Source organism: Myzus persicae, unplaced genomic scaffold (genome assembly GCF_001856785.1).
Source record: "Myzus persicae strain clone G006 unplaced genomic scaffold, MPER_G0061.0, whole genome shotgun sequence".
NCBI classification, from domain to species: Eukaryota; Metazoa; Arthropoda; class Insecta; order Hemiptera; family Aphididae; genus Myzus; species Myzus persicae.
The window spans coordinates 46,126-190,304 of record NW_019103982.1 but is presented as its reverse complement, the minus strand read 5'-3'; the positions used below and the strand labels follow the sequence as shown (position 1 = coordinate 190,304).

The 144,179-nt window shown below is 28.7% G+C and overlaps 6 protein-coding genes and 1 long non-coding RNA gene across 11 annotated transcripts in view; 4 read left to right on the top strand and 3 right to left on the bottom strand.

The window, feature by feature from the left end:
• Positions 1-6,839, bottom strand: part of LOC111037201 (CDK5 and ABL1 enzyme substrate 2) — an 11,341-nt gene extending 4,502 nt beyond the window's left edge. Inside the window, exons 1-6 of one of the 2 annotated variants that reach the window (XM_022319599.1) lie at positions 6,622-6,839; positions 2,860-3,268; positions 2,648-2,787; positions 1,475-1,661; positions 1,279-1,408; positions 241-350 (exon numbers count right to left, since the gene is read on the bottom strand). In XM_022319599.1, coding sequence (XP_022175291.1) covers positions 241-350; positions 1,279-1,408; positions 1,475-1,661; positions 2,648-2,787; positions 2,860-3,268; positions 6,622-6,649 — 1,004 coding nt within the window. In that variant the 5' untranslated portion in view covers positions 6,650-6,839. The remainder of the gene's footprint in view (positions 1-240; positions 351-1,278; positions 1,409-1,474; positions 1,662-2,647; positions 2,788-2,859; positions 3,269-6,621) is intronic. The other variant, XM_022319600.1, reaches the window with a different exon arrangement.
• Positions 6,840-15,561: 8,722 nt separating this feature from the next.
• On the bottom strand, positions 15,562-18,435 carry LOC111037199. Its single transcript, XR_002604852.1, has 3 exons — positions 18,327-18,435; positions 18,039-18,263; positions 15,562-15,812 (listed from the first exon to the last, which is right to left on the bottom strand). It is a non-coding gene; the product is annotated as an uncharacterized LOC111037199 (long non-coding RNA).
• Positions 18,436-18,662: 227 nt separating this feature from the next.
• LOC111037198 (serine proteinase stubble) lies at positions 18,663-51,411 on the top strand. Its single transcript, XM_022319596.1, has 10 exons — positions 18,663-19,143; positions 19,554-19,839; positions 40,538-40,680; positions 47,780-49,138; positions 49,236-49,556; positions 49,640-49,716; positions 49,784-49,884; positions 49,984-50,252; positions 50,463-50,617; positions 50,705-51,411. Exons 3-10 carry the CDS (start codon positions 40,539-40,541, stop codon positions 50,864-50,866), a joined length of 2,586 nt encoding a protein of 861 aa, XP_022175288.1. The 5' UTR covers positions 18,663-19,143; positions 19,554-19,839; position 40,538; the 3' UTR covers positions 50,867-51,411.
• An 11,158-nt stretch (positions 51,412-62,569) lies between these two features.
• Positions 62,570-78,127, top strand: LOC111037197 (polycomb protein Asx). 3 transcript variants are annotated; one of them, XM_022319594.1, is made up of 12 exons: positions 62,570-62,918; positions 62,988-63,514; positions 68,573-68,682; positions 69,255-69,464; positions 73,217-73,526; positions 73,602-73,758; positions 74,593-74,970; positions 75,522-75,735; positions 75,820-76,169; positions 76,254-76,444; positions 76,513-76,648; positions 77,007-78,127. In XM_022319594.1, the coding sequence occupies exons 3-12, from the start codon at positions 68,601-68,603 to the stop codon at positions 77,304-77,306; spliced, it is 2,328 nt and encodes a 775-aa protein (XP_022175286.1). In that variant the 5' UTR covers positions 62,570-62,918; positions 62,988-63,514; positions 68,573-68,600; the 3' UTR covers positions 77,307-78,127. The 3 variants fall into 3 exon arrangements, with proteins under 3 accessions (XP_022175286.1, XP_022175287.1, XP_022175285.1); XM_022319595.1 differs by having other exon boundaries at positions 62,570-63,470; XM_022319593.1 differs by having other exon boundaries at positions 62,570-63,514.
• Positions 78,128-91,365: 13,238 nt separating this feature from the next.
• Positions 91,366-106,473, top strand: LOC111037200 (homeobox protein GBX-2-like). Its single transcript, XM_022319598.1, has 4 exons — positions 91,366-91,520; positions 95,042-95,791; positions 98,958-99,163; positions 105,665-106,473. The coding sequence occupies exons 2-4, from the start codon at positions 95,059-95,061 to the stop codon at positions 105,995-105,997; spliced, it is 1,272 nt and encodes a 423-aa protein (XP_022175290.1). The 5' UTR covers positions 91,366-91,520; positions 95,042-95,058; the 3' UTR covers positions 105,998-106,473.
• An 11,184-nt stretch (positions 106,474-117,657) lies between these two features.
• On the top strand, positions 117,658-130,617 carry LOC111037195 (trifunctional enzyme subunit alpha, mitochondrial). The gene is made up of 12 exons (XM_022319592.1): positions 117,658-117,892; positions 124,118-124,209; positions 124,272-124,544; positions 124,704-124,954; positions 125,037-125,247; positions 125,328-125,503; positions 125,672-125,842; positions 126,540-126,762; positions 127,322-127,531; positions 127,611-127,806; positions 129,340-129,542; positions 130,188-130,617. The coding sequence occupies exons 1-12, from the start codon at positions 117,820-117,822 to the stop codon at positions 130,389-130,391; spliced, it is 2,283 nt and encodes a 760-aa protein (XP_022175284.1). The 5' UTR covers positions 117,658-117,819; the 3' UTR covers positions 130,392-130,617.
• A 1,507-nt stretch (positions 130,618-132,124) lies between these two features.
• Positions 132,125-135,768, bottom strand: LOC111037203. 2 transcript variants are annotated; one of them, XM_022319603.1, is made up of 3 exons: positions 135,516-135,768; positions 134,506-134,562; positions 132,125-133,515 (listed from the first exon to the last, which is right to left on the bottom strand). In XM_022319603.1, the coding sequence occupies exon 3, from the start codon at positions 133,287-133,289 to the stop codon at positions 132,222-132,224; it is 1,068 nt and encodes a 355-aa protein (XP_022175295.1). In that variant the 5' UTR covers positions 133,290-133,515; positions 134,506-134,562; positions 135,516-135,768; the 3' UTR covers positions 132,125-132,221. The 2 variants fall into 2 exon arrangements, with proteins under 2 accessions (XP_022175295.1, XP_022175294.1); XM_022319602.1 differs by lacking the exon at positions 134,506-134,562.
• Between the last annotated feature and the right edge of the window lie 8,411 nt (positions 135,769-144,179).

Genomic DNA, 144,179 nt, shown 5'->3' with positions numbered 1-144,179 from the left:
TTTTGAATAGAGTATAATAATGATGTCTAGTATTTTTATACAAACATTATTCATGATTTTAAAATAATCAAGATTTTATAACAAAGGTGGGCAGATAGAAGACTCATAGGCCGCACAGTAATAAATTTATTTTAGTGACAAATTTACAATATTAAAGTTAACATAATTTTAATTTGATTTAAAAATTTCTTATAAGAATATTGTTATAATAAATACAATTTATAAACTAATCTTATTTACCTGCTTAAGGTATGCGATTTTGACTGTATAGTATCTAACATCATATCTTCAATTGGAGTCTTGGGTTCAACAATTCGTGAAGGAATTAATAAATGGCTATATGATATTTCCTGAAAATTATTAATAGATTAATATTCATCATAGTAATAGCTAATACATTTTATACTTATATTATGTATAAAATAAATGACAGATTAGTCAAACCTAAGAGCTTAATAAATTATAATAATAAAATATAAAAAAAATTATAAAGAAAAACTAAAGAACACCTATTTTTATAAGCATTCAAGATTTTACTTTTTACAAAATGCATTAAACATTTTTACATAACTTTAAGTTTGAAAATTTGATACAAGATTTCTCATCTTAAGACCGAGATTGCAAATGGACAATTTTTAAGGGGTTCGGTAGGTATAGGCAATTATTTTGTTCCCTACTGTCACTGCTCGTCTTGATATGTGTAGTAAATGATCATTAGTGTGAGTATACTCCCCACCAATCGCTGCATCGTACATACTATGCACTCGTAGGTACATGTCATTAAGTCATTAAGTTTGGGGCCCTAGATAATAATCTTACCCTTAAATTTTATAATAGGTCTATTAACTCTTAATATAAACTAACAACACACTATTGAATATGGTAAATGAAAATTTGCTATATTGAACGTGTCTAAGATAGAGACAACACATGTGGGTGAGATGTTTTCTTAATGTTGAAAATAGATTATACCTCACCCAAAAACATTTTTTGAATTTATTCTACAGTAATTTCGGAACAAAAAAAATGAAGAAATGTGGAGGTTTTTAAAGTATGAACCATAAAAACTAAAAATAGTTATACCAATGTATTACCTATAAGCATGTTAATTAACTCCATAATGATGATAAGTTAAAATTGTTTGTATTAAAGAAAATATTAAAAAGTATTACCATTAATAAATTATACATGGTATACTATATCATATAATATATCATAAATCATTAATCGATGGTAATACCCAGGAATCACAATAATTGTTTGTTCTTTATACTGTACCTGTCCATCTTTGCCTTTTTCTAATCCAAAAAGATCAAATGCATCAATTATATCATTAACAGCAGATAAAGGACGAGTTCCAGATGTTTGTCTTCTACGATTGGGTTCTTTCTTTTGTTCGCATCGCACACTATAATTATAATTAAAAAAATTAATTAAACATTAATTAAATAACTATTATAAATGTGGTACAAACATTATGGTTCTGTTAGATCTTTTGAATGGTATTAACGAATAAACAAGGAATGGAGTTTTCTGTGGAGTGACTAATACTAAACGCTCATTTTTGAATCGATGTTGTAATGTTGGACGTACAACTCTAATATCCATAGATTGGTTCGAAGAGCTATTTTCTTGAAGCAAAGTATTAGTTTTATATAGAGCTGTAATTTTTTATACATACTTATTAATTATTAGTTAAATGTGTATGAAACAATTTTTAGTCTAGCTTGATATTACCTACTAGATATTTATCTAAAATTATTTATTTATTTACTTTTATGTAAATTTATCTAAAAATGATTTCGATATGAATAAAAAGCTCCACTAAGAAATCGCTAGAAGAATTTTTAAAATAGTTTCAAAGTCTTGAATTAAACTAATGGGTTAAACATAACTCGACTAAATATATTCTATTAAAATTGTATGTAAGTATCACTGAATGTATACTTGCTCAATATACCTAGGCAAACATTGTAGTTAGTATTATAATAGTTAAATTAAGGTGTATGTTCTTGAGAATCTAGCAATTGGTTTATGATATTAAATTTTTTTTTTTCTTTTTTCAATCAAAATTTTAATTGGTTATAGGATAATAACTAAAGTCCCTTTAGTTAACAAGTATAAAAGTACTAATACAAATAACTTTGGAATAGTGAGAATAGAATACAAATGATTACTTGGTATAGCATAATATATTTAGAAATATGATGTGTAAAAATGTATACTTCTTGAGAATAAAAACCAAAAAAAGTAATGAAAAATAATGGTTAAGACAATTTGGTTAAAAATTATGTGAATTATGATATGAAACACTCCACAAAATATTTTATTTTATATTATTACAATATCACGGTTTGGTTAAGTATAGCTCACCTTAGCTTAAGTGTGTAACATTATGTATAGTAAATATATTGGTAGGTACTGTATTATAGAATACAAGCTTGAGAAGTTTATGACTTTAAGTAATTATAAAGAATTATATCTAACTAGTATTGAAATTCATAAAAAAAATAAATAATTAAGAAATAAAGATATTTGTGTATTTTGAATAATAAATACTGAGTTACTTAATTAAAAATTATTTTAACTAAAAATTGTTGTCGCTTTGTAAAATATAATAAAAATCTTAATAAGTACATCTTTTTACCTAAGCCAAGGCTTTCAGAACTGCTGAAATTTGTGTTACTTTTATCATCAGACAATAAAGATTGAGGAATCATGCGTTTATGATAGTAGGCTGCCAATTTTTTTGATTCCATAGTTACATCACTTCCAGTTGTGTTAAGTCTAGAAATTTTAATCTCTGTTATTGGAAAATACGTTCAATGGTAGTTAATCATAAAAAAACAACAGAATCACCTTTCACGAAATGGTAGTCTCCCAGGAGCCTTATCTGAATCCAGTTCAAAAAATTTATCAATACAATGTTTATCATTCATATTTGATTTTATTGGTGTGGATGTTAAAGACCGTGTTTTTGTCAATCTTACAGGACCATGAAATTCAGTATCCATTTGTTTCAAGATAATATCACTTTCACTACATGTATTATCTTCATTTGTCATTCCTACGTCAGGAAGTGATGGAAACTCCATTTCAGATTTTTGATGTTGATACATAATATTGTTTTTGATGAAAAGTAGTTTGTTAGTATCTTTATGAGTGCCATCTAGTGATATATTCGTTAAAAATGACAGTGCTGCTATTCGACGACGTGAAGTGTCCCCAGTTAGGGTGCTCATCATGATTTTTCTTTTTTTTGAAATTCCTGTTTTTATAGAATAATATTATATTTTATTAAGAATAAATATAAAATTCACTATACATAGTTAAAGTAATACTCAATAAGCATCTTAAAAAGTAAAACAAATATAACATGAATAGGGCAAAAATGTTGTTCTCATGCAACATTAGGTTCATAATTAATAAAGTCGGATGGTAGGTATAATTGGTATTCAGAAAAAAAAGTCCTGGGAAAAAAAGCAACAATATCAAAATACTGTAAAAAAAGCCCCGCCTATAGGAAAAAAAAGCCCGGTACAAACTAAATACATAATACTTTTTTTATCAAAGTATACATTTCATCATTTTTAATTTTTAAACAATATATTATTATTTATCAATAGCCATATATCTAATATATAATTTTTATATACTTTTATATCATAATAATATTTAATTTAAATAAACCCAATATTTTAAACTATTTAGGTATAAACATACATTTGAAATAGAAGAGATTAAAGTACCTATATAGTAATAAAAGTAATTGACATTTGACTTTATCTTAAAAATGATGAAGGTATTATATTTTATTGTAGACTCTATCCAGGGGCGGACTGGGCCGGCGGGAAACCGGGAACTTTCCCGGTGGGCCGCTGTTCAAAAATAATTTGTTATTATTACATTATTTATTACTTAAAATAAAATAGCCAATAGGTATAAATTCAAAGGATAAATATTTTATATTTACATATTATCATTACGCGCGTGTATGAAAAATTGTTTACATTTGGTGTTTAAAAATAGATTTTAGGTTTTGGTTCGGCTGATACTCCATCAGGAGTTTGCGTATAATCAATAATTTGAATAATATATTATTTTAGTAATGCAAGAAAATCTTTGCAAATCAACCTCAAATAAGCAATTAAAAATGTAAATACCTATCTATTACCTAAAATTATTATTTTTCCCTAGTATTTTTTTTAAATAATAGGTATGCAATATGAATTTAATTTATTTCCAAAGGAAAAATGAGTTAAATCTAGTTATAACTAGAGTTAGGATGTTGATGACCTAAAAAACACACAAAAAAACCCTAAAAAAAGTGCAAAAATGCTATGAAAACTTCAAAAAATTACCTAAAATACTAATTAAGTAAGTGAAAAAACTTATTTATAAATAATAATTTTTATTAGAGATATGGGTATAATAATGGGTGTAATAGTAATTTAAAATATGAATTATAAATATATTAAGCATTTAAATAATTCAATATATAACACTCAAAGAGTAAATCTTATCGGAATGCGATAAATGTAATCACAACAAAAACCCCACAATAATAATATTAAAATTATTTTTTACTAATAGTCCAAAATCAAAGTTAGATTTTAAATAAATTAAATTTTTTTCCAAACTTGGGTGTAACATTTGCCTTAAATTCTATAATTTGGAAAAAATGCCCTAAAAGATGAAAAAATGACGTTAAAAAACAAAAAAAAATGCAAAATAAAATTAGAATATTCTGCATCAAGGGAGCATGAAACAAATTTTTAGCAAGGATAGCATTGTACAGAATAAAAGGGAAAAAAATGCAACAGTCATCAACATCCTAACTCTAGTTATAACTAATAAAAGTTAATATACTACAATATAAGTGTCATAATATTTTATATTTTTACATAAGGTATTAAATAATATTATGTTATGATTAAATGACTTTTACCAATATATTATTTATTTGTGAAGTACTTCATTAATATTTAACAAAATTAAAATTACATATTGAAACTATTTGGTAAGTTTAGTTTAACAAATCTTAAGTTTCACATGAGTTCCGAACCCAACAGTCCCAAAAACTTCTGGCTAATAATCTCTTACTTGATGCCATAAACAATTAATAAAAAAAAAAAATCTTAAGTTGTTTTCTGGGAAAATTGAAAATGTATAGAGGCTGCATTCCTCATTGAATAAAACGTTGGTATATTTAAGTTTTTACATTTTTGTGATGACGAAAAATGGCAAGGGCTGGGTCAAAATATAGATTTCCCGGGCCAAAATGTTGCCCCAGTCCGCCCCTGACTCTATCTTAGTATCTACAATATTTTATTATTTTTAAGTATGTTTTTTTTTCGTTCATGTAGTTATAGTAATAATGATATAAGTATATAAGATTTTCTAATGGCAGTTAGCCACAACATTACAAATCAATGCTACAAAATCATTTTTAAATTTCTTAAACTTAAAACATTATTTTAATTATGTACAAATGACAAAAGACAACTATTGCAGATTTCAACTATAATTATATATTTTATAAGAATAATGTATCTTAAGGAATATTATTTATGGAATGATTTTTAACTGTGATATAATGAATTATTGTTTAATGTCATATGCTAAATATAACTTTTTTTTTTCATAACTACCTTTATGTAACTCTCTTCTAATCAAATAAATGTACCAACTAGTACATATAATAAATTAGATGCATAATAATATAGTAAAATAATTTAATAATTAATAAATTAAATGTAATGATTATTATGATTGTATGTAATCATGCAAATCAAAAAAAAAGAATCATGTATTTAGTACGGGGCTTTTTTTTGAATATTTTGATACTGGGGCTCTTTTTTCCGGGGCTTTATTTACCTAGATTCGTATAATTGTATGCCTACTTTATTATATCATGAAAACAAATATAACCTTAATTCTTATATAATCATTCTAAAAGACTAGAAATCAAAAAAAAATTATAAATTAAGTATAAGTTGCTTTAAAAATATACTATAAGACATAAGTCTATAAACAATGATATAGTGTACAAAAACATTGGGTTGTCTAATTCATTGTTATTCAAATAAAAATATTAAATTTAATAAATTTAGTCAACTCAAAAAATAACTTTTATAAATCATTATTTTATAATGAGATAATAAACTATTATTTTACATCCTAATAGAAAGATAATAAGTCTTACTTTAGCTATACAAGTATTTCATTAAAATTATTAAAGCCAGAAAAGTAATATTGTAAATCAAAATCATAAAGTATTCAAAAAAATTCAAAAAAAATTAAATAATATAAAATATATATTTCAATATTAAAACCAATTTTAAAAAAAACTTTTCTTTTGTTGCATTACTCTGAATGTATTAAATAACTTACAGCCAAAAATTTAAAAAAAATACAATTATGATATTGTTGGTACGTTCACTAACACATACCAATAAAGGAACACAGTACCATAATAATACCTATGGGCTACGAGAGGTTAAATAATTTTCTAGGCCTTTTGTAGATTTATTATTATTTGCTATACTAAGATCATTCTTGCATATTACCCATTAATTAGTGAAACTATTCGTAAGAATAATAGTATGATGATACACCTACCAAAGGTTGCAACAAACTGGGTTCTCATCCAAAATTCGTCCACATTTTTTGCTTCCAATTCACAAACGTATTATTTCGACTGTTCACCAGATACATAATTTTTATTCTTAGTGTTTACTTTATATAATGAATTTATTGTTCGATTTAATACTTTAGTTCGATCGTTAGTGTCTCTCGTTGTGAATATTTTATCACAAATATTTTACTTTACATTTTTGTTAATTGTTATTTGTTATCAATTTGAAGAACACCCACCTTCTTATCTAATCTCAATTATGTGATAACAATAAATCAATAATGATACTATGTAATAAGCCAAACAAATATGATGCTGGTTTTCATAGAAATAATATATAATTTTGTATTTTGTACTACAGAATTTACGTCGCTTCAAAATTAAACTGTTAAAAATGTTCTAAAAGTTGAGTTTGTCGAATAATGGCATAATGCTGAACAAAAATATAATAACAGGATCACGGTGGTCGGTGATCCGAGATCCGATCACCTTCAAATTTCAATCTACAATACATTTTCTAATTATGGAGGCAGGAAGCTACTTTTTAAAACACCAGAAAAAAATGTACCTTGTACCTACCCGTACTCGGAAAAAATTTTTCACGATACGGACTTTTTCCTTCAGAGTAGGTAGAACATTTTAGTGTAGTCGGTCATAGTCAATACAAAATATTCGATATAACTATTTACTACTTACTTATTGTATATAATGCCCACCAAAATTCGATCAAATAAAAAATTAGTAGGCAGGGACGTAGCCAGAGGGGGGGTCCACGGGGTCCGGACCCCCCCCGAAATGTCATCGACGAAATTTTTTTTAAACGTATACCAAATAGCTGGGTATGAGGTAGATGACTATAAACCCACGTATAATCGTATAAACTATAATCTCTATAATAACCATGTTGATAAGAAATGACACAGTACTAATTAGTAGGCACCTAAGTTAAGATAGATTTGTAATATAATAATCATGATTGTCCTTTATCAACTGACTAGATCGTAAACTTTATCTTTTATTGTTATACTAATCGTATCGTGTATACAATTTAAAGCAAAATATATTATACCATACTCGTCTGTCGTCAGTCGATGTTTGTCTACTTTCATATAAACGTACCTACGGTAAATTTTATTTCGTTTTATTTCTGTGCTCGTTTCTGTTTCGTTTTTTGTTTTATAATAATCAAATATGAAGAGAGGAGCACTTGACAATTTTTTTAAACCTAAACCAAAAAAACCATTTACTGGTGCGCTTTTAAATCAACATGAAAGTCAAGAACATAATCAACCAGTGTGCAGCACTGAAAAGAAAGAAAGAAAGAAAAAGAAGTGTTGAATATAATGGCAAAATCAAAAAGAAAATTATTATTATAAATTTTATTATATCTATGTTATATTTATACCTACATTTTTTTTATTTATACGATACTTTTTTTACAATATGTAGTATGTACATAACATAGCTAGCATAATATAGTAACTAGTAAGTCATTACGAATTTAATTTTTGATTGATTAATAATAGAATGGTTAAAATTAGTTATTATTATTTTTATTTTTTTATTTTTTTTGGTTTGACCCCCTCCGAAATAAAATCCTGGCTACGTCCCTGTTAGTAGGTAATTATTGTTTACTACTTACCGGTCATTCTATTACAATTTACAATGCACAGGCAATTTCAATGACCCGATTAACTGTAGATGTACCTAAATGTATGGAATGTAAATTGCGAACTTTACTTCACAAATCATTACTTTATTGAAGATAAATTCTAACCGTAATCGGTTAAAATCTCCACGGATAAAATATCCAAACTTAAAAATATAGAAAAACGTTTTAATAAAATACTATATGATAACTCGGCTTCGCCCGTGTGCAGTTTTTTTGGTTGTGTTTTTACTTTCTTTAATCAGTTTTTATATTACATGTAGTTAGAATAGGTAGATATTGCATGTCTTTAGATCATTACCGTTAATGACATTATAATAAATCATAAATATTATTATTTATAAAATCACCTTGATTTATTAAAATAGTTGTTCTTGATTCTGGGCAGGTCGACGTACTGTTCTAAAAAGTTCTATAGTAAGACGTATCTTACCTCATCTGCCCGAGTAACCAACAATTTATGAATAAACAAACATTTTAAATTTCCACTATGAATCTCAAAATTCTTGTTTGAGGACCTATTTAAGCCACACATTTTGGAGAATCCTTACTTAGTTAGGTTAGGTTATAACTAGGGCCCGGATTTAAATGCACTTAAAACTATACAGATATGCTCTAAAAAATAGCCAAAAATGCCCTTAAAAAATGCATTTTACCACAAAAATGACCTTAAAAATGCCATATATTTTTTTTATATACAAATTGTAATTTATAAATGAGACATAATAATTATTTTATTAAAAAAAAACTGAAAATTTTAAATATTGACTGATATGATGTCGACATGCATGTTTTGGCCGTTTTAGAGGAAATATTATTCATTCTAAACATCTACAGTCAATAATAGATTAAGATAAGATAAAAACTAAATCGAAAAAAAAAATGACAATTTGTATGGAAAAACCCGATAAACCTTCTTAAATATCAAGAAAATAATTTATCTTTAGATATTTTTTTGAATATTCCAAGTTTTATATCTACTTTGAACAAATATGCATTAAAAACCAACAAAATGACCCAATAATGCTAAAAATGCTCTAAATATGAAAAAACGTCGAAATATGCAAAAAAATGCAAAATAAAATTTGTAGCTTTCAAACCCTCGTTACATGGAACGAATTATGTACTTAGAAAGCATTGTATATGATCAACCAAAAAAATAAGCACTTTGCATTGAAATCCGGGCCCTAGTTATAACATAAAACTAAACTTTTTACCAAACTGATGATGAACCAATGATGAATCAGTCAGCCAATACCTTGGAGCTCCCATAGGGTAATTTTCAGGGGGAAGGAGAAGACAAAATGAAACTAGGCTAAGCCCTATTATTCTCTAAGTAAATAAAATAAATGGTTCACTGATTAAGTGATTAGAATTGTGAATCATTAGGCAAAAGTCTATTGTATTGAGTGGTATTGAATATGAAATAGCTTTATGGATTGAAAGCACATATGATTTTTTTTGTATTATTTATTATTTTCTTAGGGTGGCATGCCCCCTCCCACCCCTACTAAATGGGTACTCTCGGTCACAAACATTTTGAAACGTCGTTACAGTCAAATAATATAAATTACATATACCTATCGGTGGTCCAATGGTGCCGAGTTTTTTGTTTGTCAGCGCTGCATTTTCCATTTTCCAAGTAATCATCAATAATAATTGAATAATAATATTATAAAATAATTACATTGGCTATTTTTTTATGACTGATGTAGGTAATGTTTGAAAATTTGATGTTTTACAATTCCATTATATGATTATTTCATAGATAATATTTCAGTATCAGCCGTTGTGGGGGGAGCTTGTCTAGAATTAGTTGATCGATATGTCAGCTCACATAGATATAGTACTGTGTCTTAGTATGTTCGAGCAATTTTGCAGTGAATGTCTATAATAATGTTTTATTAATTATTATTTATTAAGGTGTTATTGCATCGTAAAATTAACAGCCGAAATTAATTTAAGGTTTTGCAAACGCCGAGGAATCGCTTAAGATTTTCGCCGAAGTTGCTCAAAATATAATTTCTTTAAGAAAATCATTTCGACACAGTACCAATTAAGTGGTGAACTGGTGAAAGATATGATAGATTACTTATTTCCTCACAGAAGTGTCAAACAAAACTTAGTAGATGTGATGCTTCAATAATAATATAATGCATTATGTATAAAATAACGTACGTATTATTTATTTTTCATTTTACAGGACAAGAAACATATGAAGGTATTATAAATTATAATAAAGTTACTAGGTACTGTACCTTATATATGTACAACGGTGTATTAAAAAGGGAGCAAAAGAGACATTCGCCCTGCGAAGAATTTTTTTTGGTGGCTGTAAATTTTTTGGAATATTTTTTTATGTAAATACAATAACCTTCTTCACTCTACACAGAGTAAAAAAGGAACCAAAACAATTGTATGATATAATGAAAAACACAGAATTGAGAGTTTAGAGTCAACTAATAATAATAATTATATCAATGTTACATATTATATGTGTATATAAAATTATTTCATAGTACATGGAAATTTATGTTATAGTGTATTACATGTATATAATATATTTATGTATACATCTTAGAAGATCTTTCAGTAGATGTGCTACTTAGAATTGGCTCTAATGGCTATGATACAAGACCGTTGCCAGAAAAATATTTAGGGGGGTTTCAGTATAATATATTCTATTATATAATAAAATATGAAAATCAATTCCTTAGCCAGACATTTCGGGGGGGGGGGGGAGGTTGAACCCTGAACCCCCCTAGATACGGCCTTGCTATGATACCTATCTAATTGGTCATGATTTAGCTAGGTACACCATATAGATACAGTGTAGATACCAATAACTTTATATCAACATTTTTTCGTCTAATAAAATCAAAAATAGGTAATTAAGTATAAACTAGTAAAGGTATAATTATAACTATACTAATAAATATTACAAAAATATTGTTCTCTATAATTTTTCTAATAGGTAATTTTGCTATAAGATTACTAAAAATGCTAAAAAACAAACTATTTTACTTGAATGTGTTATCATAATGTTACGCGTGGGTTTTAGAGAAAAAACAAATATTAAACTGACATCTTCTTATAATTGCTCACGACCTGTCGGCGAGTCTCTATCAAATTCTTTTTCTACAAGTAAAATAAACAAAACAGTTTAAGATAGTAAGACGTACTATGCAACATTAGAACTATTGAATATAAATCGATGTAGTAATTAATGATTTCTAGCATAATATGGCAGGTAGACAGATCCTGTAAAATAAATACCATTTGAGCTTTAATTTACTGATGGAAAGGGGTCTGTATATCACTCATTACTCAATGGTTAGAATTGTTTTGTAAAAAGTGTTGACTGTTGACATAATTGGATTGCTAATAAAAATAATTGTAAATGCAGTTAAAGTCTTGAATATTGCCTACTTAGCCCCTTGAAACCGTCACTGAGGAGTGTTGAGTTTGAGTACTGGTGAAGATAAATCACTTATACAAATTACTATCAAAATATTTTTAACATTTATGTACATTTATAATTTTGGGTAAGCCTATGCAAACACAGTACGTTTATTTTAACAAAATGATTTTTGGAGTTGAATTAAAATTAGCGGTAAAACACTGAAACACTAAATTTTCCTATGTATTATTCAATCTAATTTTTAGTTTAAATGTTGTGTTTAGTTCTATTCTGAAATTATATACCAAATTTAAAACTTAATACATTTGCTGATTTTACATGCAGTTATTTATCATTAACTCTCATATTTTTATTTTTATTAATACCACTTTGTAAAATTAGTTGACCCATTACTCATTAGCTTGGTGGATGTCTAATATAACAATAGTATTATACAATACTACAGGTCAAAAACATATTTTTATTTATTAAATTTTAATTAATATACCTATTACCAAAGGAAAATAGTAATAACAATGGATAGTTTGTATAAATTGTATAAAATGTATGTTATTGTTTTTTTCTTGTTCTGATTGATAATATGATTTTATGAATACATAATATTTCAATTTTCACGTTTATTGAAAATATCAGCTATATAATATACACCTCTCATAACATTACATTCTACGATACTTATTGACGATCCAGAAACACAATTCTTGCAATTTGTCTGCAATTTTCAATATTTCTAACATTTTACCGTATAGATGTGACCATGTACTGAGAACGTATAAATCATTTTTTAAACGTAAAATGTGTACAAAATAGATGCAAAGTTAACTGTCATAAAAAAAATCCACAAGGTTGATTAAATCATGCGATTCTTGTTTTTATAACATAGGAAATAGCAACAGCGTGAAGTTAGGTATACAGCGAGAACCTTACATTTTACTCATGGACCTTTACTATTACTCTTACAAAAACAACTGAATTCGCTTTAACTTTTTCACTCAATATTGATATATATTTATTTAAAATGTTTTAAAAAATATGAAAAAAGATTTTTTAAGCATTTAATATTTAGATTCTCTGTAACCATTTTTCCTAATAGAAATAACGCTTTGATTTTCAACTTCAACATCTTTTCTGATGGGAAAGTGAATTTAGTTGTACTATAACAAGAGATCAAAATTGAAAATTCACAGTAATTTTTAAAAGCTTCAGGAAAATAATTAAGGAAATACTTGAGATTTTTTGTGCAAAACCAGTTTTTGACATAAATGATTTAGTTTTTTTGATGTAACTATAAGAAATTAAGAATCGTAGGTACTTTACATTTTTACCAGTTGTTTATATTAGAATTTTCTATAAATCATAATATTTTCAAAATATTTTGACTCATGTTGAGCTATTAAAAGTCGTATACAATTTTCAGTTTGTATAATTTATTTTAAGTAAATGTCGATAAAAACTTTCACATAATTTTTTATTTGAGTGTAAATTTATAATGTTGATAAAATTCGTCAAGCCATTAACAAAAAAAAAATTTTTACCAGAAAGTCAAATTAATTTTTTATGTGTGTTTGAATTTTAAATTTTTTCGACATCGGATATTCACTCGTAAATTAACGAATTCTCGTTGAACAATTTTCTTATTTTGTTGTGATTCAAAAACGAGTAATTGTATGTATACTTACCATTTAAAAAAAATGTTTTATTTAATTATTTTCTATACATTACAAATTTTCAAAATGTTATGATTCGTTTTGAGCTAAAATCTTTTTAAATGTTAAACATTTTTATTAGTTTTCTATAAATGTCAATAAAATTAAGTTCGTTTGTTCAAAAAGCTTGAAAATGTAATTCAAGATTTGTCACAAATTGTTGTCATCGCAATTAAAAATTATCGAAACTTGACAACTGTCACAATTTTTATATGCATTTCAAGTTCAAATTGTTCAACACAAAAATATATTTTGCAGTTACAAAGTTCAAAAAATGTAGGTAATATAATATAGATTATAGGAATAAATATTTGAAATAATGTATAACAACTTTAATTATTTTGTTGAAATTCAAAAATTTAATTCTTGGGGACTTGAAACTTTTACGTAGGTATATTTTTATATTTTACTACCTATTGACTATTTATTCCCCGATCCATATACGACATTGACTCAAAAGTTAAGACAAAATAATATAATGCAATAAAAATGTTTAGAAAACAAATTACCTACCGTATATTACTAATAGTAAAATATTAATATATTATAGCTATATAAATATATGATATTTGATAATATTTATTACATAATATACTATACAGGTTGACAGACCAACTCCGTCCATAATCGTTTTTCACATGCAATGATTTATCATTAATTTAAATTTATCAAATTCATTAACTGACCTACTCAATGCGATATATCATACATACAATACTCATTAAACTAAACACTCAACATATACCGTACCTATAACAGCTGAGTGTTACCACTAACTCAATGCGATATATCATACATATAATACTCATTAAACTAAACACTCAACATATACCGTACCTATAACAGCTGAGTGTTACCACTAACTTATTTTGCTATTTTTCAAAAAATATTAATCATTGTAGATATTTGAAACATTTCACCATTACTTACTCGAAGTATCTTTTCCTATAAGTACACAATGCCATTCTCAAAATATTTATACAAACAAACAATTGAAGATGACGTTACATGGACATTTTTTGTCTCCGTCTTACAAGTGCCCAATGCCCATCATACCAAATTTTAAGCTTAGCAAATCAAGTTTAGCTCCTTTAATTTAAAAATTGAAGTGAATTGACCTCTTATAAAAATTAAAGGTAAAATTATTATCTTGGGAAATTCATGATTTTTTTATAATATTTTAATTTTAAAGCGAATTATGAGTACCTATTTTAAAATGTAAAATGTAAAATTTACTACCTATTTTGAATTACTCATAACTCGTATACCACGTATTCCGTGTATGGATAGTAATATATCGTTCGAAATATACAGGCAGATGGACCATCTGAACTCAGAATCGTTATTTGTGTACCTTGATTCACCATTGAATTCAAATTTAATACGTCCATCACTGTGATCTATATACTAATTATGAGGTATACTCGACACCTATACTATGTACTGCAGCCTAATGAGTTCTCCTGTTAATTGTGCATAATATGTGATAATAATATGAAATCAATGATAATATATCATTTAATCATAAAATGTAAAATTTTTGGTTTATTATGAGTAAGACTTATGAGCATTTATTTATAACAGTGAGTTTAATCTTCAAACATGAACACATTTCAAAATACAGTTTCTTTCTCTTTCTTTGCTGCATCATCAATGTTCTGATGAGTGATAAATGATAATACGATATTTTTCGTAGTCTTGATGTAGGTGGTTAGGTATAATATGTAAATACAATAATTACACTTTACCTATATAAACATGTTATAATACGATGGCAGGCATATTATTAATGCTCTATATAGGTGGAAACCCTCCTTACCCCTACCTTTAAAGTTATATTAGGAGACCGCAGTAAAAAAATGTCAACAATGAATTGTTATAAGACTTTTGTGATCGCTACTGAAGTGTGAATTGGGAATGATGCGTGTAATACACATACATTTATACACCTATTTAGTTAGGTATACAATATAAATATATATGTAAAATAAATTACACATTTTATACATAAAAATATAATGTACTGCAATCTACTATGGAACGAGTCGGCAAACGGCTTGTGTGTAATATTATATATTTATTTATTATATTATTGTATATTATTATAATACATAGGTACTTGTTGCATAGGTTGTGTGTGTTTTGTTTGGGTATTTTTTTTTTTATCATTTATACATAAATTTTTTTTTGTCCCCGACGTCTGTTTTTTTCGCTAGATGATTCCAAGCAGAACGCTTGTGTACTTACACACGAGTGAGTGCGTGTATCTGTGTGTGAAGTCGTCTTCGTCGTCGATTCTGGTGGCAGCGGCGGCTGTGTACAGATACGCAGTTGCAAAGACTATCGCAGTAGCGGCGGCGGCGGCGGTCGGTATATTGTCTGAAAAGTTCATTCCCCCTACTATACAGGCGACCAATGGAAAAGAATTGCGCGCACGCACACACACTCGCACGCCCAACGTCTTAATATGTTATACAAACGTACGTGTGTGTGAGTGTATTGCTATTATTATATTATTATTAATATGTATTATATCTATGTATATAATATAATATAAGAGTTGGGTTTGTTTGTGTGTGTGTGTGTGTGCGAGTGTGTACGTGCGTGCGCGTATATAATCGCGACTGCAGTACATCTACCGGTATATTATTATATTATATTTCGACGATGACGAAGAGAATAATGCAATTAGAGCCCCTCCATCAAAAAAATCTGAAAGAATTACTGAAGTAGTAAAAAAAAAATGTTAGAGCATTAAAAGTGGAGAAAAATGTACATAGGTAGGTGCATTTTTAATGCGACGAATATAATATTATAGTACCTACACCAACAAATGATATTGTGTTTACGATAATATAAATGCACCGTGGTCAGTATCTTGGCGATTCGTGTTATACATTAGATGCATTACCTGTATAGTAAGCCTTCGAGTCTTTGACTATGGATTGTTTATATTTTATTGATGGTCAATATGAAATGGATATATATTAACAAATGAAATTATGATGAATAGCGGAAAAAAAGCCCATGGAAAAAAAGTCCACGGAAAAAAATTAAACATAAATGTGAACACATGACGTGTACTCTACTCCCAACTATAAATTACGGAGTTGTGAGTACCTAGACAAAATATAGTATATTATAGTGAAAAAAGTTTCTTATTAATCGAGTATCCTCATATAAAATTGCCTATATTTTGGTTATATTAGTTTATGAATTATTAATTACTAATTAGGAGTGGAGTATAGATACATGTGTTCACAATGTTCACATATATATTTAATTTTTTTTCTAGGCTTTTTTCCGAGTACCAATTATTATACATTTTATTCTTTAAATCTGGAGTATGGTTTCCAATAATTGTGAGACAAGATTCAAATTGAAAGTGTTAAAAATCGATTTTTGTAAACGGTTTAATGAATTATGGGTATTTATACATTTATCATGATTCATGACCAATAACCATAAACATGTTTTAATGACACTCAATATAAAATATTTTAATATCTACGTTACACACTTAGTGAAAGGAAATATGACTAATGTTATAGTTTTAAATTATTTGGTGTATGGCTGTGTAATATTCACCAAGATTTTTGTCCCGATTTCGAATTCCGGGAATAACCCGTTCATAAAAACCCTACTACTACGAGGACTACCTAGTTCCTGTAAGAATGAAATATTTGAATTCTAAAAGATGACCCATTAGAAGAGTCTTAAGTGAAAATACAGCCTATCAAGGAATAATGAACCTCATTTATACCTTTTTTATTGTAGTAGGTAATTACAGTAGGTAGCTATTATAGTTATAATTAGTTACTTTATTAGTTAGTTGATAATTTATAACTTTTAAATTTATCTTGTTATAATGAATATCTACAAATATATATACATATATGTGTATTGTGTATCGTGTATGTACTATGTGTGTACCTTATGTTTATTAAACTGTCAAAAATTAAAAGCCAAATAGCGTTTATATCCAAAAATAAAGATTTTAAAACCTATACTAAGTAAATAAAATTAGTTTGCAAAGTACTTATTGAGTATTCTCTCAAAGGAATCAGTTGATTCGTTCTACTTAGTTCCCAGCATCAATAATTTCAAAGTAAATTCATAATATTATATATTGCCATACCATACTCAGATGAGGTTCAAACTTTACAATTATCAGATCAGCCGAAAACATACACTGGACTTCTCCTTCGTGGTTTAAGAGTTCTTTTCATTTATTCTTGAATTACTTAAGATACATGCAATCATGCTGCAGTATACCTGTGATTTCTCAACAATATTTTGAGATATTGTGGTGGACGTATAGGTACAAAAAAATACTATATGCGAACTATAGGCGAAAATAAAAAATTAAATCAACAAGTGTTCGTGAGTCCTATAATTTTTAACCAAAACCGGAGTGGGGAGTATTGCGCTTCTCACAACCGATTAATTATTTTGGAACAATAACAACAATTAAAAATTACAATGTTAAACTAACTTTCCGGTTAGGCATTGAAAAATCAACAGTTTAAACAATTATAATGGGACATATATAATTTATGTGCATGGCACAACTAAGTTATTTTTCAATATCAAAAGTATCCTTACTTGAAATCGCCCTTATATTGATTGTTAATTCGCATTTGGCGTTAACGAATTAAAAAATGATCGTCGACTTCGTGTGGTAATGCATTATTATAATATTATGAACACGGCGTAATACGTGTGACATCCTGCTGAACTGTCAAAATGAAACGTATCACGACACTTTTGTGGATTAGGGGTGGGGCTAAATTCCAACCCCTATTTGCGCCAATGAATCCGGAAACACCGCTGTGTACAAAATTGCACGTTATATTGTACCAAAAAACACGCATATTTATAATATCTACGTACGGCCAGTGCGTTTTGTCGTCGTACAGGCACATCGCCGTGGCTCTTGGCCCGCAACCTTGCACCGGGAGTGGGCAAATACCGGCGCCGCCGCCCGCTCGATCAGCTGACGGGGCGGCCGCCGGACGCCCGCCGCTGCACAGTGGTATATTATACGCGCCGTGCCATCGTCTTCCGCGGAGACGACGACGACGACTCCACGCGCGCCGTCGGTCATCAAAAACGCGAGCAGAAGGAAAGCGACGCGCCGCTGTAATAATAATTATTCCCGTCGACGATCCTGCGCGCGCGACCACCACAGATAAAATATCGTTACACAGCTGCTGCAGCAGTCCGCGCACGATACGCGAGTCGCCGGTGAAAAATAGTATACCTATCGTATCGCCGCGCGCAGCGTCACACAATCGCCACCGGTCCGTCCGGAACAACGGGTCATTGATTCGGTCTCTGCCGCCGCCGCCGCCGTCGATTTCTGCACTCGCACTTGTTGTACGTACATTTGTTTGTCTTCCGAGTCTGTTTTTTTAAAAAAAAATTTTCGCGCACTACACGTTCAAAATTCGAGAATTTAATATCGTCGTTAGATTTTAAAATTGTGCACACACACGGTTCGAGTTTTCCACATACGGTTCGCCGTTTCGATAATAATATAAAACAATAATATACCAATCATCAATTATATTATTATTATTGTACAATAGTAATAACTCCGGAAATTCGCACGCATCGTGCTATTCGCCGATATTATTTGTTAATAATATACCGCCGTTTCAGTGGAGTTCTGTTGGACGTCTCGTAATCCGCGTCACGAATTTCCCAGGTAAGTCGCAAAATATCTATTTGAGTTGAACGTTGAACGTAGAGACTTCGAACGATTCGTTCAATGTTGTTTTTAATATCATATAGGTACATGGGGATTTAATTTATAATATGTAAACGATAATAGGGCAAAATGAACATTTTCAAACTTGCAGTAGACATGCTCAAAGCAAAATGTAGCGGTATCTACCTATAATATATTTTTAACATATTTATTTTGTATCCATGTACCTATATTATATGTAGGTAATTTAGGAACTAAGGTTATAGCATTTACCTATGGTCATTTTCGAGTGTTTTCAATTTTTGTATTTATTTTGCGATCAGCTCAATATATTAAAACGCCATAAAAAATGCAAATGATGGCATTGAACTTAAATATTTATTTTTTTAATGATAACATTTTTGCAGTCCGTTAGGTTTGAAAAAAACAGAACGATCGTCTATCCTTATGCATCAATGACTATCATGTCGAGACGAACTGCGCCATGCGGTTGAGGAGACATCAACGACAGTTAAACGAGAAAACATTATTCATCAATTTACACTACTGTGCTGATATCGATCAATATTCGTGCTCTCGCTGAAAATATATACATACCTAAGTTGCGGTGCAGTAGTCTTCGAAACTACTGAAACAACCAACTACCTACAGTATTTTTTGTCACGAGATTAGAAGACACATCGAATCCTACAGGTAAACCTTTTTTATATTAAGGTTTTAAAATAGTCGTACAAACAGATAATAAATATTTAGTGTTTTTAACGAAATATAGTATATATTTACACGAGTAAAATAAGACTGTACAATAATATTAATAAAAAAGTCTAATTTGGGCTCTATACGTCCAATGAATAATGAAACACAGAATGTCATAGCATTCTACTGACTTATTTACACTTTATAATCCTAACCAATTAACACAAAACTATATAGTAACGATTCATTTTCTTAAAATTGTATACAATTAACGCAAATACAATCTTTAAAAAATTGTTCTCGTATTGAAATATATTAAGAAACACATTACCTTTAACTCTTTTGACAAGCGTCATACCATGAAATTGTATTTTAGGTGGTCACTTTTAATGACCATAGTAGTCGAAATTGTATACGGGAGAATGACCCATTCTTCGTGGTCATATTTTTTACTATCAAAATTCTTTGTGCAAAAAATATTAGTTGCCTACAAAACCCTCAGTGTAAGCATCGAGCATATATTGAGATGAGGTTTTAAGAAATTTAATATTTAATTTCAATTAGATTTTTGATAGCAAGTATAGGACCAAAATTATTATTAATATTACGAGTTATGAAAATTAAGTTAAAAAAATAAATAAATATTGCGAGTATGCGTGTTTTTTAAAATGTATACATTTTTTTAAAACATTAAAATAATGTAATAAGACAGTACTTACTTTGTTAGTGCATTTGGTCTTTGGTATATAGGTATTCCTTGTACATTATTATTGCACATTTGTTCATTATGTACATTGGTATTGTTACTACATTCACGAGACAAAAGCATCCAACAAGTTGTTTTAATTATATTTTAAAAATGATACCTCGTAATTTCTTTAAAGTTTATAAACAATTTTCACGACTTATTCAAATTAAACAATTCCATTGGAAGTCGACTATTTTTTCTTTTACTTTATAAGATACATCAAACATTTTTTATCTATACTCAATACTATACATATAGCTAGGTGACATTTTATAACAATGTGTATTGTTGATTGTGATACTATTAAAATGATAATAACAAATACAATTTTGAGTAGCTATCATCTACACATATATTAATAATATTAAAATGGATAATTTTAAACGATGAAATACAAGTTAGCAATCAATATAAAATCTGAGTTTTATTGCTGTGATGTACGACAAAATACAATATAATATCTTTTATAATGTAATATAAAATCAAATTTTATTGAGCAAAATTCACAACGCATCTACTATGCATTTTATTTATCTCTTAGTTTTCTGCTATTTTTATTGGTATTCAGCTTAAAAAAATATTAAATCGTTTACATTAGAAGAATTATTTGACTTCGGTAGAATTATTATTTTGTTTTATAAACTTTATGCAGTTATCTGCATCTATACATAGGTAAATTTGTTGTCATTGAATGATTAACATACCTACAGGTTATAGAATATATTGAACAAATTAACTCAATATTGCATTTAAAATTAATGTGAACAAATATTGAAATGTATATTGCTTTTATAATAATTTAATCAGTATACCTATTAACCACGTAATAAGTGGGTATTATTGTAATGCTCCTGGATGATGCCTAATAAATAAAGTTTCATGATTTTCATGATTTAATGAACAAATAAACGTTATTTAATAGAAATTATCTTTACAGATATTCGTATACTCTAATTATATATTGAACATTTTAAACTAGTAAAACAGAAACAAAGTAGTGTCCTGGAGTATATACCTTCACTCTACATGAAAAATTGTAAGATCGGTGTCAATGAATGCATACCCTATTTCTGATTATAATGCTTTGTTAATTTGTTTTTCGTTATCATTTATTAACTTCCAAAACTTTTTTTTATCGTAGAAATAATATTTTAAAGAGATTTAAAGTATGCACAAAAAAATTAATAGATAATGGGATAAAATATATATACCTAATGGGATTGTCTAATATACTATGACTAAATAACCCACGAGGTCAGTTAGGTTCATACATAATAAAAGCATTGTAAGGTATAACTGTGTAAGTAGATAATTAAGAAGAAATTAAGAAAAAATACCTAATAGGTATGATACTATCCAACATAACAAATGAAAACTTTATTATGGAAAAGTTGTTTTCCAAATAAACAGTTTCTGTATTCAAATCGTAATATTATAAATTAATTGAGTTGTATGAAATCCAGTTGTACAAGCAGTGATATTGTAGTGATATAGTTTTTAATTTTTAATTTTTTGGTAATATTCTTCTGTATCATAATATATAGTATTATAATCGAGATTATATCTAGAATATGTGAGATGAATGAGACCTGAAATGATAAAAATGATCTTAATTCCACGTCACAAAGAACCAGACAAAAATTTAGCTTTCAACAATTAATATGCAGTTTTAAATAACAATAAAAGTTTATAGCACTATACAATAAACAATAACGTGCCTTCTAGATAGTGTTTGTTCCTAGACCATACAATAATATTTTTTAATAGGTATATACAATTTACATCCACGAATAGAAATCATATTTTCTAACAATAATAATTATTATAGAAACAATACATTAATTATAATAAGTAGTCTAGATCGTGGAGATCGTGCTAGTTAATACTCCGACTTTGAAATACGTTCTTGTGATACACAATTTAAATTTAGTCTAAAAGATCACACGACTGTCAATAACAATCTTTGTGTAATGAGCCGCACTCATAAGTATTATAATGTGCACCCTTTAACAATAACGCATATTCGTCTGTTTTATTTAATTATGATATTTAATTGAGTACAGCTATTGAATAAGATTTCTCTTATAGAGGAAAGTAGTGTACTATACTGTATGTAGGTACCTCTATTCGACATCCGCGTTCAGTTATAGATCATTAAACCGACACTGAGTCTAACACAGATTACAATTATTTTGGAGCGAAGACAAAGAAGATAGAGAATGCCGAATTTATTTTATGCCGTATCAAATAAGTGCGTAAATAATAGTCGTCATCGTACATCCAAACTAGTTAGGAAGGAAGGCGTGTAAAAGGTTATTGTTAAAAAAAAATAATGCGCTAATCAAAAGTAATACTTAATAATTATTATACATATAAGTAGGTACATGTGCGAAAAAAATGTTTACGAACATCGAATATTTCAAAATGATTGGGTATTGACTGTCGATGTATCTGTCTGATTGTTAAATTCGATCCAAATGTATGTTAATATGAATGCACGATTAAAATTACAAATCCGTGAAATAATTCGATTGGCTTATTAGTAATAATTACGAATTACGTAGTTGACGTCATAGTGCCCATGAAAACTAGGTCCCACCACGCAGCCTCGCAAATTAAGACATCGGGAAATTTGCGAATTGCATCTGAGATTACATATTTTTATTTTATACTCAGTTCGGCTTTATATATTTCGTCCTTGTCATCGGCATGTTTCGATCTAACGACCGGTCAACGAACTATACGCTCGATAAATTTTTTTGTACCTACCGGAAAGAAACAACTAAAAGCCGTTCCAAATCTAAAATCATTAAATCCCGCGACCGCGAGTCAGGGAATAAATTCGTCTCGTGAGATGTTTTACGAACACAATCGTGTTTATAATTATACACATATATGTATACACCACAGTCCTGAAAATCCGTTGTTCTAACCGTATAACGGTGCTTTACGGCGAATCTATAACATAAGATTTTACAACCACGCTACAAGTACTATGACGTACTGTCATCTCACTCACATATTAATATATTATGTTTGGGTACCTAAAAACGAAAAATAGAACTAAAAGGCCAATTCTTGAAAAAACGAGAGCAAGTTGGCGACCGTCGCGGTCAGCAAAAGTCCGTAGTCCTCTGTTAAATATAAACATGTATAATAACTATAAATATTTTTAGCTAGACTTATACTTAAACTTTTGTTGCCTTTGAGAAATGTCATCGAACTTTTTCATGTATAATAGCTATAATAAGCGAAACCAATATAATGCCTCATATCAATTACCACTTTATACTTTTTGTATATGACTGAACAGTTCTAATCTTATGCTACACTAGCAATAACTTTTGTTCACTCCTAAATTCAATGAAGTTTTTAGCATGAAATCATATGTCATCAAAAGTATGGAAACTGACCATAATTGTTAATCATAATAATCACAATTATTTTTCTTATAAAATAATAATCAACATACAACACAGCTGCTAAACAATTATTTTTTATTAATCATTTTAATATTATATTTCTGTGAATAAAAGCGAGCTATCTACTGTAAAATACTTTTTAGATAATATGTAATTTATTTTATTTTTTTTTTTCAGTAAATTTATAAAATCTAAGAGGACCTTAATTAATTTAAAATCTTTTCCCCAGTTTAAGCATGTGTGTGAAACGTGTAAGTTGTAACAAGTAGATAGGTATAATAGTATATTCCTATAATCATAAAATATATGATCAGGCGCGTCGGGTAAATTTATACGTTAAAGTAAACAAAAATTAGCAGTGGAAAAAAAAACAAAAAACGAGCATTCGTTGAATAATAGTGAGAAAATCAAATTAATGTATGATTGGTACTTAACAATAATATACAATATATATAATGATAAAACGTTGGGTGTCTTGTAGAATCTAGTCAAACAGGATTACACTTCGACCGTTATTCACTAGCTCGAGTCCGTTATTACACACACACACACACACACACACACACACACACACACACATGCACATGAGCACGCGTGCGTAATATCTTACACTGAGAGAAATGACTAGGTACACACATAGTCACTTGTATCGGAAATACTACCTATATATATATACATATCGTATACTTATTATAGGTACGATTACACAGAACTAATGACATTTAATTATATATTATATACGTGAGGACGTCCGGGGAGATGGTACTTGTGCGTGCACTTGTTGTGAACGCCGTGCGTGAACCGTTTCTCGTTGGCGGCCGCGGCGAGGCGGTCGGTCATTGTCGCCGTCGTTTCCGCGTATATACCTATAGTATGTACCACAGATAAATAGTAAATACTAGATTGCAAAACTCGATATTTCTAAAATATCGATGGCGATAAAATTACCGATGGTTCTTTTCTGGGAGGTGAACGTTTAAAAATCAAAACGGTAAAATAAGCGGACAATCGACAATAAAAAAATATTTATTTCCATAAGGTATATCATAGTGTATTAATATATTATTATAATCATTCAGTAGATAAGCACTAAGTTATATACTTTATATTATGTAGTATTGTATACTAATAATACAATTATTTCATTCATAGTTCCTGTAAAACTCGGTTGCACAATATGTATATGGTACATGTTACACGCATAGGAATCCGGTACGAAATGTGTACCAATATTTCAATTTGTTTTCCAGTAAAGTATATTTTTGACTCAATTGGCAATACAAATATTCAACTGTAAAAGTGTGGAAAATATACTAATACAAAATTGTTTGTCCAACTCTTATGGTATATTCTTATGTATGTATCATAAATCGTTTGTAAAATTGATCAGTGTGATGCAAATGCAAACACTAACTTCTTATAGATGATAGTGGGAGACGGATTAGCTACATCATCTACAAATCAACTATCTAGTATTGTTATATATCGCATAATATACTATTTAGTAATATCCACCCGTTTTAATATTTCGAAACTTAGAGAAAAAAAACATTTTAGTTTTGGCCCGACGGACGAACGACAAACGGTATATCGGAAAAATTTGCGTTTCCCGTACGGTATTATATGTACTTATGTATTTTGCCGTAATTACGACGTAGTATGTATATATATTACATATATATCGTATATATAGTTATTATATTATATACGTATACGATTTCGGTGCGACCGCGAGTTGCTTTGTATATAACTATATGTTATACACGACTGCGCTAAGAGGACCGCGGGCACGACCCAACTACACAAGGTCATTGAGATTTCTTTTCGACGTGTACCGTTATATGATTTACGCTGCGGTCGTACTGTGATACACACTGCATGCGCATTCGTGTATAATATACTTACCTAGTACAGGACGGATATATACATAATATCTAGTACCTATCTAACTATACTATTATCCATAGGCGGGTAATACATCGCCGCTCGGCGATATGCATAAATGTAGGTGGACTTTGAATATGACTTTTTTTTTGGAGGAGGAGGTGGGTCCACCATGGTAGTAGCATCATGTACAGCTTTTTGACCGATCATATTATAGGCACAACGATCATATTACATATAGGTACATTATCGCACGGCGCACAAGGTCAAATAGGTACCTATATAGTATATCCTCGTATCATATTATACAACGGGAAATTGGGTCAGGTCTCCTCCCCATTGCATAATTTAAAAAAAAGCATAAAAGTTTCTTATGTTGGTTGTGTTTGTACATTGCTTAAATTTCATATTATATAGTACCGGTAGTCTAAAAATTCCAAATCAATCAGATTTTTATTTTCTATTCATTACACTGCGTGAAGATTTCACCATAAATACGAGTACGGCACCTATTATAAATTAACATTGCTAAAAGTTGTAAGTTTCTTGGTCATTCGTAACTCAAAGTGACCTTCAACTATTTAGATTCTAAGTTACATCATCAGAATTCCTCCTAATCAAACATCATGTACATTGTACTTATACAGTTATACAGCACTTGCCAGTTGCTGTAGAAGTTTATTATAACAAGGACGATGGCGGGCTGTATATTTAAATATATAGAAGCATGATGTATTGACTTTTTAATCCGCTTCACTTTTTTTAATCCAAAGGGAACCGGGGGATTCAATAAATTAATAGCAATATAATGTGGTTTAAGACAACTGAACGAAAAGTCGAAAACGCATATTTGATGAGCAACGACATTGTTTATGGTAATTCAAATTCAATGAAGTCTGTTTCACCGGTGAGGTTGTTTAATATAATTTAATAGCATTTACTATCGTCTTCTACAAAGTTATTTACATGAAAAATTCGTATTGCAATTATGTGAATATTCTAAAAAGCTGGTTTCTATTGAATAAATTTAACAATAGGTAAACAAGTTCAAAATTTTACATATTTTTAGAACTTTATGTTGGAACTATAGTATAATACCTATGTATTTAATATGCTTAAAAAAATTTGTTTTTGTACAGCAATTGTTGGCATTCTCATTATTTTTTTTTTTTTGATATTGTTACTAATACGAGTATTACGGTTCGTTAAAGATAAATTAACTTTGAATAAAGCAATGCGGGACTACACGATCGTCTCGATGGTAAAAAAGCGTTTTTGTCGCGCACTGCTGCGGGTCGCGCTTTCCCGTTATACGATTTTATGCGTACCTATAAATTATAAACTATATATATATATCTATACAATATATAGTATATACGTGATCGAGCGGACCTCCCTAGTTTTGAAGATTCTAGTCAAAATAATACATTTTACATTTACACCATTTACACGGTTTTACACCGTGTTATAAGTGCCCTACATTGGATAGGTACCTCTTCTTTACCATTTTAACACGATAATCATATGCTTTTTAGGGGATGGGCCGAAATATTCATTATATAGAGATTATTAAAAAAACCATATAATTATATTGAGTGCTTTTAAAAAATCATTGATACAAGAAAAAAAATACAATTCTATTATGGAAGCATTCGTGTACTCTATAAAAATCATCAAAACCAAACGTATTTTAAGTTTGACATATTACATATTACCATACGTTTTTTAAAAATATTTATGGTTATAATTTATAAATACACAAAACTTTCTTAAATTCAAAATATGAGCATGTCAAACATGAAACAGTTATTATAAATGGTTTAAACCTTCTAAGTCCCCTCCTCACCCGCATGATTGCCGAGCGAGTACTTTTGTCTCCATGCGAAACGATGGATTACCTATAAGCCATGTGAAAAACATACTTACATTTTGTAATTTTGTACATATTATGTTATTATATTTTTGTTTGTGTTAATATTTTGGTCGTAATATGGTGACCGTTTCATATGGGAGCTTAACTATATTATTATAATTATATTCACAGAGGACTTAGACAAATCAAAGTTTCTAGTCCCGTACTTGTATTATTAAGCAGTTAAATTGTATGTCATATTAAAATAATATTGTTATTGTTACTCGCTGATCAGCGGCAGTTTGAACTCTGCGGTTTTGACACAAGACGAGGAAGTCTCGAGCCACCTGCTCGCCTGTCAACACGTTAAATTATTACGTAGTATGACCCCTAAATGTTTCCAGCTTAAAATTTTAACTTACTCTTGTATGTATACTCTGAATTGTTTAATAATATGGACGCATCAATTATATTTATTTTTGTATACGGACTCTCGAGTTCAGACCCATCCCCTTTTCTGGTCTGGAGAATAATTATTGCTCACAGCAGACCTCGCTTGTCAATAGTCAGTGTAAATATACGCGAATGGCGAATATAATGGCACACTGATGAAGACGAACTCTGTTTCAATACTTATTTTAATTTGTATATTAAATAGTAATATTATATTATTACTATGTGATTTTATTTGAAGAAAAAACTACTGTGACGCATTCGATAAGTTTTTAAATTTTTCTGACTTTTAGCATAATATACTTCTACCTACCTATAAATATATATCAGACCAAGGTATCAGGTATCACACCAACGTACTTTATTATTGAAAGTGTTTTATTTTTTTGCGTACCCATTTTCATAGGTATTTTAAAAAGTCAGAACACGTACGTACAAAAAAAATTACAAAAACAGAATACCCCGAAGTATGTCAAAAATTGAATATTTAATAAATACTGATATGGCTCAGAAATACCAGAATACGGAATTAGGGGAAATATTAGTCACCGATGTCATAATTTATTTATAGTACACGATATTACATTAATATGATTAAAAAAAAAAACCACTAAAATAATAAGTATTTCAATTAAACAGTACTGAGTAGGTACAAATAGTACAACAATTTATAGTCTTTCTTTATCTACGTACATCAAACATTGTTCAATATTAAAAAATATTGCATGATATTATATATTTGACTAACTTTTTATGCAACTTTGTTTTATGTAAAATATACGTTTTTAATAACGGCATAATAAAAGGTATCATATACAAGGTAAGGTAAAATTATATATTTATTGTTCTAACACTTATAAGTTATAAAAATATATCTGTGCGTTTATTTCTGTAAAAAAAACAGATACTTATATAAAATATATTAATAGAACATAATACTAGTGTAATATATATTATTTTATCGATATATGAATATTATTTTATAATGATTTTATTATCATATAAGTTTTTTTTATGTCATATGAATATTAATTATTTGTAATGGTAAATAATTGCAAACAAAATTACGGGAGTGTCCAATTTGTCTAAACAGTACACGTGTCCATCGTACGACCAAACTGCCGCTATCCCATAATAATATACAGCGGATATTCGAAATATCTCGAAGAGACTTAAACGACCATGACCTAACGAAGTTTTTACTGCACGTTTAACACGTGACCACGATGTTCTCGACTCGAACATAATATATCTCGACTTATCGTTATATAAACCCGAATACTGCGCAAGAGCAGAAACGTATTACTAGGAAATAGGAATATTAAATGCGGTGGGAGGAGGAAAAAGTATTAGTTTTTCTTCAATAGAATTAAGTTAAATATTAAGAGGACATGATACCCGCATGTGTTATCTCCGTCTTACAAGTGCGCAACATAGCAAATTGTACACTCAGCAGAACACGTGTAGCTCTGTTAATTTAAAAACTCTTATAAAATCTAAAGGTAAGATTATTATCTAGGCAACCTCATAGGTTTTTTATTATATTTGAATTTTAACGCGAGTTATGAGTATTTTAAAATTGTAAATTTTTTATACATCTTAAAATACTTATAACTCGCGTTAAAATAAAAATATAATAAAAAGCCTATGAGGTTGACTAGATAATAATCTTACCTTTAGATTTTATAAGAGGTCAATTTGCACTAATTTTTAACTAACGGAGCTACACGTGTTCTGCTGAGCGTAAAATTTGCTATGTTACGCACTTGTAAGACAGAGACAACACATGCGGGTATCACGTCCTCTTAAATCAAAATCATATTATAAACATTTTTTTTAAAAATGTAAACACTAAAATGTTGTCTTGTTAAATACCTATGCCGGACGCAGAATATGAGTCCATATAGGAAACAATCGTTATCCGCCACATATATAAAATTGTGTACCATGATCGATACCATTCGGTTTCTGGTTGTACTACACTACTACGACTAGTGGTGATTTACGAACGTGACTTTCCCAACGCCTATAATAATAATATATTATACAGTCACGGATTCCTGGGAGGCCTATCGTCTGCAGCTAGTCATCGCCCATCGGCGAGCGTTAAAAATATCTGGGTGACGGGTTCAACGTAATAATTCGCTTTTATAATACAGGTGCGCCTGTGCACACACTAACACACGTCCTCACACAACCTACCCAATAAGACAGTAATAATAATACGTGAAACTTGTTTTCCCCTCGCCGTGTGTTTGTATATACCCGATATACCTACATATCGGATCAGAATATCAGATAGCCCGCTACTGTATTATATATTATATACATAATACATACATACTACGCGTAAAATAATATTACATACCTACGTAGCTTATATTTTATTTACGGGTCACGAGACCGAACCGTCGACGGCCGCCGTACTATATACATTACATGTAGGTACTAGGTACCTACGTATAATGATATTATATATATATATATATATATATATTATGACGTATAATGTATACACGAATTATAACATAGGTAGTAGTAATAATAATAATACCTAATATAACGTTATATCCATCTAATTATCTGCTTCGAACTTCTCCGGTGCAGTAATAATATATATAGGTACTCATATGTGGCGTGTACCTCGCGTTTGTCACTATTCACGCTGCGTACGTGTAACACGCGTATTCAGCGATTTTCCGATATTATTACGTTTTCAACGGTATTTTTTTTTTTTTGTAAATCGATAATTACACACGAGCTCAGCCGGTATTAATTATTGTCGTTTTAACGTCCGTCGTCGTGTTTTTCTATGTACCTATATCTTGAAAGCGGGGAGAGAGCTTTTTTTCCTTCATCAATCCGGGCACTGCACGCGCGTATAATTACCAGCTATAGGTATCCGCTACTTTTGCTTCGCCGCGGCAGACGGCTCGCCTTCTTTACGATAATAATAATAATTATTATATATATAGGTATAACCTCTCCTCTCTCGGATCTCGTAGCCAACACGTACACACAATATTATATCCATTAACATTCCGAACGATCGTCGCGATATTGGTCCGCAACGCCACTGTAATATAATAGGTTAGGTATATAATATTATGTATATGTACGCCACTGCGATTTATTTCTCTTCGATTTATCTGTATACGGCGAATATAATACAAGCACCGCTTGTACCTACCTATATAATTGCTGCAGCGGCGGACGGCTGCAAAAGAGTAAAATATATAAAATTGATCGACGTGACGATATTATACGTGTGGAGCCGTCGGGAACAATAACAGCCATTATAGTTTAAGATCGAAACATTTACGGTTAAAAAAAAATTAATACTTCGGTAAAAAAATACCCGGTAAATTTTGTATTTGATCGAGTGACCCTCCATTTTAAAGGATTTCCTTATTGTACACCATCACATTTATTTCGGTACTATTCGCTATTCGGTCTATTCTGTATACTCATGAAGTCATGAGTTATTGTTCATAAAATATGCATACTAATGTAGGTATGTTATAAATTATAATATGTATAAGTAAAATAATTTTTTTTCTAAACGGTAAAATCGACAACGTTTGACTGATTATAATGTTATTATTTAAAAAAAATAATGAACGTAGATAGGTTCAATTTCCGCTAGTTGTTTGTTTATGTATAATATACAAAATATACGCTAATGGAACCTAACCAAAATGTACGTAAAATGCATTGAACATTTTTTGGAGGGTAAATTGTACTTATAGGTATAATTATATAATATTAATAGCACATATTGTATGTACCTATATATCTTGATGGATCAAAGTTATAGTTATCGGTTTAATAGTCTAACCGTCGATATAATCATTATTTCATATAATTATAATTTATAAGTACCTATTGATATTTAAGCGATTGGAATACCTATATAATATGTGTAATACGCTGTAGTGTACCTAATATAATTTCGGTTTTGATGTGGACAATCTTCAATGTTCTAATTTATTTTGTATTATTTTTCCTTGTTATAGATAATTATGAGCTTATATGTATATATTCGATAACTATATGTCCATTATATAAGTGTGCTGCGTAGTATAATAGGTATAACTAAAAAAATAGTATCTTAACATTTTCAAGATTTATTTTTTAATGACTCGAATGAATTGGTTTTTTCTCAATAATATTATAACAACAATTGATGGTACAGACTTAATTAAAATATTTAATTGAAATATGGGTACTTACAGCCATCAAATAGCCTATAATACCTGAACCTTATACACAGATTTAGTATGCAAGCATGAATGAAATGTGGCTATGGTCAACTTTGAGGAGTGATAAAATAAAACATCGAATATTTCTCACATTATACCTATAATATATATTATATTTATATATATATATTATATACCTATGTATATCTGATTTGATTCGAATGATTCGATATCGTATGAAATTTGTTGGTCGTATTTCTCCGTTGACTTGACCGCAGCAGAAAAAATTAGTATTCATCTGGTCGTTCATTTCAGTGTAAACCATTTTACAGTTATGACTCTCGTGAAATAAATACATAATATAGGTAGGTACACGCAGGCGACAGAAATTGCTAGATAATGCAAATTCGTGACTCAATATCTGAAAACAGCAGAATGGCAGCAGACCAAGAGTCAACGATGTTTTGGCTTTTTCTCGGGTTAGTTCCGAGGATAAAATAAATTTAAATCTTAAAACACGTACCTGTGTTTGCGAAAAAACTTTCGCCGTTTTAAATTGCTGACCTAGAAACACCGAATGGGTTGTTATAATAATATTTGACCTACGCTCGTCATATAATAATATAACGTACTCATAACATGTACATTACGTCTACATTACACCGTTTCCGTTCGGATGAATAATAGTGACATAAAAAATAAACTCACACACTGCAGGATTTGGTACGACCACGCGTTCCATTTTATACTTATTATTACTGCGACTTTCTACATGATCACGGTTTTAACGTTTATAAATTCATGACTAATCATCGTCCAGGAATCCAAAGCTCGTGCGTTAATATCATAACATGATCGTCATAATACGATTATGGAAAGTCGATTCCGGACGAATCGGTAAACAATGAATACGTGATGCATACATTACGTTGCCTCTACGACGATACATTCCATATGTATATATATATATCATATGTATACCGTAGGCGGTCCGGGGTTTGATCTTCGGAGTGGCTTTATGAAGACTTTCATATTATAATGTTTAAACATTATGATAATATAATATGGCCAGTGAAGGGCTGATTAGTTATATTGTTATGTGAATAGCCAGCCGTATTGTCGTATATCCGTATTGAACATAGGTGTATACATGTATAGAAACTAAATGGATTTTAATTTTTTAATCTATGTCTTATGTTTACGTTAATCTCAGAGAACCGAAATCCTAGCCAACAGGCTACAAGTCCAGGAGAAGGTCACAAACGAATATTATCCTAGGGAAAGGGATTATCCGCTATAATACACCGATGGTGGGTGGATATGCCCACTGAGCTCACCCTCGAGTCTTGCTCTTGAAACTTGAGTCGGTCGACATCTCTTCTTCATGCTTGGGCTTCTACATTTTCTGAACCCGATGAGTGGCATGCGGGGGTTAGTAAATAAATAATTGACCATTTAATTTTGAAATCTGTTCATATTTTTTGCCAGCTACGCGTGACATTCCATTGCAGCACACTGTGTTCACTTTAATTCAATGTGAATCGTTTAGAAACTTTACGTTTTATCCGCCACCTCCAGCCCTATTATAAATGCATATAATAATATATACGATTACATATTATATTACGGGAATACCTATTTAATTTCACGAATTTTGTAGACGAGATTTGTCGGTTGGTTATTTTTTGTTGATGTTGTTGTTATACATATTTTAGTGCACATAATACCCACGAATTATATCGTATTATTATCATATTAAAAAAAATTCGCATTCGGCCATCGCTCTTTGACTTCGTGTGTCTTGATGTATCGCAGGACTCGTGTAGGATGGATATGCTCATTATTTCTGAAACATAATATAACCTGTTGGAAACCAGTAGATCGTTATAATTAGTATTATTATTTATTCGTAAACATTTATTTGAAGACATAAAACATATTTGTGCTCAGTACTTATATTTTTCGATGGAATTTATGGTTGTTCCAATATTCATTTATCCTATCAATAAACATATATATTCTCGGTCCATAATTTATGATCAATAATTACAGGCTTGGTAAATCGTTCACACATATTTTGAAGTTTATTTTATTATACTATAGTTTGTATTGCAAGCAACGCCATTTATCATGACTAGGGTTTGGTACTTTTGAGTATTAATTGTATTTATAAAAACTAAATAAGTACTTACCTAAATAATCGTCTTTACTATAATCGTTTTGTATTAAGAGGATGCTAAACGGGCATTTGTTGTTTCAGTCTTACAAGTGTGTATATAATAAATTTTAATCTCAGCAGATATCATTTAGATTTGGTAATTAGAGTGAATTGACCTTTTATACAGTTTTAATTTTAATTTTTCATAGGCTTGTTATTATATTTTAATTTCAAAGCGAGTTTTTAGTATATTTAGTTATGCGCAAGCAATTTACAATTTTGAAATACTCATAACCCGCACTTCGGAGACAACAAATGTTTATGTAGTCTCCTCTTAGTTAACAATAATTTATAATAATAAATTATTGTATTTTTAAACTTTATTTTCGAAATCAAAAAATCAATGTGGGAATTCAAATCAGATTCCTTGTATAGACTAAGTAAATTTGGTAACATTTTTTTAAAAAGATTTTAAAAACGAGTTCTATTATAATTGGTTAGATTTTACCTTCCTCAATTTTGTATTTAAATATATTTTAATGTCATAATGTACTTAACATTTAAATAAAATATATCTTTCAAAAAAAAAAAAAAAAAATGACAATAAATGCTCGTATTAAAGTAACTAGATATTTGTGATGTAGACATGTTATATTTTATTTTCCGTACCCTCGACGGATTTTGTGTCAACTTCTTCGTTTAACTTCTAGTTTCTACGTTGATCACATGCTCCAACTCTCTATAAGTTGCATAACTGTGTAGTGTGTATATAAATGAAAAAATACAAAATTATATGAAACATAATATATATATTATATATATATGATACCTAGACAGTAGATTATATTTAATACAGGGGGACGAGGTGACCGAGTGGTCTGACTCTTCCGCTGCGACGCAGCCGGTCGCGGTTCGATCCTCGGCCACCGGGCGGCATTTTTCTCCGGACAAGTCGCGGTGACCGGAGAGCAAGTGCTGCCATCCCCCACCCCCGGGGCATGGCAGAAACCTACGGGTGCCCCATTCGAAATTCTGCCAAAACAAACACACACGTGTTCCCCCTACCGTTCCAAAAACCTACAAACCATCAATACAAAAACCTACAGTACCTACTAATAGCTAATGGCCACAGTTGCCGGGCTCAGGATCAAATAAAAAAAAAAAAAAATATTTAATACAAATTTTAAGTTTTTCTATTTAATACTTTAATGCATAATTTTTATTGATAATTGCTGGAATTGAATGACTATATTGTAGGCCTATCTATAAACTAATATAATTGTCGGATGTTAATACAAACATAATTCAGGGTGAACTACATAATATTATACTGATATAATTGTCGGGTGTTTATAATATAAACATAATTCAGGGTGAACTACATATTATACTGAAAAATAAACAAATAATGTCTGGGTGCAGGTATATATACATATGCGCCATCCAAAATGTTGCACTCTCTATCTTTGTACATATTATATTATACGACGACATAATAATATTATTTTATACGGGTAGGCAATGATGACCAACGGGTATATTGTATACAGATATCATCCATACCATGACGGTTATCATGGCGATAAGTCGTACACAATTTAAATTCAGTGGCTTAGTATAAACTATATACATATGGTTTTACACATGTGGGTCATGTAGCCTATACGTACAATATGCGACATGTAAATTTCTATTTTTAAACTTTTATTGTTATTATTCCGTAAATTTTATCATATTGTTACACACATTTTTAATTAATCGATAATGTACCTTCCTTTTAATTCACTTGTATTATTAAAAATATTATCATTATTGAGCTGTATATAAACATTACAAACACTACAAACTACAAAGATTTTTTTCTTCAAATGAGAATGAAAAGCTCAGTTCTACTCTACTATGACCTATAAATATGTAGGCACTATAATAAACTAAAATACAATTGAAAATTCTATTGGATTTAGAGAATGTATAATTTATATTAAGTATATTTTAACGAATGTATCATATAGACGACTTTAAATTAATTATTTGAATCGATTCGTACCAAAATTATAAATGTATAGAGTATAATATTTGTTATAATGTCATAAGTAGGTACTTGTAAGTACCTCTGTGCAACCAAAACCCGACGTAGGAATGTTCTATCATCGTAAAAGAGTAAATAGTGTTGGAATAAATTTTAAAAAAAACTCACTGTTCTATTTTCAAATACTTTGTTAAAGAGTACAGATTTATATTTTATACAGGCTTACATTTTACGCATGATTTGAATTCTAATTGAAAAAGATCAAGGATGCAATTGATTTTCCGCTAGATTTTTTTCGCTTCTATGACGCTTTATTTCTCAGAAATGGATCATCGGGTTCGTCTAAAAAAATATAGTGTATATAGTATTATATTACCACGTTTTTAACCAAGCCAATTATTATGGTGTGAATACAGAGACACTTCACCCTCAGTCAAATTGCATTTCCCGTCATAATACAATTATATTCACTATAATTGCATACTTGAATCTTGAGTACGATAAATATAGGTATCTATTTAGCTATATCACATTTCAAACACGATTCCAATAATTTGAGTAATTGAATTGTTACCGTGTTTTAGTGTAACCAAAATCGTTTAGATGCAGTATAATATATATCATATAGGTAGTTTGTTAGCTTTTTTGTATTCGAATCTACTTTGCCCCATATTCCAAAACATTTAACTCCATTCTTGTGATGCGGATACATATTATATTGTAATACTTTAGTTATCAGATGCAATATTATTATATTGTATATTAATATTTGATGACATATAACTTATTTACATAATTCTATAGTATAGGTAGTATATAATGCACTATAGATATGTAACTAATATTCTGTTATTTATTATATATTATTATATATATTGCTTCAGGTTACCTACTCTGCATGAATCAATGACTATAATAAGCAACAATATAACTACCTATTATTCGTATTGAGTGGAAACAGTAAACACAGTGGGTGCTCTGTTATCCACCTTAATTAATGCGAGAAAACATGCATCTGTATTTACGAATAAAACGTCATTGTGATATTTTTTCAAAAGCATGTTACTTACCTACGTTTATGTGTGAAAAAACTATATTGTTGATTAGTGATTACTCATGAGCAATTTGAATTTCACTGGTTGAAATATTAGGAGTAGGTACTCTGCGGATACTAGCATGTATACCTAGTCCAGACTATAGATTCTCGTTCCGGGTGGCACGACCCCCTAAGACAGGTTATAGTGTTAATTTATATTTAAACCATAGTTTTTACATTTTTAAATGATAATCAAAAAAAAAAAATGTAATATAAACAAAATACATTTTTAATTAGTTCTCGGTTAACAGATCATCTTAACGACTTAAAAAATCACACTGAAAAGAATCATTGATTGTATCAGTCAATAAATGATTATTTCTACTGAATTTTTAGATTGCGCCCATAACCGCCCATAACTTAAGCAAATGTATTTGTCCTAACTTTATTCTAAATATTAAGAAAGTTATGAAAAGTAAAAAAAAAATATTTACTCCATAAGATCGTACTAAAAAATAATAAGTATTCAATTTTAAATAGGAATTCAATAGTTAATAAATACTATTGTCTTGTTTAATAGCTTTTGTTACTTAAAAATTTTACTTTAACTTTCAGCGAGACCTAATTGTTGTTATTTTCTAAATAAATTAAGATAAATATGAATTTAATAAAATCGATTATTTGGTAATGGGTGAAACCAGTCATTAAAAGTGTTTTGGATCACAGTAAGTTTGATAAGTTTCTAAGAAACAAGTTGGTGTCTTGGTTAGGTTAAGGGACATGCGATTTGAATAAATATTTTTTCTCTTTACTAATCGTCACCTTGATAGTTACCTATATTATAATTTATAGACACACCGTACACTTGATATACGACGCTAATACAATATAGGTAGACAATTTTTCTATTGTCACACTCGAATCGCTTTCAATCTTGCTATTCAATTTATAATACTTATGTTCAGAATTCAGGGCTTGGATTCTATATAATTTACTTATAATGATTATAAAATAGGAACTGATAAAATAATAGCCAGCTGCAAGCTATACATTTGTTTGATGTGTCAAGGATTTCAAATTTATTTCATATTATAATTTATTAGCATTTTAGTATTTTTGGGCTATTCTGCCAGATTTGATTATCTTTTATTAATTTGTTTTCATTAATATCGTAATTTGAATAAAAATACTTAATAGAAAAAAAGTGATGTGAATAGATAAAAAAAATATGACCACATTTCCTTGAATTCAATAGATAATAAGTTATTTTTTTCTTATTAATTTATTTTTATTTGTAAATACAAGAATACATTTTTTGTTCTCTACATTTTACGTTTTTAGAGCATAGGTACTCTTCATGTTTTTTTTCTATAGTTAGTGTATATTTCAGCAGTATTTTCAGTGCTATAAATTCTTGTTCATATACAATCGCATAATATAATACGTGGAACGTGGGTACCCACTACCTACCTATACATAAACTAAAATATACAAAATTATGAGCGCATCAATAAAATTAAGTGTACAAGAGGGTGTGCCTCACTCTTGATAAATTAAAATGGTGCACAATAGTCATATAATTAAAAATCACTGTCCTATGCTCTCAAGCACTCACGTATTCGATTTATTTTGATACATGCGTATTATTATATTAAAATTATTATTAGATATTATAGTATGTATGTGTATGATAACTACGATTACAATGTCAAAAAAAAGATCCCATACGGCCATACACGACTTTCGGCTTTTGTGACATTTATTCCAATAAATTTAAATCCTGTCTATTATAAAAGATACTTATACGCATTTTCTAATACCAGTACTTACATGTTATAAGTAAGGTATATAACAAATAAATAATAATAGACAGTAAGTAGTAAACTTTATTAACACATCGTAGTTAAACGTCGCTCAAATTGTTGTGGATGAAGTTGAAGCTAATGTTTTATTTCAGAGTTCAGGCATAATATAATAATATAAATTATGTACTAAACATGTCTTTATACTAGTAGTTATCAACCCTTTTTAAAACGACACACTGTGGTCTTCAAAATATTTTTATGGAATATGTCTAAGCCATGAACACAATTTTTGTCATCAAAGACCATTTTTTTATTCACTTACATTCGTTTTTTGAAGATCAATAAAAACTAATAAATTTTATTACTTATTAGGTACTTATCGAATTCGGATTAACTCTACTAGGGCCCAGATCAAAATCATACATAGTTGTAACTTGTAGGCGACCGCCGATTCAAAAAGTTCAGTCCTGTTATAATCAATGTTCCGAATATTGCCTTTCTAATTTATAGTTATACATATAACTTCATAATTAGGTACTATTTTGGTTATTAAATTTAAAGTTATAAAAAATAAAAATATGAACATAAAAATTCCTCATAAATTATATGACAATATGTCATTGAATTTTAGTAACAGTATACGTGGGTTGGTAGGTAGGTACATATTATGAGCATCAAAAATAAAAAATAAATAATAATTTAAATTATTGGTTGAGTAGTTATTCAAAATAATATCCATAGAAAACAAAAATAAATTGCTATATTATTGTTATATAAAAACATAAAACTAATGTTAAGTTTATTTATTAAAATGAATATTGATTATAAGGGTCTATTGACAATTAATATTGAACATTTCAAAAATTTGATTATTAATAATGGATTTTAAAATAATTGAAATTCACTAAAAATGGACTTAGCGTCAATGGATTAATCATCCTGGAACCTATTTTATGATTGAGCTTATTCGTTGGCTCGCACTCAATACAATATTATATTATTAAGAATGCAATATTAATGATTATACTATTATTGTACCTACCTATATCCTATACTATACTGATAATCCAAAATAATGTGATTAAAAATTTTTTTTTTATATTTAGAATGAAGAGACATGGCATTTATTCAGCAATGAAGTCTTCACACGATCAAACATTATTACTTAAGATGTCCATCATTGGATTAATCATTAGCCAGAGTCTAGTGAAATCGTATCCCTCGTGGGATACACAAACTACTCTTACAGGTAATAATCGAAATTGTAATGACTATTTTATTTGAATAGTTTATTTACTATAGACCTGTTTAATATAAACGCAATTATAATACACTTCATAGTGTATACGGGTAATTGTACATTGTAATTTATGATATTGGTACATTTTAATCGTTAAAAACTCAAAAACTACACATTTCAGAAAAATATTATATCACACATTTAAATTACGTTAATAGAGTTGGATTCAGAACATTTAATTAGTTAAGAGAAAGTGAAGATGTTGATTACTACACAATAATATTATATAGGTACCTGTTATAGTGCTATCAGGCTTTACACTATAAAAAGTTAAATATCGGGTTAATAATAACATTAATAATAACATAGCAATTATAACTTAATTTAATTGACTTACAAAAATCAAATAACATATTAAGACATAATTAAAATATACTGATTTTCGAGTTTTAAAATTGCGCCGCAATCGGATCATCAGGCGTAAGGTTATTAACCTCGGTCAAAATCTTCTACAGGTACTAAGTATACTAACAATGTTATAATAATTATATGTTTTATTCTGCTTATACCATTTGAAACCGTTAATATATACATATAAACTATTTGGTACTTCAAGTATGGAAGAAAATATGCGTGTGCATAATTTTAGTCTATTGGAATTTGGAATAAATAATATTAAAAAATATTTTTAAAACCGATTTGTTCAGTGATTTCAACAATAAAAATAAATTATAAACTTAAAAACTGTGTTTTTGACACAGCAGGGTATATTGTACCTATATAATATGTATTATACCTAACTATTTTTAGTAACATTGTTTTAATACGTATATGCATAATATTTATTATTTACTATTTATTTACTCTTGTAAAATTTACTCCTTTTCATAAGGTTGAAGATTAAAAAGTTTAATACCCGTAATCCTGTTTTATTACTTATTAGTTAGGTATCCAATATTTCAATAAGTTTGCATATAAGAAAGTTTTCCTTCAGCACTTTCATTCAATTCTGAAATAGATAGATACTTATTTGGAAAATCACTTCCTTGTAAAACCATCCACGTTTATTAAAAACAACTAACTATAGGACACATTCATGTAACTCGACAATTCTATACTTGTGTACCTGCTTCAGTAGTTGTAAGTTAAAATAAATATATTATTTGGTTAGTATGCATTATTATATCATTTTTCAACGTTCACGATATTAGAAGTCAAATACATTGTATCTTTAATCTTTGTACTCCACGAAAACTGTAAGGTCATGATTGTTTTATATGACATTCGAGTATAGTAGAACTCAATGACTTTTCAAGAAAGCTATGACTGATGTCCTGATGACACTTTCTTTAGTTAAACTCGTATGATAATGAAGTGAATAATAGTCTTTAGGAGGTATGAACCAAACTAAGTTTACAGTTAGGAATGAGTCATTACTGTTATATTAAACGTATATATTCTTCTCAAATATAGGTACTTTTCAACGTTCCTAACCTACCTAGTACCTATACTATAATATTAGGCGCAGAAGACATATTTATTTGCCCGTGTAAGAATATAGGAATGTTTTTGGACTGTTCTCACTAAATTAACTCTAACTAATAATTGTTTACCTAACCATTATTTTGTTAAGTCACTGCGTTTGATCATGTTATAATTTCTGACCCACTCGATTTGTCAGTCGAGGGAAAATGATGACTTTATAAAGTTCGACCTGAGATAGAGTGTCTACTATGCTGGTAGACTAGGGTTGGGTACGTACTGTTTATAGATATATTATACGTGAACGCAACCGTCCTGCACAAAAATGGAACGGACAATCGTGATTTATAATGAATAATTTACGAAAAAAAATCCATCGCGAATGCAAAGTGTACCTAATAATACCATACAGATCGCGATGGACTACGATGATGGATAGGTAGGTTAATATTTTAAATTTTAATGTATAACAGCTGCAATGACAATCGAACACCTAAGTAGAACGACAATCGTCTTACGTTTTTATTTTTCTCGGAGGCAAAATAAAATCACGTTCAACATACAACTATGCGCACAATGCAAGCTGAACATTGGCGCATACATTAAAAAAAACTTGTTTTTCCACTACCTTTACGGGTACGGGTTTTTTGTGGACACAATACAAGACAAGATAACTGTTAATCGAAACACACGCTGGCGCGCGCGTACACTCTCAATCTACTGACCTACAAACTGGCCAGACACAACTGTGGCCCATTGTCTACACCTATATATGTATATATTATACTCATACATACGTATATTTATGTGTACCTATGATGCGCTGTATACAGGGTGATCCATTTAACTGCGATAATTAATATACTTATTTTCCAAGTCATCTTTTGTGTTATTGAAGGGAAAAATAATACATACTACTACTTAATTTTTCTATTTATTTAATTTTTATGTTGCATTATTTTTATTTTTATTTATTTATCAATAACAGTCTGCAGTGTTTTTTAACTTCCCGATTGGAAATAGAATACTTCAACAAACGTAGACATATACTAATATTGAATATCAAACAAACAGTTTTTGATTAATAAAGGTATATATTTTCACTTTTTATGATCAGATGACTGGAGTAGTAAACTACATTTTTTGCTACCTATCCCTAGTCCTTTTTCCATTCATATTATCAACTTAATTGCTTATTATTAATAGAAACCGCTGCTGTTCAATGTTTGATATGTACCTATATGTATACTGCCTACTGACTATGAAATTAAAAATACATAGATTGTCATTAATAATCAAAAAACCCAAGGTTAGAAAATCATTTTTATAAAAATATAAATATACTTCTTTATTACATGAATACTTCATGAGAATATTTTTTTAAAACCCCAACAATTGACTCGATCATTTCATATATTATTACAATATGTGTGAGGGTTTTAAGAACATTTTCACGATATCGATGTGTTTCATATTTCTTAATAAAAATAACACTAATAATAAAATACACTCCCACTACTTGTACCCGATTAAAGATAAGGGAAGCAGCATTCTTTTCACTGTCTTAGAGACTCGCTGTTAGATGAGCAGCAGACTGAGAGCGGTGCATATACTATACCTTGCTACCTGTTAACAATTTAAAACTGTCAATAAATGTCTGATGGATTAATCGTTGTTATAATTTAACGTTAGGTAGACAACTGTAGACATATTTATGATTTATATACCTACCTTCGATAAAATGTATTATTTTTCAACGAACTATCTTATGTTATATCTCATATTGAAAATGATAACTAAATATAATATAATATATCAAACCATAAGTCGATAATTACAATTAACAACACTTAAAATCATTCTTAAAACATCGTCCCTGTATAGTATATTGAAACTGCAAATGTGGGTTTCAAATCATCACATAACAATAATGTTATAATATAGGTAATATGGCGCTGTATAGCAATAGTAGGTACCTATACCTATCTACCTACCAATCCTTTCATGTTTCCCGTATCGATGAAAATGATCGCATATTTCACATTGGCTTAAAAAAAAATTGTTCATATATTCCATACTTGAAAGGGAATTAAGTGGACTCCACAATAAGAAGTTAGAAAATATACATAAATAATAAAACAACACCCAGAAACTTATATTGTTATTTGTTACTACTTATTAAAACTGGATATTATAATATACTTTGGACCAGAAAATGGACTCTAATTTTCAACATTAAATATGGCTTCTGAAATATGTGGTAGAAAATTTGATCTATATAGTTGGTATTTATCATAAATGTTCCAAGTACCTGCCCACTTTTCTCAATAACAGAAAAAAAAATTGGCATCTATATTTTACAGCAGAAACGAGTTTTTTGTTCTTTAAATTAATTTCTTATTAAAATTGAAATAAGTTCCTATAGATACTTCTAACCACAACAAATATTATCCAGAAATGTGCACTTGAACCGTACCTAACATTTAGGCTTTATAAGTTCTAATATAATATTAACTGGTGATTATAGTAATCAGTTAGCTACAACTATATAGTATATACCTACAATTTTTTTATAAGCTGAATGTTCACCAAATATACCATGTATAGTATATAACAATTAATATTATTTATCCATTGATGATATTGTTATAAATAAAAGTTTTTCATTTTTTTTTTTTTTGAATGTATAAAATGTCAGGTAACTACGTATTTTATTGACACCACAACTTTTAACAAAATTTAATACATTTTAAACTTTAACAGAGTAATTAGACGTTAAAGCTCAACTGTATAAAGTACTTAGGTAGGTATAACTTACTGGTGTTACTGTACAAAAATAGTAATTAGACAAGAAAAACTACTCCATACATTTTAATTAAATTATATTTTTAAAATCAAAATTGTTATGTAAATGTGCTCACAGTTTATAGTTGATTCATGTTAGTTTTTATGTTTATTGTTTAGCACTACTTTTTAAGTACCTACTAAATCAATATTATTGGCAGTAGGTTATATTCTTAAATATAAAACCATTTATATGAATAATAAAAAAAATGATCGTTAGTTCATTTTATACGTTTTGAATAACAAAGATTTTTCTTCACCTTTTATCGATTTATTATGATCAATATAAATTATTTATATGCAAGTCACACGCACTGTTTCTTTAACCTTCTCATTATTTAATAATTTTATATTTAATATAGAATTCATACAGCATACATAAAGTTCAGAGAAGTTAAAATTCTCACATGCTTATATAACTTGACCAGTCTAACCAGCATTTATTCACAAGACGGAACCAGTTATAGCGCAATTAAAAATAATTTGTCATAGTAGGTATAAATTGAACGCAATATAGAATTTATGATGAACTTCACGTCATAAATAATTATTATCGACATCGTAAATGTAATAATCGCTCTTCTCTGATATATTAAATACCATATCGCGATGATAAACTTACTATTCCTACATATATATATATGTTTTGGATGGACACAGGTTCCTATATATATATATATTCATTTTAATTTATTATACCTATTATCGTCGGGGATGGGCAGTATCTGCGTTACATATTTATACTCGTATGGTCGTATGACTGAGGTCCATAGTTAAGTGACATTTGTAACTTGTATTTATTTTATTTAGATATATTTTTCAATACAACTAGTAATTAATAAATTCAATATTTTTTAGTTTTGCCGTCTTACTCTGTTTGTTAAAACACATAATAATATACTACATTTCTTACTAAAAAAATCACACGATACCTATATGGCTGTATAAAAAATGGCCTTGAACTTACGAAAATCTAGTACAGCATTATGAGTTATGACATTGCTGATAGACAGATAGACAGATCCCCCTGATACGTATGATGTTAATATATGGTAAAAGAGAACCCATTGTTTTTAATATACTATATAGCTCTACTATTATCTATATATTCTATACTATTTTTTTTTTTATTATCATTATAAGATACTCTATCATATTTTATTATCACTACTATTATCTTTATAATGTTAAATTCTGAGTAATGAATTAATTAATTTTACAATGATATGTAGTTTTTTTTCTGTGTGCCGGAAGTTAATATTTATAGTACAAAAAATGCTTCAATTTTCAACTTTTTGGGGTGGTTTCTGGCAGAAAATGTTATCTAATTGGTATTTTGGAGTAAAAAAATCCCAGTACTTAACAAAATAACCAGGAAAAACATCAAGGAAAACCTGTTTTTGACAAAATCGATTTGGCTTTCACTCAAAAATGAATAACTATAGTATCTACTGAACATAAATCAAAAATACATTTTAGCATTTCTTAGAAAAGCTTTCATTTTAAAATTATTATTTTGTGTATTTTAAATATTTATTTTTGGATAAAATAGATTGAAAATTCCGTGGTTCTTCACAAGTTGTTCATAATATACCAATTCCAATATATTAAAAATACATAAATTAAATTTTTTATAAGCGTTTAAAGTTAACATTTATTTATTTAAAATGCTGAATAAAATTTGTCAAAATCAAGAAAATTGCAAAATATTTTATGTAAGAAATTCATAAAATGTTAAATTGTTATAAGTAGGTTTGAAAATTGAATACAATGTTCACAAGGACATTATAAGTTTTGCATACTTTTTGGGAGAGTTTTTTTACTAATACTAGTAAACTCTCTCTGGTCAATATTATGTTTACCTAAAAGAAATATGTAAGCTCTCCTGAGTTTAAAAATTATGACCCAAACATTTTTTTTTTAAACAAGTTTCTTAAATCTATATGATCTTATAATTATAAAAATTACACAAAAATGTACATTTATTTTGTAATTAATTAAAATGTATATTTTATGTATTTACTACAATTTAAATAATTGACTATTTTTAATGAAATTCAAATGTACCTATATTAAATTTAAAAAAATGTTTGTTCATATTATTATAAACATTAAATTATAATGATATAATTATAACGTATATAAATTAAGTTACAACTACAGGCTTGGGAAAGTTTACATGTACTGTTCACTGTTCAGGTAGTACTGAAGTATACTCGGGAGAGCTTGCAATCGCCTATTCATTACAGTGACCTTTTTAGTATTTAGTTTTTTGAATTTTTATGTTTTTTTTTAGCACCACTACGTGCCCCCCTCCATTTAGCATCATTAATTGAAACATAAATATTATACATTAAACGGGAGATAAATGAGACAGGCCCTCCTCCTTACCCGCCCTAAGCATATGTCTAAATAATGCGAGGTAAGACAAGGCATCTCCCACTTTACCGCCTTTATAACAACAGATTTAAACAGATCAATTTAATAATAATTGACTCTAATTTAAGGTCTGGTCTGGTCTTGTCCCTAGTCATCCGCCCTATAGATTTTTTCCTGTAGCCATCCTAGACTTCCTGTCGCCTATACCGTTACAATGACCTACTCAATGACGAGTTACACTAGACACCTACTGTTTAACAGAGCGGTACCTATATAGTTAACACTTTTCGACGTTTTTTAGATTTAAAATTTTAAAATTCAAATAATTATGCTGAAACTATACGATATTGATTTTAAACTGTCTTATTAAAATACTATAACAAATTATAATATCGTGTTGCAGATTTCGGGCGCAATATCAGACAATTGCCATGCGTCAGCCGGAGATCCGGAGAGACTGGTGTGTGCATGTTCGCTTACTCGTGCGCCAAAGCTAATGGCACCCATCTAGGCACCTGCATCGATAGATTCTACTTCGGCAGCTGCTGCAAGACCCAGTCGATCACGGACATCGACGCGGCCAACGAGCCAGATAATTACCTAAACAGCTTGGATAACAATGACGTAGGCGGTCCGTCCGCAACGACAGATACAAAAACGGGAGCGCAACTGCATCAGCAGCAGACGACTGCAGGCACCACCACCGCCGACAGGTACAGCACGCTGAGGCCCAGCTCGTATGCAACGGGTTATCAGCCGTCTACTTCGCAGTCGTACAAGCCCACCGGTCAGTTCGCCGTGTCGTCCACGCCGTCCACCACCACGTCAACGTCCACATCGCGCACCCAGTACACAGAGATATCAGTTTCAAGCGGCACGAAGCCAACGTTCGGAAGCAGCAGCAGCAGCAGCAGCAGCAGTATCAGCAGCAGTTCTCCGCCGACCGGTTCCATATCGTCTTCGTACTCGACTACGATATCACAATCGACGAAACCGATGCCGTCAACCACTTTTTCAACTGCCAAGCCTATGGTCAAACCGACCTCGTTCAGACCGCCACCGATCAGAGACCAGGCCACCACCTCTACAGCCACCGTCACCACGGCGGCCGCCGCCCAAAAGCCAAAGCCTCAGACCGCGAGACCAACGGCGCAGTTCAGCGTGCCTAGCTCAACGGCCGGTTCATCTTACGAACCGACTGCTAAGCCCTCCACGACCGGTCAGCCGCACACCACGATTACGTCGATGCGTCCCGGCCCACCGCACAACTCCACCGTAACGGCCACGTTCTCCACCACCAAACCCGTCGTCAAACCGTCGAGCACCACCTACAAATCGACTATCGCATCCGCGGCCCCGTCAACGACGACCATGTCCACGTCCACTCAAAAGGCCAAGCCGCAGACCGTGGCCAAGCCCGCCCCGACGACGGCTAAACCGAAACCTACCACCATCGGCAAACCAGATGCGACCGGGTCCACTATCGAATCCGCGACTGGATCTACGTACACGGCTGGATCCACGTACACGACTGGATCCACGTACGCGACCGGGTCCACGTACGCGACTCGCTCGACGGTCGAAAACGTCACAGAAATCGTCTCCAATTTCACTTCGGCCACTGCCAACGGTCAGTATCAGACACCCAGTTACGGCAGCATGACAACCGTCACTTCTACATCACCGACTCTGGTCACTTGGACCACACTTGACAAAGTCCCCGTTGTACCGGCTGAAAACACGAAGCCACCGCCACCGAGCAGTAAGTTTTCGGTTTGAAACTCGCCAACTAGAATGTGATCGGAAATTGTTTGTAATATTAATATTGATTATTTAATACTATGTTATTCCTGTTTTAGTGACGCACAAACCATCGGTCACAGACGGTTCGACACTCCCTTCTTGGGTCAAACTTCCAGTCGAGACACATGAGCCCAACACTGTCAGCACGCCGATGAAAGAAAGCAGTTCTGGTGCATACTCGTCTACGATGACAATGTCCAAGCCGACGACCCCCCCTAGTCCGTCCGACAATGATATCGTTGTTATAAATAATTCCGAAACGACCTACACTAGCACCCAAAATCCTTCAAGTACATTGTCAATGCTCTCGCAATCGACATCAACAGACTCCGTCGAAGCAGGAAATGCTCCTCTCAATATGTCCAACTACAAAGATGGTAAGTTAATCATTTATCTGATATATAATAATTTATATTATAAATTAAATAAATTGACGACATCATTGTTTTCATAAAAAAAGTTTGTGGAAGACGACTTTTCCCAACGGCTAGAATAGTAGGAGGTGAAAAAGTTTCCTTTGGCAAATGGCCGTGGCAGGTAAGTTTAAAAGTTTAATGTACAATTTTAATAAAATAACTAATAATAAGATTTTTTTAAATTTAAGATTTCATTAAGACAGTGGAGAACGTCTACGTACTTACACAAATGTGGAGCGGCATTATTCAACGAAAACTGGGCTGTAACTGCTGCGCATTGTGTTGAAAAGTAAATAAAATATAAGATAATTATCGCTTTTATGTTTTGCACTACATGTATTCTTAAAATTATACTGATTGAATAATAAAATATATTTAATTATTTTAGCGTTCCTCCAAGTGACTTACTCCTCAGACTCGGTGAACACGATTTATCAGTAGAAGAAGAACCTTACGGTTACGAAGAACGAAGAATACAAATAGTTGCATCACATCCACAGTTCGATCCCAGAACTTTTGAATATGATTTAGCACTTTTGCGATTCTATGAACCTGTAAAGTTTCAACCTAATATCATACCTGTTTGCGTTCCTGAGGATGATTCAAATTTTGTTGGATCGTCTGCCTACGTCACCGGATGGGGGAGATTATATGAAGGTATACATTTTAAGAATAATGCAAGACAAAATCAGGGGACTATATATTAATAATTAATAAATATAATATAATATTATATTATATTACACAAAAATATATGTGATTATAGAAAATATGGTAAAATAGTATACTATATTATATTAGTCGTTTTCATATTTGTCATGAAGTGTATATTATTTAAAAAAAAAAATAATTGTTTTCTATTTATAGACGGCCCTCTACCTAGTGTTCTACAAGAAGTAACAGTTCCTGTGATCAACAATTCCGTTTGTGAAACCATGTACCGTGCAGCAGGATACATTGAACACATACCAGATATATTTATCTGTGCTGGTTGGAAAAAAGGAGGTTTCGATTCGTGCGAAGTGAGAATTACACCAATTTATAGTTTGAACAGCTTAAAAAATATTAAAATCAATTTATATAAATTTAAAATAATTTTCCGTGCTTAGGGTGATTCCGGTGGACCGATGGTAATTCAAAGACCGGACAAGAGATGGCTACTAGCTGGTATCATATCGTGGGGCATTGGATGTGCTGAACCAAATCAACCCGGTGTATACACCAGAATTTCAAAGTTCAAAGACTGGATCAATCAAATATTGCAATTTTAACGGACAAGACAAACGCAACACTCGACATTTCCATTATCATTATCAAGTTGGTCGGTTATACGACCACAGTTTTTAGACAATTTTTTTTTGTTCCTAATGATTTTATACAGTACTCATAGTATGTTTTTTTTCGCACGACTTGCAACAAAAGAACATCATGCGGGATGGTCAGTTTAAGTGTCATCGATCAGTATGAATAGTTTCTAATTTTGTTCGTATACGTTTATTGCTAATAGGAGAGACGTTTTATTTACAGCGAACACAGCCGTTTTATAGATCTCTGTAGACTATTACGTCAACGGACGCAATTTAATAGAACATCTTTTTAGATAGATATTGATTGACATGTCACACATTGTATACTTGTTATAGTTGTTTCCACTAGATGTATGTCTCATTATTCTTATACATGTGGAAGCACGCTCATATTTAAACTATTGAATTGTCCATCAGACATCAGTGTAATACTCGGCAGAGACCTTCACGAATTGATTTTTCTACACGAAGGACACAATATTGTTACGACTCACAATGTTCCTTTTATTTCAAACACCATAATACTTAAAAAAATTATACACGATGTATTGGTTTTTACTGATTGAATGCTAATTTAAATTTTATAGATACTCATTATTAGACAAAATCAAAGACAAAATATTGAAACATTTATTTTAAATAAGTGAATACAAATAAGTTATCAACAAATAATGTAATCCAATCCAATCGGCACACAATATTGCAACTGAAACCAAAAATATTAACTATTATTGCAACTGAATATTTTATTAAATCGTTTATTCGTGTTTATAATTTCCAAAATATTTTATTGTTCAAATAATGGTTATTAATTTTATCATTAGTTTAATTTATTAATTTCTATTTAAATCATGTTTTAACAGTAAATTTGAAATTTTAAGCAATTATGGTAAATGTTCCGTTGGAAAAATATGACTTTAATTGAAATTGAAAATCACTTGCGAATTTGATAATATTTAAATACCGATTTGAATGAATATTTTTAAAATATCTATCGGACATTTGTTTCATTTTATGGTTTATGTCTATTGACTAATTATCATACATTTATACGTCTATAATATATATATATTATCTATAGGTATGTTTTTTGTTAAATGCTACCGTAAGTACAATTTACCGTTAACTGGTTTATTTAGGCATATAGCTTTTACTACCAAAACGTAATAAAATTTGGTTTTATTTTTTCTTTGACAACATACGAGTTCATTCATATGAAGAAAGTACATATATTTTTTTTAAAGAGTTTGAGCTCAAATATATTTTGAGGGTGTTTTTTTAAAAATATTTATACTAAATTTATGGGAATTAAATTTTTTTAATTATCTAATTTATTAGTATCATTGTAATTTATTGTTAATATAAATTTAATTAATTAATTTATGTATTGTGATATAACTTAATTATAAAATTAAATATATTTTTATCATATATTTATTCTAAGTATGTAATAATATTGTATATCCTTATAACATGCAGCACGTCTTAGCCAGTGCTCATTTTATTTATATTCATAACTAGTTATTATAAGTTAATATGTTTCAGAGAAACCCAAATTTATATTTTTATTAATTACACCCGTAATTTGTTCTTATAATTAGTTGAATTAATTAAATTATAATAAATATATATTTTTTATTAGTTGATAATAGTATATAATGACAATTTTGGTTTTTATGTTCCTGAAATAAAATACTTTTTTGTCAGAACACTATTACACAAAATATTGTTAATACTATTTTACATGTTTCATTGCAAATTTCTTAACTATTTTAAAGCTATAGACATTTTTTTAAACAATATAAATTATTGAATCTAAAACTGGTTAAGGTGTAAATCCATACGATGTATAAGGCTGGGTATTTGTTTTAAAGTAATTATTATTGTGACAATATATTTTGAGGTTTCTCTGAAACACTGTAAATACAGTGATTTATTAGATTATAAATATAATTTATGTGAACAAATTTATAAAAGTGCATTGTATAATTGAATGTATATAGGTATAGGTTTTACAAGATTAGTGACCAAATTTAGAAAATAAATATTTAAAAAATGTATTTAAACACAAAATCGACTATACCTATATAAACTCAATTGTAAAAATAAAAGGTTTTATTTTTTAAATAAAGTTTTTATACAATAGTTTTGTTTTAAATTATGACATATTGTTATTACACATACCTACTACTTACAAGAAATAAAAAATATTCCTATGGTACAATAAGTTTTTTAATCGGTCAGCCACATTTCGTATATAACCTAATCAATACAATCTCTATGTGGGACACTAGAACGATGACGATATAAATTACTAAAAAATATTAAATACTACCTATATTTAGTAATTACAATATTGATTATGATTGTTATGACTTATGGGTTGTGAGTAATTACAAAAGGGCGTTTTATAAAATATATAAATGGACAGTGCATTAATTATCACATTTTATAAAATATTAGTGACATGCAAGATGATAGATATGTAGCAACTAGCAGGAATTAGAAAATGTATAATAGGTACTTATGTTTCAAGTCATAAGTTATATTTTTCGAGTTTTATTTGCAGAAACCACATAATATGAGTACGTCATAGTATTATATTATAATTATAATATATTTCTCAGTAAGAATATAATAAATGTAGTTACCTAACCTTATATTATTTTCATTTTATAGGTTATGTATAATATTGTTCTGTGTGATTTTTAAGTGTTTTCTGTTTCAGAATAGGTTATTTTCTATTCGCCTTTAGTTCCCGAGAGAAATAATATATTTTAATTGGCAAACCAGTGTTAAAAGAGGAATAAAAAGTTCTCAGTTCATTGAGTTCATACACAAAAATAGAATATAAATATTTGTGTGATATGTTAGTCTCTTCGCGGCGTTCAAATTAAAATTCATTGTTCCTCTCGGAGACTGTAACCAAACTAAAAAGAATCGATTATTCTAAAACCAGAAAATACTTAAAATGATGATAATCAGAACTCATCTGGAACCTAATTTAAATATTTTCAAATAATCAGAACCGAAACAGAAACACATATTTTACATATTCCTTAAGGTCGTAGAGACGTTGAAAAAATGGCACTATTTACACCCCCCTATTTTATTATAACTATATTTTAATAAATATATGTTCAAAAACTAGAAACAAAAAAAATATATTTAAAAAATAACAACTTTTTTCAAACTTATAGCACAATACCTCATTTAATAACTAGTTTATTATTCTGTAATTTAAAATGTTAAATATTAAATCGTCATTTGTCAGGCATAATAGTAACACCAAAAAATTACTTAGATAATAATATAATAGTCGTAAAGAAAAACCAACCTACCACGATAGAATCGGGCGTCACCGTTTTCCGCCAAAATCAACCTTTCCGTTTACTGCCAGTACAATAATATATATTTCTATTTTCTGCCACTAGTCACTACAAATTTAAATTTTATATAATGGTAATCCCTGATTGTATAATTTAAATATTATAGAGATCACGTAGATAATATGTTCATAATCATGCCTTTTCTTAATTAATAGAAAATATAAGAATAAATGCGACAACTGACAGTTAACCCAATCTTGGTACCCGTAAAATACAAGAAATTGGCTAATTGAGTGTATTTAAAGATGAGTCATCTGAAATTAGTAAATGGTTACATAATATATTTGGCTTATAATTATTAATTTCTAAATCAGGAAAATGTAAGTGATTATTTCGTCGACGACTTAATGAGCAAATGTCCCATTGATGTAAGACTACAAAAATGTGCCGACTATTTTGCAGAAACTTATATTTCTGAAGATTGTACTTATCCTCCAAAACTTTGAGCATTGCCATCTTCTGAACTTACATGCACAACAAATGCTTGTGAGTCAACGGAAAGGTTGATTTTTTCGGAAAAGTGGATCATCCATAAAATCGATATTAAATTTAGGTCGGACGCAATTACGCGATTACAATACGCAGGAGGGTCAAATAAGGGCAGTTGTTCATCCCTTGGTTTTTTTTTGGTCAATTATCATAATAATTATGTAATATAAAATAATACAAATTTCTCATCATCAAATTTTTATTTTAAAAATTATTATGTTATGATAGCTGCTAGCTGCAGCTTTTTGCAGATATAATTATTAATACTAAATTACTGGAACCTATTGGTATTAACTGACTAATGACTTGTTATTTTAATTTTGGTAGTTTTCTAGTTATTTTATAATTATTGGTGATTACTGATTAGTTTAGTTGTTTGTTTTCAAAATTGTACTTAGCAACACTCTAGCGATTGATAATTATATTTAATATTTTTAGACTTAAGTTCTTGAGAGATCAAAATAATTTGTTGATTTTCATTTTAAAATGTAGGTATCATATTTATTTTTTAGAAGCTTGAACATTTTATTTTATAAATAACCTAATATTATCAAATCAATGGTGAAATTTCATTTATAAAAAAATGCGTTTTTTAATTTAAAATTGCATTTCAATTTATTAAAATAAAATGTGTTGAATTTTGTTTTAACTATCTACATATTATAATTCATAACTAATTTTTACATTCCCTACCTATATGAAAGAAGACACGTCCCAAATAATACTATATTTGAATATTTGATGTTTCTTGGAACGACCTGCCTCGCCGAGCACCGCCGTTTCACGTGCGCGGCCCGCAACTAGTCTATTACATTTCTAAGAAAAAGAATACTATAATTTATTCAGATTTATCTGATTCCGAGAATGGGTATTCTGGTATTGGTAGTGGTTTTTCTCCTCTCTCATCTCTTCATGTTTATTTATATTTTTTATTTTGTAATTCATATAATTTACTTATTATGCTTCCATTAGTGTGGATTGTAAATATTCTCTTAAATAAGAAGAAAGAATAATAAAAAGAATACTATAAATTATAATATTAAATTTAAAAAAAATGATTTCAATAAGCAAATTTTTATTTTTATTATTTGCAAGTATTCTAATTGGGTAGACGTTTAACGCTGTCTCTTTGTCTCCTATGACGCTTCGCCGCTGCTGGGTAGCCAGGTGGGTATAGTATAACGGTTTAAGTTTGATCTTTCGGATTGCATGCAATGTGATTGTAATAATCATAGGCATATTTGGCAAAAAAAAAAGGATCTGAGAAGGGCCAAACTGTCAGCTGTGTTAGCTCACCTAGTAATTTATTTTTATTATTTGGTAGTTAGTTGAACTATTTTTTTCAAAAAACGAATCGCATAATACATCATATAATAACTTCCTATTGGCTATTTAGATATAGTGTTACTATAACTGGTATATCATCAATCCTGACTTACCGTAGAACTGTGTGAGTTGATTTATGCTTAAAATTAATCAATAAATAAATATTTTTTGAATTAGGTTCTACAAAATGATTAAAATTATTTAATGAAAAATCATAATTTTTCTTATAAATATCTAATTACATAAAAATTCGATTTTTAAATGCTCATACTAATATGATTTTTTTTTGTGTAGTTTTAATTACAGGGTAAGAAGCGATCTTTTATTCAATTTTCTAGATTAATCCATTGTATCAATATAAATTGAAAAAAAGTAAAATGGTACTAAATACTAATAGAGTATCCAAAAGAATTATTTAATAAGTAAAAAGTATTATAAAGTAATAAATTAAAACTTAAAATCGAAAAAGTTATTTTGAAAAGTTCCCGAGGTCACGATTTTGACGTCTCCTAAAATTAATTTTACGAGATTTAATTAATGACAGAAATCTTGAGTTTTCAGATAACTTTAGTAACAAAGTGGTTACATAATTTTATGAAAGATTCAAACAAAAATTTCAAACTTTGGATGAGTGAAGTAGCTGGTTGATTTTGTTTAAGACGTATAGTGTAGTAATTACGTATTACCCAAGTCATAAATATAGGCATAGTAATAATTTGAAAATATTTTGGCACCAGCAAAAAAAGAACTGAATTTACACGCCGGTTCCTTCCCTAATTACAAAATTGTATCTTGCGTAAATAGCGGTTTGAAAGACAAGAGCACCTTGAATTTAGAACGCTTTAGTTTTTACGTAACGCCAATAACGGTACATGCACATTACCACCTAATACAATAAAATAATAATAATAGATACATTTGGGTTGATGAGTATTAGGGAATACCACTGATCGAGATACAATGATTTTTATTTAAACTAAATATTATAATTTATAATTATTAATTTGTAATAAAATAAATCAGCGCTTATGTCTTACCAACTGAACTTTACAACACTGCTTATCCTTTGTTAACAAGGATGTTGCGGTCAATGTAATGGCTATTATGCCTATACGACAATACAGCAATACTGAGTGGCGAGTTCAACTTGAATCGGTAAATCGGCCTATTCTCACTACGACGCCGTCCTGGTCTCTACATATACTATTACCAAACAAAAATGACTAATGTGTATCATATCTCGATGAGCAGTCCGGCGCATCATAATTCTTTTAAAACCGACAGCGCATTTCGTCGGGATACAGGGATCGTCTGGGACTTGTTTTGCCGAAATTACATCACACTTAGTCTTTGTCCGATAGAGGGCTGCAAATATTATTTTTTTTTTTATGTATTAAATGAGAATAATTTTTTTCTTCGACTAAATTACAAACAAGAAAAAATTTCTAAGAAAATTGTATTAATTTTAAGGGGACAAGATTCAGTGTATGAAATATTGTACTTAAATATAATTACATATTTCAAAGTTACTGCCATACATTTGAATAATGGTACGTAGGCAGTACGTAGGCCAAAAGTTGATTTTAAAAGTTTTTTTTTAGTGTCAGATTAAAAGTGTAGTACACTTACTGACAAACTACGTTTTTATTACCTATTTAATATAATAAATAATATTATGTTTAAAAATGATAAATAATTAAAAATTGTAAATGTTTAAACGTGGAAGTTAATAAAAATGCATTTATTAATTGATGTTTGCAATAAAAATTATGAAGTTTTGTTAATAAATTTAAAAAGTGGAGAAGTAAATTACCGTTCTGCTGTACAGTAGCCTGTAGGAATCGAGCGAACGGAATTGAGAAGGTCACAGCGTAATAGATGTGTTAAATTTGAATTCAATGATAATCCATTTCATACGAAAAAAAAACTAAAAAGGCGGTCGATCAGCCTATATCACCAAATATAGTTCAATGACATTGTTTAATGAGAAATAATAGTTATTTTGTGCATAAATAAAATATCCAATTTCATCAAATTTTAAACTTCAGACGCTCATAAAAGTATTAGTGTAATTTTTTCAATTTCTGTAGTAACAACTTATGATTAACCTTGTATGTATTGATTTTACAATGAAGTGTGTTTTTATTATTTTTATTTTTGTATCTGTCATTGCGGTTTGAGGCAGTAAAGGTGCTTCGATATTCTTCAAGACCAACTTTTCTGGTTGGAAGGTGAATCTAGTTGGTGAATTCGGGAGGTCAAAATTTCGAATTCCCAATAGATTCCATAAACGACAAGAAAAATAAACAAAAAATTAAAGAAAACGGGAATTTTTAGGCAAAGCTAGTTTTCGAAAAAATCGATTTCGATTTTTATTGTAACTCTAAAAAAAATGACCGTAGGTACATGAAATTTTCACTGAATGTCTGTGTTAGCATTTTCTATATACACCATACAATTATCAAAATATTTTGACTCATATAAAACTATTTATAAGCTTGAAAAAATTTTCTATAAAAAATGTTAGCTAGGTCAGAAAACTTAAAAGAAACATAACAACAGAAAATATAATACAACGTTCCTCATAAGATGTTATTAGTGGAAATCACAAAAAAGTTGATCATAAGTCCACAATAATTTTTTATGGGAGTCTAAATTTAAAATTTCGACAAAAAACGTAAAATTCACCTAAATGTCCAAATTGTTTTAAGTTAGAAATTCATAAAAAATTTTCTTTTCACACATGAGATTTTAAAATATAATAAAAGATTTCTTATAACTTTATAAGTTAACCCTCTCTTTATAAAAGAAAATTCTATCAGAAAGTCAAATTAAATTTTTATGAGCGTTTGAACTTAAATTGTTTATAACATAGGTTATTCACTAGATTTCTGATGTAACGACTTTCTGTTTTTGTTTTAATTCAAAAACTTATTACTATAGATACTTAAGATTTACCCCATATATTTATTTAATAATTCATATACTTGATAAAATGTACAACATATTTTGACTCGTTTTGAACTGTTTACAGACATTTTAAATTTTCAGTTTCTTAAATTTTTTTTGTTTAATTGTCAATAAAATGTTATATGTTGTTACAAAAATCGTGAAAATTTAATACAATGCTCCGATATATTTTTACAATACAGTCGAAAAATATTAAAAATATATTGGCAGGTTTTTGTTTTATAATCATTTGATGTTCAAATGTTGACAAAATTTCTCAAATTGAAAATTGAAAAATGATTTTGTAGTTACATGTTTATGTTTAACTTTTATAGCTAAGAAATGTAAATTTAAAACAAGGTTCTACGTAGTAGCTTATTCTGCAACCAACAAATCTAAAAAGACACCCGGTTTTTTTTATAGTTATTTTAAGTTCAAATTTAGACGAAATTACGAATTAACACAAAGATTAATGATTTTAATCATTTTGTTGTGATTCGGTTCCAAAGCAGCCCAATTTTACATAAGTGTATGCAATATTTTTCGAGCATCACTGATTATTTAAGAATAATATTATCAATAGTACCTACTAATTCAACTTGTCGGGCGCCGGCTGTCATATTAATAATAAGTAATAACATTATAAACTATCCTAGACTGACATACCGTCTCCGCTCAGAATAGTTTTTCGTATATACAATGATATTGTAATATCATTGGTTTAAAATTTAATACCATCCATTACAGAGACCTTCTAGACATCTAATGTACAGCAGAGCGAGATCCACATACCCGCTTTTTTAGTATATATATTATACAATTTATTTTGTTTAAGACCAAAGAATCCGTAAATACTAACTGTATTTAATTTTTTAAATAAATACCTACTAGATATGTTTTATTTTAAATTTTAAATGTATTGACAACTTGGGGAATTACAACAAACTAGTTAACATAAGTATATAATTTAACATCAAAAGTTCTTTAAAAAATCAATTTAATAATTTAATAATTCAATTGTAACTCTATATTTTGTAAACCCTTAAACAATATTATGATCTGAAAGGAATAATGACAGCAGCATTTTGATGTAATCTGATGCAGCACTATATTTATATTATCTAAAGCTCATAAGAAATGTGAATCAGTTTTTAAAAATCTTGTACTCTTGTCCTTGTGACTGGTGTGGCCCACGGTATCCACCCAATTGCTTAAAATGTATCCATAACTTTTCTTAACATAAGTGATTTAATAAGAAGTGAAAACAAATATTTTGAAAAGTAATTTTTTAATTTTTTTCGGAGTAAATTCAAATTTGTTTTTATTCATGTCAGACTAATATACATATTGCGAGTTAAAAAAAATAAGTACATACATTTTTTTTCAGGCGAACTAATAGTAAATTTTGGGATTGGTTTAGCCCCACCAGCCCCCACTCAATTGTGCATATGTAGGTATCTATCACATTTAATATTTATTGTTGACCCAAGTATAATATTATTGAACTTAAAAGTAGTATGTGAATAATGAATAATATATTATTATTTATTATTATGAACTATGATACTTATTAACACATTATGATACAACATTGCTTTACATGTTATTAATTAATAATTAGTAATGATTAATGAATAATGATTAGGTTAAAATTATAATATATAATTAGTTCATTATTAATTAGTACAATATATAGTACCAATAAATTATAATAAAAAAATGCCTTAAAAAAATTACACTACACATTTTAATCATTTTCAATCTTATTATATTCATGCATGTATGTAAGTATAATTGCCTAGTTTAGTCAAATAATGATATGACCTTTGAGTTTTTATCTTACATAATATAAACCTACTTAACATTGGGTAGTATTATACTATTATATCTAACCAGTAAAGAGTAATTACTTGCTTATTTCATTTTATTTAATGTTCATTGTTCATAATATAATTATGAATATTGCATGTACATAATGTACAATAAATTTAACTTTAGCCTATGTGGCTATCAGGCCAAGTAGTACCTATTAAATAAATCCCAAACTACTTAAAATTGTAATTAAAAAGTTATAAATATTTGAAAAATGTAAAAAAGAACACTCATCGATCAGTTTATGGTAGGTAATTGTTGTTCGGATAAGATGACAGCAGATGTAGAATTACTATTTGATAGCTTCCTACCATCTACCATCATAAAATACATACTAACAACAATTATACTTATATTCTATACTTCTCTATCTATAAAATCCAAGCTACATTCAAAGGCCTACATATACGAATAAAATTGGGTTATGCTAGAGAGCCAGCCAGCTAGGCGTTGAAGTTTAATAATTCGAACGATCGATATTCAGTTTAATTGAGTTGGTATATTATACGAGGAGAGTTGGATTTACGTTAGCGTTTTGTTTAATGATTATAATACATTTATACCACAGAAAAGAGATTAGGATTATACATTATTATGCGTGATATCAATTCAGGACGCGACCTCAGCCGTTTCTGATGACACCTAGCACAATAATTATATAAATATTGTGCTTCACTCAACGGCGGCGTAGCGTCTGTATCGATTGTCTAAACAATATTATTATGATAATAGGAATCTTTTGATCTTTCGTGTGGCTCTGTATTGCATTTTAACAAATAACAACGATAAATTATGGACTCTGGACTCGGGTGTTTGACGGTTGTACTGCGTACGCTTAATATTTTCTCCTCGGCAGTGCAACGATAGTAGGTAGGTACGGTAAAGTCAGATGGTCCGAGTCCGACCGAACGGCGGCGATAGTGGTTGGGGTGTCGGCCGCGGGGAGTGGGTTGAGCGCGATGCGATCCGTCGACGTTTTCTCGCGAATCCTCCTCGTAGCGGCGGTGGGTGGCCGATGAGGAGGAGGACTGGGGGAGGTCACGGGCTCACGGCGCGTCTGGCTGGCGGCAGTAGGTTTTTGTCACCACGCCGAGTGGATAGCGGCAATACTATTATTATTATTATTTTCTATGTGAACGGCGACAGTGCGCAGTGCGCGTATGCAAGCAAACGTTACGGATGGGGAACGGGGAGAAATGATAATAATAATAAAATGAATAAAACGAAATGCGAGTAAAAGCCGAGTCAAAGGTATAATATAACGATACGGTATAATGCATTGATGTGGATGTATATAATAACGTGTATGCCGTATGGCATTACAGCCGTATAGGTAGGTAGGTAATAAAAATAATAAGAAGAAAAAGAAACGCCAACCGACTCCGCTCGGATCGTTTCGGTCGCTATCGCCGCAGTCGCAGGTTTCGCACGCAACAGTATACAATAATAATATTATTATTATCATCGCCACCGCCGTCGTAACGTCGAGCGCTGCGCACACGTCTACGGCGTAATTTCACAATAATAATAATAATAATAACACACAAACACCGATGGCGCGGCGGCAACACGGACGATTACCCCCACCGTGACGGCACCCGCATCCGTAGTGGTTGTATTGTACGCAGCGACGACGACGACGTTCTCACCGCCGCCGCCGCCGCGTTTCGTCTGTGACTACTGGCCCGTTCGCTGATAACTCGCGTAGATAATATTATTATTATTTTTTTTTTCACTTCCAACAACGTCTAATATCGTATTGTATTATATTATTATTATTATTATTTAAATAATAATAAAATATATTAGTATAATATTATTCGCGCACAGTGAACTCGCTCGCACGCACGCACCGCGGACAGCGTTCTTGTAATATTGTAGTATTAATTAGTTGATATTACGTTATACGCGTCGTAGTTCGACGAGGAGGAGACGAGACGGCAACGCGTCCGTTAACGATAACGTACATGAAATACGCGCGCACGTAGTTGGTACGGCGTCGGTCGATCGACATACATAATATTATAATCAATAAATAGTAATTGGTTTTTTTTTCTCAGTTCTCTCGTTCTCGTGTGATCATCTGCTTTTACGTTTTGTCGTTCGCTCCGTCGATCTTGTCTCATCACGACACGGCCCGGTGACAGTAATATGCGATTGTTATTGTTCTGCTCGCACGGCGTTCAGCGTTCGAAAAACGGTTCTCGACGAAATGCGTAAACGACGGACCCGGCGCCAACAACAAGAAGACGACGACGACGACGACGACGACGAAGAAGAAGAAAACGACGACGAACACCGCCACCACCGCTACCAAGAATACGTATGACGACGGTCCTACCACCAACGTCGCTTGTTGTCCGTTCGCTTGGCCGGACATTTGGAGGTCGCTGCATCCACTGCTATCCATCTGGAAGCCAGTTGTCGCCAGAGCACCTTAGTTAAAGACGTTCCGTCTAAGAATTGTGTCTGCCGCTCACCTCAACAAGTGCTCGTGCCACTGACGATACTTGTCCGGCTACGTTTTTTTTATTCCCCTACGGGTACGTGCGATTCATCATTACTGTGGAACTTCCCTTAGAAATAGGTCAGTATCCATACCAATATTGTATCTACATTTAGTACTCTTGTATAATATTAATCTGCTACGTACTGTGTAACATCTGGTTGTTTGTTATGCTACTTTGTGGTCCTGATTAGGTAGCTGGTTGTTGTCTAGTGTACTCGTGTGTCGACTGTGGTGTATCTGATTTTGACGTATCTAGGTATATGGTTTTATAATTTTCGATACTTTACATTTTATTATTATTTTTTTATTTTAGTCAATGTTCAATCAATTTAATTATTGTTAGCCTTTCTATTGTTTCTTGTTCGTACATACTTACATGTTTGCTTGTATTACTTACATATTTTGTAGAGTATCCATGTTTAAATGATGGCATTTATTTTGTATTTTTAAGCATTGTGATATTGATCTAGTTGTTATTCAAATTAAAAGCGATGGCTAAAATAATAATTTTCAATTTCAATTAAGTTCTCAATTAAATACTAATAATATACCAAGGCTCAAAACTTGGAAGTACCAAATTTAAACATTTGGCTACCTCTATTAAATTTGTTAAATAATATGTTATTGAAGAGTAATTGTTTGTATGATTATTTTATTAGTTTCTACCTTATAGGTATATTATTTCAGGTTAATTAAGTATAGGAGCCCAAAATATTTATTACTGCCGAATTTACTATTAATACCAAATAGTATGTTATTGCCTAATTAACTATTATAATAAAAACCTATTTTGTATCCTAATTAATGTAAGTACCTATGCTAAATTCATAGGTTCAAGCAGACTGCTAATATTTAAGAGTTAATGATTTTTTTAATGAAATCTGATGAAATCTGAAAGTAAAACCTAATGAGATGGGTCACATTTTAAAATCTTATTGTATGCATTTGATTACGTATGTGATTAAGACAAAATTATGATATTAATAAACTAAACATTTCTTCAAATAATTATGATAACTATCCAACTATTCATCCAAAAGTATGATTCTTTGGTCCATCCATTCACATCAACATTACTAACATCTATTGTTTCAAAAATTGAGCTTACTTAACTGATAGATTGTTATAGACTGTGGGAAAAAAATTAAATTAAAAAAAAGTGTAAGTATTATTATTAAGTATTGTACATCATTTGGGCATGATGAAAACGATGATACCCACTAAACGCTTTGATTTTCAGAACTTCTCATTTCTCTAAGAATATGTTTTGAGTACAAATATAAATTAATGTGCCTGCTGTTGACCAACTGATATGGTTAGTTAGATTGTTATATTTTCTATTTAACTCTGAATTGTATATTGACATTAAGTTAACTTCTTTAAAATATTCTAAACATTTATCAATATGCTCATTTAACATTTTAGTTGCTATCGAGTATTATTTATCTTTATGGTACTACCAACTACTGTACTTTGGGAGAAGCCTATATTTATTCAATAAATAATAATAATAATAATAATTAATAAATAACTTGTATATTTTGTTGACGTTTAAAATAAATCAAAGTGACAGTTAAAAAATATACAAATTATTTTCAATCCGTCTTTACACCATCTTTTGATAATAATTATAAATGAAATCAATAATATTTTTTTCTAACTTTTGCTGAATTTGAATATACCTAATATAATTATGAAAATCATTATCACAGTTTACAATTAAAAAAGTATGTATGATGTTGTGTAAATCAACAGTTTTTAGTCTTAGCTGTATTACATTTTTATTTTTGTTTTGGGCGGATTTGATTCTACAATATTGTTTCATACTTTCATATGTGTATTTTTTTTTTTACTTATTTATTTCATTATATTTTTATTATAGTGTCTTAATTTGCTATGAACCAATGGTAAAAGAAAAACTTAATATTCAATTAAATTATTATTCAATTCTCGCTGCAGAATATGAATGTACCACGTTGCACCGTCAGCTGACTAGTTCCATACCTCAACCTTGTCATAGTTATTACTTATTAACATATAGTTAGTCATAAGCCCGACCTACATGCACTGCTGTTATAGTTTTCTACCCGAGTATATTCTTATTCTGCGGATAAAAGGCAATCTTGTCAGGTGCGCTCGAGGGTACGCTCTACCAGTAACATTGCGACTGTAGTGTATGCACTATATAGTTTTTTCCACTCTACAGCAATATTCAGACACTAAATTCTCATAAGGAATTGATGATATAAAAGTGATTTTAATGACCACCATAATTATTATACTCTAAGTTATTATAATTGAGTATCTAGTATGTAATTAAACATTTTTATAAATAGATTATATACTTTTTATTCGAAATTATTATATTACTAAAGACACTGTGGTTGTTGTCTTTATCACTTAACTATATATGATTTTAAATTGAATTCTTTTAAAATATAATTAATAATTAGAAAAAATATTGTTTGTAAACAAAACATTGAAATACTAATGCCATATCCCTTAAAAAAGCTTCATACGTGTCTCTTTTTTTGAATACTCTCCACCACATTTCAATAAGATACCTGTAATAGTTTATTATATTTATAATAACATACTGTTATATTATTGTAAAAAAAAAACCTTGAAAGCATATTATCAGGAGTTGATAAATCAAATAATTTGGTATAAATACTATTGTTGTATTTGCGAGGTTAGAGTGCATATGACAAGTTAGCCCCTACAAAGAGATATTGTTAGCGGTAAGATACTAAGTTACCAATATATGTTACAACTCAAAAAACAACAATCTCTTTTTAAATTTCTTCAATAAATTTCCCTATTTCCTTTTTTTTGCATTATAATTGTTTTGTAAGGTGATTTAATTTGATTATTTAATTTTGACTACACACTTATAATTATTAGTTAAATCAATTTTTGGAACCTACCGAGTCGAGTGTATTCATACTTCATAAGATATGTTATATTAGACAGACCATAGCTATTGAATAATATCTATTACCGACAACCACTTATGCTGATAAAAGTATGCTATTTAAGCTAACCAACATTACATTTTTAGCTATAAAATTTAATTCACTTAATTTATATAGTAGGTATAAATCAAAATTTAACTAATTTCAATAAATAAATTGAAGAACAGCTGATTGATACCTAAATAATGTAAATACCCAAAGATAGTTTTGCACCATTACTTCTACTAGAAAACTTTTCTATCCATGCATAATTGTTTTAGGACATTATTTTTTAAGTATCTCACATAGGTACATATTTTTTTTTTTTAGAACATGTTATGATGACCCTCAATATGATTAATAATACTTCATTGATTGTTCTTATCACGTAAAAATTAGATACCAATATAATAAGTATTAAGCAAAATGATAATCAATGTTGGTTTCTTATTATATCTTATAATGTATGTAAATATTATTACATTTGATAATAACTTGCTTAAAAAATTAAAATATTCTAATAAATCAACGTACATACTAAATACCTTATGTTGTGGCTGTCGTTTAAGTTTTATTAGTTTTTATTAGATTTTTATATTATTTAAAATTTAAAATGTATGAAGTTATGGAATAATGTCCATTTGTTTTTTTCAATTTTAATGGTAATATTCAAAAATGAACAAATAGGTAGATAATTGGTAAACATTTATAACAGCCTTATTTTGTCCAACACTTCATCTGCCACAAGTACCTAAAAGACTTATTCTCCTTGGACATTGAACAATTTTAGTGATGTAAAAAATATATATATTCCATCGGTTCTTATCCCTTTCTAATATTACATGCATACATTATGCTAAATTAAATTAAATTCTTATTCAAAATATATCTACCAAAAACCTTCAATTATGTACATATATGTGTATGGTTTATTGCAAAACAATCAACACCTATAATAACTAAAAATTAAAATAACTCTTGACATTTTTTTACAGTTTAAAAATAAAAAATAAAAAAATTGAAATAGACGATTTTGCTTTGGTTTTTAACATTGCCATTCATAGTTGTTTGTTACCTAGGTTTTTTTTGGCTTGTTGAAGTTATTATTACCCAACTATTCTAATATGTGATAGGTATTATAATATTCTTGAACTGCTAAGTACGGAGTTAATATTGATAAAAAAAATTGTTTCAGTTATCTATGTAAAATAATTATATTATAGATATTAATCTATACAAATCCTGAGAAGTCACTCTACTGTAAAGTATGTTTTAAGTTCACTTTGTCTTTATTTGAGTAAGTTAATTTAAGTAGGTTAATGTTGAATTCAATGATAAATTATTGTATGGGTAAAAGATTGATTTTGGATGGAAACTGCAGTATGTCACTTTATTTTTGAGGACATTTATATTATATCATATACCTATTATTGTTATGAACTTACAAGTTAATACCAATGTACCCTAAAATGATGTGAATAGGATTGTAGAATAAATAGCCTAGAATAAGTCTAAATATTTTTAAAATTCATTGTGTATAAAAAATAATGTATACCTACGTTAAAAATCTTTAATTACCCAATATTTTTTGAATTACCTACAACAAAAGTAAAAACAAATTCTTTGAAACAAAACCATTAATATATGTTTCAATATCCATTTTATTAAAATTTGTTCTTCATACACTCATAAATAAAATTACATTTCTTAAAGCGTAACATTTTTTTTAAAATTTTTGTAACGAAAATGCTTAAATTTGAATTTATATGCTTATAAAAATGTTTTTATTTAAAAGAACCTAACTAGGTAAATTAAATTTGCTACCAGAAACCATCCTCAAAATTAATTTGAGCAGTTTTAATGTTCCAGAAGGTGACTAAAGACAAAAATAAATATATAATTGTAAGATCAACGGATTTATTGCTTTGTTCTGAGTATATAACATTTTAATTTTTCTAAAACTTATTATTTCATTGACTTCATAATTTGTAACTCAATTATGAAAATAATTTGTAACAAAATTATGAAACAAACAAACAATCTTTAAGTAACAAGTATTCACTGTTGAAATAATCATCTATAAAAATTATAATTTATTGCTGTAATACATTTTAATGTCCTTATAAATTTAAGAAAAACAGCTTGTATTGACTGAATAATATATTAATATTTGTTGTTTTAGGTATATGACATAGTATGAAATAAATAAAATGGAGGACAGAAAAAGGACAATTCTTTCTTCTGGCAATTCCAACACATCATTAACTCCTGTTAAACTTCAAAAACTTAAAGGTATGAAATAAAAACTAGGCGTCACTTATTAAGAGGATTCGATACCGTCATTTTCTATTTTTGTCTAACACACGCGTGACATAGTAATTTAGACGTGTTTTTTTCCAAATATACCAATTGATCTAATGAAGCGATAAGAATTCTAAAAACAGATTTGAATTTGTCGTCAAGTCTACTTGAAATCGACTTTCCCACATTTATGATTTTTTGATCTTAACTTCTCCCTGTGAAATACACAAATTTTTAAATGCTCTTTTTTAATGACATTTTTAGGAATTTGGGGGATAATATCAAAAATGTGGGAAATTCGATTTTAAGTAGACTTAACGACAAATTCAAATCTGTTTTCAGATTTATTATCGCTTCATTAGATCAATTAGTATGTTTGGCAAAAAACACGTCTAAATTACTATGTCACGCGTATGTTTGACAAAAACAGAAAATGACGGTATCGAATCTCCTTAAGAATTAATGTAGCTTATGGTTGCTGTTCAATAATTTAATTTAGGTAATTTAAAAGGACCAATGAAGTTGCTTATTATTATTTTAAACTTTAAACTTATTTTTTTCAGAAAATGATAAGATAACCAATGAAAATGATAATGTTTGGAGTATTTCAAAAGTAACTAGAGGAGCTTCTAGTGCTAAGAGTTCAGGTTCCAAAACAGTAATGAAACATGCTTTACGACAACAGGCTAAACGAAGGCGCAAAAACACTACTATTGCTGCTGGAAATGTAGCTCCTCTTCCAAGAATTATACTCCCCTCCAATCAGATAAACAGTAAGTATCATATTATTCAACTTATAGTTTAATTATAATAATGATAATGACAGCTGGGTATTAAAAAGATCATAAATTAAAGTGATGTTAATACTAATTAGGGATTTTGTTCCTAATTTTAACCTAAAATGCCACAAGCCATCCTCTCCATGTTTTCCTGTCGAATGCCAGGTCAACTTGTACATTTCTATTCACCATCCAAATGCCTTTCTCTACAGCATCTTTGTGTCATTTGTGGTCGACCTAAATGGTGTTTTCTTCTTGTGTATGGTATCATCGAGAACTATTTTTAGTTTATCATCTTTGGCTCTATATATGTCCAAACAATTCTTTTCTCTTGGTTCTTATGTATAATAATATATTTTGTTTTTTCCATATAGCTTGTATAGGTCGTCATTTTTTCTTCTTTCAAATATAATAAAATTCTCTGTTCTATGAAGAACATGGTGCATTTTTTAAGCATCTCTATGCTACACCCTACTTTAAAATGCACTTGAATACTGATAATTGAGCTTCTGGCAATTATCTTAGTTAAAGCATGAACTAAGATATACAGGACTGGACACAGAGCCTTATCAGCCGGTCAGACAATGTTACGCATTACTCCTTTAAGTGGAACCTACGCTATCTGGTGACAAATTAGTTTATTAATGTTATTACTAAGTAATACTAAGTAACGAGTAACGACGCACATCCTTAACATCTAGTGCATAGTATAAAGAATAATATTATTCCTTAATATACTATGTATTTTTGATATAGTGTTTTAGATGTTTTAACTTTTAAATTTTAACCATTTGTTAATTGGTTATAAAATATATAAACTGCAAATAAAAAAAGGTGCGAAAATTATTTAAAATATTTATCATACTGTATTTATATATTACATATTTAAACTAAAAATATTACCGAGTAATAAAAATTTTTTTTGAACTTTATTTGTTTTGCTCTCTATTTTGAAATACCGAATACTGTCGCATGCGCATTGTAATGTAATATGTTATAATTTGTTAAAATAAACATATTTATGTTTTATTTTTGAAATATGTATTTATAGCATGCAAATTGTGTTTTAATTAGATTGCTAAGTTATTCTCATAGATCTCGCCAGATCCACTTAAAGGAGCGGCGTAACATTTACTGACCGTACCCCTCATACCCGCCCACCCAACAGTGTCTAGTCCTGTATATCTTAGTTCATGAGTTAAAGTAAGCAAATGATAATTCATACCATTACCATAAAATAGAGATAACTGCCAAAGGCTCAGTAATCAGTATCCATGTATGAATTTGGGCATTCTTATCCTAAATAGAGTATAGAGAAGAATTACATATTATCAAATTTATTGAAAGAAATGCAAGCTCTTGAGCAGACTTTTTTCTCAAATTTTTATTTGAATATGTTAATTTTTCTAATATTATCTAAAATAAACTAGGAAAAATTTGATATACTAAACGTATGCAAGACAGTTGACATCTGCAAGTATAACATCATTTTAATATAAATTTGTACTTACACTGTTTAATTTAGATATTAGAAAATACAGATAACTGATAATATGCTTTATTTCATGTCCATACTATAATATTATATACTCACCAATTCGTGTTAAACTGCCGTTTGGCGTTAATAGATAAAAATAAATACAGTAATCCCTCGTTGTCCGTGTATTTTTAATCCGCGGTTTCGATTATCCGCGGTCGGGTCGGCGATAACATTTTCTTTAATACATACGATGAAATTGTATCTTTATTATACCCATACTTATAACAGATAAGCTACATAAAGTACTTACCTTAATATGTAGATAATATACAATTTTTTTTCATCCTTCCTAATATATATTATGTATGTATAAATAATTAATATATTTTACTAAAAAAATAAATAATCAAATAATTGTAAAACATTAACCTTTTTGTGATTTTTAAAATTAAATACAAAATATGTATAAAATAGTAAAAATTAAAAATTGTGTGTAAATAAAACCTTACTTCCCGTTTTACATTGCTTTATGGTCTCGTTATCCGCGGTTTCGATATCTGCGCAACTTTGCTGGAACCTAACCTCAGCGGATAACGAGGGATTACTGTATAAATCAATGTAGTACTTTTTAAACAAGAATTTTGCATTACCATAGTTTGATGTTATGGAATACAAACCTGTGTGTTTGTTGTCTCTATTTAACAAACGTATGACAGACCAAACTTTTGTTTGATAGTTTCATTATACCTATTAATATTGTAAAATGATTCCTCAATAGATTTAATTAAGCTAAGATTCCTGTAGCCAATAGCCCAAGTTGCTGAAGCAATTAACAAATTTAAATTTAAATTAAATTATCTCATGAATCAATTTAGCTTTGGTTTCTCAAATTCTTATCTCAATATTGTCTTGTTATGCTCTTAGTACTTGTAGTTTAAATGCACTTTGCTGTTAATGCATATAGATTATCAGCATCTTTGATCCTGTACTATGTTCAATAATACAATTAGATTCACTAATCAAGAGCACTCAATGATCACATCATATTGATAGCTATCTTAAATAAATACTTTATCTACTTAGTAACAGTCAGTTATGAATTGAATTTTATTCCTAATAAATGACTTTCAAAACTTCAAATATTCTAATTTGTACTTCGGTATCTTTGTTGTATTTATGTGGTTTTAAAATAAAACTGTAGGGCTCTAAAAAGTCCTATAAAACTTTTTTAAATAAGTTTTGCCCATAGTAATTTTAGGTATTCTAGTATAGCAGCCAATTTCAAAAGTTATGGAGACAGTTTGTTTTCAAAACACATTTTTAAAATTGTTCATGTTGGTAGATAAATAAAAAATAGTTAATAATAATTTTCTCTTTGAGTTACAGTTTTTTAAATATCTATTAAAAGTTATCAAAAAATGTTTGTCATATTTGGGCTAAGAATAGAGTTAAAAGTATAAGCTTGTAAATATGTATAAATCTATAAATTTGCTCTTAAAAGGTATAAGTTCATTACTTTTTTTTGTTATAATAGATTTTTAATTTCACAAACCTAATTAAAATAATTTATACTATCAACTTTAAGTATATATTTATATATGTACTTAATTTTCTAAAGTTATTTTTTTTTAAATTATGTATTAATTATGAATTGTTATAAATAATATTACATTAAATAATTATAGCAAAAATATGAAATATTTTATCCCTACTTACTAGTATTTTATATTTTTTTCGAGACGTAATTACTCTAAAATTTGAATTAATTTAATCAAAAACTAAAATGGTTTTTTTGTCATTATTATTTCAAATTTGTGTATAATATGCTAAAAGCTATTGGCGACAAACTTACTACAAACACTATTATAATTTGTTATTTTTTTATTAATTACAATTATTTGTTAAAATATTCATCGTACGTACAATAATAATTTTCTTTAACAAGTTTTATTCATCTATTTAACTTATTAATTTATAAAATGTTGCAATTGCGAGTTAAGTCGTTGGTGAATTTCATAAACATTTTTGGAGCTAACTATATAGTATTAAAAAAACAATTCTGTATTTATTAACTATAATAAATTTATTTTATTTTGTTTATCCTTGCCGTAATTCAAACATCTAAAATTGATAAATAAAAATGTATTTTTAGAGCTAGTACTTATTGAAGTGTTTGTTTAATATATTTTATGTTAATTTTACATTTATAATCTTTAAATTATCGTCTAAAACATTATTTTTAATACTTTTAATTGTGTTTTTACAGCCATTGAAGATGAATCTAGAGTACCTACTATGATAGAAGTGTTATCATCTATTCCAGGATTTAGCTTGGTAAAACCACGTAAACGTCCAGGATCAAAACGATTGTCAGCTGCTGCTCAATTGCAACAAGCAAAGGCTGAAGGTTGTGTTGATTTAGAGACGCCAGATTCTGTTCTTGCACAAGTTAATTTAAGATCACTTTTGAATAAGCAAACTTTTTCAATGCTCCCACGACTCTATCAACATAAACTTATTCAAATGTTACCACATGTTGATCGAGAAAATTTAAATGATACTCAATCTGATTTTCGGTTTGTATACTCAAGTTAAATATTATAACTCATGCCTAAATATATTTAATAATAATTAATCTTGTGATTTTATAGGCCATTATTAAACCCATCTGTTTTAAATAACGAGTTCTTTGCTCAAGCTTGTCTTGAATGGACTGATAGACTATCAGAAGGGGAGTTTACACCTGAAAATCAGCAAAAAATGAAAATGGATATTGATCGTGAAAAAAGCAAACTAGATCCATTTAAGGTAAGTTGTTAAATAATTTTATTTGAGAATACATTATATATATTATTATAAGTTATTATATATTTACCTTTGTATGTCATTCTTATTGAGTGCATGAAATTCAATGGGAGTAAAGAATTAGGACTATTGGTTAAATAGGAAAAACCATTTTTTGCATACATTGGAATATTTTGTAAATTATGATTAAAAAATGCCAATTTTTTCCCCATCATTATTATTCCTTTTCGATTAATGAACCTTTACAAATTTTGTTATCACTTATTCATTTTGGATTTTGTTTTAAGTTGGTCACACAAAATGTGCATTGAATAATTAGTTTAAAAAAAAATGTTTACATTATTTGAATACATAAAAGCGTGATATTTTGTTGTTAATTGATAGTATTTGCATAAAAATCGTATTTTTCTCATTATTAAGAAAATTGAAAGTATTCATAGTTTTTTTAAAAACATATTGGCATCTTATTAATTAAAAATTTGCATGTATAAACTAGACCCTAGTTGTGCTTGAAAGGAATTATTATTATTGTTGTACCAGTTTACTTTGTTCCATTCTATTAGGCAGATTGTTCTTGTACCTTACTAACTAGTTGAGACCAACTATCACTGGAGATCATTCAGGAACTTGGTGAAGAACGCACATCATTTTTGTTTTATCAATTATCATGTTCTCTTGTAGGAATCTGTTGAACACATTACGTATAAATTGTGTTAGAATTTTATGAATTCTTTAGTTTTAGAAGAATAAAAATTGAGGAAACATATATATGTAAAAATGAATGTTACTTATTCAAATAATTGAATATGTTTTAACATAATGGATTTTTAATTTCAGTTAAAGTATTTTGAACCTATCTGGGGTGAAAATAGACTATCAAATTCAAATGCTGCTGTTTCGGACTGGCGTAATCCTAAGCATAAGAAAACTGAAACTATCACTGTTCCAGTCAACACACCACCTGTTATTACAGTTAGTAAGAATGTACCAATAAATACCATAACAGCAACAACAAAAGAGGCGACAACAACGACAACTACAATTACTACAACAACAGCAACTACTGCAACAACAACCATACCAACCACATGTTCTTCATCTGATGATATTGATATTAAAATTGAAGATAACAAATTAGAATTACCATGGGATTCTGTTGATTCTACGACTGATTCTACTATAAAACCATTTATGGAGGATTTGGTTTTGACAAAAGTAAATACTTGCAAATATTATAGTTTTAGCTTGATAATTTATAATTTTGATATAAGTGTGAAAATATTAAACATGCCATAACAATCGTAAAAAGAAACTACAAAATATGAAAAGAATATGGTATTTTTTATTAAAATGTCATGAAACTTTTAATGTAATGAAATTAAAATTAAATAAAATAATGACTGATGACTCAATTTTTTTTCTGGTCCAAGATTGGCAATCATTTTATTTTCACATTATTTATATTAATTAAATTTTTTTTAAATTATATACATTGATTAATATGAAGTTATACTTATAAGAAACTCTTTTTTGAAAAAAATGTCTATTGCCGTGTATTGCATGAGTAATCAGTAACTAAATTGAATGCATCATGATTTAGAGGCCTATGATTATTAAATTTTAGTGAACCATAAAATTAATAAATTTTTTTATGCAACCTAGAATTAGTCTTAAAAAAACGTTGTGCAATATTATTTTATGTTTTTAAGAATATAAATTGTATAATTTTAATAATTTTATAAAACTTAATTTGTTTGTCCATACAGGATGAAGACATTGTAATAGATATTCCAATGAAAGATGAATTTATTGGTGATGTTGATAAAATTGATGATGTTAATTTGGATGAAACATCAGTGATTAAAAACTGGTCTTCGTTAATGAATGATGATCTGGGTACATTAATTCCAGAATATGATTGCGTTTCTACTTCAAAAGAAAAAGAACAAAGTGAAAGTGAAGTCCAATTGGAGTTGGAAGGTATATTTAAATTAAATTCATTAAGTTTATGTATTTATATATATATATAAATAAATTTTTTTATGTGTGAAAATGTATTTTCAGTTACTTTAACTCCAAAAATAGAAGATGTAAACTCAACAACTAATCAAATTCTACCAATCGAGCCAAATGATAATAATATGAATATGAATATTATTCAAGAACTTCCAAAAAACATTTCTCCACCTGTGGTTGTTCGAATGCCTAGTGTTATTCAGCCTCTTGTTATTACTTCTTCTAACAGTTCACCACTACCTAGTACTCCATCTTTATCAATATCTCCGTTACTTCAATCTCCTCTAGAATCTAATATCCCTAATGATTTTTCATTTATCAACACAATATCTAATATATCATCAGCTCCTTCTGATCGTCCAGTTCACCATACTTATGTGTCATCGATCAAATCACAAGTAAGATTTTTACAACTTATCTTCAGTATTGTTGAAACATAAATCTTATTGAACCAAAAACCTTTATTGTTTTGTGTTTTTAAGGTGAGCTCAAGTAGCGGTGGATCTAGTAGAACACTGGGTAGAACATCAATGAAGCAGCAACCACCAGGTGCTATTAATTTAGAAAGAAGTTACCAAATATGTCAAGCTGTTATACAAAATAGCCCTAATCGTAATCAACTTAGGTGTCAACTGAAACCACCACCAGCAGTATTAGTTGGCAAAAGTTCTATGTAAGTAAAACAATATTTTATGAAAAAATATTAAATTATTGAGAACTGGTTTTATAACTTTATATTAGCTTACGAAATGGACCAAAACCAATAAGGAACATAAATATCACCAGCAGTTCACAACCCCTGGTCGTTAGACATGTATTTGCATCTTCTCGTGGCATTCCAGTAACAATGTCTGTTGGACCACCGTATACATCTGATGTAAGAAATAAAAAATAAACATGTTAATTACCTTATTACTCCTATTCAATAATTATTGAATGTAGCCAAAAAATAAGTCTCAGTGGCATCAATTCTTAATATTTGTGTATTTTAATTATAATTCAAAAGATTTTTATTCAGCTATATAAAAGGTTTAAGTTTTTTGATAGTTACATCTAGTCATCTATAATCATATTTGTCTTCAGTAATATTTAGAATTTTAGAATCAATTAACAACCAATTAATACAGTATTTTCATTTTTTAATTACAAAAAAAATAATATATTTTCCAATTGTTAAGAAAGTTATTTTATGAAATATGTTATTTATTAAAGCTGTTTTCGTTATAATTTTATAGCAACAACAACTAACCGAAAAACAAATGGGACAGTACCTGTTGGTTCAGAGGTCTGGTGGAATAACAGGTATACGCCGATCCTCGAGTGCTCCTCCGACCAATAACAAAATAGCTCCAATTTTAAATGGCGGAAGACCAGCAAGTGTAGGTATACAAGTATCTACCTATGGTCAGTCACAGCAAACAAATGATTGTTCGTGTAGTCTTAACGCTATGGTAGTATGTAAGAAATGTGGAGCGTTTTGTCATGACGATTGCATTGGCCCTTCAAAACTTTGTGTTACGTGTCTTATTCGATAATAAAGCTCAAAGTTGATACTAAAAATATTATCATAAAATGTAACACAAACTAAATTTCGATCAGGTTTTTCACAAATTTACGAAATGCATAGCTGATAAATTATTATTTTTCTTAATTGACTTATTTTTTGTCGTCTATATTTTATTTGTTTTATTTTTATTTTTCAAACCCTCAGTCCTAATTATATTGTTATATATATGTATAAGTTGGTCCTTTTAAAGCTAAAGTATTGACAAACATCAATACTAATTATTAGCTTATTTAATTGTTCACACTCATTGACCATAAAAACCCTAATTACACAAAAGCAAAGTATAAATAAGATTAAAATTAATTATTTATTTATTACAATAAATTTAAAAAACTCATATATAATAAAATTTATAAATCATAAATTTAACCAAAATGTACATAGATTTTACCCCCACCCTAAAGATAATCATGTGTACTTATAAGGTAATTTTTAAACATCTGTTATGTATTTTTAAAGTTTTAAGGTTAATCACTACTCATAATAGATAGTAACCATAAATACAAATCAAACAATTTCTCATTAATATTCTGAACATTTTGCATATTGTTCTTATCATATTATTTTCGATAAGAATTAGCTCATGGGAATTAAGTATATAAAGTAATAATAATTTATAAACAATTTAAAAAAAGATACATTTATGCATCCTTAAGGTTTAGTTGTCTTGTTAAACTGATTTAGTTCGGTTTTCAGAATGTAAATATTTACAATATTAAAATAAAAATTACCTTGTATAAGTATAGCATTTTAATTATTAAAAATTTAATCAAAGCATTTTTTAATTCCAATAGTTAAAATATTTCCCAAATATTTATTCAGATGACCTTACTTATTAATATTGTTATGTATTAAAATTTATAATTACTTATCACTAGTACATTATTCATAATTATATTTGTTTTTCATATGTCTTTAAATATTATTCTCATAATTAATAAAACAAAGACTCCAAGTTTTATATGCCTTTGTTATTAATACAATTATGTTTAATTTTTAAATTGTCAATCTCAAATTTTCCAAGTTTTTTAATAAATTTGATAATATATATATTTATATATATTTTTTTTATTAAAGTTTTATTGGTTATAACTGAAAACATTTATAAGTTAAGAGCTTAATTCAAATTTGTGTGGTGTACAAGACTAAGTTTCTAGATTTTTGTCAGTTATGTGATAATATAGAGTATTTAGAAATGTTCTCGTTTCTTCTCTAAAGCTCAAAAATATAAAGTCAATAGAATTATTCTTTAAAAATGTTTATATTATAATATTGCACCCTTCCCCACAACCGTAATCCAACATAAATAATGAAATTACAATGACTGTCTTAGTTATTATATTAAATAATTCCAGATATTTTGTCCCTATATTATACATGTATTTCAGTTATTGAAGTCCAGCATGTATTAAAATAAGGGGTCGGTGATAAAAAAATATATGCGAATAGCGAGATACTTAGAAAACATATTGGTTTACACCTGTGTAAAATACACAGGTATATATTACATTTAAAGTTAAGATCTAATTTTATTTGTCTCATGTCTCCAATACTATAAACATTAAGTAATACTCACCAACAATCAATTATCTAAGTACTAACCAGTAATAAGTAAATATATAAGTGTATTAAAATTAAATGATCTGTTATAAACTGTCCAAATAAAAGAATATTAACTTTAATTTGCATAATTGTTTCGGTGATGGAATTGTGTTATCTTAATATATCCTTTTTTGTATGAATTTGAATGGTACTGATGCAATAATGTTAAATCCCATGTTTCTACCTTTTTGTAATAATTGTTAATCAATTGTAGTGTAATATCTGTATTCTGTATTTCTATATTGCAATAACACTTGAGCAAACATTGTCAAAATCCGTGTGCACAACCAAACAGAATTGTCATAATATTTTTGTTTTGTTTTTTGTAATATCTCCTTTAAAGATTACTATTTATTCTATTAGTAATGGGTACATAATAAGTAAACAAAAATCCAAACTGATATTAAGTACTCCATATTTGATAACATTTTCGTTAAGTTTTTGTTTTTTTATTTATTTACTTTTTTTATGATTATAAAATGTGTCCTAATTTTTAAAAAAATGAAGTTAACAATTATATATTAAAAAATATAGGATGTAGTGATATTCTTTATATTTTTCTTTGATATTATTTTCTCATATTATTATATTATTTATGTATCATTTATAAATTTACATTGTACACACATATTTAAACAACCATTTATTTTTCAGAAAAAACTGTTGAATACAAATTTTATTTGTTTATTTTTTTTTCATCTGATTTAAATAAGATATTGATGTTATAAAATAAAAATATATATGATGTTTTTTTTTTATTTAGTTTTATAAAAATACCTACTAGATACTAAAAAATTAAGCATTTATTTAGGTTAAAAAAACTGTACATAAATAAATTGATTCTCATTCTGTTTATGCTACCATAATGATATTGTTAATTTACTTTACTATGAATAGGAATAATATACGATTATTAAGTGTATTGAATTTGTGTTGAATTATTTATCTAAACTATTTATGTTCTAATGATAATATTGCATAATATTATGAAGAATAATTGGTTAAATTGTTTTTTTTTATTCATAGCAATGGTTGCAACATTTGATGAACTAACTGGCTCATTAAACAAAATTAATCGATAAAACATTGATTTTGCTGAAAAAAATGTTATATTGATTGTTTAATTTTGATTAACTATATATACATGTTATTATATAATTGTATTATTAATGAATATTATTATTGGGGATTTTATGTAACTGTGTACAACAGACCTTTTTTTTAAACAAAAAATTAAATATTGCTATACAATACGTGCTGAATTCATTGATAAAATATTAGCTTTGCTAACAATTCTTGTAAATCTTGTATGATCTTTTTCTGTCATAATGTGTATGTCTTAAATCTATGGGAATTGAGTTAATAAATCAAATATAAATATTTAAAGATACAAAACCTGATATAATATTTTGTATAAGATAAGACAGTCAATAATAAAGTTTTTGAAATAAATATTTTAAACAGCACGCATTTACTATTTTTTTCAAAAATTTAAACCTATGTTTTTTGTGGTTTTTTCAATAATGTGATCCATATTTATATTTTATATTCTGAAGCAGATAATCTTTCTGTTAATTACTATGTTATGACAATACAAAATATTAATGATGATAATATGTTATTGTTATGGATTACACTTCGTGCGACTTGTTGAGAGCTCAATTTTGAACTGATACATATCCATAAACTCAATTTTTTTAATTAAAAATCTTACTGTTGTCCTGTTGTAGTTGATGTATAGTAACAAAACTACATAATAATGCTGGTAACACTTATTTGATACGAATAGGTAGCAATTAAAACAGTATTTTTTATTTTATGCAAAATATGAAGAGGACTCTGCACCCATATGTGTTATTTCTATTTACAAATGTATAACATAACAAAAACTGTTTTTGATCTAGATAGAACCACTCAGTCTGTACCCTTAGTAGAGACACCAAAAGCTTACACCATCTAGAAGATAATATTTTCTGTGTTGTAGCTTTTTTGTTTGATGTCATTAATAAGAGAAAAGTTATAATACTTTAAAAATCTGATATTTTTTACGTTTTTCAAACTTAAATAACTTTTTATATATATTATTCTGATCAAAAAAAAAATAAAAACTACAACACAGTTAAAATTATCCTCTAATCATGGTGAAAATTGGGTTTTTAGTTATAAGTTGTAACTGTAACCTTCTAGGTTCTTTCCCCGACCGAATCAGTTTTTGTTATGTATTACATTTGTAAGATGGAGGCAGCACATGCTGATGTAGCGTCCTTTTAAATAAGTTTGACTACAACTGTGTACCTCTATTTTCAATTTTTGAAAAATGTTTCATTACAATTTTTATAATCCACACCAGGGTTCAGCATTTTTTTTTATGCTTATGGTACCTTGAGTAACCTACTTAATATGATTTACCTATATTGCAAAACCTGGTATAGGTTATAATTTTAATGACAATAGATAGGTAACATTATTTTAACATTTTAACAGTGTAAAATCCAAATAACAGGCTAATTGTATCTAAATGGTAATAGTTTGAAAGGCAAACTACATGGAGAATAATAATATAGTTATTGGCATAATTTATACTACATTTTTAAAATTGGAGAGGTTAAAATTGAGCTTAGGACCCAGCTATTTTTTTAATTACTAATTCAAATATCTGAGGGAAATCAATTCACTCACCACAACCACCTAGGTACTTAGTAGTTAATAATTCTAAGTCTATGGCGTTTTGTAATAACACACCTTTATGTTTAACAAATTTATACTTTGGATTTTTCTCATTCCTTGCGTGCTCAGGTGGATGTGAGGTATCTTCGTGTGTCTTGTGATTTCCAACAATAGTTAATCGGCAGTGTTAATCAGAGTATTATCCAGAAATAAAATATAGCTTCCACTCAGATATGATTCGAACGTTTCATTTTTAATTTCTTTGATTTTGTCACGGGATAGGACAGTAGATTTAAAAAGAATGTTGAACGTATCACCACAATATTTTTTTATGAGCGCCTGAAGATAGAATTCTGAAAAAATTCGAAAAAATCACTAATATTTTGAAAATTATTTTAACTTAGAAATTCATAAAAAAATTTTCTTTTTAAATCTAAAATTTTAAAATTTAATAGAAGATTCCTTACAATTGTTTTTACCTTTATCAAAAAATAAATGTCTACCTAATATTCAAATTAAGTTTTAATGAGTGTTTGAAATTGATATTTATACAACATTGAATGTTCACTCGATTTCTCATGTAACGATTTCCTTATTTTGTTGTAATTCAAAAACGAACAACTGTAGACATTTGAAATTTAGACCATACTTTTTTTTTATCAATTACTATACTTAATACAATTTTCAAAATGTTTTGACTCGTTTTTCCTACAATATCTACTGCCTGTGTAAGTATCCTTAAAACCTTTTTATCAAATCCAGCCCTTTAGATAATAAAAACTAAGCAACTGAAAAAGTGCACAATAATCAAATGTGAATGTTAATATTATAGGTACAATACAATAATATAATTGTATAAATAATTGTTGTACTATTCGTAATAAATTAGTACCAAACCAGTGGTATAAGTATGTGTTAAATTTACAATTGATATATTTTAATGTATTCAGGTTATATTAATAGTTTAAAAATATATACATTTTCTACAGATAATACATAAGTAACCATATTCGATAAACAATAATCAGTATGAGTGAGGCCTACTCTACAATTATTATGAAATTAATATTATTTTATTTTTAATATTAATCTAGAACCAAGTTATAAAAAAGTATATTTTTAATCTTTTTAATAAATATATATTCATAGCATGTGAACAATACATACCATAAATCATAATGTCTAAAAAGTTTTTGTAATACTTAATCTCAAACAAGTAGTACTGAATTAGTAATCACATTTTAAACATAGAATTTAATGACATTACCTCAACATCACAATTCAGGTATACAAAAAAAATAATAAAATAAATTATATTGGAAATGTAAAATTCAGTTGCTAAAAAGTATTTATTACAGATGAGAATAAGAATAATTATTTCAACAAATTATTGAAGCAGAAATTAAAAACGTAATGAAATACAAAAATATACGAACGAAAAAAAACGAGTAATAATTGGATCTGGTCGCTGAAAATTTTTTATTGATATTAATTGAAAAAAAAACTAAAAAATTTGAACATTTAAAACGTCCGTTAACAGCTCAAAAAGAGTCAAAATATTTTGAAAATTGAATAAAGTATAGTAATTGATAAAAAAAAAACATTTGGTATAAATTTCAAATGTCTACATCAGATATTCGTTTTAGAATTACAACAAAATAAGAAAATAGTTGCATGAGAAATCGAGTGAATATCCAATGTTGTAGAAATATCAATTTCAAGCACCCATCAAAACTTAATTTGAATATCTGGTAGATATTTTTTTTTTGATAAAAATGGAAAATGTTACAAAAAATCTTGTATTAAATTCTAAAATCTTAGATTTAAAAATTTTTTTTTATGAATTTCTAAGTTAAAATAATTTTCAAAATGTTAGTGATTTTCGTGATTTTTTCGAATTTTGTCAGAGCTCTAACTTCAGACGCTCGTAAAACAATATTGTGGTGATACTTTCAACATTCTTTTTAATTTCCATCCACCAACAACAACTTATGATTAAACTTGTATTACATTTTTCGGTCATTTTACATTATTATAAAATCAATACATTCATCGCTCCGCTCGGAATCTAAAATATCCTTACAAACCTTTACAAACGACTTACAAACGTACCTATGTGATAAACAAAAATTCGAAATTCGAAATTTTGGGGCATTCAACCAGCTCCCATTGGTATTTCCATCTCGTAGCAAAACGAATTCTTTACAAACGAAATTAATATCTTTACAGACTTTTACAAACGACTTACAAACGTATGCGATAAAAGAAAATTCAAAATGTCTATTTAGGAGGGCTGGAGAAATGGACCTATTTCCATTGCTTAACATAAATCATTCTATTCACATCTAGGTTGGTACCTAATAGGTATATTATCGATATTAACTTAAAATTCAATATATTGTACCAGTCACATCTTTACGGCTTTACGTGTAATAGATATAGTGAATAATAATAATATAGTTCATGGTATAAACGTTTTGAAAATTGAATTGTATATAGAAAACAATAATACTGGTATACTCAATGGCGAAACGCTGATTGAAATAAATGTGACTTTGTTTTTGATATTTTTGAATTGTTTTAGTACAATAATCTACGATGAAGTGAGGAACTTCGTATTACATATTCGAGATTTTTGACTTACAATCCAAAATATTACCATTCATAAAACGAAAATGTCAAATGACTATAAATAGCACAATAAGAGCCGCAATATTTTAAAAAGTTGTATCATGTCTTGAAAAAGATTAGTATACATTTTTATACAACCTTTAAGCCTTAACGGTTATTTGTTTTTGAATTACAACAGATCAGCAAAATATATTTTGTCAAAAACTGGTAGGTACCTATATGGGCTTCTTCGGAGTATTATAGCCAAAACATTTCCGTCTTTAAAATATGAATTAACTATTCCATTTTATTTTTAATTTATTTAAGACGTACGTCATAGCAACAAAAATTTTAGTTTTTGAAAGAAATTAAATATTTTTTAATGGTCAAATACCGGATTTATTTGTACGTATTTCTGCGACTGCCACTGCAGGTTTAAGCATTTGATCGGAAACCCTTAAAGAGCTATTCAAAAAAAAAAGACTGAGCAGTTATAGCTTCTATTTAACATAATAATTATTATTATTTAATTTAAATGAATGGCAGTTAAGCTCTACTAGTATTACTACATATTGTAACGATAACATCCAGAACAAATAAATATTTACAAGAGGATAGGAAAATATAGCTAGACAATAATAGGCGATGCCTAATGAGAGCACTTTTAAGAGGAAATCCACCGCTTAGGTGTATATTACATAAATGTAAGATATACAATTTTTGTTTTCAACGGATTGTTAGAATAATATTTTGGCCATGGAAAATATAATTTCACCAACCCTCATAATCCTCAGCCAAAAATAATTTTTAATTAACTAATATAATATTTAGTATTAAGTAATAATATAGTATTTAATATAATATAAATATATTTATTTATTTAACTATATTTACATTATACCTGTCCTTATATTTGGGCAGTTGGAAAGTGGGTAGACATACCAAATCCACAATGTTTATAACTGCGGACTGCGATTACAATATATGGTAGATACCTATTGGCCATTATTACCTATTATATACAATACGTCAATACCTATAGACTATACTTCTAAGTTCTAATCGATGATTTACCTATCGTTTGCGATCTGCGTGACTATACCAGTCAAACTTAAAATATTTGTGTTTATTACTTTATTTTTTTTATTCATTTCAATATTTGTGTGTTCTTGTAAATTATAATATACAACACTACATTATAATAGAACCCCTAATATAACACCACAGCAAAGTTGATATTTTTAACAAACAACTGAAATATATTTTTTTATAGCTATAACGAGTGTGTTTTTATCATAATGTCATAACTACTATAGTATTTTATCCACACATTTTGTAGATTGAATGTGCGTGACAGAAAACAATACACCTATATGGCTATATTATCTATAGGTAAAGATGTAAAGATATTTTTAGGTCTATGCAGAAAACTGATTTTCCTGGACTAAGATTTTATAATATGTATTTCAATAATATATTATAAATTATAGTCCATTATGTTTACGATGGTCCGGTTATTTTTTTTGTCATGAATACGGCTTTGTGACGGATTTCGATAGTAACAATAATTCCCTTGCCGTCAGTGACGCAGAGCGGCGGGATCGTGGAGGATCGTTGCCGCCACAGCCACTTCAAATCACTTCCGCTGTCGCCACGCGCCGCGTCACCACGCCGAACCAACTACATAATACGACTAGCTATGTATAAATATAGTAATAATGTATTATACAGAGTGCGCGCAGTCAAAAATATTTTATATTATATTATGTGCGGTCGTCTCCATCGTCCTCTTCCATCTCTCCTTCCTCTTCATACACTACTACTACCACTCCACTACTCCTCCCACTACCACTATTCTACCCTTCGATCTCCTCGTCCCCATTGTCACGCACTACACCCCCCCTAGCTCGCATATTATTCGCGCTGAGCACTCAGTTTCAATTAAAGTCGTTACGGTATCAATTTATTATGCGCGATAATAATATTCATAATCATTTCTCAGTATATATATATAAATGTGTATATATAATATTGTGTATATACTCGAGCGTTTTGGGCACGAAAATCATATATTATTATGCGTAATACATTTCACGTGTTTGGCTAATATTATATACTTATGTATATGTATAGATGTATAAACGTTTATGTAAATGCGTCGGGCGGCGGCAAGTTTATTATGCAAATGCCGAGTTAATGGAGTCAAACGCGTAATAGTTTGACGCATTGACAACCACCCGGGGAATGTAACGCGCGCAACCGAGCGGAAACTCCGGAACGGCGGCCGTGGCGCGTGCTAACTGCGTATACGAGGACTGGAGGGGAAGTCGCGATTGTGGTTTTGTAATGGGGGATGGTAGTCGGGGGTGGGGGGAGGGGGTGAAAATGCAACAAAAAAAAGTCGGCGTGGAAGAGTCGTCGTCGAACACTTAAGCGCGGGCGATCACGACGACTCGATACATGCCACTGCCACCGCCGTCGCTATATGAATATTTTGTATGTTATATATTTTATCGTATAATAATAATTATTAATGCTCGTTTTGGGCACTGAACTTGGGTTATTGTCACCTCGAAAAACTCGAGGATATGATCGAATAATGCAGGACTTGAAACCGACGTTGGATACAGATTTTGAACTCCGGTTAAAACCGTTAAAAACCGAAATCGATGTCGAAAAATTAATACCGGTGATCAAAAACGAAAATATGTTTTCGGCTTCAAGCACTGGAATAATGGATGTACCTAGATAGGACGATATAGGTACAACAATAGAGGCGCACAGGGCCTTTGCCTCGTCCTGCAGTTTGTGGGTAGATATAGGTACTGCAGAGTACATTATACATACTGAATGTAACGAAAACCTTGTAAAAATGTAAAAGTTAATAAAATGTGTTATAATAGTTAAAAATAGAAATAAATATTAAATAGTAATAATAGTAATTTTACCTATAGTAACTGGACCAAGTAGCTTTAATAAAATATACAGATGCCACATTGTAATAATTTTTTACGTGCCATGAATAATATTGTTTTAGTATTATATTTGACTCATGATGAGCGTACAACGTAATTAGGAAATAACAATTCTGTGCTATACACCTACGGACCTATCTACAATATTATATTTATCATACAATATGTGCATTGTGCATTTGTGCACCCAGTATTATAAAAGTATTATTTATATTTTATTATATACTTTAAAACACGCACTAGCCATATTAATATTTGGTTACCTTGTAACCTACCTACCTAATAACATACTAATTAATATAAAATATAAATGTGCCTATTTTATATTTTTGTACCTATAATTGCCTATAACCTTTGTATTAACTTACAGTTGACAGAATCCATGTCTAACCACTTGATTTATTGTTGTCGTTAAATGTAAATACATAGTTTGTACATTTAGTCAAATTAAAAATCATACAATTAAAATTGTAATATGTTCTTATTAATTAGTAATACAAGTACAAAATGTCGAAATTAGTCAAGCAAAATATCACTAAAGAAAATGTATGAATATTAAATACACGCATAATAATAATGTGCCTTTTACAGCAATATGTCAAAATTATTCAAAAAATATCATAGAATCAGGGCTTTGAACCATTAATATTTATTTGAGTTTTTGGTTTCGGGTGCTGGATATGTGTACGGGTGTTCAAACACCGGAATAAAAAATTTAAACAAATGTTTGGGTTAATACGGACGTATTGGGCCAATATTATTAGGTGAATTTAAGTTCTCACACGAGTCCTAAAAGGTAAAAAAAATACAAATCTTAGTTCTTATGCGTTTGAAAAAGGTGCATTGTGTAAGTTTCTACATGGTAAAAAGGTACGTATATGGTATGTACATGCAAGTTTCTACACGGTAGAAAAATATTATTATTGTATACAATATAATATTATTTCATAAATGATTATTACATGAAATGTAGTTAATTTTTTTGTAACAAGTATTAAAATTTAAAACGTATACAAACTAAATTAATTATAATTTTTTTTTCTATCATGAAATATTATATTAAAGTGTATGAAAATGAAATATAATTATACATAATAATTTTATTTAGATCGTGCAGGAACTCACATACCTACGTAAATTCTAGCTAATGCTGCTGGCTAAAAGCTGAGGTCTGAAATAACAAAGACGGAGCTAGGTACTCGCTGGCTAATAATAAACGATGTGACATCCATATCTGAGCGATTTTCGAATTTATTGGTCTCCATGTCGAAAGATAAGTTAATTTAGTTCATAATATTATGCGCACCTATAATAATAATACACATTACAAACGACGAATATTACTATAACAGTGGAGATGAAATTGACGATTTGCTGCGCGATCGTCTCGCAATGCTGAGCAATATAGTGCCGATTACGAATGGCAAATACGACAGTCATGACGATGAGGGTATGAGGCCCTGGTACGAGTATTGGTATTTGACCTGCGCAGAGTCATCTCGGGAGTCTGTGTGCATTGAGACCGATCCGATTCATGACGACGAACCGGTCGCAGTGCCGCAGGAAGGTGCCAACGACGAACGCGGCGAGGAGCAGCCAGCTGGTTTGTTGGCCAGAGATCTGCAGTTTTCGAGTAACGATGAGCCTCCTGTAAGCGACGCAATGCAGCAGAAGAAAGACGACTAGAACGTTGTTGTACCAGCCGATGAGCCCGGCCTTTTGTTTTGCAGTGTTTGACGTTTCAAGTGGCGACGAGCCGTCTCCGAAATCCGAGTACTTACATCGATTTAGCTCGGATTTCAGAAGACGTACCATCGACCTGACCTCTTCTAGCCGCCATGCAGTCGTCCGTCACTTTACGCGACTGTAACGTAACTGCAGCTGGGCGCTTGCCGAGCCATCAGGGGTCTCACGCGTCAACGACGACCGAGTGAGCTACGCCCGAGAACCCGTCGGGCCGCAGGTGGTCGGAGAACGGAGAACGTATGCGGATGACTTATCAAAGGGCACCTCCCGTGTTTTTTCACGCATCCTCCCCTTTTTTGCGTCACCCTCATACTGTCGACATCTCCGGCTCTAAGACCTATTGCGAGCTGTGGACTGTTTATCTTCGGCAATAACACAAGTCGCGGAAAACGCGCTTGCCTTAATGAGAAACAAAGAATTTAAAATAAAACGAGATAAGTTATTTAAAAAAAAGAGCTGAAAGTGGTTATATTGTTAAAAATTGATTTATATGATTTTTAAATCGAAAAAAGGGGAGGACAAACGAAATAAAAAAATAGAACTATATATAATAAGCAAAAATATACAAGATAGGTAAAATTAAAGAAGAAAAAAGAGATACGCCCGACAGAAGACATAATAAACAAGGAGAAGAGGATACGAGATGGCGAATGGGTGCGGATATGCAAGTTTTAGGCCACCAGTCACTTCTACAAAGTTCTCACGAACGGTCCCATGATCAGTGTCGAGTGTCGCTGGCGTGTTTGCTCGACCTTGTCAGACCAGACCGATGGAGCTGGAGCAATAGTTGACGACGACGGGCAGATGCGGCTAGTGCGCTTTGATTGTTAACGGTGATGACTCTGACGATGAATTTCCCGTTTTCCGTGACTTGTGTTGATGTCGAAGAGAAACTCCTTCACTCTTTAGTACCGAATACGTCTACAGGATTGCGGCGGCGTCGTTAAGGAGGGGAAGATATGTGAAAGAACATATAGATTGTGACGTGTAACAATGTGAAGCATAACAAAATCCACGACGCTCCGGCCTTTGGGCCTCGGCTCGTGGTTGGCGACCTTGTCGAACGTAACGGGCGACCACATGACGTTCGGCGCGCGATTTGTTTTATGTTAAATCGTTGAACAGTTACAAGATGTAAGACTAAGGTCCGAAAAAATTAATTTAAGGTGCATTATGATATTTTTAACTTATAATATTATGTAGAATATTATTATGTACCTATATTGAACTATACAACGTATGAAAATTAAATATAATTATGTTTAATAATATTTTTTTCTGCCGTGTAAGAACTTATACACATAGACGCATACCTTTTTTTATTGTGTAAGAACTTTATTCTAGAAAAACATACATTTTATTGAAGGATAGGCTCTCCAAAAATGCCGAGGCCAAAATAACGATTTAAAAAAATGATTTATGTTATCTATATTGATTATAGATATACAAAAATGAATTTCGGTCTGTCTGTATGTCTTTTATGTATGCCTAAAGGGTTTGACCAATTTCGATGACATTTTTTGGGTGAGTGGTTCCTTGGATGATTTCGATTCACATTTGGAGCCGGTAGGTCCAACTCGGAGGATTTCTCAAACAGGGATTTTGACATTTATGAAGAAAATGTTTGTTTATCAATGGTTGCTATTGGTTGTAGGAGAAAAAAAATATATTTAGTAGTAATGAATTAGTATTTTTTTTTTGTTTATGGTTGCCACTTGGTTAATCGTCATTAAACATACTTACATCAAATCGGATTTTTACACATTGCCTACCACGGGTTGCCACTCATCTGTGTTACAATCAAAAAAAAAAATATATATATTTACCTATTACCTATTAATATAGAGTATACACACCTAGCATACCTGATAATATACTGCTCGCAATATCACAAGCGAGTCTCATATAGATTTGGCATTTTTAACGGGCAACGAAGTCCACGAGATCAGCAAGTTTATAATAAAATATAAATTCCGTATACCCGACTGCCGAAGAATTGCTTATACTATAAATATATTATATTGCACAATACACTATATACTTATCATTATGTTGTCTAACAATTATATTATAATCGATTAGACGGTGGTGACATACCTATATTTGTTAGATATGATGTACGTAAAATGTCCAAGATATGATTATAATATCTTAACGTGAAGCATCGCATCGCCGCGACAACAATTTCGTTAGAGCATAATATATAATAATATTCAACTGTATAAATAACTTAAGCCCACCTACATAAATATAATTATAATAATATTGGTAGGTACCTATATCGTAATAATATATTGGGCCTTGACGGCCGACCAATGGCTGCGAGCGACCCGCTCAGGGTGGGCGTGGGCTCTTTCGCCGTCCCGTTTGCGCGAATTCTCTCAAAAGCTCTTTGCACATGTCAGTGACGTTTGCGAACTCCTCCGCGGGTGTCTGGTACATACATTGTAACATTGTACATCGTTCGTAATAATAATAATAATAATAATAGTTTACCCTCAGTGCGTTCTACTGGTGCTTGCCGTACCGTGCAGAAGACTTTACCTATACCACGGCGAAAGTTTCGTGGCTTTATTCAGCAGGTACATAATATATATTATATTGTAGAGATACCTACTAGCCCATATCGCTTTTATGTATTATAAGATATAACTGTGTATTTATATATAAACTTTTAAAATTGTGTATATAGGTACATTATTATTATTTATTTATATAATTTAAAAAATAAGTATTTATTATAACGCAAAAAGACAAACAATCTATTTTTTTTTAAATTATTATAAAGTTATGATAATGTTTAAATAATGTTGAAATTGGTTTTCATTATGAATACAGGTACCTAGGTAATTCAAAATATTAATAGAATTTAATTAATTTTAAGCAAAACTAAAAGACAAACTACTAGCCAGTTGTGGTAAAATGAAGGGGGGTAATGAGAATGATAGATTCTCTCTCCTCTATAAACTTATTTCTTTATTTATTGCAACTTATAAGAAGGCATAACATAGTAACCATAAATTATATTATTTTAATAATAGCGTATGTTAAAAAATAAACTATATTTATATTCTCTATCCCTTTCATGACGAAATCATTAGACCTCTACTAAGACAAACAGATCTATTTTACGGATTATTATAAAAAAATCTCCAAAATCCGTTTGTCTTTAAGTTTTGCTTAAAATGTAGGTATTAAAATATATAATTATTTTTAATTCCTTATGTATATTCATAATGAAATTAATTTCAACTTCAAGTTATTTATTACAAGCTGACCCCCGCGCACTTCGTCTTCAGTTCAAAATGCCAATTTTATATGATTCAAACTTTGTTCAATTCGTTATTTAATATTCGGTGTAGGGTGTATTCGATGCTTTAAACTTAAAAATTTTCATCGATCATCTTGAATCACAAAACACTTGTGCAAGTATCACTTTAAAATGTGAATTTTGGAAAATGCTTTCTTAGCGCACACTTACATAGATATATGAAGGAACCTACTGTACAAATTGCAAGCGTCAATAGCTATCATTGTTTAGTTTCTCCATCAGTCAGTGAGTCAGTCAGAACACGTTCCATTATATTATATTAGAGTCATCTCGCCTGGCGTTACCAATGACACTATATATAGCTTGTGATTATGTGAGCAGTATATTGTCAGGTAGATTTTTGATATACTGACATATTGCAGACCCCGCTAAGTGCGTACGTAAGAGTATAATTTTTAACTTTAAAGTTTCAAAGTTGTACTAGGTTAAGCCCAACAGGGTACCTACATATAGGTAAGTGTATATTTTATATGTTATATAGGTATTTATAATAGAATATATATATTTTTTATTTAGAAGATAGCCGTTCCCCCGTGCATTTTGTTGCCCGTAAAAAATGGCACTACTTGTATGATTCAAACTTTATGTTAAATTCGTTACTAATGTTCAAAATTAAAAATAAAAGATTGGGGTATAACTTCGATTTTTATTTTATTTTTAACACATTAGTTATAACGTTTCACATTTATTTGTATTTAGGACTGGGTTTTTTTTAAAGATGACGCCTATAATATTATGTAAACCTCAAGGTCCCGTAATAGGTAATTTTCTTTTTTTTGAACATAAAATATAACTTTATTATATGGCTTATAAAAAAGCTAGGCGTATCGACTGTAATGTATCCCTGACTTTTTTAAAATCTATTAATGACTGATGTTTTTGTAGTGAGTACATTATTTTAAACTATATCTAGTATATCCAACCATTATAATATACTGAAATAAACCGTTTTTCGTTAGATAATGCCCGTCGATTTATCCCATCTAATCTCTATTAAAGATTTTTAACACATTCATTTTGATGGTTTCGGCCAAGTATAAAATATAGGTCTAAATAAAATTATATTCAACCATAATAATTATTTTATCGGTTCAGTAGTTCTAGAGATAACCCAAAGAAATAAGCAATGTTTCTTTTATATAATACTACTATAGATAGCTATTTATTATTATTTATTATAATACATTAGATAATACTATGCTTTACTACTTATTATTATTGTTTAGTTAAGTATGATGTATGCTTTAATGCAGGACATAATATTATGGCACCTATATAGAATATAGATATAAGAAAAGTTATCAAAAATAAAATAAACCTTAAACTTACTACTTACAACCATGCATTTACATATTAAGTACACTTATTAACTGTATACAAATGCAAAGAGATCTATCTTTATGTATTTGTACCTTTAAAAAAATATGATTAGTTTTTGAAAAATGTATTGCATTTTTATTTTTTGTTTACTACGTAAAGTGTATAAGTTAACTACGAGGACCACTTTATGCCTATCGTACCATATACATATACCATATACTATATTTTAACTATTACATTATTTAATTATTCTCATTAAATAACAACAAACAAGTGAACTAAAGTATGTACCTACTGTGGTTGATAACCACTTATTTCGTCGACTCCGCTGCGATATCATGCGGTGTTCCGCAGGGTTCGTCGTAGTATACGCATTAGAAAAAAAAACATTTTGTAACGTAAAAATGTATACATATGTACGTTCAAGTATTGTTTGATGTTCTGCGATGTATATAAGCTTCAATATTTACCCCAGATAGCTGCAGCTGACGTACTATTATTATTAGGTACACCATTAAACGTATAATATAAATTTAATATACCACACTTCCTTTAAATATTTTCTTTATTTATGTACATTTAGGAATTAAAAATTACTGATTTATGTTTAATCTATTATACTATAGGTACATTATTATCAGGAATGTGAATATAGTGTATTATATGTAAGGTATAACAATCAAAAATGCACTCCTTATTATATGGTAAAAAATATGGATGTATCCACTAAAAATTTCAAAACATTGCTTCAATATAAACTTAGGTTTAGTAATAAAAATTCAGAATTATACGTATAAATGTAAACATAGGTTGAATGATACCAATAAAATATTAAATTGTTGTGTAAAAAAATGTATGTAGTTACCTACATAATGAAATATATAAAATACAAAATACGAAATACGAAATTAAAAAAAAATTAAATGTACTCGTATGTCAAATAAACTTTTTACTCTAAAATATCATAACATAATTCATAAGGGTACCTATACAATACATTTTGCCAAGTGCCCAAGTCTATAATATATTTCTAAATTATTCATAAAAACGTTGAAAAAAACATTCATTTACATTTATACGCACGTCGTCTTATGTCCAAAATATACCTACAGAATAATATATTGTAATTATTAGAATACCTGTTACATTACCATAACTTGATTGCTTGAATCAAATTTGTATCTCACTAATTTTGAATTTGGTCGATTTATGCGAAATCATAACATTAACGGGCGACAGCCCTGATTATTCAATTAGAAGATAGACTTCGATTACAGAAATCAGTAGTGGGTACCCATACATTAATTATTATTATAATTTAGAATTCTATACATTAGTATTATCTATAATATGAAACTGTTTCACACTACCTCGTATTATAGAATCACATTATACCTATTGTATACATACAAATTACATTTTCTCGGTGGACTAAAATATTATGTTGTGCAGAAAACTACCCGCCCGACATGACAACGGCTGACAAACGTGCTGGTACGCGTACCGCGGTACAACCGGCGTCGACGGCCGGATCGTTGTCGGACGCGGGCTGCAGCGAACCCGAGGCGGCTGAAATAAGCCGCAAGTACCAAACCGCTTTCCAGTCGTTCTCCATCGAATCTTTGATCGGCGGCGGCGGCTGCGTCCGCGGCAGCGAGACGCCTCCGCCAACGGCTGACGCTACCATATCGCCACCGCCGTACTATTTGGACGCGGCCGCGATGCAACTGCAGCAACGGTCAACGGTGGAACCGTCTTCGATGTTGAACTTTGATTATTTGAGCGTGTTGCGGTTGCAGTCGGCCGCCGCGGCCGCGGCCGCGGTCGGTAAATCGTTCGCGCCGCAGTCGCTGTGGCCGTACTTGAGCGACGCGGTCACATTTCCCGGAACGCCACCTCCCCCGCCCCTATGTTATCACGATTACCGACGGTCATTACTGCGCGATGTCGGCAACCGGCCGTCCCCGCCGCCGGTTTTCGGATGCGACGCCGCTACCGACGACGACGCGGACTCGGGTGACCCCGGCAATCGTGACTTGACCAACGCCTGCCCGTCGGTCGTCGCCGATGGAGGTCCGGATAGCGGTGGAGGCTACGACGACGACTACGGCGGCGGTGGCGGAGGCGGTGGAAGAGACAATGTTGAGGACATCGACGATGACGAGGACGACGAAGACGATGTCGATGACGACCCGCGGTTTGGTGAGTATGTTATATTGTAGTTATTTGTAATTTTAAGCACCCCTTTCTAGATTAACTGCGCATTATAACTGGTTAGTGGTTATAATAACTTATAATATGTCAAATTTCAACGTTTCAAACATTTAATTGGGACTATACCGGCAATGGCGTTTTCCGACACGTTTTATTTTTATATAACCATATAACCGTATATTAGTAGTATTGCAAAGGTTATACTTGCTCACTTTTACGTAAACCGTCGTGGTTTTTCACCAATGTTTAAAAATATTGTATGTTGCATAATATTATCACCCCTGTATTATAAATTCCCCTCGTATCATAAGTTAACTTATTATTACATTTTAAGAATTAATCTTTGGCGTACCATCCGTTGCACAATTGATACAATTTTCTAGGATTTTTGATCAAAGTTATAATAATTCAAGCATATCATCAGTCCATAATATATTGAATGGCTATCATAGAGTAAGCAGACTAAAATGATAGAGTTACTGCAAATAAGATTTATTCAGGTGCGACGTGCATTTTGCTACCCCCTCCAAATGTGAATTTTGAAAAATGTTTTCCACATAAGTGTGTCATTAGTATGAATTTTCGAGATACTTGTTAAAGGCGTTTAAGCTCAAGTTTAAAGAACCTCAGGGGCTGTTAAAAATTTTAAATGTTCAGTTTACATGAAAAATCATTTCCAAAAAAAAAAAATTAATAAACTAAAGTATTCGCATTTTATTGATGGGAAATTGTGCGATCGATTACTTGTCTAGTAGTTTAAGGTCTATGGTAATTTTGCAAATCTTCTTACCAGCAATCTTTTTTTTCAACATTTTCTCTCTCCCCCCCCCCCCTTATTGCTAAAAGCCTAAAAATCAAATTTAACGAATTTATATTCATATGCATAGATACTTTATCATTATTAAATTGGAATAAAACTATTTGATTACATATACTCAGCTTNGAGGTATGATATTGAGTGATCAAGTGAGAGGGGGGGGGGCGGCAATTTTTTTGTAGAACAAAGGTAGCTGAATAGGTCAGAGCGGGCCTGGCTAAAAATCAAATTTAACGAATTTATATTCATATGCATAGATACTTTATCATTATTAAATTGGAATAAAACTATTTGATTACATATACTCAGCTTTATACATCTAACGAATCGAAATCTATTTTTCAAACAAATATAACTTTATCTGGAATTATATAATCGATTTTTTCAGGCACCTGAAAAGATGTGTAAAGTGGAGATTTGCGGTTATTGCACAAGACTTTACAATTACTATATTAAATGTAATTGCTTAAATTATTATTGATTCATTGATACTAATTAAATATAATTTATAAATTAATTAAAATATTTCCTTCCTTCTGTCATTGTATTCTACCATATATTTATGTACTATGTATGTATTATTGGCAATAATAATTACATCCACATTATGTTTATTTTACATAACACATCGAATTATATTTATATACATGTATACGTATTCTTATGTAACAAACCTACTAAATTTAAGCAACTTACATATTTATTATTAAAAATGTTTAAGACTTAAAAATATTAACTTTGATAAAAAAAAAAATATTTCGCTAATGTTTATAAAAATATTTCTATTTTGACACAAGATTGGAAAAATATGAGTTAAAACTAAATACTAAACATCTACATTGCATTATTATGCATTATATTATTTTCTGTTCGAGTTTCTAGTTACCCGGGTACTTCTCTAATACGTCTATTGAACTGATATTATATAATTGTAGTCTGCAGTTTGGTCACCCGATGTTCCCACAAATGGTCAACTATTCCATGACTCCCTCGATTTCATTTACCACCCATTTCCGTCTTCCGGCCATTTACTACAATATGGCCATATTACTTAAATGTTTTCATTGACAGCAGATGTGACTAAAAGAGTGACTTAGATGCTGAATAGCTTTCATAATTTAATATCAAAGTTAGATATCTACTCGTTTTTATCCATTTAGTAAATTCAATATAGGAATCTTCTGTTTCATCTAATCAGTAATCTCTGTAGAAGACAAGTTAGTCGATAAAATGATGCACAGTTTGAGCAAAAAATAAATTGCATAAAAAATTGACATTTTTCTTATTATTTCTATAAAATTATGGTACTAAATTTCCCACGTTTATTTCCCAACAAATTATAAAGAAGAATGTTCAGAATACTGCAATGGAATTAATAGCAACTCATTCTTTAGGAAAAAAATACATTTTAATTATTAAGATCTTTGATAGCTGCTAATTTCAGTTTATGAAAATAAAAACAAATACATATATACTAATGATTAGGCCATTAACTCAGGTATAAATATATAATACATATATAAATCATAAGCGAATTTTCATAAATCCTATAGTTAAGAAAACTTGTAGAAAATATATAATTCCAGAGGTTATTTCAATCATGAAAATTATACATGTCAATAAAAACGGCCTAAATGAGTATACTTGTATTACTGAACAACATTTAAATATTTAATTTAGTACAAATTAATATTTAAGCCAATGTTTTGTTCAAAACATGCCAAAAGTAAATTTTTTTTTCCAAAAATATAATATGCAAATTATAGCCACCCAAATACTAATCAATAGACTCATTATATTTATTTATATGAAACTTTTTATTTCCATCCAAAAATTAAATGACCACAACGCAATAACGAATTATAAAAAGCATTAAGTACCTTAAAGCCAATGAGAAAAATGTCTACAAAATAAAGTGCACAATTTGTTTGAAGTTTAGTTGAATATTAAAACCACTAAGAAATTATTTAATTGAACAAAATTAGTTATGTTATAATAGCAATGTCACAAGGAATGAGATATAGGTAAACAATCCAGTAGTCTAAGTTGCTTATTTAACGACTATATTATATTGGCGTAAAGCTCCAGTCTCTCAATTTTAGTATTGATTTAAAATTTATTACTATTGCAATACAAAATTGTATTAATATTTTTTAAAAATTACGAGGTTGGGAGAATTATTTTTGCATCTTTAGATTTTTGCGGGCTATAAGGCTACAACATTGTGCTCCATATGCCAAGTACGTTATCTACACAATCGCATATTGAAAATTACCTATTAAACAACAAACATGCAGTTTCAATAAATATGTTTTTAAATATCAAATCGATTTCTAGGGAAATGCCTAGATGATACAGACATTCTGCAAACAAGACAAAATATAACTGTGCAGTCTTCAAATGAAAACAAATCTCGCCGAAGAAGAACAGCATTCACAAGTGGTCAGCTTTTAGAATTGGAGCGAGAATTCCAGGCTAAAAAATACCTAAGCCTAACCGAAAGATCCGAAATAGCAAATTCCTTAAAGCTTAGTGAAGTCCAGGTAATATTATTCTATGTGACATTGATACAATGACCATATCTTACAAACTACAAAGTGATAAATATATATTTATTTACCTCTATATTAAATTATTATATCCGTGTGTAAATATTAGGTATTCATATTATGTGTGGCATGAAATAATTATTAATTAATTAATTAAACAATATACCATAAGAATAAATAATATATTAGGTAGTCTCCAATATGGGCACATCACACTATTACAGGGTATCTACGATTGAGACTTAAATTTTAAAATCAGCTTATTGATTTTTATCAATTTAATCATTGTTACATAAGCTTAAGTTGTTTAACTTTTTATAATTTTTATGGGAACATTGCAAATTATAAAAGTATTATTTAATCTAAATATACATAATATGTATTTGTAATTTAAAATATTAAAAACTATCGTTATAAATAATCATTGTTAAAAGAAGTGTTCTACATGGCTATAAGTAATTTTAAAACTGATTCAAATATAATTATTCTAGCAACAAATAGGTACAATTGAAGACATTATGGACTTTAGATCTAACCAACTCAAAAGGTGTTTGAAAAAAATATCAAGTACAGACAAAAAATACAATGTATTTGTTCAAAAATAAAATAGCTTTTAAAAATGGCACAGAATAAATAAAGCCAAGCGTCTAAATTGTCCCATTAAAGCCCCTTAATAGTTAATCAGACTATAATCAAACAACTAAAACGCCTCTTTTTTATATTTCTTGCCGTTAATCTTATGGCGGTTCCTAATTTTGTTTCTTAGAAAAATACACACAAGTGTACGTATTTTACTTTACTGTCTTCAAATGTCAAACCCTTAGTATGAGGCAATTATTCAAAGTAATACATCAACTATGTCGCCACGGCTGTTAGAAATGTGATGTAAATATAAGCATATGTCATACTCTATCCAACGTCCTGAGTAGATGTTGTCAAATTGTACATACAAGTTTTGAAGCATAGTATATAATAGTAACACAATATATTAAACATATTATCATATATTATAATATAGTATGTTATATTCTAGACTCTGGTTGTTGGGTTCTTATATTGGTGCAAATCGCGGAAAAAAGCACAAAAAAAAATTAAATAATCATACCACGGAAAAAAAACACCACACAATCAAGCCCAACGAAAAAAACCACCGAAAGTGTAAACATAAATATGAACACATGTATACATAATAAACAATGTGTTATAAGTTATAATTTATAATTATAAATTGTTTTATAATGAGTCATTAGGTAGTTAATGATATAATATAGAACCTACAATAAAAAAAGGTATTAAAGTCTTAGCCAATCTTAGGTATATAATATTATAATACATTTATACAAAAATGAAGCAACTATAAAAATAATAATATAAGTCAATAAAAAACTGGTGGTAATACCTACAATATTAGTTCGTTGCTTAAGTTTAATATAAGTAAATGGATACAAACCATTGGACCTACTATTTTTTTTTTTTACTTTTCATCTTAGTAACATCAGCTTCAATGCTTTAGTTATTATTTGGGCCAACACTTATATGCATTTGCATATTTCTATTTGTTAGTCAAAAAAATAGCTAGTTTATACCAAAATTTGTTTTATAACCTAACGATGCTGAATACAAAATTGTGTTTTGCATATTTTTGCATATTATGGTATTTTTGCATTTTTAGGGCATATTTTAGCATTTAGTATATTTTTGGAGCTTATTTAAGATCTTAAAAACTCGGGAATTACAAAATATTAATTTGTTTCACTCGTATACCTTATTATTGGTATTTCAGCTCATTTATGAAAAGAGGTAATCTAATCTTAATCGCTAATTATTAGGATCAACAATTCCGTAGATCGGTAACATTATCGCATATAGATAAATATAATATTTTTTTTTTTTATTATTATTAATTTAAGGCTTTTAATACAAAAGTTTATTCGCCTACAATGATTTATATGTCTGGTGGTAACATTTAGCTAGAGGAAATTTGATTTTTTACATTTGAAATTAACAGAAATTACATGAAATTTGTTATGGTTTTTTCTTGTCCTGGCCCGAGTGCGTCTTTGAGTGAGGAGGTGTTTATGTTTGCGTTTGTTCTGGCGTTATGGTAAATGGGGCATTCTAGGAATATGTGATTAACAGTGAATTCACAGTTGCATAATATTATATTTTATCGCACTTATTATAGTCATCAGTCGTCCTTTATATTCGTGCGGTGCGTTATTAATTCGACAATTTTTAAGCAAGTTAGTGGTACAAATGGCACTGATATTAACGAAAAATGTGGAGATGTTTTTAAAAAAAATAATGGTTTTTGTATTCTTACGAAAATTTCAGAAGTATTATCCGGTGATGTATCCACGTTAGAAGGCATCCCAGAAGATTTGACCTGCAACGATTTGTTGCATTATAAATACTCACCTATTACATCCGTTGATGTAGAACTTCCCTTTCAAGCTACAAAAATTTCTTAACGGACAATCGACGCTCAATGCTGTTTAAAAACTTATACAAATCATTAATTGTTCAATGTAATAACATCGGGTAAAAATTAAAATGTTTATAATCTAATTAATATTTTTGTTTAACTTATTTATTGTTACTTTAATTTTAATTTTTAATATTTTTTAAAATCACACATCTTTGTAAATCATTATTCATTGACAATAATATTGTATTATAGTATAAATTGTATAATACATAAAAAAAATTAATCGTTTAATCGTTTTTTTACAATAACATTTTTTTTTAGAGCATATTTTAAGGGCATATTTTGGTAATTTTTAGGGCATAACTGTATACATATTTTATAGATTTTTGGGGTATATAACTGTTGGCCCTAGTTATTATTAATATCTATGATTATTATCTGTTATCTTTATTATGTAGGTAAGTACTATTAAGTAGAGGGTCATTCAAAATGATTCATCCGATTTAAAGTGCTTATATTATTTTATTTTTTAGGTTTAGAACAATATGTTACACATTAAATAAAAGAAAAATATGTCAAGTTTAATTAACTGTATCTATAAATGTTCTATGTGAGCTCTTTTGGTTACACGAATAACATCTAGTCGGTAGTCAAATTTATACCATACTTTTTGCAGCATATCATTTGTAATTGACTCCATGGCTGCTATTATTCGATTTTTCAATTCATCTAGAGTTGATGGCAATGGTGGTTTGTACACAGTGTCGTTAATCTATAACTTTACTCTTTATCCCCAAAAGAAATAATCACATGGCATCAGATCTGGTGACCTATAGGAGGCCATCGGAAGTATCATTTTAAATAACTCTGTATTATTGTATTATGTTTTTTTGAATTATAATTAACGAAATGTTTTAAAAATATAAATAATTCAAATGTATGGCACTCACGTGGACTTTTATTTCCATGGTATGTTTATTTTTTTGCTCTTTTTTCCGTTAGATTTTTTCAGGACTTTTTTGTGGGCTTTTTCCCCATTTTTGCATATATATTTTGTTTAAATTAGGTAAATTGATAAATATATTTATAAAAGTTTGTTTATTTAATATCATAAACTAAAAGTCATGACTCATAAACCATAATAATATAAAATTATCATCAGTAAACAAAGAACAGCTTCAATTTTTAAGCAAGAAACTTTTAAAAACGGAAAACATCTATAATAGACTTAAATAATAATTCATTTTTATACATTTTTAAAATGCGGTCTACCATTAATTATGACTTATGAGTTATGCATTTTGAAAATAATTGATTAAAATAGTACATTAACATATTTTCGAATAAAACATAGGTATTGTTTATTCTACAACAAACCTACTAACACAGTTCTGTGGGATTCGGTATTGACTCGAAAGTTAACAATAGTATATGATATAAATACATACTACCTATCATAATATTATATAATATATACAACGTTTTCCTCAAAAATTAATTCAACCTACCGCATTACATACCAATAACCGGACAATGAACAATAGTAAAATAAATTATTATAGAAGTAATATTATATAATATACACATATATAATACATATTATAATAAAATATACTTAATCATACAGGCTGACGAATGTCTTCGCACTCAGAATCATTTTCAAATAATAATTTATTAATAAATTACGCAATTTAACACGTTCATTATAATAACTTACTTAATGTTGGGTTCCCCTCGACACCTACGCACGTACAAAGCAGAGCCGCAGAGCGATTACCTAAGTTGCCCATTTATCAAATATTTGTATGTATAATGTTATAGTTTTTTTGAAATATTTTAAAATTGTCTACATAACTAATTAACTATTCGTTCAGAGGTCTATTTTTTATAAATTGTAATTCTCAGAAAATTTGTTTTGGTGTGGAGAACCTATGAAATCAAAAATTTATCTTGTCGTTTAAAAAACAAGAAAACTTAAAATACAATAGAGATTAAAAATAGGAATGAATTCAACTACTAACTATCTGAAAAAAATATTTAAAAAACGGTCAAATTTTTCGGGAAAATTATTTTTTTTTAATTTTTATAAAAATCCTCTTATGAATTCTACATAGGTACATATTGAAATAATGAATTCAAAATATTAATTTAAATCATCGATTATTATCTATAATATGCTAACTGCTAATCTACAAATTATTACTAAGTATTAAACCATATTTTTTATAATCACACACTGTATATGATATACATATTTTTTTTCTTTTCTATATTCCTTTTGTGCTATCATGATTCATGATACCTATTCTAAGTTAAATAATTTGAAGTTGTAGGTACATATCAAACAAATATTGTAAAAATACATTTGTTATTCATATAATATAAGTAAATAAAATAAAAATAATAAAAACGCATCTCATGTTTCCATATTATATTTTATTTTATTATAAATCACGGGTATGTATACAACTGAATTTTGATGTACTGAAATATCCATTTCGATATATGACGTGAAATACGTGATATTATCCCTTGGTGAACATTAGAAAATCACGCCTTCTAATAAATTTGCTTTTTTTCGGAATATTGACTATTTTTCTTCCAGAAATCCATATCAGTATGTAATATATAATGTATAGGATGTTTAAACTTTTCATAACACCAGAATTTATGAAAATTGAATAACATTAGTTTGTTTATATATAACTGCTATTAGAATTGTATAAATAAAATCCTCGTAGAACACCCGGTATTAAAACGAATAAAAGTTTACCCTTCAGACAACTATACTATACAATCTGCACCCTCTTTTGAGTGGGAATGTATGTCGTGTAGCAGAATTAGCATAATCATAGGATATCCGTTTTTTAATATTATGATTGTCAGGAAACAACACAAACGTTTTATAAATTCAATCTTATGTAGGTGCCTCCTTGTTTTTAGGGACGTTTTATCAAAATAAATTGCATATTGTACTTATATAATATATATATATCGTTACACTAAATTGCGTCTTTTTAGCACATTTTAATCGTATAGTCTTGATAATCTTTGTCACTAATATGCAGATAGATTTTAGAACTACACAAATTAGGTTGCATCAAAACATTCAAAATATACTCTATTCATTAGAGTGGTCTTTATTTTTCGTTCGTCGGTATTTTTTTTTTCCAATTTAAGAGTTCGTTGACTAAAAAAATCATTGAAAACTGATTATGAACACAAGTTGAATTTTTAACCCGTGCCACAAAGCTTTGAAGTTATATTTAGCTATTACTTATAAAAATATTATACATAGATATTAATGATTAATCACAACTATATAGCTAAGTTGCATATGCCAACATTTATCCATGTTTAATTAAAAAAAAATCCTAAAATGTGATGTAAGTATCTACTTATAAAAGTAACAATAGGTAAGCACTTTTAGATTCTGGGTGAAGTAATGAATTTATTGGTTTTTCAACGGTGTGTAGTTTTTTTTTTTGTGGCTATCATCAAGTTTTGGGGCAGAAAATTAGTTTCAATCCTTAACTTTGAGGATGGTTTACTAGTATATATGGTGGCCTATATGATCTATTGTTAGTACCTAATTTTGTGTTAGAATTAAGAAAACCATTATAAAGCGGAAAATGACAATTCTCTGAATTTATAAATCTAATTATTAAAATAGTTTTAATTTATGATGATAAACATTTTTGCTTTCAGTAAAAAAGCTTGAAAATGTAAAATTACTAGTAAGGTTCTACATGAAATGTTTTTATTCTCATGGAACTTAAAAAAAATATATAATCAAAGTTTAAATTTAAGTTTTTTAAGTACAAATTTTAACAAAATTCATCTAAATGACAAATTATTGTGTAGCTTAAAACTTTAATTTTTTGTAAAGTTTTAAAAATGCATAATATATTCAATTTTAATAACTATAACTAATTCACTAATTAAAAATATTAGAGGTACAACGTGCTAAGCGCTTAGTATCGACAACGATGTTTCCCAAAATACTTTAAAATATCATTGCTGGCTCATAATTGTTTTTTTTTCTCTCTCGTGTGCCATATCCGCAGGTGAAGATATGGTTTCAAAATCGGCGAGCAAAATGGAAACGTGTCAAGGCCAGCCTGTTGTCCGGAAACGCGTGCGGCAACGATGGCCAAAAGAACAACGCCAGCGGGAACGCGATGCGGGGCCGATCGAAATGCCCAAATGGTGTTGTCGGTGGCGGTGGAGCGGGAAAAATCGTAGTGCCCATACCGGTACACGTCAACCGGTTCGTGGTACGTAGCCGACACCAACAATTGGAGAAATGCGCTTCGGGTTTCGCGCATCTCCGACGAGGCAGCGATGCGGTCTTCAAAATCAAAAGTCGGCTGCAATTGTATACATCCGCCATTCTGTAGTCTACAGGTCCGGACCGTGCAAAAGACACAGTGTATAGAGCTGTTGTACACAATAATATTGTACAAACAGCCAACTTTGGACAGAAATGAAAGAATATATAGTAATAATCTAAATACAAATCACGGTAAAATAACATACCTATACGCCTATACCTACCTAACCAATATTATGTTTAGTAGTTGTCAAGTAATATTTGGGCAGCTCCATTTTAGACATTTTTAAAATAGGAAATTTACTCAGTGTCTTCTTAAAATTTAGACTTACTAATATTATACGTAAGTGCCACCTACCTTGCTATTTCCAATTTGTGTACATATTTTGTAAGATTAATATTAATATATTTTTATCATAGCCAATAGGAAATTTATAATTCTTACGAATGGGTACACATCAAAACCGTTTAGATGTATTTACTTTATTTTAATAATTTATTTTATAAGTGATTTTAATAATTATTTAGGTATACCTAATTATAAATTACAGCAGAACAATTACAACATAAAAATACCTTTTTGGGTCATTGATGCTGTAATTTAAAAAAAAAATGTAAAAACCATAATAAACTTATTAATGAATCAAAATCCGTTTCAAAAATTAAAATTTTTCTCACCTAAGTCTACGTTTTTTTTTATGAAATTCAGTCTAAACACCTCCTTTTGTACAGCACAACTGTAGTAAGGGAACAGCGCATCTGCACCACATCTGCATGGCGTGTAATCTAGGTCTTACAAATGTTTAATAGGAACTGTACATTTACATTCAGAAGAATACATTTTATGCTAAGCATTAATTTGTTATTAACATGAGAGTTAACTGAAATATAATCAAACTTAAAAGTTAAAGTTAAGAAATGAGAACATTATCTATGTCTGTAAGACTGTACACGTTGGTTTTTTACTGTATTTAACTTTTGAGCGAATATCTACTATGAGAATTTATATATTTATATTTTAAAAAGGAACTTATAACTCCTTTAAAAATTAAAATATAGTAAAAAACCAACGAATTAACACAGATTGTGTATTGAAATATTACGTACTATAGGAAATTGTACTGTATAATAAGCTATTATAGTATTATCTGATTACCTACCTACCTGAACCATATAAATGTATTTATTATATTTTATATTTGTACATACAACCTATGTAATGTATTTACATTGTATGTGTACATAATATGTAAGTTGCTATCATTTTAACTTAGGTAGGTACCTAGTACATTTTATACATTAGATACAGATTATTTTATTATTATCACATGCTAATAAGTAATATTTTAGAACTTTGGTTATTTTTTTAGAACATTGTAAGTGAATGTAAAAACAAAAAAATATTGATTGTCTAAATTCAATACACCCTACCAGAAAGTGTACCTATACCCATAGTCTGTTTTAAATTGTATATGTATAGTGTATACAAAATAGTAAATTTGTATTATATATAAAGTAGGTACCTACATGAATATTTTTATAATCCTATTCTATCTTTTTCTTAAAATAAAAAATTGCATGCGATATATACATAATAAATAAATATATACGTTTGAACTTTGAATATACATTGTAAATAATGATCAGTTATTTTATAATATTTGTGATTGATTATACTATTTTTATTCTTAAGTACCTTTTATAAGATATAAATAAGCAAAATAGATTTTAACTTAATATAAAATATTAATTATTATATATTATAGTTTTGTGCATAAACATTGTAAATATAATATAAATTATTTATCACAATCACCACATGTTATGTGCACATCCAAAAGTGTATAAAGTATAGCAGTTCTCGTTTAATGTTTAAAATTGTAATATATATATAATATTGTACAAAAAAAATATATATATAAACTTATAAAATCAAAAAAGTGTGAAAACAAAACGAAGTTGAAATTGATCTTGCATACACTTACACTTACATACATTTTGTACACTTCAGGTTTGGTATATGAGAGAAGTTTAACATTCAAAAAATATTAGTGACCTTTATTTTATAAAACGTATAATAATAGTTTGCTCATATCGTTTTTGCACTTTTACTTTGTATGATTATTTTATAAAACGCATCCATAATGTTCAGTGCAATATTTATTACTCTATAAACAAGATATGCTTATGGCTGTGTATTGGGTAAAGGTAGTTGCATAATTCCTACGGTAAAATGCAGAATAATTGTAAGTGAAGAATATTGTTTATTCGATATAAACCTCAATGCTACCACTTAAACTCCAAGCGTGTTTCTGTGAATACGTGATATACGAGGGACTCGAATATAGATAGTGGTTAATCAATGTTTCAATATATATATTACCTAAGTCATTAAAGCTGAGTTCACAACTATGTCATCTGTCATGTCATGTCCAAAACTTGAGCTAGGCCATAATCTAGAAATTGTCTAGTAGATCACCCTTAATTAATGATACCATGACTATAACAGCCAATACAATGTTCAAGCACATTAATACGAAGCTATAGCTTTTAATATTAATCCCATTACTCATTAGATTTCCACTATCCATTAGGTATTAAAGCTTATACTTTATTAAAAATAAAAATAACGTCCAACATTTAAAATATCAGTCAACCGTCATAAACGGTTTATGATGAACCATAATGATGCGATACATAAATCTCAACATTTACCTATTATGAGATAGATACTATTAAATTAAACATTACTATTTTGAAATAGATTATTTTATGTTCTTAGTAAAAATGTTGCTATATTTAGCTCAAATGTGGATGCATATTTAACCATTTTTAAGTGCACAAGGATCCTAAGTAACCCTAATATTAATAATGCTAAGACTAGGACACGTACATGCATTATTACAATAATTGTATGTAATAAAATAATGTATTCATGACAATATTCCCCAACAATGTACGTATTCAAAATATATTATTTTGTGTGTAATAATAGTATGTAGTTGTATCCATATTTTTTGAGATGTTCGAAACGCATACTTATACATATATATGTGTGCGTGTGTACGTTCTTTTGAAACTGCAGGCAATGGGATTTCATTGTTGGTTTTGAAGCGTTAAAGTTTAATGGCTTTTGGCCATTCGGGAGAGGATGTACCGGCCACGCCTCTCGGTGCAGTCAAACGATATATAACACACAATGAATTAACGACATTATTTGGACCCATTAGTTACCCAAAATTACTTTTCTTCGAATTCCCCGTTGTGTCATTTTCAAATGCACTTAGGTTTGGTTATTAGTAACGATTTAGTATAAAATCTAACCATACACACACACACACACACACACACACACACACACACACACACACACACACACACACACACACACACACACACACACACACACACACACACTAACACACTATACCGTATATTTTTGTGATTCATTTGATATTTTATACAGCTTATAACGTATATATTATTATTTATTATACTCAGATTAAGCTGGATATTATAGTAGTACAATTTAATAAACATAGCTACAACCGTTTAAAGTATATTATATTCATAATGAGGTATTTTCCCATTTAGGTTTATATTATGTTTATACAGTGAAAACTTTGTAAGTGGCAACCGTTTAATATTTTTAAGACACGTAAATTGTATTAATAAACATAAAATATTGTTTCGTTATTGATAGTCGTCAATAAGCTATAGAGAATAAATTGACTAATGGGTTATAAGGAAAACCAATTATTATTATGTGATGTCTACGTTGCATAGAGTTTTTCATTGTAAAGAGTTTCGTTATAAAGAGTTTTCGCTGTATATTTTTTATTTTGAAATATCTCTTAGATTTAAAGATAAGTTGACCCATCGTATATTTTTTAGGTATATAGATATTATAATATAGGTAAGCAATTATTTGAATCCATAAGCTCCAGATATCTTCAGATTGAAAAAATAGACATCTTCATAAATGTTATATCAATAGGTACCTAGTACATGCATACCTATTCATTTAAAAAATATTATATCATATATGACTCCAAGATTTTACCCATACCTTTTTTCTAATTTATACAATGATATAGGTACTTATTACAATTTACAGTATTACCTTCCACCTATATTCTATAATATATATTATATATAGGTATACTGATTTATATTATAATGATTTATTAATTTTGACATTCAAGTATTGAAGTGTAAACTACATTATCATTAGTCATAAGTAAATAACACAAATATTTGTTAATAGTTATTTAAGTGGAAGCTTTCTCTCCGTTTCAGAAGCGCTTGTTTAATTTTAGAGTTTATAGAGATACAACATCCAAACTATTGATTACATTGATAAAAATAAATGTATATTAAATTTATTTTAAAGCCATATACAAATTATAATATTATTATCATAAATACTAACAATTATGTGATGCCCTTTACAAAAGTTCAATATACGAATCAGTGTTATTTATACGCATCAAGCATTATGAATCTACTCCCCATATTCGACTTCCATTTTAATATACAGAAAAACACAATTTAAATTCAAGTGGTAAAATGGTTTCTTGGACATTGGTCAGCTAGTATTATAGTATAATAATAAATAAGATTTGTTTTTATCAAAAATAAATTTAACCTACCTTATGCAAAGATAAGTGTTTTAATTTCATCTTTAATTTGATCTCGTATTCTTAATACTCCTACAAGTGTGCGTCAAGCTGTAAGTCAGCTTTCATAACTTAAACAATAGGCATGACTGCCAAAAAAAAAACAATTTTATGTCACCGAAAACATGTTGTACTTACATCGGCTACAATGTAGCTGGTACAGAATGCAATTGCTGTAACTATTTTCTTATAAAAATAAATAACTACAATAATTGATGTTTTTATATTTGTTTGTATTGATTTCATCTTCAATAATATTTAACAGATATCTAAACCTTCCTGATGAATGTACAATCATTAATTGTCTATGATCTGGACTAGTAAAATAAAATGATGCTTACTTTATTAAAAGATTCGCACATCATATACTATCCTAGGATTTACAAAAAGAAAGCCAAAAGAAAAATGTATATTTCACCTTTTATACCCAGTATAATCAGCAAATCGTAGTATTTACTATAAAGTTAAATCTATGAGTTCAACTTAATAGTAATCTAGCTTTTACCGTAACATAGATTATATAAGTACATACTACACAGCACATACTGCGAACACCACTACTCCACACGTTCGAAACTCAATATTGTACACTTATCGATTGTTATATGAATGTGCAATGCGTGTGTGTGGGCAAGAGTGGGTCTTTAACCCAAACTCGCACACACACATGCATATAATGCGTTCGGACATTTGTCCGGATGCGAGAGAAAACGTTTATAAACCAAAAAAAAACTCTAGAAAACGCCCCATCAATGTCCCCTGGCGTCCAGTAAACGGAAATTGTCCCTCTGGGTAATCATTTTCTTACCACCACGGCAATCTCGGAGAGAGTAAGTCGTGACTTGTGGTCCACTGAAATATTATATATATATATATAATATATAATACGTTCTTCTTAAATCTCCGCGACCCGCCGCCGAGTAGTGCGCACACGCGTATTTATATGTCTCAGACACTCCCATTTTCAATATTCTTGGCAAGACGATATTATATATATATTATATATATGTACTTGGGTATAAAATATATATGGTCTATAGCTGTTCCAAAATCGTTTTGGTTTGTCCTATACGACGATTATACGAGTATAATACATCACTATAATCATCTGCACGCTGCGCGTAAACGGTGTACCTATGCCGCGTAAACGTAACAACTAACAACCGTCTGCAGTGAATAGGCATAAGTATAATATATTATTGTATATGAGTACTATACTATTATGCTTAGTAACCCGTATGGCCGTATAGGTTACTTATTACCTAGTGACAAAGTTCGGACTAGAAGTCTAGATCTGGAGGTAACTATTGCGCTATTAATTCCAACATAACTTAGAGACGGGTCACACATCTATTTTTAATTTGACGTTAAGTTGAGGCTGAAAGTATTTTTTTTTTATTCTTGAAAGGTTAAGTATGACGATCGGCGTTGATGAGTTAATTAAGTTAAGTAAGTTTTAGCTTATTAATGTGAAGCGTTTATATTTTTTTTCTTGTTTTTTATTTTTTTATAAATAATAATTCTCATAAAAAACTAAACATTAAAATTGTATTCATATGCCCAAAGGACAATGATTGAATGAAACAAACAACTAGATAGTTTATTTAAAATAATTAACAAAATATTGTCAAATTAATATCATTCAAATAGCCATCCGCATGCAAAATATATTTATATTATTAATTTCGACATAGTACTTATCGCACAACTGTATAATATTGCTTTTGATAAAATAATATCAGTACAGAAAACATTTCTACCTATATCAAATTGTCCACTAAATTTGTTCGTAAAATATTCACTTAGACCTTAGCCTATAGATAGTATATCTATTTTAATTATTATTTATTAGAATAACATATTTTCATATTAATTATTGTAAGATCAATTGGTTAATTGATCGGTACATAGGTCATAGGGAAAAATGAACTATTTATTAACTATTGATGACATTCTAATTTAAAAAACAAAGTCTTAAGCAATATTTAGAATTCAAAAACCAAATTATCAATGTAACTCAAGAACTAAAAAAGTTTAATTAAATAGACAAATTGTTGGTTTTTTCGATACATGTATGATAAATGTAAATTAATTAAAAAACAGTTAAGATTTTACATTTTAGATTGTGATTTTTGAACTATTTATAAGCATACAAAATTTCGTTTGTTATTAGTTTCTTTTTAAAATTATTATAGATGAAAAAAATTTCGCTCGATCAAAAAACTTGAAATTAAATACAAGGTTCTTCTTAAATTTTTTTTAGTGGACATTAAAAAAAGTTAAGCTTAAATCCATAGTAATTTGTTTCCAGCATCTGAAGTTACAATTCTGGCAAAATTCATTAAAATTACGAAAGTTGTCAAATTATTTTGAGTTGGAAATTCATAAAATATTGTCTATATGTACATCTAAGATTGGAATTTAATACAAGTTTTTCATTAAGTTTTCCAACATTTAACAAAAAGAAAAGTTTCCTAAAAAGCTTCAAGTTAGCGTTATACAAATCATACAACGATTTTCTGATTTTGTTATTATTCAAAAACTATTAACTGTAGGTACTTGAAATTTTCATTGAATGTTTATTTTATCACTTTCTATAGGTAGGTACATGAAATGATGGAACAATTTTTAAATATGTGACTAGTTTTGAGTTTTTTTTATAGACATTCGAAATGTTCAATGTTCTTAGTTTGTTATTCTATAATTGTTAATCCATTTTTTTCGTTAAGTCAAAATGCTTGACAATGTAATACAATGTTCCTTATAAGTTTTTATGGTAGCAGTTGATAAATATTGAAGATCCATACCACATTTTTTTTATACGTATTCAAAGTTCAAATTTTGACAATATTTATCAAAACCTCTAAAATGTTCAAATTATTTTGTAATTAAAAAATTGTAAAATGTTCAATTTTTATTGTTAAGAATTGAATATTTAAAACAAGGATTCATAAACAGTTCATACTGTAATGTGCTTTTTGTTAATATTTCTCATAAAATATGTCATATTATATTTTATATTACATACTTCATAATTTATAAGTGATACATTTATTGATTTATATAAGTTACTGTATTTAATTTATCATCAATTTTAGATTATGAGAAAAGCTATATGTAAGTATTAATTTTACAATGATCTGTGTTGTTATTTATTTTTTAATGTGTCCGTCATTACCTTTTGACTCAAAAGTTTTCAGCAGTAAAAAATAAAAATGCTGTGACTTTCTACTTCAACGTCTTTTCTGGTAGGTAAGTGAATCTAGTTGACAGGCATGGATCCAAAGCCAAGATCTGGAGAAGGGGGGCCTACAATTTTTTGTTGATATAAAATTACAATATTAGAATCACTATCCACCATGAACTAAGATAGTACCATCTTAGTATGTGCACCCCATAATGATACGTATAATAATGTATTATATTATCAGACATACACGTGACTTGAAATATACTAATATCAGGATCTGTAGAGTTATTGAAACAATTTGAGAAATAATATGTCTGGGGCAAGTGCTGGGCCCCTAGGCCCCCTGGACCCGTCCCTGCTAGTTGATAGGTACCTAATTCAAAAGTTTTCAAAAAAAAAATTAAGAAAACACAGAGATTTTTACTAAAAGCCAGTTGTTCATAAATAATTAAAATAACGAATAGAATTATAAACTTTAATGCTTGGATAACTGAATAGGCTGTTTCATGAAGATAGGATTATTTATTAAATAAATAATTATTATTAATGTATTTACTTGATTAGGAATATGAATCTGTAACAAATTATTATTCTATATATTTAAATATTTAATGTATACTAAATATTAAATAGATGGATAGGTATGCCATATGTATATTATATATTTATATGTATAGCTTTAATAATTACACAAAAAAAAAAAATAATACCAATAAGAAAATATTACCAAATACCAACCGTATTCACTCTATTGTCATAGTATACCTAATGAAAGTAATCTATAATAATATAACCATCGTCCGTTGATATGTATTACTAATTCAAAAAATATAAGCCTTAACACTATACATTCGATACATCATCTACCCACCTACCTACCATAGAACATATTATAATATTATTACGAATGAAAAATAATAATCACTTATTATTGTTCGTAAATCGTAGCATACAGTATATCCCAGTCAAGAATTCAAGACAATCAGTGAAACTAGAATCTTATATTTATTATTACTATTATATAGGTATTCGAATTATTTACGTAAAAGTGAGTACGATTGTAGAGCAAACTAAATTGTGTAACAAACTTGTAGGTATAGCGAGACAAAGAGAGAGTCATAGCCGCAGAGAGATGAATCAACGCCTAAAGGCTAATTAGCAATATTTATCATACATTCCACAAACGTTTATCACTTTTACGGTGAGTATAGTTATTTATTAGGCAGTGGAAACAATGAGTTACATATTTATATATGTTATCATAAATTAGTGTATTTATCAAGTTATTGGTAGATAATAATGCATGTTATATGTATTATACTTACCTATATTATTATTTATTACGATCTACGACTAATTTGAGACTCTTAGGTGAGGTATTTTAAAATTATGGTACAACTTCAACTTCTGTTGATTCTTCTTTTTAGATTCTAAAGCTCTGAACGATGACTGTGTACAATGATGTGCTTTTTTGTCGGGAGAAACTTTTTGTATAATAAAAAAAAATTCAATAATCATCAAATTTGATGGAGGTTTTTGGTTGTAGTCACTTTTAGGAGTTCAAAATTTAAAATTCTCAGCACCTACTTTTTGAAATAATCGTAAAAAAAACGTTTACAGCTGATAAGTGGATACCGTTCAGATGTACAACACATTTGTTGAGTATGCCATTATAATGGATGTGTTAGATTCAAATTCAATGATAAATTGTTGCATACGAAAAACTATTCTGAGCGGAAACAGTATGTAGCCATATTTGTATACATCATAATCAATAATAATTTTAAAAACATTTATAACTAGCATTAACAAAATTATTTTTTTTTTTGTTAAATGTAAAAAAAATAAAGACAAATCTTCTGTTAAATTTTCAAATGTCAGCTATGAAAAGCCACATTTTTTTATAAATTTCTAATTGAAATTTAATTTGCATATTTTCGGGATTTTGATGAATTTTGTTAAAATTTGACTCTTGGCAATAAATAGCTAGGAAAGAGTAAAACAATTTTGAAATTTTTACGATGTACCTATAAACAATTTTAATATAAAAATGTGTTGAACATTTCATCTTTCAAGTATTTAAGGCTATTTGTTTTCGAATTACAATAAAACACCAAAAATCGATTAATCGGACTTGGTTAATGCATTGGTGAATATCCAATATTGCTAACATTTTTAATTCAAACGCTTATAAAAAAATGATATTATTTTCCAGTAAAAAAAAAAACACTTTTGTGAAATAAAAAGATTCCATCACGAAAATACATTAAAATTCTAACATTATTATAAAAAAAATTGTTTGGTAAACTTCGTTACTAAAAAGGTAGACTTCACTTAGATTGTCTGTGATTAATTTTATTTTTATCCTAGGCTGACCTAAGGCTGACTGTATTTTTGGTATACCGTTTCAAACCTGTACCTATTGAAATCAATTGCCCCCCACGCCCCCTAACACTTAAATTACATAATCTTGTTAGAACTATAATAATTGATACTTGAAAAACTTTTTTTACACATTTTAACATACTTCATATTAATTATAAAAACAAAATATATACCTATAATAATTTTTTTACTGATGATACATTAAGATTTCAAAATAAAACTTCAATAACTATAATAAGCTCATGAGGGTTTACCAGTAAATAGTAATAATACGCAGTCCACTATACAGCATAGGCACTAGGCACATCCATGTACGATATGTTTAGTTATTTTTATATTTCATTACTTCATTAGCTAAAAATGTCTAGTACCTAAGCAACACGTTTCTCCATAAAGTGTATCTATGCCAATTGTCTAACACTTAGGAATCCCGAATATGTAATCATTTATAACGAATTAATATAATATGGCTCAAGTCAATATTATTTAAATTTTTTTTGTTTGGTAAATATTTTATAATTTCAAAACACACACTGTTGAGAAAATAATAGTGTTCCATACAATGAATTAATTTTTGAAAAAATATTTTAAAATTTGGCCAGCCGACTAGTCGAGTGTTAATGCTGGGTAGCTGCTCCCCTCAAGCATTCACAAGCAACTTTTATATCTACGCACATATGTTCATTGTAATAACTAATAATTATCATTAAAGATTGTATACATTCAAATAAATGTAAAAAACAATTTGGCCAAATTGGTGAAATATGAGTAGTAAATTTAATTTACTAAGCATTCTGTTTTTGAGAATATCATCTGAAAATATTAACATCTTAATTGTATGTCATCGTTAGTAATAGGTGTGGTGATATTATGTTTTATTTCATTTCGTTGTATTGTTATTACTTATTAACGTTGATTAACGATAGTCGATAGAATAGGTACTACCTAGGTATGTATAATGTATACCTAATCGATTTTATTAGTTAATACTCATTAGTCATTATTCATTAGCCATTAGGACATTAGATAAGTACGTATTTATTATCCACGGCATAATATATTATGATTACGCCGACTAAGGATTTTGTAACTTGGACAACGGTCAACGACAATCATCGATCATAATATTAAAATAATAATATTTATTGTTTGGTTGTTAAAACACGACGAATATTATTTCCTATAGGTATTATAGTTTGATTTTCAAGTGCCACCAACATTCACTGGACACTAAAGTAAAGGCTCGAGGTTGAGATCATGACAAAATTTTTTAATTTTTTCATGGTTGACATTAGACTATTAGAGTTTGTTGTGTCCGAGTGCCAGTTGTAGTATCACCATTAATTGCCCCATCACGGCACCGCGATTACGGTGGCATGCACGTTCGTGTGTTATCACGGCGATAAAATGTCACGTTATCAATAACTAACTGCATTCATAAGTGATATGGGGACTGCAGTGTGATAACGCCATTGGCCTTACAGAGTTACAAGACTGTGTGCGTGCGTGCGTGATTTTCTTCAATTTCATTTGTTTGTCACGTATGACATTGCTGTAAGTCTTTGCTGCAGCTTTTTTTCTTCCCGTTTATCGATCCATTTGATCCTTAAGCGCGCCCGCACACACATACACACAATGGCGTTGTGCAGACTTGTGGGTATTTCGAACGAAATGTCGCTGATCAACGTCAAGCGAGCCCTGACAACAGGTATTTATGAATTAAATTTTACAGCATTAATCCATATAATAGAATAATTATTGTGATGTCGTTGTTATTGTTACTGTTGTATGTCTAATGTGTACAATAGTGTTCAATCTAGCAAATTGATTGCTAAAGCCAACAAACCTAACAAAGGTAAATGATACATGTACACCTACCTCCCTATCCATAAAAATATTCAATTAATTGTATTTTATACGTATCGTAATGTATTCAGAGCTTTAATAATAGTAAATAATAATAATAGCTTTAATAATACACATTCTAATAGTGATACAGAATTATAAGTTAAGGTTTTACCAACCATACAAAATCGATCATCTTATTCAAACGATAAAATAATTCGTTTATGAAAAATAATCTGAGAAATTTTAAATCATCAAAATGTTTTTCATACATACTTGTAATGTTATGTATTTATATACATTTATTTTCTTTAATAAATATTTCATTTTCCAAGGTACTAAAACAACCATAGGTATAAGCGGTAAAATAGGGTTATTGTATCATTATAATTAAAACTGTTTAAATTTATAATATAATTTTTTTAATTCGATCACCATATTATTTATGTTTATGATAAGCCACTGAGTAACTCGAGGTGTATTCTTAGATTGTCTATTGATAGGATATTATCTATGTTAAAAGGACGTTACACAGACATTTATTGTTTCCGTGTTACAAGTGTATAACATACCAAATTTTGCTCTTAGAAGATCACATTTAGCTCTGTAAATTTAAACATTAAATTGAATTGACCTCTCATAAAATTTAAAGATGATATTGTTATGTGGGGCACCTCATATGATTTTTAATATATTTTAGCTCTATATTATATCTTACCTTTAAATTGTATTAAAGGTCAGTTCACTCTAATTTTTAAATTTACAAAACTATTACTGTGCAAGACAAAATTGTTAAAAGAAGTTATGTGTCACATAAATATGTCTTATGTGACACATAAAATGACTCTGCATACGGGCATAAATGTGATCTGCTGAGTATAAAGTTCTAAATTTATATTGAAAAAATTTAATTAAGAACTTTATTTTGTTTATGATCTTCTAGAAAATGAATAAATGTAATGAGTTAAAATTGTTTTTATGGGTCATCTAAAAATGATCATCCAATCATTGTATCAACTTCCTGGTTGTATTTTAAAAAGTCCTTGAAGCCAGTTTAATAATAATTATATTTTCAATTATGATCACAAATAAAAATGTTTTTATTAATTTATTATTAATATCTAATGTTTTTTTTACTAAAATCAGCTTAAATATTACACACAAAAAATATATATTATTCAAAATTTTAAATCTATCTATTACCTACTTAAATATATTTGAGTGGGTATATTAGGTATCACTATGATTGTATTATAATAAATGAAACCTTATCAGGGCCATAAAAGAACAATATTTTATTTAATTCATAGTGACAAATGTACTATTTTTAGTACTAATAATGTAAGTAGCTTTTATTTTGTCCGTTCTGTATTTTCTCATGTAATTATAATTTTTTCAAAAGTAAACTTAAAAATCAAAATATGTAATCCTTTACTGAAATTTTTGAAGTGTTTGTTATCAATTTTATATGAACATTTTCACTGACAAATTTCTATGATAGCTTTAAAGGACACAATAGTTTTATTTTATTAGTTAAATATTAAGGTATCGTGTATATCATTTTATATAAATACCTATATTATAATAAAACAATACCTATCTAAATATAATTAGGTATAAATCAATTTTAAACAAATTAGGTTTATATTCTAAAAAAAATATTAAAATTGTTTGGGCACTAATTTTGATCCATTTTTAATTAAATTTATCAACTAGGTATTCTTAATTTTTATTGAAATATTATTACCTGATAAAAATGTATATAATATTATGCTAGGTTACCTAAGGTCGAATACTTTAAGGGTTTATTAATCATAGGTCACTAAATTATATTTAGGGACCATTAACTAGCTCACTTATTGATGCATAAAATGTTTAGTGATTGTGCACCCTGACATGAGTCTATTCAAAATTTAAAAATATGTCCTTCAAATCAAAAATATACAATCAAAATGTTTTATAATCATCTTTATTATTTATTATTCCTTACTTACAAAACTCAGTATTATACCCAACTTTTAAAACAATTGCTATCAAATTATAATACAATATGATATAAGAATGTATGAATTATAAATAAAATATATTGTATTATTAATGTAGGTACAGCAAAACTTTTTTTAATCTAAAATTCAAATTGTAAAAACATGATTAACCGAGGCTGAACAAAAATTAAAACCTTAATTTTTTCAACTTTATAATACAATTTAAAGATTTGTATAAGACAGTTAAACTATTATTATACTTCCAAAAGTAAAACTATGTTTGATTATTTAATACAACTATGCAATTCTGTTCTATAGGATAATGTACAAATTTCTAATAGATAAAGCTATTATTTTGACATTTTAATAAAAATATTTAAATTTAAATTTCTTAGCTATGAGTTAAAATAGTAGTGTGTGAAGTAACAATAATTTAAACTAATCGTTTAACACCTAGAAGAGAAAATATTGAAATTTTTATATATATCCCACAATAAACTAAAACTGTTTTTCCACATTATTTTATTATTACAAACTAACTGTTCTTTAACCAAAAAATATCATTGTTGTTACAACCAACAGTAATCTTCATGGAACAGCATAATATGCTAATTAATGCTATAATTATTTTTATAGTTGATTTATTGTTATAATAATATAATATGTTAAAATTTATATCATTAAGATATAATTCTAAACTTTAAGTACCTAACATTCAGAAAAAATAACATTCAAATAAATAACAATTAAATCCTATTGTTATAAATACTCATAAATACCCATTATAAATATTTAGGTATAAATAATTTAAGAACAATAATCACTGTACTATATTATACAAAATGTTTTTCCTTATTACAAAGTAGCTGGTAATTTTATTATTTACTAAAATTGTATTTCATAATCAAATTTCTTTTGATTGTTAATTTTGTCCTTTACAAACATGTTTGTATGTATGATTAATTTATGTTTATGTCTAAATGCTTGACAATTTTAATTGCAATCTTTGTCCATTTAAATAATTTGTTAGTTACTACAATTTTTAATTCTTGATCACTTTATTGTTATAATATGAGCATGGTGTCTAGTGAGTCACTGTTACTGGGTATGTTAAATTTTAATTCTATAATCATTGTCTTCAAAAAACGATTCTGAGTAAAGGCGGTCTGTCAGCCTATAATATTACTAAATAAATGTTATGATATTATTGTGATTGAGGTAATTTATTTTACTATTAGCAATTAGTACTACAGTAGATTAAATTAATTTTTGCCAAAAAAGTTTTATTTTAAAATGTCATTGTGTGTTTACTGTATACAATATATTATAAGACTCTAAAAGTCTCAAATACCCATGAATAATATTTATAAAGTACCTACAACAGAGTGACTAAAATTATTTTTGTTGGTTTTAGTATCTAATTTTGTCTATAATAATTTGAAAATTTATAAGATTTTGATAAATTCTGTCAAAATTTGAACTTAATTGTGCCTATTGAACTTTAATATTTATTTACTGCTATTATAAGAACTGATAAGGAATCTTTTATTCAATTTTCAAGCTTTTTTATCGAACTAAAATGTTGCTGACATTGGCAGAATAAGAAACTAAAAAAATTGGAAATGTCAATAAATAACTCAAAATGAGTCAAAATTTTATTGTGATAAAATAAACATTTGATGAAAATTTCCAGCATCAAAAAAAAATTATTGTATGAGAATTTATTAATTTGTGAGTGAATATCCAATGTTTTAACATCAAATACTCATAAAAAATTTATTTGACTTTGCTGTAAATTTTTTTTTGTTAAATGTAGTCAAATTGAAGGGGAATTTTGTGTACAAATTTCAAATCTTTTATAAATTTCTAATTAAAAATAATTTTCTAGTTTTTGTGATTTTGATGAATTTAATCAACATTTTAACTTAAGATCCTCAAAATAAAATGATTGTCGATTTACCCTCAATTTTTTTTAAATTTTTATTTCCACTAATAACAACTTATAAGGACCATTACTTTACATTTTCAAGTTTTTTGAACAATCGAACATTTTTGATTGATAAAATACTTATTTATACAGTTTAAGTAGAATATGTTGTTTATAAATGCTACTTTTGTTTCTATACATTTATTGTTATGTACATACATATATATTATTTATACTATTATATAAAATTGTAAGGGGTTTTCTACGACCGCGCTAACCAAGAAAACTACTTAACAGATTTGGCTGAAATTTTTTACTGTTATACCCGACACTCAGCTGAAGGTTTTAGTACCACATTTGTCAATTAAAAATAAGTATAAAGTTATTATTAATTAAAATAAACTTGAAATTAAAATACCTACACCTTTTTTAGTAAGAAATAGTTGATGGCTGAAAATAAATAACAATCAAACTCGACAACCACAGATGCTTCTAGGTAGGTCGGTATCGACGTGGAATAATAATCAATTATTATAATTATTTAGTTTAGTAAAAAAAAAAAACAATTAATTTTATCTGAGTATCTATTATTAGTATTAATAATAAATGTTGTGATAATAATAGTTTAATATAATATAATATCCTACCAATGTATTAATATAATATAAATATAAAATAATATTATATAATATTAGCTGATCCCGTGCACTTCGTTGCCTGTTGAAAATGCCAAATCTATATTTGATACTCGCTTATTATAATGCGAGCATTATATTATCAGGTAGGATATTATATTATTATTATCGTACCCCATGCTGGGCGTATACTCTATATGAATAATATTTTTAATTTTGACTGTGGATACGCCGATGAGCGGCTATAAATGCAACTCAGCAATCTTAGTATGCAATGTGTGAAAATTTGATTAGTTATTTGTTATTTTTTACCAATAACTAATATAACACATTTGCTTGGATATTCAGATAAAATTAATTGTTTTTTTTTTTGGCTAAACTTAATAATTATAATAATTGTTTATTATTCCACGTCAATACCGACCTGCCTGGAAGCATGTGTGGTTGTCGAGTTTGATTGTTATTTATTTTCAGCCAGCGACTATTTCTTACTAAGAAAGGTATAGGTATACAATTTACACGTTTATTTTAATTATTTATTAACTTTATCGGACTAAATTTATGCCTAAAACCTTCTCTGTGATGTCCTCTTTAATTTAAAAAAAACTACACGACCGTCCAATAAGTAGTTTTCTCGGTTAGCTCGGTCGTAGAAAATTAAGAATAAATAATAATTATATTTTATACAATTTTATATAATAGTATAGATAACATAATATCCTATCAATGTTTTTCTCGCGGTCAACTATATGTCGCCCTGTCACGCGTGACATCCAAATTTAATTCATATATTTTTGCCCTCGATCCAGAAAAAGTTGATAACGTCGATTACAGAGAAATTTTTTAAATTATCTAAATAATGGCATAATTCATATTTTTTGTTCTATCCATAGTTATACCTACAAAATTTACATACACGAACTCTAATTTTAGTGCTTTGTACATTAATTCTATTAAATAAAAAAAAGTTGCAATAAGCACCAATTTTTCTATTGACACAAGCGATATAATTTTTTTTTGACATTATGGTGGCGACGCTAAATTTATATGGTTACATTACTACGGAGACGTGACTAAAAGTGGTCTAAAATACAAATAATTATTTAACATCCAGAAAATAAATAACAAATTAATATCTGAGAAATCTTGCAATAGGGAAGCATTGCTGCGCCAGCTAGTAATATTTATTAAAATGTAATTTTTAATTTGTGTACCCTATATTTAGTTTAAATTCTTCAAACATAATAAATATTTAGTCGGTACTCCCATTTTAATTTTATACCAAAATGTTCAATTTATCATGAAAGTCAATAATATTTTTATTATTATGATACTAATTATTTATTTTTTTTATTTGAAACCTTTAAATATGAATTTTATTATCTTATAGCTATTTAAAACTAGCTCAATAATTTAAAGATAACATAACATAGAAAAAAATTAAATACACGCTATCAATTATATTGTTGTAATCAAACATTTCATTGTATTACAATTAATTGACAATTTTATTTCAGAATTAATAAATTCTTTTTTTATAGGTCGGAGGTTATTGAGTCAAGATATTAAACATACTTCATCGAAGGTTATTGATGATATTTTAGTTATAACTTTAAACACCCCAAACTCAAAAGTAAGTTTATAAATATATACAATTTGTTTGATAAAAATGTAATCAATTATAAAAAATTGTAGGTAAATTCTTTGTCTCATGATGTAATGGATGAATTACAAACAAGTTTAAATAAAGCAAATCAAGATCCATCAATTAAAGGAAGTGTTTTAATATCTGGTAAACCTAACTGTTTCATTGCTGGTGCTGATATATCTATGTTGCAATCATGCCGCACTGCTGAAGAAGTACATAAAATATCCCGTGATGGTCAAAACATACTCAATCAAGTTGAAAAATCAACAAAGCCAGTAGTAGCAGCTATTATGGGATCATGTTTAGGAGGAGGTCTTGAAGTAAGAATTATATTATATTTTAGCTAATAATTAATAAGTTTCTATAATAATATTAAATATTCTGTTGTAAAAAAAACTTTCATTTGATAATTGTTAAGTTATGTTTTACTTAATTTATTGTATAACAAGAAGAGTCATATAATATAAATTCTTTTTTAGGTTGCAATGGCTTGCCATTACCGAATTGCCGTAAAAAGTAAAAATACTGCTCTTGGTCTGCCTGAAGTTATGTTAGGATTATTACCAGGTGGTGGTGGTACTCAACGTTTACCAAAATTAGTAGCTATGCCTACTGTTTTAGATATGGCTCTAACTGGTAAATCATATAGAGCTGATAAAGCCTTAAAAGTTGGTCTGATAGATCAACTTGTAACTCCTCTTGGGCCTGGTTTGAGCACCCCGACAGAAAGGTTTGATTTTTAATTACAACTTCTTTAAATAATTTAATGTACTTAATAGTTAGCTTGCACTAATACTATACATTTATTACAGAACATTGGAGTATTTGGAAGAAATTGCTATTGATGCAGCCAAAAAATTAGCTGCTGGGCATAAATTAACAAAAAGAAATAAAAACAAGACCATAATAGACAAAGCAATTGATTTAGCATTACAACAAGAATGGCTACGAGAAAAATTTTTTGATAGTGCTAAGGGCAAGGTTTTAAAAATGACCAGAGGTCTATATCCTGCTCCATTAAAAGTAACTTTTTAAAAACCAAGCAACATTTTTTTCTATTGTGTCCATTATTGTTATTATTGTATTTTCTATTATAATTTTAGATAATTGATGTCATCAAAACTGGAATTGCTCAAGGTAGTACAAAAGGGTATGCTGCAGAGAGTGATGGTTTCGCCGAATTAGCTATGACACCTCAAAGCAAAGGTTTAATTGGATTATTTCAAGGCCAAACTGAATGCAAGAAAAATAAATTTGGAGAGCCTAAATTGGCTTTAAAGTTAGTAAATTTGTTTTTCTAAATATGAGTAAAAATAAGAAAAACATTTTCACATGTTAAACACAAATTAATTAATAGATTTGTAAATATATTTGTTACTGTATTTCAACGCTTATACAGTGTTTTCCCTGTATGCAATTATTTAAACAAAATTAATTCATTTTATAGGACTGTTGGTGTTCTTGGTGCTGGTTTAATGGGTGCTGGAATAGCTCATGTGACTGTTGATAAAGGATTACAAGTAATACTTAAAGACACAAACAAAGAGGGTCTTGCTAAAGGTATTGCACAAATTGAAAAAGGTCTTACTGGTGCAGTTAAACGCAAGAAATTAACTACGTAAGTGCTATTATAATTTTTTTCCATAAGTAAGCTATTATGTTAAGAGACATTTTACTTTCTCATGATGTCTCTGTTTGATTAAATCGTAACATACCATAAAGTATGTTTGGAAGTTCCAATTGTGTGTGGTTAGCTATTATATTAAATATTGAACTTCAAGGTAGGATCATAATATGTAATCTCTCATTAGTTTTATTTAAATATTTTAATTTTAAGCGAATTATCATTAGTTTTAATTGTTAATATTTTACATACTCATAACTGCTTGAAAAAAAAATGTAAAAAAATTCGACTAGAGATCACACATAAGGTTTTCTTAGTTTGATAAGTCAATTTACCCTAACAGCTAACCATACAAAATTGTCACTGCTGAATGTAAATTTTAGTATATTAGTAAGAAGTAGATAACACAAGCAGATAGGACTTCCTCTTGACTTCTTGAGTTTATTTTACATACAATACATAGAAAAATATTAACATTATTAAATTGTGAAACGAATGGCATGTATGCATTTTGAATTAGTGCTCAAAATATTGAAAATAAATATAAAATGTCTAAATATTCCTTAAATTCTGAGACCAATTTTAGAAAATCTAGTGTATATATGTATATATTATGGAACTACATTATTTTACTTCAAATTTTTATTTTTAAAACATAATATTTTTTATTGTTTTATAATATTTATTACAGGATTGAAAAAGACAGATATGTATCTGACTTGACAAGTACATTGTCGTATGAATCTTTTTCAAAAGCTGATATTGTCATTGAAGCAGTATTTGAAAATATAAAGATAAAGCATCAAGTTATTAAAGAGCTTGAACAAGTTGTACCTAAACATTGTATTATTGCAACTAACACAAGTGCCATACCGATTGGGAAAATATCAGAGGGTAGTAGCCGTCCTGAAAATGTAAGTTTTTTCTTAAATTTAACCATCAATTGTTTTTGACTATATCCATTTAATATTTCTAACAAATATACGAGTAATACAAGTCAAAGCTTATTTTTTGTTTTAGGTAAAATATTTTATTCAATTTTGAATAGTATTTAAATATAAAATCTGAAAAACTATTTTCAACTGGTATATACATTTTTTTTAGAATTTCTTATAACTGTCAAAATTAGATAAATTATTTAATTAATAATTTTGCTGAAAATTGTTTTTAATTCATAGTAAAAATATCATAAGATAAATAATGCGATAATATCAAACTATCACTATCCAATTTCATAATTAAATTTGATTTTAATATTATGTAATGCTGAATAAAAAAATGAAGCAAAACTTATTTAGGTTAAATAATAATAAAATAATGTTCATACTATTTATTATTAATCAGCAATAGTAATTGTTGTATATGTGTCTATTATTTGTTATGTTTCAGCAGTCTTGATATATAAAGAAACATAATAATTTCAAAACAAAAATAATTTTTAATCAATTGTAAATATATAATATTATTTTTCAGGTTATTGGAATGCACTATTTCTCCCCCGTTGACAAAATGCAACTTTTAGAAATCATCACGACTGATAAGACTTCAAAAGAAACTGCTGCTGCTGCTGTATCTTTAGGTTTAAAACAAGGAAAAATTGTAATTGTAGTAAAAGATGGCCCAGGATTCTATACTACACGTATTTTGAGTACCATGTTATCTGAAGCAATGCGATTATTGCAGGTATGATTCTTTAAATCATTAAATATAAATAACAATACTCCTTTTATTTCATACAATAAAGAGTAATTTTAATTTTTAGGAAGGTGTAAATCCAAAACAATTGGATACAATTACTAAAAGTTTTGGATTCCCGGTTGGTGCTGCAACATTATCAGATGAAGTTGGTATTGATGTTGGTTATCATATAGCAACTGACTTAGCAAAGGTCTTTGGTGAACGATTCAGTGGTGGTGATCTCAATGTCTTAAAAAGCATGGTGGACAGTGGCTTCTTAGGTAAGGGATGATTTTGGTGAGATGTAGCTAGAGGTTCTGAATTAGTTTTCCCCGGGATATTCTATTTTTAATAAATAAAAGGTCAATTCGCAACATTAACAGCACTACTCTAAATTTTTTTTTGTTTAACTTAAGTTCAATGGTATACAATTTTAGTAAAAATAATAAAATTATCAAGTAAAATTCCGAAATTAGTGTGAGGCGGCCTCACACTTCTAAACAATAATATGTATACAACCCATCATTTTTCAATAAATTATAATAGACATGTTAAAAGTTAAGAAATTAATGCTATAAAAAAGCGATCAACAATACAAATATATTTAATTATGCACTGCTATACTATAACTATTAACCTTCAAGTAAATAAAGTACTGACACAGACATTGAAGTTGTACTCTGCTTCTATAACATTATTTTTCGATTCATAATAAAATATTTAAATAATAAATATAAATAGTTAATATACATTTTTAGTTACATACCTGAAACAATGGTTTCTTCAATTTTTCTTTTTTTGGAAAAGTAATTGGTTGTAGAACAAATTGGTAGAGGTGGTGTAATTATATCTTTTTTCGGATGTTTTATTTTGTACGAATCAATGTGTCCTTCTCCAATAAGTTATATTTAATTGTACCCTATCTCATTTACATATTTAACAATACAAAGCCATTTGAATAAAATGACAGTTTAAAATAAAAAAAACCACAAATATCAATCTCAAAATTCAAGGTTTACCTTAAACCAATACAAATAATTAATGAAAGAATAATTTTGAATCACTGAATGGTGACCATTGATAATACTGACGTACTAGATACCATACCAAGGTCTAAGTGTTTTCAGGTTTTCTATAACAAAATTTTATTTTGGTTGTGGGGTTGTTTTGCTTATAAATATTTAAATAGAATATCTGGTATCAACAACTGTTATTTGTAGCTTTGTTTATTACTTTATGGTATTTTAATATTTTAATGCTGTAATAAACAAGATACTATTATCACAAGCTTTCATAGCCTAAAATAAACCTAATTATTATGTACTTTTTTCTTAAACCAGTTTCCACGATAGGTGTAATGAACTTGTATAATAAAAATTGACTGTATTTTTGATATTTTTTTATCATTAAAACAATTTATGAGAACTTTATATCAAATAACCTCAAATTTGATCCAATTTCATTACTCCAAAAGGTGATGACAGCTATTTAAAAAAATTAAATTTTAAAACACATTGTTGTTAAACCAATACATAAATCACTGTGCTCAAAATCTAGTAGTATAATATAATGTATAGTTAGAATAAAATACATATTAAGTCAATTTATTACATTTAACAAAAGATGAATGCAATATTTAGGCTTGGTTACCTAATCAATTTTTTAATTTATTATATTTTTAAAAACTAAAATATGTATGAATATGTTTTTAATTTTTAATAATTTTCTGGCACCCAAATTATTGTTAATGATTGTTGTAGTTGTAAAATAATAAAATATTTTGAAAATCGTATTTATTTTTAACATCATTTTAGGAAGAAAATCTGGTAAAGGTTACTTTGTGTACAAAGCTGGTACCAAAAGTAGACCAGAAAATACTGAAGCTATCAGTTTATTGGAAAAATTCAAGCTTCAACCATTAGGTGAACAATCTGTTGAAAATCAACAACTTCGTATGGTATCCAGATTTGTAAATGAAGCAGTTTTATGTTTGGAAGAATCAATTCTTAATAGTCCGGTATGCATGACTTGATTATAATATATATATATATATATATATATGATCCTATTATATTAATAATTTGGTTTAGTTGGTAAACTTTTGTTGACTTTTCATTACAAAATACACTTAAGTACCCATGAATAAATCAGTAATTAAAAATAGTGTACATGTTCAACATAAGTGCTAATGGATTTCTGAATAACTAAGTAATTTTCCTGTTTCTTGATGAAAAAATGTTCATTGTGATGAAATAGTTTTTATTTAAAATTATGAATAAAATAATACCATAATTTAATAAATTATCAATACATTTTATTTTGAATCCAGTTTACGATTTTCATTGTTGAACCAGTATTCCAACTTACTTCTGTTCATGTATTATGTTTTCTACTTTTTCAAAGAAAAGTAATTGAATTTTATTTTATGGGATATCATTAAAGCATGTTTTTAAAATATTTTCCATTATAATTAAAAATAATTTTTAACTTATATACTATTAAGAAATAAATTGAGTTGTAAGAGGTTTGCTTTTTTTAAATTTCTGTATGAATTTTTACACTGTTATCTGTTTACAAATGAAATCATTAGAAAATATCAAAATATGTATGTATTATGTAAAATGTATTTTACTATTGTTTATGATGTTATCTAATGTTTTAGACCGAAGGTGATATTGGTGCTGTGTTTGGTCTTGGATTTCCTCCGTTTTCAGGTGGTCCATTCAGATGGGTTGATTGGTATGGTGCTGATAAGCTTGTGTCAAAAATGCAAACATTCCAAAATGATTATGGTCTACCGTTTAAACCTTGTCAATTATTATTAGATCACGCTAAGGATAAATCAAAAAAGTTTTATCCATCATAAGTGAAGAACAACTGTATGTTACTTAAGAATTCAAAAATGAATTTGGTTTTCTAAATTTATACTTAAAAGCTCTATAATACACTAAGAGATTATGAGTTACGTATGTACTCATTTGCTCGTTATTTTTTTAAAATTGTTGGTGATTTCAAGTGTTAAATATCTCTGTGATTATTATATATTTATTATTTTATCAATTAAAAGTTTTGTTTGAATGCCTTTAAAAAAATATATTTTTCCAAAAATAAGTATGTTTTATTACGTTCATTATAAAACAGCATATATATCGTAAGTACTTGCTATCTTTATTTTGTATACATCAAGCATTTGTAGAACAATTTAAATTGATTATTTATAAGTTTCTAGTACATAACTGTTATCTAGGAATCAGGGTCAAACTTATTTTTTATGTTGACTTTCAAAAATACATTTTTGAGTGAGTAAAGCTCAATATATATTTGCAATATGTTGGCAAGTTGATACTGGTATTATTTAATAGTCATTGATATAAATAATGTGATACCCATAGACTTTATACTTATTGACAGATTATGAATGTAGTTAGAGCAGCCAGATGTGACTACACTATTCGGGTAGTACTGCGCTATATGTCACATTCACATATGATTTTTTTGATTCTACAATAAATGTGTAGGTATATGACTGCAGCCTCTCTATCACGAGACCACACCACGTTTGGATGCTCCGTCTAGTAATATAATGTCTATGGTTATACCAAACATTGGATATCACATATAAAATATAAATTTATTGATAACAGTAGCTGTTTTGATCCCTAATTTTTTTTAAGTACAATATATTAGTACATAATACATTAGATATTTTTTATAACTTTATTTAATTATTACAAATTTTAATTAATTAATTTACAATCAATATAACAAAATTCAGTATGATAATAGTACATTATAATAGTAGCATTGCAATATCTAAAAATAACTTTACATTATTTAAGTTTATACATCATTTGTAGTCATGGGTATATGTTATGAATATTATGATTGAGCATAGAATATAGATAGTACTATTATATACACTATCAATATTAAATGGTACCTAACAAAAACGACTATAATTTGATGCATACACTTAAAATTGGTATAAAATATTTATTTAATTGTATAAAATAGATTAAACTTAATTTAAAAACTGAGTAGTATATATAAAAAAATGCAGCAGACATAATAATTATAGCAAATCAATAAGCCATTAAATAAAAATTAAAATTAAATAAGAAATGACCAAGATACTTCAATATTAATGAAATACTATACTAAATTATTTCAAGAATGATATTGTTAATGTTCTTAAAAAAAAAGATATATGATTTTCAATGTTAAATTAATTTAATAATTTACAAAAGACATGTTTTTCAAGTTAATAACGATATTGAACAGTGGGGAGGAAACACTTATTTTAAATATCACATGACAATTTATTATAGAGGATAAATTATTTGCCTCATATAATACTAAACTTGATCCAATCTTATCTTATTATAAACATCAAATATTTTCAGTCGTCACACATTTTAATATCTTGTTTGTTATGTTGTCTATAGCTCTTCTTTCATAAAATAGAATAATTATCTTATTGAGTATAGATGTATTTTAAAAAATGATGTTATACATTTAATATTACATTTATTTTAGCAATCTTAAATATATTTATAAAAAAAATTTAAGTTTAAATATTCAAAGAGAATTTTAAATGTGCCCTATGGCTTTAAAGTAATTATAAAAACAGGTGTAATGTAGAATTATACCCATAATTGTATTAACCACAGTGTACAATAACAGGAAAACTAGTTACTTAATGTCTAAAATACATCTCAAATTCTAGATCTATTAGCAATTTTTTTGTTTTTTTTTTTAAGAGTTTATCACTAAGAACAAGTGTGCGTGTCTTTTTATCCCACGGACAGCCGTGTTGACGAGCGTATTTTAAACAGTCCAAATTTTTATTTTTGACAGATGCTGCACATGTTGATTCATTCCATGGGCATCCTTTTTCATGTGCATATTTTAAGCAGCTTAGGTTTCCTTTGGCCGCAGCAATATATGTTATGTGCTCATTCCACGGACATCCATTACTATGAGCATACTTCAAACAACCCAAATGTCCTCTCTCTGCAGCTTTGTAACTTGTACTTATATCCCATAAACAACCATTTTCATGAGCATATTTTAAACACTTAAGTTGTCCACCTGCTGCAGCTTTAGCACAGGTATTACTGTTCCATATGCAACCATTTTTGTGTGCATATTGCAAACAGTTTAAATGTCCGTTATACGCTGACCATGTACACGTGTCTTCGTCCCACAAACATCCATTTTCGAAACAATATTTTAAACATTCAAAATTTCCATTAGACGCTGACAGCATACATGCTCTTTCATCCCATGGACATCCATGAATGTGAGCATATTTTAAACATTCTAAATGTCCACCTTTTGCAGCACAGTCTGTTGTACTCAAGCTCCACGGACAATTGTTTTCGTGTGCGTATCTTAAACAATTTAAATGTCCATTATTAGCAGCATTAGAACATGTGTGTTTGTTCCAAGGGCAGCCACTTTCATGTGAATATATTAAACAATCTAGTTCTCCATTTCTGGCCGCTGCAGAACATGTCCTACTGTCCCAAGAAAATTGCATTAGCCGAGCAAATTTCAAACAGTCCAAATGTCCATATTTCGAGGCAGTGGCACATAATACAGTATTCGATTTGTTTTTTATTCTAATCCCCTTGGTATATTGAATAAGTTCATCACAACAACTTTTAATATTGATTTTGATAACATTCTTAGGGACAGTATTATACCAGTGTCTTTCACTTTCATCACATGAAAGATATGCTAATTTAACTAGTGTGTACATGATATGTTTTGTATAACAGTTTTATTTATAATTGTTAGGTTTAAACATCTTTTAATCATTACAGAATTCTGATTGTAAATAGATCTTGGTGTAAGTTATTAACAAATTAAACCATTAAACCGAATTATTAATCACAAAGATTTACTTCACAATTGTCAATCCCTAAGAACTGCACATTTTACCATGTTGTCTGATATATTAAGTACCACAGCAATAGATGTATAATCTGAAAAAAAATTTAAAATAAATTATTATAATTAAATGAATTGTATTGTTATCAATCCTTAAAATGAATAAATGTGATCAAGAACAATATTAAAACTCATTATATGCTCTAATAAAAATAACTAGTACAATTAAAAGGAAATTAATTAAATAATTTTTTCCACATTTGAACTTAAAAATATCTATTGAAAAAGGCTGTAACTATATAATTTTTATATTTTTGAGTTACACTATTAAATAAATTTAAGAAATTTTAAATTCTCAGCTATGAGAATTGAACATTTTATTAGTTTTAAGTTTCAAAATAATTTGCAAATATTTGTGATTTTAACAAATTTTTTCAAAATTTGATCTTTAATGAAATGCTTATAAAAATAATTGTGCTTATGGAACTTTAATATTGTTGAACTGCTATTATAATAGCAACTTATGAGGAACATTGGTTAATTTGTGGGTAAATATCTAATGTCCCTAAAAAAAAATTTTTTTCTTTCTGGTATACTTTTTTTTATCGTTTAAGGTAGAAAGATTTATGAAGAATCTTTTATTCAATTTGCAAATATCAGCTATGAAAACACATTTTTTATGAATTTATGAAAAATAATTTGAACATTTTCACAAAGTGAATGCACCTGCACTAACGAACATTTTACTTTGTTGCTGTTTGTGGTTAATATTAATATGTGCATCTTTACATTGAATTAACTTTGTATGCTGAATAAATTTCTAATACATAATAACATTAAACTTAATTATTTATATTTTAGGTACGGACAACCTATGCTTGCTTATCTTTATAAATTTATTATATTAATATTATGTTCAGTATTTTTTACCAATAGATATTTTGTCATTCTAACATTATGAACTGACAGTACTATCAGTACGTGTTCTGTCGTTAATCCGAAATATATATAATTTTTTTAAGATTTTTAAGTGATGAAAAAAAAGTATATTGCCAAACATAATTTATGATAAAATAATTTTATACCTTTTTGTTTATAATTTTTTTTTTACCGATATTTTGCTGACTGATTTTGAATGTAATCTGCAATAATAAAATAACCTAATTTTATGATTTTTAATGTGACTGTTTTTAAATTAATTATCGGTCTGGTAGGTCACATACAAAACGAACACCCATATTTTTTTTTTTCAAAAATATAAGTTAGGTGTTAACTGAACAGGTTTGTGTGGGGGCCAATGAGATCTTACATCTAACTTCATTATTATTTTTAGGTATGGTAGAAATTAAAGGCCGTTTCTAGTAGGCAAATATATTGCAAAATAAAATACTTAGTAAAATGAAGTACAATTTTAATAAACGATTTGATAGTATGGTTTAAAAAGTAAATCTAGAAATATGATAGATTTCTAGGATAACATAAACATACAGTCTGCAGTTTGTTGAAGTATCCATTTTGATAGATGTAAATGTCTTTAAAACTTAAAGATGGTGTGATTCTAATGGAGGTTTATTTAGTATGAATGGCCCGACAAAAGAAAAAAAAAGTTTGGTAGGTGGTGTACTGCGAAACATTGACGTTGTTCAATTTATATTGAGCATTAAAATTATGGTTAAAAGTTAATTTAAACTGTTTTTAATTTAATAGAAAACTGCTGTTTTAAAGAAGAGTTTTTTATTGATAGTACCTTGAACTCTGAGTATACATTTATTATATGAATGTATCTATTTTAATTTAATGTAATGACGTGTACAGAATCTACAGATTGTAATTTCTCCCATGTATTATAAACCTAAATTATAGTTTAGTTTATATTACATTGTAAAAATTATCAGAGCATGTAGCAGCAGACATACAATATATATATTTTAAATTTACGATTTAAACTAGTATTTGTCGGGACAAATTGAACTATTACAAAAAGTAAGGAAAATAGTAATAACAAGGTGAGAATAGGTTAATATACTACATCATATTATAGACTAAATCACTCAGGCATTTAGGTAATCAATAATTCAAAAATATTGGTACTTACCTTTCATAAATATTGGGAGACAATTACGATGGTACCAAGTAGTATTTGAGAGACTCGTCGAGATAACAAAGTACGTTCACAAAATTCTGCTTCATCGTTGATGCATATAAAATGACTTAACATGTAGTAACTAGCAATGAATTTAAACAAGTGGTGACGATTGTGAATTATAAATAATATTGTTGGTTTTCGACGGATGTTTACAGCTATGAGGCTATGAGTTATGTATGAAGAATGATAATAAGTGATAACCTAACAAAGATCGATAATATGTATTGGATACTAAAGATATCTTTATGATAACTGGAATGCAACCAAGCACACAAGATTATAGGTGTCTCTCCGACCATGCAATTATAGCCGTGAGAAGTTTTCGATTTGTATTGGTTTTTTTAATTAGTGTTAATAAACAAATATTTTGTTAATTACAATACATTAAAAATTTAAAACAACGTTCCTCATAAGCTGTTGTTGGTGGAAATTAAAAAAACAAATTGAGCGTAAATCCACAATATATTTTTATGAACGTCTGAAGTTAAAACTTTGACGAGATTCGTTTGCAAATTATTTAAAGTTAGAAATTCATAAAAATTGTATTTAATTCTATGATTTTAAAATGTAATACAATATTCTCCATAAGTTTTCTTAGATATTTTAACAAAAGGAAAAAGTCTACTGTAAAGTTAAATTCATTTTTGATAATCGTCAAATTTTTTTTACATTGGGTATTCACCCGATTTCTCACAGAACGATTTTCTTATTTTTATGTAATTTGAAAACGAATAATTAGAGGTAGGTACATGGAATTTTCAAAAAATGTTTAGTTTTATAATTTTCCATGCATGATAACATTTTCAAAATATTTTGACTTTTTTATGCTATTTTAAGACATTTAAAAATTTTTCTTTAAGTAATGTCGATTAAATTTTCTTGACTCCTACTATACAACAGAGTAACTTCTACTGTTTTTTTATTATAATTATATTTAATTTAATTAATGATGGTACTGTCTGATTGATGTTACCGATTAGGCAAATGTAATTATTTTTAATGCCGTTAACCACCGTGTTCCTACGAATTTCAACAATTTGTCGTGTAATTCCCGGTCAAAATATGTATATTATTTATAAAAATTAATTTACGCATTTGATAATATTTTTACAATCGATTTGTATTTTTTTCAAAATTGTCAGGTCTCTTCTACTTCCTCTCCACTGAACCTTTCCAAATGCCTAATTGTATTATAATACTCATGTAAGTATACCTAATCTTAATTTTAAATATAAATGCGTAGATAGTTCCCATAGCATTACGTATATTTATATTTTTTAATTTTATAAATATTTTATTGGTTAAATTGTGGACAATGTTGAATTTTTTTCATAGTCCACAGATCATAATATACTTGTAGGTATATAAGATTTATGATTTTTTTAAACTTAACAGTAACACCAGAGCCTGGTTATATACTCATATTGTAAATTGTAATAACTAATAAGATAGTATAAGTTATAACTACAGCGGCACAGTTCAGCTCATCGAAACATTGGAAACTTAAGACGACGCGCGACGCGTTAAATAATAATGCACGACACGATAGAGAGTAGGCAAAGGTTGAGAGGTTCGTTAATGTACATTTCCTATATTATAAAGTCAATCAATAATCGCAAAAATATTTTTTAAATAGGAATTATAACTATACCTAATGTGTATCAATATGAAATTTAAAAAATACTCTGGTGTATGATCCAAGTAATATAGGCACAGAGGTGGGCAGTGGGCTAGCTCATTTATTTAAAAAACGTTTTAGTTCATTTTTACATTAATTTAATAACTTTACTAGTTTAACTTTTGTATTAACTTAGCTTATCTGAGTGACTTAGTTAACTTTAAATACAAATACAATACCTTTAAGTGAGAACCATGCTTATACACATGCGTACAAATAAGATAATATTTATTCTAATGGTTAAGTGGTTAATGCTGCAAGTTATGTTAAATTCTAGATGATTCCCTACTCTGGTAAGTTCTGAAGTATGTTATCAGACACAACTACACAAGTATTAAAATTATGCTATAATCTCCCTCCAATAAAGCTGGGCAAGATTGTAATTATTTTCTACTAGTTAAAGTTAAGGTGTGCGGTGTGCACACGGATGCAGCGGGTGCAGCTTATTTCGCTGCATCAAAAATTTATTTTGGATTAAGTGGGCTGGTGGATATTTATTTAAAAGGTAGGTGTACATATAACGAATAACTTAAAAATATTGAGTTTATGGTTAAATATTTAAATTATAAATGTTAAATTTAAATGCTATTTAAATGGAAAATGATAATACCATTTCATCAGGTGCTGTTCCAGGGGGGGGGGACTAGGCCCCTCCAAGGCCCAAAACCCGTATTTCTAAAAAATTGTTTATTGCTAACAAAAAATTACTAACAAAAAACATATGATAGTATCGACTATTATAGACCCACGTAAAAGTATGTAATTATTGGAGGTACGTCGGTGTATGAGTTGTAACATGCATCTACTATCTGTGTGGACTACGAGAATACTAAATAACTTGGGGAAATACTAAGAATATTGTTTTGATAAGAATTGTATTGTTATTATTCTAAAAATAAATAATAAAAGTCGTAAAAATTGTTATTTAATATTTGTTGTTACAAGTTTTGTGAAAATTACAACTATTAGGCCCCCCCAACCAAGTCTCTGGAACCGCCCCTGTAATGCAATACGAGGAGTCTAAAAATAAATGGGCTTGAAATTGACCGAGAAATCCGACAGTACACACTACATTACAGATACAGACACAACCGCAATAGTTCAATAACCATTCAACAAGCTCAGCAATACGAAAACGAAATATATATCCATAATTAGTCATAACTCATAATCACATGACCGAATTGTCTATTATATATGTTTCTTAGTTTGTATAATATGAAAAATGAACGAGTGTTTAGTAACAACATTTTGATTTAACTGTGACACTGACCACTGTCACTGCATGAAGTATTCAAATCCGAACCTAGTGTTCTACAACTATTTGTATATCATCGTCATATCTCGATGTACTCGTGTTAAGTAAATGACCTGGTAGCCGTATAGGTCATAATAATAAACCGATAGCCCGCCTATTTGAAAGTGCTTATAAACGAATATTAATCAATTTGTGAAGTGACTGGATCTCAAAACGCAAAGTGCTGATATTAGTTGCCAATTTCACTGTGAGCTGTGGTTGCAAGGGCCAAATTAAGTATACCATCAGAAATCAATCGAATCTTTGGATGCTAATCATTTTTGAAAATTAGATTCACTTAAATGATCATGAACTTGAGATACTTTCACTTTATGTTGTAGATACCTATTGTTAGTTATAGATATAGAGAAACTATAGATAGTTTAACTATAGCTAGTCAAGTAAACAATTTGTTAAATGCAATTTTTGTATTTGAGTTTTAACGTCAACTAATCATATTATATCTCGACTTGTGATTCTTCAAACACACAAAACGGACTCATAAATGATTCACCTAATGTTATTTATTTGTGTAAACTAGCTGAATCAGAATTCAGAATAATGGAAGCAACAGATAATTTAAACATAATGAGATATAAGTGGTCAATGTTTACGAAATATGAATGAATCTGTTTTTAAATGTTTACATGATCATAGTTTGGTGAGGATGCTAAAGCAAATCATGTAATATATTTAGTCAGAACTATTGCCAAGAATTTAAAATTAAGATTTCATCGTAAAGAGAATATCATCAATGATTTAAGAAATAATAAACGTGTTGCAATGTATAACCTAAACATATTTTATTTTCTTATCAATAAAATTAACTTTACTATTAAATTAGGAAGTAGGTAGTCACTACAATTAACAAAATAAATTGTTTCATAATTATTATATAACATTAAATATATCATCATTATTAGATGTTTAACTAAATACAATAATAATATCTGTATCAAAAAACGTTGGGTTTTTATTTTACTGACATTGATTTTAAATAAAATCAAAAATATTTTATTGCTGAGTTTGGATTTGTATATATTTGCATTGTTTGCATTATTTACTAGTTGACCAGTGATTGTATGTGGTGATGAACTGCTAAGTACAAAATGTTTCACGGAGGTTTGATAAAAAATACTAATTATTATAGAGGTATCAGGTAGGTATTATAGAGCTTATTTGAGCGTATTTCAAAATTGTACTGTTTCGTGATTTTTAGTGCGTGTAAGGCCTAGAAATGATATTAACTGTTATAAATTATAAATATATAAGGTTTATATGTATATGTTACGGTAAAAGTACGAACTACGAATACCGGTAAAACCTATTACTTACTGGTAAATCCTAGGTTTCCCCAACTGCTAGAGGTACATCAGGGGCGCCGTTTTTTGGGGGGGGGCAGGGTGTGCACTTGCACACCCTGTAATTTTGTTGTCTACTATTGGCCTGGCCTAGGCATCATTTATACTATGGCCTTCAATTTGCCAATCTTTAATTGTGTATGCACTGCTTTTCCCGGCTAATCATAAATAATATTATAATATTATTGTGTCCTTTAATTAGATAGTTGATAATTTGATATCAGTATCTCTTTATCCACTGGCGTGTAAATCCTAGGTTTATAGATAATATTATAATACTATTATATTCATAGACGAAACATTAGGTATGATAATGCTTGCAAGTGGATGGAGCTTGTTACAAGAATCTGGCGCTGAAATCGATTAGTTGTTATCGTATTTCATTCTATCAAATGATCGTTAATAATTGTTCTATAATTAAACTGTGACTCTGGATAAGGCAGATATGACCTTATCTTATGGTTTATGTTTATATCTTTATTATTTTCGATTTTTGATTAAATTAAAAATATATTTACTAATTATTTCATAAGTTATATACTTCTATAGTTATATATTAGAATATTACTAATTCTACACACTACAGTTCTATAAATTATATCTACACACTACACTGTAGTGAAAATGGATACCAATAATAAAAGGAAAAGTGGTGCAGCTAGGACGAAAGATATAAAAAAAAAAAATTATTTAAAATCTCCACTTCTTGTAAAAAAATTGACGACATGTTTTCTAAAAATGAAATTAAAGCTAAGACAAATATTGCAGTAAATCAATTAAATCAATTTCTATCCGCCAAATCTTTGCTTCAAAGCAATACAAATATTCAACTAAACTTTGATTCTATTGTATCCTCTTTATCACAACTTCCTACAGCCTTTTCTGAAACTTTAAAAATTATTTCTATACTAAAGATTCTTCCAATTACTACTGCTTCAAATGAACGATTCTTTTCGTCCCTTGAAAATGTTAAAACTTTCTTACGTACTACAATGGGAGGTAACAAACGGAGTGATCTTATGGTTTTAAATGTAGAGAAAGAAGAAGCTAAGTGCGTAGATTTATATAAAGCTGTAGATGCATTTTCAGATATGAAGCAACGGAGATACCCGCTTAAATAATAACCTATGCTGCTATGCTTTTATAATTATACATTTATACCTATGCCATTATTTTATATTTATATATTGTATATTTGTATTAATGTTAACTATAAACATATTAAGGTCAATATAATAATAAACTATTATATTTCAAGTTGTTTATTATTTGCATTACGCTTTTCTTTAGGCTTTAGTCACAAACTTAGCTTTGAATAATTAGTTTGTATTTTCTTTTTTTTTTGGATATTTTTATTTCAAATATAGGTAACTATTAATCGTTGTATACGTTCAAAAATTTAAAAATAATTAAAGCTGAATGATAAGGTATGTACCTACAATTCGAATATTTTATACTTAGTTTATTAATTTGTTTGTTATGTATGAATGCTAAGTATGTTTTTGATACTAAAAATTCTATGTTGAAAAATGAAAAACACAAGAAACGTTTTTTTAAGGATTGGCCTGGCGGTGGGAAAAATTGGCCTCTTTAATTGTTTGCACACCCCTAAAAAAAACTGAAATGGCGCCCCTGAGGTACATGTCTGAAATTCGGATATTTACGGATTGATTTTGGTGAAACCTAGGATACACAAAATAGTTTGGTCAAACCTTGAAAAATTTATGTAGTTCGAACTTTTGCAAACGCGAGTTGGTAAATCTTAGAATAATCAATCAGAGTTAGTTTAAGTCCGAAATTGTCTTCGTCCCCCTATAGAATAATTTATTTTTATTACAACAATACAATTATTTGTTTTGTGTACAGACACGTAGCGTCGTAGCCAGAACGTTTCTACTAGGAGGGCCAATAATGTTTGGCCCTTTTATTATTTTCCATAATTTTTCTTTAGGAAATTCTTGTAGGGGAATACAATACAAAGAATCTTATTAATTTAAATAATTTACCTTTAGTTGGTAATTGGTTTAAAAAATTTTTTCACAAGTTATACCTATTACTTACCTATATAAAAATTATAAAAATTGAAAGTACCTGATAACAAAAAAAAAATTTAGAATTACATACATCTTCACTTTTGGGATACATTTTTTATACTATGAAAAATAAATCTACAAACATATTTAAAATTATAAGCTGCTTCAGTTGTTCAACTTCTATTAACAAAAAAATAATTCATATTTGAATACTTATCAAAAATAATAGGGATAAATGATCATTGATTTTTAAATTAATATAATTTTTAAAGAAACTCACATTTATTAAAAACAAAAAACACATACTAGTAGAAAATATTAATACTATACTTTTATAAATAGAACAGTTCAATATAAAATAATTTTTCTGGTTTTGAATAATTTTCTGAAAAAAATTGTACAAACATTTCTAGATCTGTTTTTAGAAATTTTTTTTTTTATGCTTATTGAAGCCAAATTATTTAAACGATCATTTGTCATGCGATTCCTCATATAGGTTTTCAGTCGTCTCAGACATGAAAAAGTTCTTTCGCACCCTGCACTGGAAACTGGAATAGTTATTAATGTTATTATAATAATAGCTAGCTTATAAGTTTGATTGAATGTCATCTTATACCTTTCAAGAAGTTCAATTAGATTCATCAGGTTGTTTACTTTAACTTTCAAACTTAAACTAACACCGATCGTTTGTTCTAAAATTCACCAAATCTCGTTTGTAAAAGTCCGAACTACAAAAATCATTCAGGGTTTGACCAAACTACCCCCTCCCCCCGAAAATGAATAGTTGTTTCATTTATTTATATCAATCATCGACAACTACAATAACTGGTTCGTGACAATTTGTGTACGGGCCTGCGGTAAATGCAGCATTTATACACGGCAATTGGTGAAACCTAGGATTTACCGGTAAACCCTGGGTTTTACCGGTATTCGTACTTTTACTGTAACATACATAGTTTAATAATTACATTTTAACTAATAACTACATATTAAATAATCTATTATACTTGTATAAGATAAGTGAGAATAGACAGTACTTAAGCCTGATCATTTAGGTATTAATTGTTTATCTAGATAACGAGATGTACGATGCCAGCTATATTATTATATTTATACCAGTGGCGAAGCGTCATAGGAGACAAAGAGACAACGTCTCCCCATTTAGAAATTAGAACATTTTACAAACAAATAATTATTTTTTTTTATTTAATATTAGATAATGTGAATTTTATTTTATATTATAAAATATATGATGTATATGTTTCAGTATTTGTTAAAATCGGTTTTTCGGTGTAGTGTTGACGTGTTGTATAGTTATGGATTTCTTAAAATAGATTAGAAGCGCGCGATATGGCCGTGCGTACGAGCTGGCGATACGGGTCATTCCAAATATGGTATTATATTATCCGATAGACGTTGCGACGCGACGTCTCACAAATATAGGCTCGCGGGTACAGGGGGAATGTTAATCAGAGCGGGGTTTACTATGTACGCTATGAGACACGTCTCGCCGTTCATAATTACCTCAATCCTCAATATTTATTATCGACATCGCCGCCGTCGCGATTGTAGCGCCGCGCCATCGGATATAATATAGTAATATTCTTTTTTTATTCGTATCTATATAGTGAGAAATAATAATAATAGTATAATGCGTATTTAATTTTAATAGCAGTGTATTTATAATAATTCATATTTTGTATTTAAATTGATGAATCTTTTAAACATATTTGAAACTATTTAGTTGTTGTTTTCCGTTTAAATTTTTTTTGTCGCTTAAATAATTTCTTTCTGAAAAATATTATTTTAAATTTGTCTACCCTAATCCCGAACCCAAGCTTCGCCACTGATTTATACTAATATCCTATATTACTATTCATAATAGACAATACTTCAATATTATAAATTGCAATAATTAGTAAAAATATTATATAATTTAAGTAATGTACGTCAAGTGAATGCAATAGACAATAGTGCTGGCTATATTCTATGCGACTATGATAATAGTCAGTCGTCAGTCGATGGTATTATCAAAACGTGACGTTACACAGTGCCAACACGATGTCGGCGTCAATATATTTTCCGTACTCGACATCTATTAGTTTATACTGTCGAAGGTCCAGACTCTTGCCAGCGTCCCCGGGTCTCGCCTGTTTTGTACATTTTTCAACTCGTTTTTTTTGTCTTATGCCAACACTTGAACCTGGTGGACTACGTTCCGCCCGTTCACGTTGTGTTGTAGCG

Excerpts from the sequence above, each read along its gene's own strand:
- LOC111037198 (XM_022319596.1), top strand. The coding sequence starts at position 40,539 with ATGAAGAGACATGGCATTTATTCAGCAATGAAGTCTTCACACGATCAA. Across the intron at positions 40,681-47,779 it reads TACACAAACTACTCTTACAG|ATTTCGGGCGCAATATCAGA; the intron begins GTAATAATCGAA and ends ATCGTGTTGCAG. Across the intron at positions 50,253-50,462 it reads ATGGGGGAGATTATATGAAG|ACGGCCCTCTACCTAGTGTT; the intron begins GTATACATTTTA and ends TTCTATTTATAG.
- LOC111037197 (XM_022319594.1), top strand. The coding sequence starts at position 68,601 with ATGGAGGACAGAAAAAGGACAATTCTTTCTTCTGGCAATTCCAACACA. Across the intron at positions 68,683-69,254 it reads TAAACTTCAAAAACTTAAAG|AAAATGATAAGATAACCAAT; the intron begins GTATGAAATAAA and ends TATTTTTTTCAG. Across the intron at positions 76,170-76,253 it reads TGTCATCGATCAAATCACAA|GTGAGCTCAAGTAGCGGTGG; the intron begins GTAAGATTTTTA and ends TGTGTTTTTAAG.
- LOC111037200 (XM_022319598.1), top strand. The coding sequence starts at position 95,059 with ATGACAACGGCTGACAAACGTGCTGGTACGCGTACCGCGGTACAACCG. Across the intron at positions 95,792-98,957 it reads CGATGACGACCCGCGGTTTG|GGAAATGCCTAGATGATACA; the intron begins GTGAGTATGTTA and ends ATCGATTTCTAG. Across the intron at positions 99,164-105,664 it reads TAAAGCTTAGTGAAGTCCAG|GTGAAGATATGGTTTCAAAA; the intron begins GTAATATTATTC and ends CCATATCCGCAG.
- LOC111037195 (XM_022319592.1), top strand. The coding sequence starts at position 117,820 with ATGGCGTTGTGCAGACTTGTGGGTATTTCGAACGAAATGTCGCTGATC. Across the intron at positions 124,955-125,036 it reads TTGAGCACCCCGACAGAAAG|AACATTGGAGTATTTGGAAG; the intron begins GTTTGATTTTTA and ends CATTTATTACAG. Across the intron at positions 125,843-126,539 it reads AAACGCAAGAAATTAACTAC|GATTGAAAAAGACAGATATG; the intron begins GTAAGTGCTATT and ends TATTTATTACAG.
- LOC111037203 (XM_022319603.1), bottom strand. The coding sequence starts at position 133,289 with ATGTACACACTAGTTAAATTAGCATATCTTTCATGTGATGAAAGTGAA.